Source organism: Ranitomeya variabilis, chromosome 6, assembly GCF_051348905.1.
Source record: "Ranitomeya variabilis isolate aRanVar5 chromosome 6, aRanVar5.hap1, whole genome shotgun sequence".
Classification (NCBI taxonomy): Eukaryota; Metazoa; Chordata; class Amphibia; order Anura; family Dendrobatidae; genus Ranitomeya; species Ranitomeya variabilis.
The window spans coordinates 504,765,298-504,909,476 of record NC_135237.1 but is presented as its reverse complement, the minus strand read 5'-3'; positions in this window follow the sequence as shown (position 1 = coordinate 504,909,476).

Here is a 144,179-nt window from a genome sequence, read left to right as displayed (position 1 = left end):
GCACTGGGCATCCTGTCTGGGTTCTTTTCTAAGAGTTGGAAGTGCCTTCCCTAAGTCCAGAGGCTTTGCATCAACCCTCTTTTAACTCCTCTCAACAGTATAACTCATCCTGTCCCTAAACTAAATATATACAAGTACATGCACATTTAGGATACAACATATGATATTGATAATGACATTACTAAATGACATAACCATATAAAACATTAGTGAACCATCAGGGTGCTGCATGTGACACATGTGCTCGGTGTAAAGGAGAGAGGAGACACGTGAGGGTCCCCACCACCTCCTTACACAGGTAAGATGCTGTCTTCTGGAGGCTCATTATCTAGCAGGATAACAGAACCAGTTACTGACCCAGAACAAGTGCCAGAGGAACCTTATGAGATTGGGGCCTTAACATCGTTTCTGAATACCTGTAGCCAGGGGTTTCAGACTGCATTACCCGTAGATGCCAGTCTTGAGGCATTGAGTGACCTCATGGAGGAGGTTCAAGAAGGAGAGGGTAAAGTGGGATCCAGGGAAGCTGTGCCTAGAGGAGGGTTGAAAGACTATCTGTAAATCAGTATCCCAATCGACCTCTAAAAGGGGGAGGAAAAATGGTAAAATCCATAGAAACAACTCCGAGGAGTCGACATATCATCCTTACATTGAACGTATGTGATTAATTATAACTGGGGAGGTAAGAAACTAATTAAAACTGGGGAAGTGAGAAAGAGCTAACACTTCAAACTCCATTGAGGTAAGGCCTATTGCTGTGAACAGGTGATTACAACAAAGAATCTGATGAGAACCAGCCAAAAAGGCTAGGATTCGGATACTCAGAGATGGAGAAGTACACTTCTGAGGCAAGGAATTCCTCTGTTCAAAGGATTTGTTGCAGATGCTCTGATGCTAATGGTCAGTGATGAAAAGTGGGGTCTGCATCGATCCAATATTAATATTATATTTTCAGCATAATAGCAAAGAGATGAACAAAATGCATTCACTCACATAACTGTAAATCCAACCGAACACATCCAACTTAATATCTGTCAGATGGATGGTGTTATCTATGCCATGTTTCATCGTCATAGAAAGGTAAAATTGTGATAGGAAACATAACAATATATTCTGCCTGGGACCTCCGTGGATAAAGATCTTCTGAAATTTAGGGATCTCAGAAAATTCTAAAAAGACCTAGCACAATCCATGACCAGCCCCCATTTGAAATCACCAAGGGGAGATAAGTGGGAGTATTCTTGATCTAATAAAAATGAGAGTTTGAGTTTTGTACTTTTGTCAGTCCTGGAAGATACAGCTTGCTGAAGCTCTCTCTGTTTCCTAAAGGGGTACCTCCCTCCGCTAAACTCTGAGCCATTTCCGTGGCACAGGTTTAGAACTTTTTCTTCTGTTATCCCTTTTATCCCATGTGATTGTATATACCTTATTGTTTTGTATATTTTTTATACACACTGCCTACTTTTCCAAATCAAATACTGTATGTAAAATTGAATAGCTCCGTTACTCATGCTCTGCAAACTGCACCCATGAAGCCATATGCTACCTGCAAAGGGTGTCCATTTGGCCTGTATAAATGATTGATGGTGGCAGCCAGTAGCTCCTTTTGTTATTGTGGAGTTGGCAGTGATTGTATTGGGGTGTATATAAATTCCATGCACTGGAGTAGGAGATGTATATACCATACACTCACTGTAAGTTCCCCAATAATTGGCCTAGTAGTGGATGCAGCCATGGCCTCATCATCACTCGTCAGCCAAGTGCGTAATTGTCCCAAAGATTGGAGATAGAGGAGTTGATTCCCTTGACAAATTGGTGGTATGGGAATGGGATCTCGGTGCTCTCTTAGTTGTTATCCCTGACATAAGGTATCTCAGCAGAATATTGCCCAAAGAATCATATTCTCTCTGATTGCATATCATCTTCCATTAGTGCATCTTTGGTGACATCTCTTTCACTAGTAAGCTGAGCAAATGCACCGTCCACATGATGTAAAAGAAATCATGATTTAGACCAGGCCGTCGTCTTCCAACTTTCCATTGTCCAATTCAGATGCTTCAGATGCAATTCAACTCGCCACTCTACTCTCAAGATCGCATCTCACCACCTGTGCACTTGACCCGCTCCCATCCCACCTCATCCCAAACCTCACCACAATCTTCATCCCAACCCTAACCCATCTCTTCAACCTATCAATAACAACTGGTGTTTTCCCCTCAAGCTTTAAACATGCCTCCATCACACCTATCCTCAAAAAGCCCTCTCTTGACCCATCCTCTGTATCTAGCTATCGCCCTTCTACCCTATGCCTCAAAACTACTGGAACAACACGTCTACCTTGAACTGTCCTCCCATCTCTCTTCTTGCTCCCTCTTTGACCGCTTACAATCTGGCTTCCGGTCACACCATTCCACTGAAACTGCGCTAACTAAGGTCACCAATGACCTCTTAACCGCCAAGAGAAAGCGACACTACTCTGTTCTCCTCCTCCTCGACCTGTCGGCTGCCTTTGACACAGTGGACCATTCCCTATTATTACAGACCCTCTCATCCCTTGGCATCACAGACTTGGCCCTATCCTGGATCTCATCATACCTAACAGACCGGACATTCAGCGTCTCCCACTCACACACCACCTCCTCACCTCGCCCCCTCTCTGTCGGAGTCCCACAAGGTTCAGTCCTTGGGCCCCTGCTCTTCTCCATTTACACCTTTGGCCTGGGACAGCTCATAGAATCTCATGGCTTTCAGTATCACCTCTATGCTGATGACACACAGATCTACATCTCTGGACCAGATATCACCTCCCTACTAACCAGAATCCCTCAATGTCTGTCCACTATTTCATCCTTCTTCTCCGCTAGATTTCTGAAACTTAACATGGACAAAACAGAATTCATCATCTTTCCCCCATCTCACGTGACCCCCCCAATGAACCTATCCATTACAGTAAATGGCTGCCCACTCTCCCCAGTCCCACAAGCTCGCTGCCTCGGGGTTATCCTTGATGCTGATCTCTCCTTCAAACCACATATCCAAGCCCTTTCCACTTCCTGCCGACTTCAACTCAAAAATATTGCACGAATCCGTTCATTCCTCAACCAAGAATCTGCAAAAACCCTAGTCCATGCCCTCATCATCTCTTGCCTTGACTACTGCAACCTCCTGCTCTGTGGCCTCCCCTCAAACACTCTTGCACCCCTCCAATCTATTCTAAACTCTGCTGCCCGACTAATCCACCTGTCCCCCCGCTATTCTCCGGCCTCTCCCCTCTGTCAATCCCTTCACTGGCTCCCCATTGCCCAGAGACTCCAGTACAAAACCCTAACCATGACGTACAAAGCCATCCACAACCTGTCTCCTCCTTACATCTGTGACCTCATCTCCCGGTACTTTCCTACACGCAACCTCCGATCCTCACAAGATCTCCTTCTCTACTCCCCTCTTATCTCCTCTTCCCACAATCGTATACAAGATTTCTCTCGCGTATCACCCCTACTCTGGAACCCTCTACCACAACACATCAGACTCTCGCCCACCATCGAAACCTTCAAAAAGAATCTGAAGACCCACCTCTTCCGACAAGCCTACAACCTGCAGTAACCACCGATCGACCAAACCGCTGCATGACCAGCTCTACCCTCACCTACTGTATCCTCACCCATCCCTTGTAGATTGTGAGCCTTCGCGGGCAGGGTCCTCTCTCCTACTGTACCAGTTATGACTTGTATTGTTCAAGATTATTGTACTTGTTTTTATTATGTATACCCCTCCTCACTTGTAAAGCGCCATGGAATAAATGGCGCTATAACAATAAATAATAATAAATAATAATAATAAATAAATGCTCACAGTTCCAACCGGTATTTGTCATGAATCAATATGGGCATTCATTTCTGTGTCTATGATGCATCAGGCTGTAATGCACTGAAATGTTTTGATATTTTTCTATCTTACATACAATTAACGTTTTGAGTCATTTTTGGTAAAATAAGTTCTGACTAAATCATCTAGGTATTGGTTCTTATTAATCTAAAATAGATTTTAGCTTTAGGGATGAGCGAGCACTAAAATACTCGTATGCTCGTTACTCAAACCAAACAATTCCAAACTCAGATGCTCGTTTCAAGTAACAAGTATAATGGGAGAGAAGGGGAAACCTGAGCATTTTTCCTACAGACCCTACAAGGAGGTCTGGGGGCAGTAAAAATTTTAAAATGGAAGAAAAGAGTGCTGAATGGAAGGAGAACAGAATGGGGAAGACCCCTGGAAGCCTCTCTGACTCTGAGATCACTGCCGAGAACAATGGTGTCACCTTTTTACTCCACTTTGACGACTGACAATAAACATAGCAGCAGCTACCGGTAAATGTCAAAAGTAAAAATAGATACCAATAAAAGTAAAATTAATCGAGACATCAGTAGGTTAAGTGTTTTTGAATATCCATATTGAATCAGGAGCCCCATATAATGCTCCATAAAGTTTATGATGGCCCCATAAGATGCTCCATATTAAAATATGCCCCATATAATCCTGCGTAAAGGTTAATAATGGCCCCATAAGATGCTCCATAAAGATATTTGCCCCCTATAGTGCTGCACAAACATTATGGCCCCGTAAGATACTCCATACAGACATTTGCCCCACATAATGCTGCACAAATGTTAATAATGGCCCCATAAGATGCTCCATAAAGATATTTGCCCCATATAGTGTCATGGTTCTCAATGGCAAGAGACCGTAGTAAAGCATACAAAAGGACTAGCTCTTGGAAGATGGGAACTCGAGCTGACTGTGAGCTAAACCTACCGCACAACTAACAGTGGCCGGGTAGCGTGCCTACGTTTTATCCCTAGACGCCCAGCGCCAGCCGGAGGACTGACTGACCCTAGCAGAGGAAAATACAGACCTGGCTTACCTCTAGAGAAATTTTCCCCAAAAGGCAGACAGTAGCCCCCACATATATTGTCGGTGATTTTAGAGGAAAATGACATACGAAGTATGAAGATAGGTTTAGCAAATTGAGGTCCGCTTACTAGATAGTAGGAAGACAGAAAAGGGAACTTCACAGTCAGCTGAAAACCCTTTCAAAACACCATCCAGAAATTACTTTAAGACTCTAATATCAACTCATGACACCAGAGTGGCAATTTCAGCTCACAAGAGCTTCCAGCCTCAGAAATATTCAAAAACAGAGAACTGGAACAAAAATGCAAAACAATCTTAGGACTACAAGTCCAACTTAGCTGATAGTAGTCTAGGAGCAGGAACATGCAACAGAAAGGCTTCTGGTAACATTGTTGGCCGGCATAGAAATGACTGAGGAGCAAGGCTAAATAGAAACTCCCACATCCTGATGGAAACAGGTGAACAGAGGAGATGAAGCACACAAGTTCAGTACCACCAGTAACCACCGGGGGAGCCCAGAAACCAAATTCACAACAGTACCCCCCCCTCAAGGAGGGGGCACCGAACCCTCACCAGAACCACCAGGGCGATCAGGATGAGCCCTATGAAAGGCACGGACCAAATCGGAGGCATGAACATCAGAGGCTGTCACCCAAGAATTATCCTCCTGACCGTAGCCGTTCCACTTGACCAAATACTGAAGTCTCCGTCTGGAAACACGGGAGTCCAAGATCTTCTCGACAACGTACTCCAACTCACCCTCAACCAACACCGGAGCAGGAGGCTCAACGGAAGGCACAACCGGTACCTCATACCTGCGCAACAATGACCGATGGAAGACATTATGAATAGAAAAAGATGCAGGGAGGTCCAAACGAAAGGACACAGGGTTAAGAATCTCCAATATCTTGTACGGGCCGATGAACCGAGGCTTAAACTTAGGAGAAGAAACCTTCATAGGGACAAAACGAGAAGACAACCACACCAAGTCCCCAACACAAAGACGAGGACCAGCACGACGACGGCGGTTGGCAAACTGCTGAGTCTTCTCCTGGGACAACTTCAAATTGTCCACCACATGCCCCCAAATCTGATGCAACCTCTCCACCACAGCATCCACTCCAGGACAATCCGAAGACTCCACCTGACCGGAAGAGAAACGAGGATGAAACCCCGAATTACAGAAGAAAGGAGAAACCAAGGTGGCAGAACTAGCCCGGTTATTGAGGGCAAACTCCGCCAAGGGCAAAAAGGCAACCCAATCATCCTGATCCGCAGACACAAAACACCTCAAATAAGTCTCCAAGGTCTGATTAGTTCGCTCGGTCTGGCCATTAGTCTGAGGATGGAAAGCAGACGAAAAAGACAAATCAATGCCCATCCTAGCACAGAACGCTCGCCAAAATCTAGACACGAATTGGGTTCCCCTGTCAGAAACGATTTTCTCCGGAATACCATGCAAGCGAACCACATTTTGAAAAAACAAAGGAACCAGCTCGGATGAGGAAGGCAATTTAGGCAAGGGGACCAAATGGACCATCTTAGAGAAACGGTCACACACCACCCAGATGACAGACATCTTCTGAGAAACAGGGAGATCAGAAATAAAATCCATGGAGATGTGAGTCCAAGGCCTCTTCGGAATAGGCAAAGATAACAACAATCCACTAGCCCGAGAACAACAAGGCTTGGCCCGAGCACAAACATCACAAGACTGCACAAAACCTCGCACATCTCGCGACAGGGAAGGCCACCTGTTGCGAATTTGCGTTTTGCTCCCTCTAGTGGTCATTAGTGATTTGACACTGGAGCTTCTGTCTTCTCCTATATGCTCACCTGGGCCGTTAGTTCAGGGGCGTTGCTATATAAGCTCTCTGGACCTTCAGTTCTATGCCTGGCATCGTTGAATTCAGAGCTAATCTGTTGTGCTCTTGTCCTTTGATCCTGGTTCCTGTATTTCAAAGCTAAGTCTGCTTCTTTGCTTTTTGCTTTGGTTTTGTTTTGTATTTTTGTCCAGCTTGTTCCAATCTGTATCCTGACCTTTGCTGGAAGCTCTAGGGGGCTGGTTTTCTCCCCCCGGACCGTTAGACGGTTCGGGGGTTCTTGAATCTCCAGCGTGGATTTTTATAGGGTTTTTGTTGACCAGATAAGTTATCTTGCTTTATTCTGCTATTAGTAAGCTGGCCTCTCTTTGCTGAACCTGGTTCATTTCTGTGTTTGTCATTTCCTCTTACCTCACCGTTATTATTTGTGGGGGGCTTGTATCTTGCTTTGGGGTCCCTTTCTCTGGAGGCAAGAGAGGTCTTTGTTTTCTTCTCCTAGGGGTAGTTAGATTCTCCGGCTGGCGCGAGTCATCTAGCGATCACCGTAGGCATGATCCCCGGCTACTTCTAGTGTTGGCGTTAGGAGTAGCTATTTGGTCAACCCAGTTACCACAGCCCTATGAGCTGGATTTTTGTATCTCGCAGACTTACACGTTCCTCTGAGACCCTGTCCACTGGGGTCATAACAGTATGCCAGGCCAGTATTGAATGTTTGATGCATTGCAGAAGTGGGATTATAAGAAAGAAAATTTTGAGTTTTTTTTTTTTTCTCTCTCATTTTTTTTTTTTTTTTTCTTTTCCCCTTTACCTCAGAGTGGCTTAAGCTTGCTGCAGACATGAATGTCCAGACCTTGATTACAAGTGTGGACCAGCTTGCTGCTCGTGTGCAGGGTATACAAGATTATGTTATCAGAAATCCTAGGTCTGAACCCAAGATACCGATTCCTGAACCGTTTTCAGGAGACCGATTTAAGTTTAGGAATTTCAGGGATAATTGTAAATTGTTTTTGTCCCTGAGACCCTGTTCGTCTGGAGACTCTGCTCAACAAGTAAAAATTGTTATTTCATTCTTACGGGGTGACCCTCAAGATTGGGCTTTTTCGTTGGCGCCAGGAGATCCGGCATTGGCTGATATTGATGCGTTTTTTCTGGCGCTCGGTTTACTTTATGAGGAACCCAATCTTGAGATTCAGGCTGAAAAAGCCTTGCTGGCTATGTCTCAGGGCCAGGACGAGGCTGAAGTGTATTGCCAAAAATTTCGGAAATGGTCCGTGCTGACACATTGGAACGAGTGTGCACTGGCTGCTAATTTTAGAAATGGCCTTTCTGAAGCCATTAAGAATGTTATGGTGGGTTTTCCTATTCCCACAGGTCTGAATGATACCATGGCCCTGGCTATTCAAATTGACCGGCGGTTGCGGGAGCGCAAAACCGCAAATTCCCTCATGGTGTTGTCTGAACGGACACCTGATTTGATGCAATGTGATAGAAAAACCGCAAATTCCCTCATGGTGTTGTCTGAACGGACACCTGATTTGATGCAATGTGATAGAATCCTGACTAGAAATGAGAGGAAAATTCATAGACGCCAGAATGGCTTGTGCTACTACTGTGGTGATTCTACACATGTTATCTCAGCATGCTCTAAACGTATATCTAAGGTTGTTAGTCCTGTCACCGTTGGTAATTTGCATCCTAAGTTTATTCTGTCTGTAACTTTGATTTGCTCACTGTCATCTTATCCTGTCATGGCATTTGTAGATTCAGGTGCTGCCCTGAGTCTTATGGATCTCTCATTTGCTAAGCGCTGTGGTTTTATTCTTGAACCATTAGAAAATCCTATACCTCTTAGGGGTATTGATGCTACGCCATTAGCAGAAAATAAACCGCAGTATTGGACACAGGTTACCATGTGCATGACTCCTGAACACCGCGAGGTGATACGTTTTCTTGTTTTGCATAAAATGCATGATGTGGTTGTTTTGGGGCTGCCATGGTTACAGACCCATAATCCAGTCCTGGACTGGAAGGCTATGTCAGTGTCAAGTTGGGGCTGTCGTGGTATTCATGAGGATTCCCTGCCTGTGTCTATTGCTTCTTCTACGCCTTCGGAAGTTCCGGAGTATTTGTCTGATTATCAGGATGTCTTTAGCGAGTCCAGGTCCAGTGCATTGCCTCCTCATAGGGAATGTGACTGTGCAATAGATTTGATTCCAGGCAGTAAGTTTCCTAAGGGAAGACTGTTTAATCTGTCGATACCTGAACATACCGCTATGCGTTCATATATCAAGGAGTCTCTGGAGAAAGGACACATCCGTCCGTCTTCTTCCCCTCTTGGTGCGGGATTCTTTTTTGTGGCTAAAAAGGACGGATCTTTGAGGCCTTGTATTGACTATCGGCTTTTAAATAAGATCACTGTCAAATTTCAGTATCCTTTGCCGCTGTTGTCTGACTTGTTTGCCCGGATTAAAGGTGCCAAGTGGTTCACCAAGATAGACCTTCGTGGTGCGTACAACCTTGTGCGCATTAAGCAAGGTGATGAATGGAAAACCGCATTCAATACGCCCGAAGGTCATTTTGAGTACTTGGTGATGCCTTTTGGGCTCTCTAATGCCCCTTCAGTTTTTCAGTCCTTTATGCATGACATTTTTCGGAACTATCTGGATAAATTTTTGATCATTTATCTGGATGATATTCTGTTTTTTTCTGATAATTGGGACTCGCATGTGGAGCAGGTCAGGATGGTCTTTAAAATTTTGCGTGAAAATTCTTTGTTTGTCAAGGGCTCAAAGTGTCTTTTTGGTGTACAGAAGGTTCCCTTTTTGGGGTTCATTTTTTCCCCTTCTGCTGTGGAGATGGACCCAGTCAAGGTCCGAGCTATTCTTGATTGGACTCAGCCCTCGTCAGTTAAGAGTCTTCAGAAGTTCTTAGGTTTCGCTAACTTCTACCGTCGTTTTATCGCTAATTTTTCTAGCATTGTGAAACCTTTGACGGATATGACCAAGAAGGGCTCCGATGTGGCTAATTGGGCTCCTGCTGCCGTGGAGGCTTTCCAGGAGTTGAAACGTCGGTTTACTTCGGCGCCTGTTTTGTGCCAGCCTGATGTCTCGCTTCCCTTTCAGGTTGAGGTGGATGCTTCAGAGATTGGAGCAGGGGCCGTTTTGTCGCAGAGAGGCCCTGGTTGCTCTGTTATGAGACCTTGCGCCTTTTTCTCTAGGAAGTTTTCGCCTGCTGAGCGAAATTATGATGTGGGCAATCGGGAGTTGTTGGCCATGAAATGGGCATTTGAGGAGTGGCGTCATTGGCTCGAGGGTGCTAAGCATCGTGTGGTGGTCTTGACTGATCACAAAAATCTGATGTATCTCGAGTCTGCTAAACGCCTGAATCCTAGACAGGCCCGCTGGTCATTGTTTTTCTCCCGTTTTGACTTCGTTGTCTCGTATTTACCAGGTTCAAAGAATGTGAAGGCCGATGCTCTTTCCAGGAGCTTTGTGCCTGATGCTCCTGGAGTCGCTGAACCTGTTGGTATTCTTAAGGATGGAGTTATCTTGTCAGCTATTTCTCCAGATCTGCGACGTGTGTTGCAGAGATTTCAGGCTGATAGGCCTGATTCTTGTCCACCTGACCGACTGTTTGTGCCTGATAAGTGGACCAGCAGAGTCATTTCCGAGGTTCATTCCTCGGTGTTGGCAGGTCACCCAGGAATTTTGGGCACCAGAGATCTGGTGGCCAGATCCTTTTGGTGGCCTTCCTTGTCAAGGGATGTGCGGTCATTTGTACAGTCCTGTGGGACTTGTGCTCGAGCTAAGCCTTGCTGTTCTCATGCCAGCGGGTTGCTCTTGCCCTTGCCTGTCCCTAAGAGACCTTGGACACATATCTCCATGGATTTCATTTCTGATCTTCCGGTGTCTCAAGGCATGTCTGTTATCTGGGTGATATGTGATCGCTTCTCCAAGATGGTCCATTTGGTTCCTTTGCCTAAGCTGCCTTCCTCTTCCGATCTGGTTCCTGTGTTTTTCCAGAACGTGGTTCGTTTGCACGGCATCCCTGAGAATATTGTGTCAGACAGAGGATCCCAGTTCGTTTCCAGATTCTGGCGATCCTTTTGTAGTAGGATGGGCATTGATTTGTCGTTTTCGTCTGCTTTCCATCCTCAGACTAATGGATAGACGGAGCGAACTAATCAGACTTTGGAGGCTTATTTGAGGTGTTTTGTCTCTGCTGATCAGGACGATTGGGTGACATTCTTGCCGTTGGCTGAGTTTGCCCTTAATAATCGGGCTAGTTCCGCCACTTTGGTTTCGCCGTTTTTCTGCAACTCTGGTTTCCACCCTCGTTTTTCTTCGGGTCATGTGGAACCTTCTGACTGTCCTGGGGTGGATTCTGTGGTGGATAGGTTGCAGCGGATCTGGAATCTTGTGGTGGACAACTTGAAGTTGTCACAGGAGAGGGCTCAGCGCTTTGCCAACCGCCGCCGCGGTGTGGGTCCCCGACTACGTGTTGGGGATTTGGTGTGGCTTTCTTCCCGCTTTGTTCCAATGAAGGTTTCCTCTCCCAAATTTAAACCTCGTTTTATTGGTCCTTACAAGATATTGGAAATCCTTAATCCTGTATCCTTTCGTCTGGATCTTCCTGTGTCGTTTGCTATCCACAACGTGTTTCATAGGTCCTTGTTGCGGCGGTACGTTGTGCCTGTAGTTCCTTCTGCTGAGCCTCCTGCTCCGGTGTTGGTTGAGGGCGAGTTGGAGTACGTGGTGGAGAAGATCTTGGATTCTTGTCTCTCCAGGCGGAGGCTTCAGTACCTGGTCAAGTGGAAGGGCTATGGTCAGGAAGATAATTCCTGGGTGGTCGCCTCTGATGTTCATGCGGCCGATTTAGTTCGTGCCTTTCACGCCGCTCATCCTGATCGCCCTGGTGGTCGTGGTGAGGGTTCGGTGACCCCTCACTAAGGGGGGGGTACTGTTGTGAATTTGCGTTTTGCTCCCTCTAGTGGTCATTAGTGATTTGACACTGGAGCTTCTGTCTTCTCCTATATGCTCACCTGGGCCGTTAGTTCAGGGGCGTTGCTATATAAGCTCTCTGGACCTTCAGTTCTATGCCTGGCATCGTTGAATTCAGAGCTAATCTGTTGTGCTCTTGTCCTTTGATCCTGGTTCCTGTATTTCAAAGCTAAGTCTGCTTCTTTGCTTTTTGCTTTGGTTTTGTTTTGTATTTTTGTCCAGCTTGTTCCAATCTGTATCCTGACCTTTGCTGGAAGCTCTAGGGGGCTGGTGTTCTCCCCCCGGACCGTTAGACGGTTCGGGGGTTCTTGAATCTCCAGCGTGGATTTTTATAGGGTTTTTGTTGACCAGATAAGTTATCTTGCTTTATTCTGCTATTAGTAAGCTGGCCTCTCTTTGCTGAACCTGGTTCATTTCTGTGTTTGTCATTTCCTCTTACCTCACCGTTATTATTTGTGGGGGGCTTGTATCTTGCTTTGGGGTCCCTTTCTCTGGAGGCAAGAGAGGTCTTTGTTTTCTTCTCCTAGGGGTAGTTAGATTCTCCGGCTGGCGCGAGTCATCTAGCGATCACCGTAGGCATGATCCCCGGCTACTTCTAGTGTTGGCGTTAGGAGTAGCTATTTGGTCAACCCAGTTACCACAGCCCTATGAGCTGGATTTTTGTATCTCGCAGACTTACACGTTCCTCTGAGACCTGTCCACTGGGGTCATAACAGCCACCAGAAGGACCTAGCCACCAAATCCCTGGTACCAAAGATTCCAGGATGACCAGCTAACGCAGAAGAATGGACCTCCGAGATGACTCTACTGGTCCAATCATCCGGAACAAACAGTCTACCAGGCGGGCAACGATCAGGTCTATCCGCCTGGAACTCCTGCAAGACCCGTCGCAAGTCTGGGGAAACAGCAGATAATATCACTCCATCCTTAAGGATACCTGTAGGTTCAGAATTACCAGGGGAATCAGGCTCAAAACTCCTAGAAAGGGCATCCGCCTTGACATTTTTAGAACCCGGTAGGTAAGAAACCACAAAATTAAACCGAGAGAAAAATAACGACCAGCGCGCCTGTCTAGGATTCAGGCGCCTGGCAGACTCAAGATAAATCAAATTCTTGTGGTCGGTCAATACCACCACCTGATGTCTAGCCCCCTCAAGCCAATGACGCCACTCCTCAAAAGCCCACTTCATAGCCAAGAGCTCCCGATTACCAATATCATAATTTCGCTCAGCGGGCGAAAATTTACGAGAAAAGAACGCGCAAGGTCTCATCACGGAGCAGTCGGAACTTTTCTGCGACAAAACCGCCCCAGCTCCGATTTCTGAAGCGTCGACCTCAACCTGAAAAGGAAGAGTAACATCAGGCTGACGCAATACAGGGGCGGAAGAAAAGCGGCACTTAAGCTCCCGAAAGGCCTCCACAGCAGCAGGGGACCAATCAGCAACATCAGCACCCTTCTTAGTCAAATCAGTCAACGGCTTAGCAACATCAGAAAAACCAGTTATAAATCGACGATAAAAATTAGCAAAGCCCAAAAACTTCTGAAGGCTCTTAAGAGAAGAGGGTTGCGTCCAATCACAAATAGCCTGAACCTTGACAGGGTCCATCTCAATGGAAGAGGGGGAAAAAATGTACCCCAAAAACGAAATCTTTTGAACCCCAAAAACACACTTAGAACCCTTTACACACAAGGAATTAGAGCGCAAAACCTGAAAAACCCTCCTGACCTGTTGGACATGAGAGTCCCAGTCATCCGAAAAAATCAAAATATCATCCAGATACACAATCATAAATTTATCCAAATATTCACGGAAAATGTCATGCATAAAAGACTGAAAGACTGAAGGGGCATTTGAAAGACCAAAAGGCATTACTAAATACTCAAAATGGCCCTCAGGCATATTAAATGCGGTTTTCCACTCATCCCCCTGCTTAATTCGCACTAAATTATACGCCCCACGAAGATCAATCTTAGAGAACCACTTGGCCCCCTTTATTCTAGCAAACAAATCAGTAAGCAGTGGCAAAGGATACTGATATTTAACCGTGATTTTATTCAAAAGCCGATAATCAATACACGGCCTCAAAGAGCCATCTTTTTTAGATACAAAGAAAAAACCGGCTCCTAAGGGAGATGACGAAGGACGAATATGTCCCTTTTCCAAGGACTCCTTAATATATTCCCGCATAGCAGCATGTTCAGGCACAGATAGATTAAATAAACGACCCTTTGGAAACTTACTGCCCGGAATCAGATCTATAGTACAATCGCAATCTCTGTGCGGAGGTAGTGAACCAAGTTTAGGCTCCTCAAAAACGTCACGATAATCAGATAAAAATTCCGGAATCTCAGAGGGAATAGATGACGAAATGGAAACCAAAGGTACGTCCCCATGAGTCCCCTGACATCCCCAGCTTAACACAGACATTGCTTTCCAGTCGAGGACTGGGTTATGAGATTGCAGCCATGGCAATCCAAGCACCAACACATCATGTAGATTATACAACACAAGGAAGCGAATAATCTCCTGGTGATCCGGATTAATACGCATAGTTACTTGTGTCCAGTATTGTGGTTTATTACTAGCCAATGGCGTGGAGTCAATACCCTTCAGAGGTATAGGAACTTCCAGAGGCTCTAAATTAAACCCACAGCGTTTGGCAAAGGACCAATCCATAAGACTCAAAGCGGCGCCAGAGTCGACATAGGCGTCCGCGGTAATAGACGATAAAGAGCAAATCAGGGTCACAGATAGAATAAACTTAGACTGTAAAGTGCCAATTGAAACAGACTTATCAACCTTCATAGTACGTTTAGAGCATGCTGATATAACATGAGTTGAATCACCACAATAGAAGCATAACCCATTTTTTTGCCTAAAATTCTGTCGTTCGCTTCTGGACAGAATTCTATCACATTGCATAATCTCTGGCGCCTTCTCAGTAGACACCGCCAAATGGTGCACAGGTTTGCGCTCCCGCAAACGCCGATCAATCTGAATAGCCATTGTCATGGACTCATTCAGACCTGTAGGCACAGGGAACCCCACCATAACATCTTTAATGGCATCAGAGAGACCCTCTCTGAAATTCGCCGCCAGGGCGCACTCATTCCACTGAGTAAGCACAGACCACTTACGAAATTTTTGGCAGTATATTTCAACCTCATCTTGCCCTTGAGACAGGGCCATCAAGGCTTTTTCAGCCTGAATCTCTAAATGAGGTTCCTCAGAAAGCAACCCCAAAGCCAGGAAAAACGCATCCACATTGAGCAACGCAGGATCCCCTGGTGCCAAAGCAAATGCCCAATCCTGAGGGTCGCCCCGGAGCAAGGAAATTACAATCCTGACTTGCTGTGCAGGATCTCCAGCGGAGCGAGATCTCAGAGACAAAAATAATTTACAATTATGTTTGAAATTCTGGAAGCGAGATCTATCCCCGGAGAAAAATTCAGGTAAAGGAATTCTAGGTTCAGATATAGGAGCATGAATTACAAAATCCTGTAAACTTTGAACCTTCATAGCGAGATTATCCAAACCAATAGCTAAACTCTGAGGATCCATTTTAATCAGGTGAAATCAGAACCATTCAAGGATTAGAAGGAGAGAGAGACGAAGGCTGCAGTAAGCAGAGATGCAAGTGAATCAACTAATGAGCAAACTCAGAAAAAAAAAAAAAAAATTCTCTGCAGACTTCTTTTCTCTCCTTTCTTCTGCCAATTATTTTAACTCTTGGCCGGCCAAACTGTCATGGTTCTCAATGGCAAGAGACCGTAGTAAAGCATACAAAAGGACTAGCTCTTGGAAGATGGGAACTCGAGCTGACTGTGAGCTAAACCTACCGCACAACTAACAGTGGCCGGGTAGCGTGCCTACGTTTTATCCCTAGACGCCCAGCGCCAGCCGGAGGACTGACTGACCCTAGCAGAGGAAAATACAGACCTGGCTTACCTCTAGAGAAATTTTCCCCAAAAGGCAGACAGTAGCCCCCACATATATTGTCGGTGATTTTAGAGGAAAATGACATACGAAGTATGAAGATAGGTTTAGCAAATTGAGGTCCGCTTACTAGATAGTAGGAAGACAGAAAAGGGAACTTCACAGTCAGCTGAAAACCCTTTCAAAACACCATCCAGAAATTACTTTAAGACTCTAATATCAACTCATGACACCAGAGTGGCAATTTCAGCTCACAAGAGCTTCCAGCCTCAGAAATATTCAAAAACAGAGAACTGGAACAAAAATGCAAAACAATCTTAGGACTAAAAGTCCAACTTAGCTGATAGTAGTCTAGGAGCAGGAACATGCAACAGAAAGGCTTCTGGTAACATTGTTGGCTGGCATAGAAATGACTGAGGAGCAAGGCTAAATAGAAACTCCCACATCCTGATGGAAACAGGTGAACAGAGGAGATGAAGCACACAAGTTCAGTACCACCAGTAACCACCGGGGGAGCCCAGAAACCAAATTCACAACAATATAGTGCTGCACAAACGTTATGGCCCCATAAGATACTCCATACAGACATTTGCCCCATGTAATGCTGCATAAACGTTAATAATGGCCCCATAAGATGCTCCATAAAGATATTTGCCCAATATAGGGCTGCATAAACGTTATGGCCTCATAAGATACTCCATACATACATCTGCCCTATATAGTGCTGCACAAACGTTGATTAGGGCCCCATAAGATGCTCCATAGACAATTGCCCCATATAGTGCTGCACAAACGTTATGGCCCCATAAGATGCTCCATACAGACACTTGCCCCATATAGTGCTGCACAAACGTTATGGCCCCATACAGACACTTGCCCCATATAGTGCTGCACAAACGTTATGGCCCCATACAGACACTTGCCCCATATAGTGCTGCACAAACGTTATGGCCCCATAAGATGCTCCATACAGACACTTGCCCCATTTGCTGTTGCTGCGATAAAAAAAAAACACATACTCACCTCTCTGTCGCTCAGGCCCCTGGCACTTGCTATATTCCCATAGAATTTAAGTCCGCAAGGACAGGGTCCTCTCCCCTCTGTACCAGTCTGTCACTGTAAACGATATGTATAACCCTGTATGTAACCCCTTTCTCATGTACAGCACCATGGAATTAATGGTGCTATATAAATAAATAATAATAATAATAATATTCACCTGCTCAATGTTCGGGCGCCGCTCCATCTTCAGTGTCTTCTGCACTGACATTCAGGCAGAGGGCATGCACTAACCACATCGCCGCGCCCTGTGACCTCAGCGTCACTGCAGAAGACGCTGAAGACGGAGCTGCACCGGAACGAGGAGCAGGTGAATATCTCGCAGCGCTGAGCTCTCCTCCCCATTATACTCACCTGCTCCTGGCACTGTGCAGTCCCTGCTTCCCGGTGCAGCTGCTTCTTGCTGTACTGACTGGTCACCGTTACCGCTCATTACAGTAATGAATATGCGTCTCCACCCCTATGGGATGTGGAGCCGCATATTCATTACTGTAATGAGCGGTACCATGTGACAGCTCAGTACAGGAAGAAGCTGCCAAGCACCGGGGAAGCCAGGGACCTGCAGGGACCGTGCCAGGAGCAGGTGAGTATAATTAGAATGCCCCCGCTCCCCCTCCCCTGCTGACCCCTGGGTATGACTCGAGTATAAGCCGAGAGGGGGACTTTCAGCCCACAAAAATGGGCTGAAAATCTCAGCTTATACTCGAGTATATACAGTAACTATCCCTGTTTAGCCCATAGAAAGTTTTCTAAAAAAACAGAACCCTCGTATCATCTGTTCACACACCCTACATGCACTTAATAGCCATTTGTGTCTGCTTGTTGACTGGTTCATGCTGCATTACGTGAAGACCCTATTTAATATATTGATGGCTGGACCGTGCAATACAAGCAATTGATAACATCCACCTTTTGTGTCTTCTCTATTTCTACATAGATTGTAAGCATTTGAGCAGGTCCCTCACTTCTTTTGGTATCTGTTGATCTATATGATTATTGTTATTCTTTAATGTCTTTTACTGTCTGTACAGGTCCCCTCTAAAATGTAAACTGCTGCTAAAATAATTAATATTAATATAAAGGAGTGCCTCATACACATTATGTTGAAATTGTCATGTACTGGTACTCCTAGACTCCTAGACTAATAAACGCTTTGCACTAAGTGCAATGACTGCCAACAATTACTAGCAGGGTCATCCATACACCCTTGAAGGCACCAACTATAGTGCCTCATTCAAATATTGTGAGCAAAGTGTAGTTGTGGAGCTTCTACACTCATAAAAGCTCTGCACACAGTGCAAAGTTTGCCAAAAATTATAAGCAGGGTCATCCATACTCCCTTCAAAGCACTAACTGGGGTGCCTCATAAAAATTAGTAAAGTGTAGTTGTGGCAATTCTACACTCATAAAGGCTTGCTTTACACGCAGTGCAAAGCTAGGAAAAAATTAAAAGGAGGGTCATCCAGTCATCCATAGACCCCTGAAGGCAACAAATGGCAGGCCTCATTCAAATATTGAAGATTAAAAACACTTTATGTACTGCTGTCATCTGGTGGCATGGAAAAGTTGGGGCTAATTCAAGCTTTGTTCATTTTTAACAGAGTAGGCATGTGAGCACTTTTTGTTTAGAGGCAAAAGAGTCTGACCGTTATGACGTCCTCGGCACACTAAAAACCTGCTCAGGCAAATCACTAGCAGCAGGGCAGCACAACACCTCCAAGGCATAGAGGGCCAGCTCATGCCAGATATCGAGCTTCGAGACCCAATAGTTGAAGGTCACAGAGGAATTAGGGAGTACACTGGTTTTGTTGGCCAGGTGTTGCTTGACCATCTTTAACCCCTTTCTGAAATCGGACGAGATAGTACGTCTAAGGTCAGAACCCCCACTTTGATGCGGTAACTGGCGGTGAGCCTGCATCAAATCCAGGACATGTCAGCTGTTTTGTACAGCTGACATGTGTCCGCTATAGCGGCGGGTGGAATTACGATCCACCCACCACTATTAACTAGTTAAATGCCGCTGTCAAACACTGACAGCGGCATTTAACTAGCGCTTCCGGCCATCGGGCTGGAAATGAGCGCATTGCTGACCCCATCACATGATCGGGGGTCAGCAATGTGTTGGCATGACAACCAGAGGTCTATTGAAGACCTCTATGGTTGTTGATGACGGATTGCTGTGAGTGGAGTGCCGCCCTGTGGGCAGCGCTCATAGCAATGCAGTATTTCAGCTACAAAGGAGCGATATGAGCATCGCTCCTATGTAGCAGAGCCGAGTGAGTTGTGCCAGCTTCTAGCCTTCCATGGAGGCTATTGAAGCATGGCAAGAGTAAAAAAAAAAAAAATGTTTTAAAAAATATGACAAAAATAAAAAAAAATAAAAGTTTAAATCACCTCCTTTCGCCCCATCTAATATATAAAGCTGAATGTGTGTGTGTGTGTATGTATGTATGTATGTATGTATGTCCGGGATTGGCATCTGAACCGTAGCAGCTACAGCCACAAAATTTTGCACAGTCACACGTCTGGACCCCGAGAGCGTCATAGGCTATGTTGTGAGGTGAAATTTTAACCCCGCGCTTTCCAATTCACCAAACAATTTTGCCCCTATCTACATAATGGGGAAAAAGTGAAAGGAAAAGTGTTGGAGGCGTCGCAGCTACAGGCACAAAATTTTGCACAGTCACACGTCTGGACCCTGAGAGCGTCAAAGCTATATTGTGAGGTGAAATTTTAACCCCGCGCTTTCCAAGTCACCAAACAATTTTGCCCCTATCTACATAATGGGGAAAAAATGAAAGGAAAAGTGTTGGAGGCAAATTAACAGCTGCCAGATGTGAACAAGGGGGACTTAAAGAATGACAGCGATGGCACCAAAGAGTATATACTGTACAGTTGCTAAGGTGGGGCCCCAACATGGGATAATCACACCACCACGGGGATATGAACACACACACAAAATGCGCCACACACTACCACGTGCTCGAACACATATACCACCCTCAGTGCACATTTCACCACACATACACCAACCTCGCCACATAAAAGTAGAAACACAAAAGTCGCCGCTCAAAACTCGCCACGCGCAAAACTCTCCACATGCAAAACTCGCCACACGTGCAAAACTCGCCACACGCAAAACTTGCACACGCAGAAAAATTGCCACACGCAGAAAAATTGCCACATGCACAAAAGTTGCAACACATGCAAAAGTTGCCTCACACAAAACTTGCACATACTCAAAAGGCACCACACATAAAACTCGCCACGCGCAAAACTCGCCATGCGCAAAACTTGCTGCACACAACTTGCTACACTAACCTGTCACATGCAACTCGACACACAAAAAGTTGCTACACGCATGTCGCCACACAAAACTCATCTCACAAAAGTCCCTACATGCATGTCGCCACACGCAACTCAACACACACAACTTGACACACGAAACTCGCCCTAAAACACACACAAGTCTGGTATCCTTCAAAAATAAAAATCTGATTAATAAGCAGACAAACTACAAGAGCAACAAATGTACCATATAGGAATCCGGCAGCTGTCAGTCACATGACCAGTCTATTATGTGTATGTGTGAGCTAATATATACTGCCAGGGGGTGGGCTTACTGTTGGCTGGGGATTTATCAGGCTGCCATTTTAGCTTACAAATACTGAGGTAAAAATACTGACCAAATAACGTGTGAACGAGGGCTAATACAGGAGGAGATGGCATACAGCTATATACTATATACAGGAGATGACACACAGGTATATACTATTTACAGGGGAGATGACACACAGGTATATACTATATACAGGAGGAGATGACACACAGATATATACTATATACAGGAGAGATGACACACAGGTACAGTGCCTAAAAGTAGTATTCAACCCCCTGCAGATTTAGCAGGTTTAATAAGATGCAAATAAGTTAGAGCCTTCAAACTTCAAACAAGAGCAGGATTTATTAACAGATGCATAAATCTTACAAACCAAAAAGTTTTGTTGCTCAGTTAAATTTTAATAAATTTTAAACATAAAAGTGTGGGTCAATTATTATTCAACCTCTAGGTTTAATATTTTGTGGAATAACCTTTGTTTGCAATTACAGCTAATAATCGTCTTTTATAAGACCTGATCAGGCCGGCACAGGTCTCTGGAGTTATCTTGGCCCACTCCTCCATGCAGATCTTCTCCAAGTTATCTAGGTTCTTTGGGTGTCTCATGTGGACTTTAATCTTGAGCTCCTTCCACAAGTTTTCAATTGTGTTAAGGTCAGGAGACTGACTAGGCCACTGCAACACCTTGATTTTTTGCCTCTTGAACCAGGCCTTGGTTTTCTTGGCTGTGTGCTTTGGGTCGTTGTCTTGTTGGAAGATGAAATGACGACCCATCTTAAGATCCTTGATGGAGGAGCGGAGGTTCTTGGCCAAAATCTCCAGGTAGGCCGTGCTATCCATCTTCCCATGGATGCGGACCAGATGGCCAGGCCCCTTGGCTGAGAAACAGCCCCACAGCATGATGCTGCCACCATCATGCTTGACTGTAGGGATGGTATTCTTGGAGTTGTATGCAGTGCCATCCAGTCTCCAAACGTCACTTGTGTGGTTGGCACCAAAGATCTCGATCTTGGTCTCATCAGACCAGAGAACCTTGAACCAGTCAGTCTCAGAGTCCTCCAAGTGATCATGAGCAAACTGTAGACGAGCCTTGACATGACGCTTTGAAAGTAAAGGTACCTTACGGGCTCGTGTGGAACGGAGACCATTGCGGTGGAGTACGTTACTTATGGTATTGACTGAAACCAATGTCCCCACTGCCATGAGATCTTCCCGGAGCTCCTTCCTTGTTGTCCTTGGGTTAGCCTTGACTCTTCAGACAAGCCTGGCCTCGGCACGGGAGGAAACTTTCAAAGGCTGTCCAGGCCGTGGAAGGCTAACAGTAGTTCCATAAGCCTTCCACTTCCGGATGATGCTCCCAACAGTGGAGACAGGTAGGCCCAACTCTTTGGAAAGGGTTTTGTACCCCTTGCCAGCCTTGTGACCCTCCACGATCTTGTCTCTGATGGCCTTGGAATGCTCCTTTATCTTTCCCATGTTGACCATGTATGAGTGCTGTTCACAAGTTTGGGGAGGGTCTTAAATAGTCAGAAAAGGCTGGAAAAAGAGATAATTAATCCAAACATGTGAAGCTCATTGTTCTTTGTGCCTGAACTACTTCTTAATACTTTAGGGGAACCAAACAGAATTCTGGTGGGTTGAGGGGTTGAATAATAAATGACCCTCTGAAAAAACTTTTCCCAATTTAAAAAAAAAATAAACAAAGAAGTAACATTCTTTTTTGCTGCAGTGCATTTCACACTTCCAGGCTGATCTACAGTCCAAATGTCACAATGCCAAGTTAATTCCAAATGTGTAAACCTGCTAAATCTGCAGGGGGTTGAATACTACTTGTAGGCACTGTATATACTATATAGAGGAGGAGATGACATACAGGTACATACTACATACAGGAGGAGATGACATACAGGTATATACTATATACAGGAGGAGATGACACACAGGTATATACTATATACAGGAGCAGATTACCTACAGGTATATAGTATATACAGGAGGAGATGACACAGGTATATGCTATGTATAGGAGGAGATGACATACAGGTATATACTATATACAGGAGATGACACACAGATATATACTATATATAGGTGAGATGACACACAGGTATATACTATATACAGGAGATTACATACAGGTATATCTAATATATAAAGCTGAATGTGTGTATGTATGTATGTGTGTATGTCCGGGATTGGCATCTGTACCGTCGCAGCTACAGCCACAAAATTTTGCACAGTCACACGTCTGGACCCCGAGAGCGTCATAGGCTATGTTGTGAGGTGAAATTTTAACCCCGCGCGTTCCAATTCACCAAACAATTTTGCTCCTATCTACATAATGGGGAAAAAGTGAAGGGAAAAGTGTTGGAGGAAAATTGACAGCTGCCAGATGTGAACAATGAGGACTTAAAGAATGAGAGCGATGGCGACAAAGAGTATATACCGTACAGTTGCTAAGGTGGGGCCCCGACATGGGATACTCACCACACACGGGGATATGAACACAAACACAAAATGCGCCACACACTACCACGTGCTTGAACACATATACCACCCTCAGCACACATTTCACCACACACACACACCAACCTCGCCACATAAAAGTCGAAACACAAAAGTCACCACTCAAAACTCGCTACATGCAAAACTCGCCATATGCAAAACTAGGCTCACGCAAAACTCGCCACACGTGCAAAACTCACCTCATGGAAAACTCACCTCATGCAAAACTTGCACACACAGAAAAATTGCCACATGTACAAAAGTTGCACCACATGCAAAAGTTGCCTCACACAAAACTTGCACATACTCAAAATGCACCACACATAAAACTCGCCACGCGCAAAACTCGCCATGCACAAATCTTGCTGCACACAACTTGCTACACTAACCTGTCACATGCAACTCAACACACAAAATGTTGCTACACGCATGTCGCCACACAAAACTCATCTCACAAAAGTCGCTACATGCATGTCGCCACACGCAACTCAACACACACAACTTGACACATAAAACTCGCCCTAAAACACACACAAGTCTGGTATTGTCCTTCAAAAATAAAAATCTGATTAATAAGCAAACTACAAGAGCAACAAATGTACCATATAGGAAATACGGCAGCTGTCAGTCACATGACCTGTCTATTATGTGTATGTGTGAGCTAATATATACTGCCAGGGGGGAGGGCTTCCTGTTGGCTGGGGATTTATCAGGCTGCCAATAGCAACCAATCACAGCTCAGCTTCTATTTTGCTACAGTTAATTAACCTGAGCTCTGATTGGTTAATATAGGCAACAAAGACATTCTCAGTATAACAAAGCTAATATATGTTGTGAAATGCTTCTATTTGCTTAGTTTTTGCCTTTTAATAATTACATTTCTATCTATTTGTTTTGTGGTTTTTGTGTGCAGAATAAATTTTTGTTAACACATTCTATTTTGCTAACAGCAGTCATTAACCCGGGCGAAGCCGGGTAGTACAGCTAGTTCAAAATAAAACCATAAAAAAATCAAATATACACATATTTGGTATCGCCGCATTCAGAATCGCCCGATCTATCAATAAAAAAAGATGAACCTGATCGCTAAACGGCATAGCGAGAAAAAAATTAGAAACACCCGAATTACTTTTTTTGGTTGCCGCGACATTGCATTAAAATGCAATAAACAGGTGATCAAAAGAACATATCTGCACCAAAATGGTATCATTAAAAACATCCGCTCAGCAGGCAAAAAATAAGCCCTCACCCAACCCCAGATTACGAAAAATGGAGACGCTACAGGTATCGGAAAATTGCACATTTTTTTTAGCAAAGTTTGGAATTTTTTTTACCACTTAGCTAAAAAATAACCTAGACATCTTTGGTGTCTATGAACTCTTAATGACCTGCAGAATCATTAGGGCAGGTCAGATTTAGCATTTAGTGAACCTAGCAAAAAAGCCAAACAAAAAAGTGTGGGATTGCTCTTTTTTTTGCAATTTCACCGCACTTGGAATTTTTTTCCCCTTTTCTAGTACATGACATGCAAAAACCAATGACGTTGTTCAAAAGTACAACTTGTCCTGCAAAAAATTAGCCCTCAAATTGGCATATTGACGGAAAAGTAAAAAAAGTTATGGCTCTGGGAAGGAGGGGAGTGAAAAGCTTAAACAAAAAAACAAAAAAAGCTGGGGTCATGAAGGGGGTTAAAAACTTTTCCCTTCTTGTCAAAAATACCCAGTCATCAGGCCCCTGATGCTGGGAGGGTGTCATGAAATAGGCCAGGCATTTGACAGTGTACCCCTGACTCTGCTGTACCTGGTGTGTGTCTCCCTCGCTTGTCCAGCTTGTTTAGGCAAGGAATCTTGCTCCCTGACGCTAGTGTTTTTCTGATGGGAATTTTTTAAACATATTTTCCACAATAGCCTTCTGGTATAAAACCATTTTAGTAGACCTTTACGCGTCCGGAAAATGAGATGCAAAGTTCTCCTTGTAGCGTGGGTCTAGCAAGGTGAACAACAGTACTCTTTTTTGGGCAAGATGAATGTAAAGCTAGGGTCCTGGGAAAGGCATCAGTACATAAAGTCTTCCATATATGCCAAGATCCATACAGCCAACACTTCCCTGTCTCCATCATGATGACTACCCTCCATCTCCTCCTCCTCCATCTCTTCCATTCACATAGGAGAGACGAGACAAAGCTTCTGTGGGTACTACCCTCTGTTGCATTATCAGTGAACTTCTATTCCTCCTCCTCTTCCTCAGCCTCCACCTCCACATTGTTACCAAATCCGCTCTGAGCAGATGAGATGAGGCTCAGTAGTATCTCCCGGTTTCATTTCTTCTTCCATTTCCACCTGGTCCACATGCAAAGCTTCATGTTTAATTGTCAGCAGTGACTGTTTAAGTAGGTACAGAAGCAGGATTATTACACTGATGATAGCGTCATCGCCACTCACCATCTTTGTGGAGTCCTCAAAGTCTAGGAGAAACGCACAAATATCAGACATCCATGCCCACTCTTCAGTTGTTATTTGTGGAGGTGGAACACCCGCCAGGGCCGTGGGGTATCCGGTACCAGGTCCAGTATTCACAGGGGGATGTCAAGGTGGTGACCCGATCCGTGGCCCTAGGCGTCCATGTAAAAGGGAAATTGAATAAAGTTTAAGTTCATGACGCCACTTGTGGTGTTCAGTCAGTGGGGACCGACGCTGCTTAAAGGGATCCTCTGGGGTGATGTTATGGCAGCTCAGATGGTATAACTTCCCACAGTTGAAGTATGTCCCCAGGGCTCCCGGTGTATAGATGAGGATGGTGAGTGGTGCAGTAAAGAACGGAGGACACAGGTTTGCAGTATCTTTACCTGGTTTACTAAAGACTTCAGGCAGCCACAGTCCAGGGAACCAGATCACAGGTACAGGCAGGGTCCGGCCGGCTTGGAAGCGAATTCAGAGTCCCCTTTAAAGGGGTATTCCCATCTCCAAGATCCTATGATCCTATCCCAATATGTAGCAGGTGTAATAATAAACAAAATATTCGCAAATACCTCCAATTATAAATGTAGTATAGCTTTTCTGATTTGCTATGTATCTTTCTTCATGTGCAGGCATTACAGGACCTTAGGTATCCATGGTTACAACCACTAGCAACTACCTAACTGTCACTATATTAGAGGTCGTAACCATGGATACCTAAGGTCCTGCAATGCCTGCACATGAGGAGAGAGACATAGCGAATCAGAAAAACTTATTGGAGTTATTTGCTAATATTATTATTATTACACTTACTACATATTAGGATAGGATCTTGGAGATGGAAATACCCCTTTAACTTATAGGGTAGCAATTAGAGCTGAGTCTGTTGTGAATTCCGTTCTCGGACTCCCTCCTGTGGTCGTGAATGGTACTTTGGTGAGTTCTGTCCTTGGACACCCTCTGGTGGCTTTAAGTGGAACTGCTGATCTTTGAGGGTGGCTTTCTCAGCTGCCTCGTTTATTGTTGCTGCTGGCTTCCCTATTTAACTCTGCCCAGGTCGTTAATTCATGCCAGCTGTCAATGTCTCGGTACTGGTTCAGATCTCTCTTGGATTTCTCTGATGACCTGTCTACTCCAGCAGAAGCTAAGTCCTTGCTAGTCCATTTGCTGTTCATTGGTTTTTTTAATATATTTCTTAGTACATGCTATGTTTTTGTCCAGCTTGCTATTATGATATTTCCTTGCTAGCTGGAAGCTCTGGGGGTGCAGAGCTGCACCTCCACACTGTGAGTCGGTGTGGAGGTCTTTTTGCACACTCTGCATGGTTTTTGTAGTTTTTAATACTGACCGCATAGTTCCCTTTCCTATCCTCTGTCTGTCTAGAGAGGATTCGGCCTCCTTTGCTAAAATCTGTTTCATTCCTGTGTTTGTTACTTCTTCTTAACTCACAGTCAATATTTGTGGGGGCTACCTTTACTTTGGGGAATTTCTCTGAGGCAAGGTATGCTACTATTTCTATCTTTAGGGGTAGTTAGCTCTTAGGCTGTGAAGAGGCATCTAGGGAGAGTTAGGTACGCTCCACGGCTATTTCTAGTGTGTGTGATAGGATTAGGGATTGCAGTCAGTAGAGTTACCACGTCCTCAGAGCTTGTCCCAGGTTTTCCATTTTAACCATCAGGTCATTTCGGGTGCTCCTAACCACCAGGTCCATAACATGAGTCTATCTGATGAGATCTAAATCGCCAAATCTCGCAGATTGTACCAGGGAATTTTATTCACAGAAGAAATAATCTCTGCAAATGAAATGTCCCTTATCTTGCTCTGGGGTCTCAAGAGAAGCCAGGGCATAATAGACAAAAGATGTAAAAAAAACCCAACTAATACTCATTTCACCGCACACCCCTGCTGCCCACTGTCCCCTGTATGGTCCTTGGCGCCTCTTCTTAACCCCTGGCATCTTCAGTGACATCTCCAGCCTAGTTGGGGCCAGATGTTTTGGCCTTGAGTTTGCATTGTAAGGTCATGACACATATCGTGACCTCCCAATATTGTCATGACTTTACTAGGTGCATGGTCATGCTTAGGGATGTCCCGGGTCTAGTTGTGGTAAAAAGAGCAGCTGACGACTGCACAAGTGGAGGCATTCGGGAGGTGTCCTTTTTTTTGCTTTTTAAATCTTTTGCTGGTCCTCTATGGTTTGAGCAAAAAGGGTGGCAAATTGGCTGCCATTTTGATTAATTTATATGGAGTGAATTACAAAAAAATATATAATCTGGAGAACACAGAAATTTGGAAAATTTTAGTAGAATTCAATTCCACTTGAATAAATTTGCCCAACTCTAGTAGGAACCTCTCCTAGGTGGTACTTGTGAGATATCTTCTTTCATTAGGCAAATAAGATAATAATTATTATTAGTATTTACCACAACAATCAGTTGCTAATTACAATTTTTATATACTGAGAAATTATACAAAAATACACTATGAAATTTTAAAAAAAAGATCTCACATTGCAATGTCAGAATAAAAAGGATCCCAAAACTCATTTTGGCTATAATAGAAAAATATGCTGAAATCTATGTTGGAAAACCTTTACTTGAACGAGGGCGGTTTTTCCACTTCTACCGTGTCTCATATGTTACATGCAGCCAGCTTTATAAATAAATTCACAGAGCAAGTTACTTTGGCAGAAAACAGATTGTATGGAGAATACAGTGACCGCAGCACAGATTGTGTCCTGAACATTGAATGGGACAAATAACAGCGAGTGAATGCAATGAATTTTCATCAAGGTTGCTGTTACAGCATTTGTTGCAACTCATGTAATGAAGCAATTGCTTTCTGTCTGTGTAATGACTTCTCATGCATGCTGAGTTCAGGAAGACACAGTAGCAAAGCCATTATAGCCTCAATAGGGTGACAAGATTATAATAGTCTCTGGAGCCTGCAGTCTTAAAAGAGCTGAGCTGGCATAAATGTACCAGCTGCTGTCTAGTGCCAGAGAATGATTCTCCAAGTGACAGCCTTAGAAAATAGAGGGTGTAGATGCTTTGTCAGGAGATTAGAGAATTGTTTATGGTGTTTGCTGCACACCTTCCCTAATAAGTTGCAAAGTACAATGTGTGTCAGAGGTAATTAATCTTGTAAATTGACATCTGTCAACATCTCAAACGTGCAGAACTGGATAAAAGTTGTTTATAGAGAATTTGCAATGGTCTCTCTATCTTTCTGTCTATCCCATATCTATCTAGCTATCTATCCATTTATTCATAATTATTAAATTATCATATTGATATAGCAATTGGAGCATGCCCTCTAACTGCTGTTGCATAGTCTGGTCGCAGAAGAACATTGTAAGAGTAGATTATATGGGGTAATTCAACTTTTATCTACACAGAACATGAGGTACATGCATCAGCTTCCTATTACAGCATAAAAGGAAGTGTAAAGGACCTTTAACCAGAGAGAAAGTTAAACCAAAGTACAACAAGTATATGCATTACATTCAACTAAGCATATAACAGTAACAACATCGCCATCTACTATCAGAAAAGTGTAAATCCTCCTGCACTCGATGTGGTTCGTGAACCTTTCTCTGAGTTGAATGTGGCTCTCAAAGTACGAAAGGCTGGGGACCACTAATATAAGTAATAATATAAATACAACAAATTAAATGCAGTGTGTATTAACACACTCATTGAAGAATAATGTAGAAACAAAATCATATTCCTGGCTCCAATAATAAATTAAACAAATTAAGATGCAATAAAAAATACTGTAGTGCTAGAAAGAATAATTAAAGGCTAAGTATCCTTAACAATACTCCAAATGATATTCACCAAAGTATATTACAAATAGGTAATTGGATATGGTTAATTCAGGGGCATATTCACAAATACACAAAGAGTCATATAAACTCTATGTACAACAAACAATAGGTTAATTTTGGCCAGAACTGCATGGTAAAAGTCTACCTAAGCAAGATGGGTCAGAGCAAAGACAAGAGAACTGAGGTGGGGAATGTGTTGCACCATGCATAATGTACAAACTCCATAACCTGTCAGTGTAACTAAGGGCCTATGTTATTAACCCAGACTAACATCTACAATAATCAATAACAGCAAGCTCTCCATAAAAACAAAATTATAATAATGTAGTTACAAGTTCAAAGGCAAATTGTGAACAAATTAGTCCAAAAACTACTTTACAAATGCGTGTCTCCAGCCATCTATAAAAACCTATGGATCTAATATAGTTCAAATAAAGGAAAATGTAAATAAATCTAGAAAAAAACCCCACAATAATTGCAAAGAAACTGCAATGCACTTGGTCCAGGATGCTACATGGGATATTCATGGTCCTCGTAGGTAAATCATCAGGTTCAGTACATATATGTGTTCGAATACACCTCTGAAAAAAAAGAAATAAAAAAATGAAATTAAAATCAATATTATAAATACACTGTTAAAACTCCAAAAATATACTATAAGGAAAGAGAGTGTAACACTTACCTTGGATTACCTAGGAGGGGCATAACTAAGCGACCTCTGGGTATTCGCTAGAGTTTCTGATGGGAAGGATAGGCTTTGCCGCCAGTAGTCACCATGTACTACTCCAAGGCAGTCCCTGGGTCTGCAGCAGCTGGCCGGACCAACAGAGGCATGGTATCAGGTAAAAAGCGGTCAGGCAGGGTGGGAAAACTAGCTGGGACAGTAATGGGAAGCAGAATACTGGGGAAAGCCTAAATACGGACCAACAGAGTAGGAACTAATGTTAGTGCAAGGAATGGAGGAATGGTAGGAGGCGCTGTCAATTATAGACCCTGCTGGCACGGGATAGGTCAGGAAACCTACTGCATTTTGTGGAATATAAGACATACCAGATCATAAGATGCACCCCAAATTTCCGTCTTATAGTCCATTTTTACAGTAGCTTAATGGGGGGGTGACTGGGGTGGAGCAGGTAACAGGAGACAGGGTTACTGCTGCAGGAGGCCGGCGGCAGTGGCAAGAGTGGGGCGATGTTGCGAGCACTGTGCTGGGAGGCGGGGGTGTCCTGGCGGAGAATGTAGGCCCTGGGCTTTCCTAAAATGTCGGCGGCGAGTCCCCTTCGCATTGATTTTCCTGTGGAGGGGTTTGGGAAAGTGACAGCCGGAGGTGGCGCATACACAGATTGAGACCTCTGGAGCCAAGATCTCATCTCCCGAGATCTCAGGCGACCCCAGCATTGCCCCACTCCTGCTGCCACCAACCTCCTGCAGCAGAGAGCCTGCCTCCTGTGATCCCTCTTAAGCTACATTCAGATTACAATACACATCCCCATTTTCCTTCCAAATCTTAAAAATATGGTAATCTCTGTAGGACACAGCATGGTTACATTCCTGCAGAAACTGGCCACACACCCCTAAGGCTAGATGGAAGCCACATGCAGGTGAAGTAGTGCTGAATAAAGCATTGTGAGCAGAGCGATCAGGGACAATGTCATTGTCCCTGACAGCCCTAATATACATCTTATTTAAATTTCAATAGACACTGGTAGTAAAAGAATGAAAAAAGTACACATGTATATAGCTCAGCAGAAGATTGCAAGCAACATGATAAAGCTGACTTTGTGTCATTCTCAGAGCAAACTCAGATACATTAATAACTCAAAATAGCTCTATCCTTTTTGGTCCAATTCTTAAGGGACATAAAACAATAACAATGTTTTGGGTGGCTATATTCAGTCTCCACAGCTGCCACCGTATCAATATTTGCAAGCTATATTGCTCCCAGATACCTCACTCCCTCTTGGTCCAATCCCCAAGAGACACAAAAAACATCAGTCTTCATCCAGTTTATATGCTAGTACTATTTTAGAAATACTTTGTATATCAGAATCAGAGCTGAAATCTGCCCCTTGCCGATTCTCTATCAATATGGCAAAATACAAAGAGAAAATCGACACTTATCATTAGTCATCCCATATCATAATCAAAGCTATAAAGCTGCCCCTAGCTGATTCTCCAGTGTTGTATAAATATAATATCAGCACTTATCATTAGACTTGTTTCCCCTGCGTTGTTCAGGGTTCATCGGGGGACCGGTGATAGACATCAATCTCTCCCCATGTGGTCAGATAAAGTGCTGTGTGCAAGGTTTGTGTGTGTCAGTACCGCCAAAATAGCCTCACACTTAAACATATAGTACACCATGCTTTTGTTTGAATGACCCATGACCACAATTGACTATAGTGGAATGCAAATTGGGCTCCACCCAGTCCCGCAAATGGAAGTGGCATCAGTGGAATGTACCATGTGTCAGTATCATCTCTGCACCATGCGTTCCACGCCAATACATGAGTGGAAGTGGCATCCGTGGAAAGTACACGGGTCATCAGTGTGCACTCGTGTCATTCGTGTGTCATCAGTGTGCACGTGTGCAAGATGTTTTGCGGCCTGTGCTGATGTTAAAAAAATGAACATGTCAGCGAACTCTAGAAAAATTCCCACAATAGAGTTCATATGAGTTTATGCCACCAGGGGGTGTATCACCACACAAGTCTATGAAGCTATGTTCCCTTACGTTCCATTCATTCCCCAGTTTTTACAGCCAGGGGCAGCTGCATTAGCAGGCTCCTGGTTGTAATCCCTTCAGATGGATTTACATCGTGGGGCATGACTGTATGGCGGACAGGTATGGGATATTGTTGCTTTTTTATTTTCCCTTTTTTTCAGATGACAAGGGTCATCAGTTACAGTAGATTGAGAGTACAATAAAGATGTTAAAACCCCATGAGTATTTATTTAATTAAAATACTGTATTTTCTGGTGTATAAGACGACTGGGCGTATAAGACGATCCCCAACTTTTCCATATAAAACATGGAGTTTGGGATATACTCGCCATATAAGACGGGGGTCATCTTATATGCCCAGTCATCTTATACAGCATGTGCGGTCCGGATTTTTCCCAGGGTCTGCAGGAGAGGAGACTCTCCTTCAGGCCCTGGGATACATATTCATGTAAAAAAAAAGAATAGAAATAAAAAATATGGGATATACTTACCCTTCGACAGCCCCCGGCTCTCAGCGGTTCAAGCGGCGGCCTCCGTTCCTAAGGATGCATTGAGCGAAGGACCTTAGATGACGTCGCGGTCGCGTGACCATGACGTCATCTAAGGTCCTTCGCTCAATGCATCCTTAGGAACGGAGGCCGCCGCTTGCACTGCTGAGAGCCGGGGGCTGTCAGAGGGTAAGTATATCCCATATTTTTTATTTTTATTCTTTTTTTTACATGAATGTGGATCCCAGGGCCTGAAGGAGAGTCTCCTCTCCTCCAGACTCTGGGATCCATCCAGGATGGCTCCTTGCACACGCCGCACCCGGCATATAAGACGACCCCTGACTTTTGAGATGATTTTCAGGGGTTAAAAAGTCGTCTTATAGGCCGGAAAATATGGTACTTTATTCATAATGTGTGTTTTTTTTTAACCCTTTATTACTATTGGATTAATAATGGATAGGTGTCTTATTGACATCTCTCCATTATTAACCTGGCTTAATGTCACCTTACATTAGCAAGGTGACATTAACCCCTTATTACCCCATATCCCACCGCTACACGGGAGTGGGAAGAGGGAGGCTAAGTGCCAGAATACCCCTTTTCTGGGGTGGCTGGGGGCATATGTTTTTAGCTGGGGGGCAATAACCATGGTCCCTCTCTAGGCTATTAATATCTGCCCTCAGTCACTGGCTTTCCCAAAGTGGCGGAGAAAATTGCGCGGGAGCCCACGCCAGTTTTTAGCGTGATTTAACCCTTTATTTTAACACGTAGAGCTCCCAAATTTTGCACACGGACACTTCTAACATTAGTAGTGAGGAATATGTAAAACAATAAGGGATATGAAATGGTTTACTGTATGTAAACCATGCCTCATATCCTGTCAAGTTTGATGAGGAGATAGCAAAAGCCGGCAATTGAATTACCGGCTTTTATGCTATCTAGCTATGTATAAATATAAATATACACTCACCGGCCACTTTATTAGGTACACCATGCTAGTAACGGGTTGGACCCCCTTTTGCCTTCAGAACTGCCTCAATTCTTCGTGGCATAGATTCAACAAGGTGCTGGAAGCATTCCTCAGAGATTTTGGTCCATATTGACATGATGGCATCACACAGTTGCCGCAGATTTGTCGGCTGCACATCCCAAAGATGCTCCATACAAGGCAGGATGGATCCATGCTTTCATGTTGTTTACGCCAAATTCTGACCCTACCATCCGAATGTCGCAGCAGAAATCGAGACTCATCAGACCAAGCAACGTTTTTCCAATCTTCTACTGTCCAATTTCGATGAGCTTGTACAAATTGTAGCCTCAGTTTCCTGTTCTTAGCTGAAAGGAGTGGTACCCGGTGTGGTCTTCTGCTGCTGTAGCCCATCTGCCTCAAAGTTCGATGCACTGTGCATTCAGAGATGCTCTTAGGCCTACCTTGGTTGTAACGGGTGGCGATTTGAGTCACTGTTGCCTTTCTATCAGCTCGAACCAGTCTGCCCATTCTCCTCTGACCTCTGGCATCAACAAGGCATTTCCGCCCACAGAACTGCCGCTCACTGGATTTTTTTTCTTTTTCGGACCATTCTCTGTAAACCCTAGAGATGGTTGTGCGTGAAAATCCCAGTAGATCAGCAGTTTCTGAAATACTCAGACCAGCCCTTCTGGCACCAACAACCATGCCACGTTCAAAGGCACTCAAATCACCTTTCTTCCCCATACTGATGCTCGGTTTGAACTGCAGGAGATTGTCTTGACCATGTCTACATGCCTAAATGCACTGAGTTGCCGCCATGTGATTGGCTGATTAGAAATTAAGTGTTAACAAGAAGTTGGACAGGTGTACCTAATAAAGTGGCCGGTGAGTGTATATGTGTGTGTGTCAATGACATATATATATATATATATATATATATATATATATATATATATATATATATATCTGTTCTATGTGTAGACATTTATTTGATCTATTCTATTCTAACCTGTCAGTGTGATTTTACTGTACACCGCACTGAATTACCGGCTTTTCTATAGAACACTGGTGCGTATTTCTCGCAAGTCACACGCATGGTCCGTGTGTAATCTGTATTTTTCTCACTCCATAGACTTTCATTGGTGGATTTTTTGCGCAATACGCTGACAAACTCAGCATGCTGAGATTTTCTCAACCCGTAAAATACGTCCGAGAAATATACGGCTGATAGGAGCTGCCCCATAGAGAAACATTGGTCCGTGTGCAATGCGTTGTTTTTGCGCCTCTCATACATCTGTATTCCTCTCTAGTGTGACCTCAGCCTAAGGGGTGAAGGCTAGGGTTGAGCGACTTTCATTTTTTAAAGATCGAGTCGGGTTTTGTGAAACCCGACTTTGTCCAGAGTCGACCATAATGAGGTCCTGGTTATGGGGAACTTTAACTACCCGGATATTAACTGGGAAACAGAAACCTGTGAAACCCATAAAGGCAACAGGTTTCTGCTAATAACCAAGAAAAATTATCTTTCACAATTGGTGCAGAATCCAACCAGAGGAGCAGCACTTTTAGACCTAATACTATCTAATAGACCTGACAGAATAACAAATCTGCAGGTGGTTGGGCATCTAGGAAATAGCGACCACAATATTGTACAGTTTCACCTGTCTTTCACTAGGGGGACTTGTCAGGGAGTCACAAAAACACTGAACTTTAGGAAGGCAAAGTTTGACCAGCTTAGAGATGCCCTTAATCTGGTAGACTGGGACAATATCCTCAGAAATAAGAATACAGATAATAAATGGAAAATGTTTAAGAACATCCTAAATAGGCACTGTAAGCGGTTTATACCTTGTGGGAATAAAAGGACTAGAAATAGGAAAAACCCAATGTGGCTAAACAAAGAAGTAAGACAGGCAATTAACAGTAAAAAGAAAGCATTTGCACTACTAAAGCAGGATGGCACCATTGAAGCTCTAAAAAACTATAGGGAGAAAAATACTTTATCTAAAAAACTAATTAAAGCTGCCAAAAAGCAAACAGAGAAGCACATTGCTAAGGAGAGTAAAACTAATGCCAAACTGTTCTTCAACTATATCAATAGTAAAAGAATAAAAACTGAAAATGTAGGCCCCTTAAAAAATAGTGAGGAAAGAATGGTTGTAGATGACGAGGAAAAGGCTAACATATTAAACACCTTCTTCTCCATGGTATTCACGGTGGAAAATGAAATGCTAGGTGAAATCCCAAGAAACAATGAAAACCCTATATTAAGGGTCACCAATCTAACCCAAGAAGAGGTGCGAAACCGGCTAAATAAGATTAAAATAGATAAATCTCCGGGTCCGGATGGCATACACCCACGAGTACTAAGAGAACTAAGTAATGTAATAGATAAACCATTATTTCTTATTTTTAGGGACTCTATAGCGACGGGGTCTGTTCCGCAGGACTGGCGCATAGCAAATGTGGTGCCAATATTCAAAAAGGGCTCTAAAAGTGAACCTGGAAATTATAGGCCAGTAAGTCTAACCTCTACTGTTGGTAAAATATTTGAAGGGTTTCTGAAGGATGTTATTCTGGATTATCTCAATGAGAATAACTGTTTAACTCCATATCAGCATGGGTTTATGAGAAATCGCTCCTGTCAAACCAATCTAATCAGTTTTTATGAAGAGGTAAGCTATAGGCTAGACCACGGTGAGTCATTGGACGTGGTATATCTCGATTTTTCCAAAGCGTTTGATACCGTGCCGCACAAGAGGTTGGTACACAAAATGAGAATGCTTGGTCTGGGGGAAAATGAGTGTAAATGGGTTAGTAACTGGCTTAGTGATAGAAAGCAGAGGGTGGTTATAAATGGGATAGTCTCTAACTGGGTCACTGTGACCAGTGGGGTACCGCAGGGGTCGGTATTGGGACCTGTTCTCTTCAACATATTCATTAATGATCTGGTAGAAGGTTTACACAGTAAAATATTGATATTTGCAGATGATACAAAACTATGTAAAGCAGTTAATACAAGAGAAGATAGTATTCTGCTACAGATGGATCTGGATAAGTTGGAAACTTGGGCTGAAAGGTGGCAGATGAGGTTTAACAATGATAAATGTAAGGTTATACACATGGGAAGAAGGAATCAATATCACCATTACACACTGAACGGGAAACCACTGGGTAAATCTGACAGGGAGAAGGACTTGGGGATCCTAGTTAATGATAAACTTACCTGGAGCAGCCAGTGCCAGGCAGCAGCTGCCAAGGCAAACAGGATCATGGGGTGCATTAAAAGAGGTCTGGATACACATGATGAGAGCATTATACTGCCTCTGTACAAATCCCTAGTTAGACCGCACATGGAGTACTGTGTCCAGTTTTGGGCACCGGTGCTCAGGAAGGATATAATGGAACTAGAGAGAGTACAAAGGAGGGCAACAAAGTTAATAAAGGGGATGGGAGAACTACAATACCCAGATAGATTAGCGAAATTAGGATTATTTAGTCTAGAAAAAAGACGACTGAGGGGCGATCTAATAACCATGTATAAGTATATAAGGGGACAATACAAATATCTCGCTGAGGATCTGTTTATACCAAGGAAGGTGACGGGCACAAGGGTCATTCTTTGCGTTTGGAGGAGAGAAGGTTTTTCCACCAACATAGAAGAGGATTCTTTACTGTTAGGGCAGTGAGAATCTGGAATTGCTTGCCTGAGGAGGTGGTGATGGCGAACTCAGTCGAGGGGTTCAAGAGAGGCCTGGATGTCTTCCTGGAGCAGAACAATATTGTTTCATACAATTATTAGGTTCTGTAGAAGGATGTAGATCTGGGGATTTATTATGATGGAATATAGGCTGAACTGGATGGACAAATGTCTTTTTTCGGCCTTACTAACTATATATGAGTTGAGTGCAGTCGGCTGATTATCGCTAAAAGTCGGGGATCGACCGAAACACGAAACCCAATGCAAGTCAATGGGGAAGCATAGTCGGCAGTGAGTGGAGGCCAGGAAAACACCTACAGTGCCCATTTTAATGCCAAAAACATCCATTCTTGTTTCTGAAGCTTGTCAATCTTAATTAACTTTATAATAATAGTTGTTCAATGGAACTTGGGGGTCATTTGGCAAAAGTTGTGGGGGGTAGGGCTGGTTCAAGGTTTTATTGGGCCCAGGAATCGTGGACTACGTCACGGCGGTGGAGCAGGGAGAGGTAAGTATTTCAACGTTGCAAGTGCTGTGATCCTGAGCAAGCAGGGGGGCACACTTGTTCGCATTGGTACTGGCACAGGGCCCCTCAAAGTACAGCGGTGTGTTTGCACAGCGGGGGCGCCTCCCACCAGCAGCGACACTTTTGCGTACTCTGAGGGGCCCTGTGCCAGTGACGTCGCCAACGAGTATGCCCCCCCACCTGATGAAGGAACCTGCACTTTCATCTGCACCTTCCTCTTTGTCCCTGTGTAAGGTGGTATAACATGCGGGAAGGGGAACCTTACTTTCAGCAGGGTCAGATTCTGGCTGTGTAGAGTGCAAGGGGAATGTAGTGGTCTAGGTCAATGTACCAGCAGACTCATCTAGCAGTGGCTGGGCAATGGGCAGGATGAGGAGGAAACAGATATAGGGCCAAAGAATAAAGTAGGCTAAATGCAGTTCAAAATTGGTAACAGGACTAAACAGGCGGCATTGCTTTATTCAGTGGAGTAGCAAACCCAGGAGCAGCAGACACTGTTTTAAGGGCCCAAACACACTAATAGGCCAAATGCAGTTTAATATCTGATACTATAGGCCTAAAGCCAGAAGGTGGAAGCTCAGCTTTATTCAGTTGAGGGCAAACACCAGGGAGGGGCAGACACCGTTAGTAGGCCCTAACCACCAATTTTTAAAAACACAGCACTTAATGAGAGCCAGAAGGTTGAAGCTCAGCTTTATTCAGTTGAGGACAAACACCAGGCAGGGGCAGACACCGTTAGTAGGCCGTAACCAAAGTTGAAGGCCAAATGCAGTTTAATATCTGATACTATAGGCCGAAAGCCAGAAGGTGGAAGCTCAGCTTTATTCAGTTGAGGTCAACACCAGGGAACAGCAAACAGAGGTATTATGCCCCAACCAACACTTAAAAAAAAAAAAAAATTAGAGCCAGAAGGTGGAAGCTCAGCATTATTCAGTTGAGGAAAAACACCAGGCAGGGGCAGACACCGTTAGTAGGCCGTAACCAAAGTTGAAAGCCAAATGCAGTTTAATATCTGATACTATAGGCCGAAAGCCAGAAGGTGGAAGCTCAGCTTTATTCAGTTGAGGGCAAACACCAGGGAGGGGCAGACACTGTTAGTAGGCCCTAACCACCAATTTTTAAAAACACAGCACTTAATGAGAGCCAGAAGGTTGAAGCTCAGCTTTATTCAGTTGAGGACAAACACCAGGCAGGGGCAGACACCGTTAGTAGGCCGTAACCAAAGTTGAAGGCCAAATGCAGTTTAATATCTGATACTATAGGCCAAAAGCCAGAAGGTGGAAGCTCCGATTTAGACAGTGGAGGACAATTTGAATTAGGGACTGCAGACAGACTTAGTAGGCTGTCCCCTGTGGACCATGCATCCACCACATTAACCCATTGCGCCGTAATGGACACGTAATCTTCCGTGGCCATGCCTACAGGTCCATGCGTCTGTTGTCAGGTGCACCTTTGTACTCACAGATTGCCAGAGTGCATGGACAATGCGGTCTTTTACATGCTGGTGGCGGGTTGGGATGGCTTTTCTCGCAAAAGAAGTGTCGACTGGTTAGCTTGTAGCGTGGTACAGCGTAGTCCATCATGGCCTTATTAATAGTAAATAAAATATATAACTAGGCTCTATGAACTTTTAAATAGGTTCCAGGGGTACACGGGCAGCATTGGTGTGGTCAGTGGAGGAGTATTGCAAGTAGGGGCCGCAGACAGGCTATCAAAGGCCTAAAATAACAAACAATAGGCAGGCATGGCAGTTTTAAATCGGTTACATGGATACACAGGCAGGCAGCATTGTGGTCAGTGGAGGAGTATTGCAAGTAGGGGCCGCAGACAGGCTATCAAAGGCCTAAAATAACAAACAATAGGCAGGCATGGCAGTTTTAAATCGGTTACATGGATACACAGGCAGGCAGCATTGTGGTCAGTGGAGGAGTATTGCATGTAGGGGCCGCAGACAGGCTATCAAAGGCCTAAAATAACAAACAATAGGCAGGCATGGCAGTTTTAAATCGGTTACATGGATACACAGGCAGGCAGCATTGTGGTCAGTGGAGGAGTATTGCAAGTAGGGGCCGCAGACAGGCTATCAAAGGCCTAAAATAACAAACAATAGGCAGGCATGGCAGTTTTAAATCGGTTACATGGATACACAGGCAGGCACTCCAGGCAGCATTGTGGTCAGTGGAGGAGTATTGCAAGTAGGGGCCGCAGACAGGCTATCAAAGGCCTAAAATAACAAACAATAGGCAGGCATGGCAGTTTTAAATCAGTTACATGGATACACAGGCAGGCAGCATTGTGGTCAGTGGAGGAGTATTGCAAGTAGGGGCCGCAGACAGGCTATCAAAGGCCTAAAATAACAAACAATGGGCAGGCATGGCAGTTTTAAATCGGTTACATGGATACACAGGCAGGCACTCCAGGCAGCATTGTGGTCAGTGGAGGAGTATTGCAAGTAGGGGCCGCAGACAGGCTATCAAAGGCCTAAAATAACAAACAATAGGCAGGCATGGCAGTTTTAAATCAGTTACATGGATAAACAGGCAGGCAGCATTGTGGTCAGTGGAGGAGTATTGCAAGTAGGGGCCGCAGACAGGCTATCAAAGGCCTAAAATAACAAACAATGGGCAGGCATGGCAGTTTTAAATCGGTTACATGGATACACAGGCAGGCACTCCAGGCAGCATTGTGGTCAGTGGAGGAGTATTGCAAGTAGGGGCCGCAGACAGGCTATCAAAGGCCTAAAATAACAAACAATAGGCAGGCATGGCAGTTTTAAATCGGTTACATGGATACACAGGCAGGCACTCCAGGCAGCATTGTGGTCAGTGGAGGAGTATTGCAAGTAGGGGCCGCAGACAGGCTATCAAAGGCCTTAAATAACAAACAATAGGCAGGCATGGCAGTTTTAAATCGGTTACATGGATACACAGGCAGGCAGCATTGTGGTCAGTGGAGGAGTATTGCAAGTAGGGGCCGCAGACAGGCTATCAAAGGCCTAAAATAACAAACAATAGGCAGGCATGGCAGTTTTAAATCGGTTACATGGATACACAGGCAGGCAGCACTGTGGTCAGTGGAGGAGTATTGCAAGTAGGGGCCGCAGACAGGCTATCAAAGGCCTAAAATAACAAACAATAGGCAGGCATGGCAGTTTTAAATCGGTTACATGGATACACAGGCAGGCAGCATTGTGGTCAGTGGAGGAGTATTGCATGTAGGGGCCGCAGACAGGCTATCAAAGGCCTAAAATAACAAACAATAGGCAGGCATGGCAGTTTTAAATCGGTTACATGGATACACAGGCAGGCAGCATTGTGGTCAGTGGAGGAGTATTGCAAGTAGGGGCCGCAGACAGGCTATCAAAGGCCTAAAATAACAAACAATAGGCAGGCATGGCAGTTTTAAATCGGTTACATGGATACACAGGCAGGCAGCATTGTGGTCAGTGGAGGAGTATTGCAAGAAGTGTCTGATACAGTTAGTACTCCCAAAAAATAAATAGATGTTAATGTCTCGCAAAACAACTATAAATAAAAAAAAGGGTGGCATGCTTAGGTACAGGGGTGGGCTCATCTGCAGAGTTTATGACAAAGTAATTTGGCAGTAAATTAGTATTTACTGGTGTCAATATAGGACACTGACCCAGACTACTTTAACTAGCATCATAGATGTCAACAAATTGGTATTGTTTGTCAGTGCCAGGCATTGAATGATGTCAGCGCATAGACTAAACATTGGTGGAGCTGTGCGAGATAATTTTGCACGCGGTTGAGCGGGGGGGGGGGGAACTCTCTTGTGGCCGGCGGTACCGCCCCAGGGCCCCTCATGTTACAACGGTGTGTCTGACGTTGGGTGCGCACCACCACCGCCAGAGACACTACATTGTACTATGAGGGACCCAGTGGCAGTGCCGTCGACCAAAAGCGGGCACACCCACCTCTTCAGACAAACAGCACTGTAATGGTTGCTTGCGCCAAGTGGCGAGATCACGGCCCCGTGGGGGGAGTTTTCCCATTGGGGGAGGTGTAAACATCTCGTATGCTGGACAAACAGCTGCTGCAAATTAACAGATTGGAACACTCAGTAAGACCAGTCCACAAGCAAGCAATTTTTATAGGAAAGCTAGGTGTCAGCCGGGAAAGGTGGGGCAAAATAATTTGAAATCCAGGAGTGGTTCATTTTAATGAAGGTGAGATCATCCACATTTTGGGTAGCCAGACGAGTCCTTTTTTTGGTTAATATTGAACCAGCAGCACTGAATACTCTTTCTGATAGCACACTAGCTGCTGGGCAAGCAAGCTCCTGCAATGCATATTCTGCCAATTCAGGCCAGGTGTCTAATTTGGATGCCCAGTAATCAAATGGGAATGACGGTTGAGGGAGAACATCGATAAGGGATGAAAAATAGTTAGTAACCATACTGGACAAATGTTGTCTCCTGTCACTTTGAATATATGCTGCAGTACCTGTCCTGTCTGGGATCATTGCGAAATCACTCCACAACCTGGTCAGAAAACCCCTCTGTCCAACGCCACTTCTGATCTGTGCACCTCTAACACCTCTGCCATGTAGCCCCCTGCAGCTTGTGTGAGAACCATCACCGGCGCTGTGTGCTGGGAATGCCTGAATCAAACGGTCTACAAGAGTAGCTTGTTTGGTTGCTAATATTTGTTCGAGGTTCTCATGTGGCATAATATTTTGCAATTTGCCTTTATAGCGAGGGTCAAGGATGCAGGCCAACCAGTAATCATCATCGCTCATCATTTTATAATGCGTGTGTCCCTTTTGAGGATACGTAAGGCATAATCCGCCATGTGAGCCAAAGTTCCAGTTGTCAAATCTGCAGTTGTGCTGGTTGGAGGGGCAGTTACAGCAAATCTACGTCACTTGTCTCCCTTAAAAAAACAGAACCCGGCCTTGCAATGCCACTAATTTCTGTTGGCCCAGGAGAAGCTTCCTCATTCAAAAAGTACTCATCCCCATCATCCTCCTCGTCCTCCTCCTCTTCGCCCGCTACCGCGTCCTCTACATGGCCCTGACCAGACAATGGCTGACTGTCATCAAGGCTTTCCTCTTCCTCGGCTGCAGACGCCTGCTCCTTTATGTGCGTCAAACTTTGCATCAGCAGACGCATTAGGGGGATGCTCATGCTTATTATGGCGTTGTCTGCACTAACCAGCCGTGTGCATTCCTCAAAACACTGAAGGACTTGACACAGGTCTTGTAGCTTCGACCACTGCACACCTGACAACTCCATGTCTGCCATCCAACTGCCTGCCCGTGTATCCTCCCACAAATACATAACAGCACGCCTCTGTTCGCACACTCTCTGAAGCATGTGCAGTGTGGAGTTCCACCTTGTAGCAACGTCGATGATTAGGCGATGCTGAGGAAGGTTCAAAGACCGCTGATAGGTCTGCATACGGCTGGAGTGTACGGGCGAACGGCGGATATGCGAGCAAAGTCTGCGCACTTTGAGGAGCAGGTCGGGTAACCCCGGATAACTTTTCAGGAAGCACTGCACCACCAGGTTTAAGGTGTGAGCCAGGCAAGGAATGTGTTTCAGTTGGGAAAGGGCTATGGCAGCCATGAAATTCCTTCCGTTATTACTCACTACCTTGCCTGCCTCAAGATGTACAGTGCACAGCCATGACTGAGTTTCTTTCTGCAAGAACTCGGACAGAACTTCCGCGGTGTGTCTGTTGTCACCCAAACACTTCATTGCCAATACAGCCTGCTGACGCTTGCCACTAGCTGTCCCATAATGGCACACCTGGTGTGCAACAGTGGCAGCTGCGGATGGAGTGGATGTGCGACTGCGGTCTGTGGACGAGCTCTCGCTTCTGCAGGAGGAGGAGGAAGAGGAGGAGGGGGGGCGAACGCCTACAGCCAACTCTTTCCTTGACCGTGGGCTAGGCAGAACTGTCCCAATATTGCTGTCCCCTGTGGACCCTGCATCTACCACATTCACCCAGTGTGCCGTGATGGACACGTAACGTCCCTGGCCATGCCTACTGGTCCATGCATCTGTTGTCAGGTGCACCTTTGTAGTCACAGACTGCCTGAGTGCATGGACGATGCGGTCTTTAACATGCTGTTGGAGGGCTGGGATAGCTTTTCTAGAAAAGAAGTGCCGACTGGGTAGCTCTTAGCGTGGTACAGCGTAGTCCATCAGCGCTTTGAAAGCTTCGCTTTCAACTAACCGGTAGGGCATCATCTCTAATGAGATTAGTCTAGCAATGTGGGCGTTCAAACCCTGTGTACGCGGATGCGAGGATGAGTACTTCCTTTTCCTAACAAGAGTCTCATGTAGGGTGAGCTGGACTGGAGAGCTGGAGATCGTGGAACTAGCGGTGGTGCCGGTGGACATGGGTGAGTGAGAGAGGGTTGGAGATGGTATTCTTGCCGGTGCCCTACATGCAGTGTTTCCTACTACTAACCTGGTGATTCCCTGACTGCTTTGGCCTGGCGACAAAAGCTGCACAGATACTGCAGGTGGCGCGAGAAATGGTGGGCTTACAGGGAGGGAAGGGATGTAGCGTTGCTGACTAGCTTCATTGGCCGAGGGTGCTGCAACCTTTAGGGACGTTTGGTAGTTAGTCCAGGCTTGCAAATGCATGGTGGATAAATGTCTATGCATCCAACTTGTATTTAGACTTTTAAGATTCTGACCTCTGCTTAAGGTAGTTGAACATTTTTGACAGATGAATTTGCGCTGATCATTTGGATGTTGTTTAAAAAAAATGCCAGACTGCACTCTTTCTACTATCGGATACCTTTTCAGGCATTGCAGACTGAGCTTCTTTAACTGGATGGCCACGCTGTCCTCCAACTGGTTTTGGTTTTGCCATGCGTTTTTGGCCAGATACGGGCCTGGCAGATGGAACCTGTTGTGATGTTGATGCCTGCTGCGGCTCCTCCTCCTCCGCTTCAGAACTACTGCCGCCTGCACCCTGTTCCCCCAATGGCTGCCAATCGGGGTCCACAACTGGGTCATCTATGACCTCCTCTTCTATGTTGTGTGCAACTTCGTCTGTGTCACCGTGTAAGCCGGTGGTATTGCATTCGTGACGGAGCACCATAGTCTCCGCTGGTTTTGATTCTGCCTCAGTACACTGCGAGGGCAATGTTCTGGTCTGAGTCAAAGGAACAGCATAGTAATCTGGCTGTGGCTGTGCATCTGTGTACTCCATGTCCGATTCAACTTCTAATGGGCATAGCCTGTTAACTGTTTCACTGTGTAACCCAGGAACGGTATGTGTAAAGAGCTCCATGGAGTAACCTGTTGTGTCGACTGACGCATCCTTAACTGTTGTTTTTAGTGAAGGACACAAGGAAGCGACTTGTTCCTGACCGGGAGCATCCACTGACGATGCACTGCTCTGACATTTGGCACTTTCCGAGGAGGAGGCGAAAGAGTTAGAGGCAGAGTCAGCAATGAAAGCCAATACTTGTTCCTCCTGCTCCGGCTTCAAAAGTGGTTTTCCTACTCCCAGAAAAGAGAGCGTTCGAGGCCTTGTGTAGCCAGACAACGAACCTGGCTCAACAACTCGAGACTTAGGTGCTGTACTGCTTTTACCACGACCACCTGATGCTCCACCACCACTACCATCATTACCAGCTGACAATGACCGCCCACGGCCACGACCTCTTCCACTAGACTTCCTCATTGTTTGCAAAATGTAACCAAAGTAACGCTATTTGTTACTGTAAAACAACTTATCAGGTGAACTTAAACTTCTGTAGGATTTATATATACCTTTATAGGTGCCTGACACTGAAAGGAAAATCAGGCCCAATGTTACACACTAGGTTTTCTGTGCCCCAATAATTTGAGACAGATGGCACACACAGGACCAGCACTCAAGCAGAAATGCCAATCTTAATCTCCCACTATTTATTTTTTTTTTTCTGGGAGAATTTACCCTAAAAAAAAAAATGGCCAAGTATTACGCAGTGTTTTCGTTGGCACACAATGAGAGACAGATACCACACACAGCAATGGCACGGAGGCAGACTTGCCAATATTTATCTCCCACTAATTTTTTTTTGTGGAAAAGGGAGAATGTACCCAAAAAAAAAAAAAAAGGCCAAGTATTACACAGTGTTTTCGGTGCCACACAATGAGAGACAGATACCACACACAGCAATGGCACGGAGGCAGACTTGCCAATATTTATCTCTCACTAAATTTTTTTTTGGAAAGGGAGAATTTAGCAAAAAAAAAAAATGGCCAATTATCACACAGTGTTTTTCGGTGGCACACAATGAGAGACAGATACCACACACAGCAATGGCACGGAGGCAGACTTGCCAATATTTATCTCCCACTAATTTTTTTTTTGGAAAGGGAGAATTTAGCAAAAAAAAAAAAAAATGGCCAAGTATCACACAGTGTTTTTCGGTGGCACACAATGAGAGACAGATACCACACACAGCAATGGCACGGAGGCAGACTTGCCAATATTTATCTCCCACTAATTTTTTTTTGGGAAAGGGAGAATTTAGCAAAAAAAAAAAAATGGCCAAGTATCACACAGTGTTTTTCGGTGGCACACAATGAGAGACAGATACCACACACAGCAATGGCACGGAGGCAGACTTGCCAATATTTATCTCCCACTAATTTTTTTTTTTGGAAAGGGAGAATTTAGCAAAAAAAAAAAAATGGCCAAGTATCACACAGTGTTTTTCGGTGGCACACAATGAGAGACAGATACCACACACAGCAATGGCACGGAGGCAGACTTGCCAATATTTATCTCCCACTCATTTTTTTTGGGGAAAAGGGAGAATTTAGCAAAAAAAAAAAAAATGGCCAAGTATTACACAGTGTTTTCGGTGGCACACAATGAGAGACAGATGCCACACACAGCAATGGCACGGAGGCAGACTTGCCAATATTTATCTCCCACTAATTTTATTTTGTGGAAAAGGGAGAATGTACCCAAAGAAAAAAAAAAAAGGCCAAGTATTACACAGTGTTTTCGGTGCCACACAATGAGAGACAGATACCACACACAGCAATGGCACGGAGGCAGACTTGCCAATATTTATCTCCCACTAATTTTTTTTTTGGAAAAGGGAGAATTTAGCAAAAAAAAAAAAATGGCCAGGCATTACACAGTGTTTTCGGTGCCACACAATGAGAGACAGATGCCACACACAGCAATGGCACGGAGGCAGACTTGCCAATATTTATCTCCCACTAATTTTTTTTTTTGGAAAAGGGAGAATTTAGCAAAAAAAAAAAAAAAATGGCCAAGTATTACACAGTGTTTTCGGTGGCACACAATGAGAGACAGATACCACACACAGCAATGGCACGGAGGCAGACTTGCCAATATTTATCTCCCACTAATTTTTTTTTTGGAAAGGGAGAATTTAGCAAAAAAAAAAAAAATGGCCAAGTATCACACAGTGTTTTTCGGTGGCACACAATGAGAGAGAGATGCCACCCACAGCAATGGCACAGAGGCAGACTTGCCAATATTTATCTCCCTGCAGTAATCTCAGAACAGTATGGCAGGCAGCTATAAGGACTGCTGCACACAAAAGTGTGGACAAACACACAAGATAGCTGTGCAGAAAGGAAGGAACAACAGGATTTGTGCTTTGAAAAAAGCAGTTGGTTTGCACAGCGGCGTACACACACAGCAACGCAGCTATCAGGGTCAGGGAGCCTTCTAGTGCAGCCCAATGAGCGACAGCGCTGAGGAAAAAAAAATGTAGCTTCCACTGTCCCTGCAAACAAAAGGTGGTGTTGGACAGTGGAAATCGCTACAGCACAAGCGGTTTGTAGCTTTATGTACCCTGCCTATCACTATCCCTGCTTCCGAAGAAGCTGCAGCAACCTCTCCCTACGCTCAGATCAGCAGCAGTAAGATGGCGGTCGGCGGGAACGCCCCTTTATAGCCCCTGTGACGCCGCAGAAAGCAAGCCAATCACTGCAATGCCCTTCTCTAAGATGGTGGGGACTGAGATCTATGTCATCACGCTGCCCACACTCTGCGTCCACCTTCATTGGCTGAGAAATGGCGCTTTTAGCGTCATTGAAACGCGACTTTGGCGCGAAAGTCGCGTACCGCATGGCAGACCCCACACAGGGATCGGCTCGGTTTCATGAGACGCCGACTTTGCCAAAAGTCGGCGACTTATGAAAATGAACGATCCATTTCGCTCAACCCTAGTGAAGGCGTTAAAACACGTTATCCTGAATATTTATTCATAAAACTATATATCAATCTGCTCAGATCCTCCTGCTCTATAACATGATGTTTACAGATTGGACTGCATATTCATGGTGACAGGTTCCCTTTAAGGGAAGAATTGCTGGGATTTATACTTTGTGTATATTCTACATTTAGTGTTCTTTTAAAAGGTATACAGATACCACTGCTATTTTGCTCCTGCAATAGGCAGCTATATTTTGCCGCTATCATCATTAGTACATAACTACAACATACTGGTTGCAAACAGCTATCCTATGGAGAACATTCTACTCAATATCGCAATATCTAGAATATAATTCTAATAAGCTCTTTCTTATTGAATTAGGGAGGACCATCTGGTGTAATTGATCACAGTCATCATTGCTATAATCACACCTTCAGGGGATTATTGGATTTGTTTCAACAAATTGCAGACAGACGTTCTAACCTCATAGATAACACATCAATAATAAAGTTGGCCGAGAGCAGCTCGTGTTTCATTGTCCAAGCCAAGTTTATCCTTGTACAAGAAAGTAATATTCTACTTATTATTAAAAATGTTATTAAGGATGGTGGGGGTCATCACAAAATTCTGCATGACCTTATATTGGATTTTAAAGGAGTTGTCAACTACTAAACAACTGTTGTCTAGACATTTCAGGACCCCATAGAAAACAAAATCTATACTCACCTCTCGCAGTGGCGCCATCAGAGCTGTTATTCCCATTGGTATGTCAGGAACACTGCAGCTCTAATGAAATAGTAATGGCTGTAGCTGGTCAGAGACCACTGATTGGCTGCAGCGGTCATGTGGCAGAACAATCTCACATGACCCTCTGGGAATAGCAGTGCAGGCAGTGCTTGAATGGCGCCATTTGGGAGGTGAGTATTGAATTTTTTTTGGGGGGGGGGGGGCACTGAGGTCATTAAACAGAAGTTGTCCAAAAGTGGACAACCACTTTAACAACTTTTAGTTTCAACAAGTTTTTATTTTCCACTTTAACAACTTTTGCAAAGATAGAAAAGGTTAAGGCTATGTTCACACGTTCAGGATTTCCATCCTTTTTTTTTCCTGACTGAAACTGCAGGTCTCTGCAGAAAACGCAGGTGCGTTATTTGGTGCGTTTTTGGTGCGTTTTTGGTGCGTTTTTTGGTGCGTTTTTTAGTGCGTTTTTTGATGCAGTTTTGTCTGCAGATTGTCTGTGTTTGACAGAAATAAAGTTTACTGCAGTGGGGGGAAAAAAAAAAATGATGTCATTTCCTTGTCCAACCCTTTTCTTCTTCCATCCTCCATTTTGGGACTAAACACCAAAATGAGTGGACGTGTTTTGAATGACAGCGCTCCGCGTTTTGCGCCGCATGCGTCACTGCAGCGCACGCATCCGGGCGCAGAGGACGCAGCAAGTTGCATTTTTGCTGCGTCCAAAATCAATCAAAAAAAGGACGCATGCGGCGCAAAACGCAGCGTTGTGCATGCGTTTTGCTGCGTTTTACTTTGCGTTGTGTTGCGGCGCCGACGCTGCGGCGCACAACGCAAATGTGAACATAGCCTAAGTGCCACGTATTACAGTGCCACGTGCCACGTATTTAAGTGCCACGTGCCACGTATTTCAGTGCCACGTATCACGTATTTAAGTGCCACGTGCCACGTATTTAAGTGCCACGTGCCACGTATTTCAGTGCCACGTATCACGTATTTAAGTGCCACGTGCCACGTATTTCAGTGCCACGTGCCACGTATTTAAGTGCCACGTATTTAAGTGCCACGTGCCACGTATTTCAGTGCCACGTGCCACGTATTTCAGTGCCACGTGCCACGTATTTAAGTGCCACGTATTTAAGTGCCACGTGCCATGTATTTAAGTGCCACGTGCCACGTATTTCAGTGCCACGTGCCACGTATTTAAGTGCCACGTATTTAAGTGCCACGTGCCACGTATTTAAGTGCCACGTGCCACGTATTTCAGTGCCACGTATCACGTATTTCAGTGCCACGTGCCACGTATTTAAGTGCCACGTATTTAAGTGCCACGTGCCACGTATTTAAGTGCCACGTGCCACGTATTTCAGTGCCACGTATCACGTATTTAAGTGCCACGTGCCACGTATTTAAGTGCCACGTGCCACGTATTTAAGTGCCACGTATCACGTATTTAAGTGACACGTGTCACGTATTTAAGTATCCACGTATCCCACGAAGATTTTCCATGGAGAACAGACACATCCAGAGATATGTCTGCTCTCCACGGATGCAGCAACACACTGACAGGAGCCATAGTTCCTGTCGGTGTGTCACTGCGCATGCGCGAGCGAGTTTACCGGCGGTCATTGACCCCGGCACTCTCGCTTAACGGCAGTGCTGCGTGGGAAAGTTCAACGCAGCTGTACTGCTGTTAACCGAGACGCCGGAGCCATTGAACTCCGGAACAGTACGCGATACACTGCTAGGAGCTTCGCTCCTGGCAGTGTATCGCCGGAGAGCAGGGGATCGGCGTGGGACACTCGTTTTATGGATTCTGCGGACAGGGAGTATGAATTTGGTTTATTATTTTTGGATTTTTTCCTGGAGGATCGAGGGCTTCGCCTACAAGTGTGCTGTTGGTGAGTATATACTGTGTTATATGTTGTATGTACTGTGTGTCATGTATGTGTATTGTGTGTAGGTGTTTGGTGTAAACTTTACTATTGTGCTAAGTCGCCGGACACAGGGACAACTCTCCCATCCTAATACCGGATGGGAGTAGTAGTCCCATACGGCGACTTAGCACAATGGTGGCACTAGCGTCGCATGGGGACACACACACGCACACACACACACACACACACACACACACACACACACATACCAAATCAATCAAACGGCCGACACGATCCCCATGCGACGCTATGCCTCCATGTCTCTCCGCCCACGCACTTCCGGCCCCGCACTTCCGCCGGCTTCCCCGCACTTCCTGCTGCAGCGGTTCTGCACATCAAACCGCAGTAAAACACGCAGATATATTTTTGATCTGCGTGTTTTACTGCGATTTTGACCTCACAATGGAGGTCTATGGGTGCAGAACCGCTGCGGTTCAGGAAGAAGAATTGACATGCTCCTTCTTTTTTCCGGGAGCTATTCAGCACGGCTTTTTTTTTAAATTTCCGGACCATGTGCACAGTGTGTCCTGTTTTCCATAGGGTACAGTGTACTGTACCCTGCATGGAAAACAGCTGCGGAACCGCAGCGGCAAAACCGCCGCGGTTCCGCGGTAAAAAACGCACTGTGTGAACATGGCCTAACTCAACACTGCAATATTGAGATCTCCTATATTTAGCACTAGTATTTTCTATCATTATAGCCTTATCATATACAAGATTAGACTAACTATACAGTAATTATATCAATGGCAAAAACTAGGGGCCACCACAGCCCAGTGGTTAGTTACAGCGCTTATTAAAATCTATTCTTGACCTGTCCTTGTTCTAGTGCCGGGCAATGTGTCACTCTCCTTCGGCTGGCTCTTTCTGCTCCTTCCTGCATTGGTTTGCCATGGAAACTCAACACTCATTTCTGATGTCACTCTCCCAGGCCATGTAGTTGGCCCATGCTGCGTGATGCTCCCTGAGTGTTCTGATTGTTAATGTCCATATTGCTATTTTGTACTGTTTCAGACTTTACCTTCACGGCATAGTCAGCTCTACTATACCGCTGGTCAACTCTGCCTCGGACTTTGTGACATCTCAGCTCTGCTAAATGTTGACACTGTTACAAAGCCAGCTTTTCTGTATCGCTGGGTAAAACTGTCTTTTTCGTTATGCCACCTCTATTTGGGACTCTGTTTCAAATTCAGCTCTGCTATATTGCAAAGTTAACTCTGGCATACTGCTGGACCAGTTTTGCCCCTCAGCTTCATGTCTCACTCAGCTGTGTTTCACCCGTTTTTCAATGCTGTGTTGACTTTATCTAATTCACTGGGCCTGTTGTGAATCTGAACCTCCTGTGCTACTCAGCTGTGCTATTCCAGTTCTTCATTGCTGAGTCTACAATGATCCCTTGTGGATTAAAACTCTACTATGCCATTTGCTTTCCTGACACAACATATCTGAAGGGATGTCACAGTGTAGAGGATCATAATTATTCTCATTTGCACGTGGAAACACGAGAAGCAATGGAATGAAACTGAAAGGGAGAAGATACAGATTAGATATTAGAAAAATCTTTTTGACTGTGAGGGTGATCAATGAGTGGAACAGGCTGCCACGAGAGATGGTGAGTTCTCCTTCAATTGAAGTCTTCAAAGAGGGGCTGGACAGACATCTGTTTGGGATGGTTTAGTGAATCCTGCATTGAGCAGGGGGTTGGACACGATGACCCTTGAGGTCCCTTTGCTCTCTAATATTCTATGATTCTATGGGGAATGACACTACTTCTGACCATCATTTTATGTGTATCTTGCATTTTTCACCAGTTCATCTTCTGTATGTTCTGTACCTAATTTTCAGTTGTCTCTGAGCTTGTGTGTGGAGGTGAGTTGCAACCGTGTCTCCAAAACATTTCAAATACAGATTCCTGCTTTTTTGTGTCTTTGTAACACATCGTCCAAAGCAGAGACAGCATGTAGGAAATTGTATGGTAGAAAAAAACAGTATGTCTATTAATCCAGCTCTAAAATTAGGTAAAATGCTTATTAGAAAACCTCAGCATGATCTGTCATTCAGATTATTTCTCTATTTGCTACTCCTTCTCCCTCTCCTCTTAAGAGACTTTAATAGGAAGCTGTAATCTGATCCTTAAGTGAAATGACAAATACATATCTAAAGGACATACTAAATTCAAAAAATGTTGCCTATTAGTAACACCCATATTATTAGATTAGGCGGGCTGCCCAATCTATAATATAACGGTAGGAGCATCACTCTGTCCGAAGCCTTTATAGACTGCGCAAGCACGACGCGCCTGCACATTCTGGACCCCACAGTGTTACGCAGCCCAGGAGATCGCGGTATGCCTTCCTGAGAGAGAGGTGCGCCCGGGAGATCGCGGTGAGAGGCGCGCACCCAGGAGATCGCGGTGAGAGGCGCACACGGGAGATCACGGTGAGAGGCGCACCTGGGAGAGAGAGAGAGAGAAAAAGAGAGAGAACCACATGACAGGATGAGGGCGCAGGAAGAGAGTAGCACATGACAAGATGAAGGCACACAAAACAGGATGAGGGTGCAGGATGGGGGCTGCACATGACATGAAGGGGGTGCAGGATGGGAGAAGCATATAACAGGATAGGGGCGCAAGATGGTAACAGCACATTAAAATATTAGGGCAACGAATGGAAGCAGCACATATCAGGATGGAGACCATATTCCAATATAAATGCTCGCCACTTGGGCGTAGAATGGGTTCAATAGCTAGTATTATATAAGTGCACTATTGTTTGCTTGGCCAACATTGATGAGCTTGGGATTAGCAACAAAATGAGGGCCTTTGACGTAGTTTGCGAGCCTGGGCAGTTTGACCAAAATATTTACCAATATTTCATGCATAGTATTTATATTTTACTGCATATTTTTCATTTTTGTGCAGATTGCAGCAAAGCACATCATTGTTGGTCTTGTAAACTAGGGAACCTGTACTCGTGGGGTGCACGAATAGGTTGTAAGCCAGACACTAAGCTCTACTTCTGTGCAACTGGCGCCCTATACAAGCCTTATCCGTGTGCAATTATAATACTAGGCCGCCACCCGCTCCATGAACTGGTAGGTGTGTAAGTGGTTGTTTCATCAGAATGTGGACCCTGTGTGGCCAGAGCCTTTATCAACGGGGGCTGTTGCATCCTGCGAGAGCATTAGTTTTATGACCTGTGTTGATAAATATGGCTGCCTAATTTTTTGCTGTATATAAGTGAAATGACAGTCCATCTTGTTTTGACCATGATTGATTTTAGCAGGTTTCTAGAGTGAATAATGAGTTCAGGAGATGGGATGGAAAAGTGTCTCATAGGTGGAGAAAGAAGCATACTTCTCCAAACAGAAATACTTCAAAGTTTCTTATACTTGCTTCTACTATTCATTTAGTTTGTTAAAACAACCATTACATTTTGCTCAGAATGACAAAAAATTGAACTCCTATAAAAATCTGTTACAGAATTTTGGTGAAAAATGAAATAATGTTCATATATGAATTGCTATGGATGTGTATTAATTTGCTAAAAAAGATTTAAAGAATGTTATAATTTCCGTGAAAGAGGAAAAGTAGAGAAACAGGAAAATCCCCAGAAGGGGATGTTTTTGCCTTTTATATGTGAACATCTGCAGCTTCTAAAGGAACTCCATTCCCACACCACCTGTTAGTCAATAGGGGAAGACTGGCTCCATGAAAATGTGTTCTCTTCGATTCGCTCTAGAATCACAAAGTATATTTTTGGAGCTTTATATTTCTTCTTTTAATAATGTAACAAGGAAAACAGTTTCTCCGTAGTTGCTACGTTTCCTTTTAAAGTAGAACAGGTTTGATGCCTACAAAATAGACTGCTTAACTTTGAAAGATGAACATTTCTCATCTCGATATAATTTAGTTTCAATCATTCCCGTAAAAAAAATCCTTTTCCATTGTCACATTGTTACGACTCTCTCTAAAGGCGTCGATTATCTTACTATTCAAGAGACACCTGCGAGAGATCACACAAATGGCAGTTAGGGCCCAGGAATAAAAAAAAGAGGCGCAGACATCCACAAAAACACTGTTACTAATCCTTGTTGACTAATCTTGTTAGTAAGCATTGCATTCCATAATACAGAACAGGTTCTAAGATTTCAGACATGGCAAGCTGCACATTTCTATACCGTTTGCAGTGAAAGCTGCATATAATGGTCTTTGATTGTCAGTATTATACACGGGGCCTGACACCAGCGTGAATAGACTCTTTATACAAGATAATAGACTTGAGCATGATAACCGGATTTGTCAATCTGATGTAGCAAGCATCGCAAATGGCAAAAGTTCTATTAATTGAGGTTGTCAGTAAAATATTTCCAATGTTTTTCCCCGGCTTTGTTAAAGAATACCAATTAAGATCATTTTGCTAATGTACAAATGTATAAATGTACAGCCGTAGAGGAAGAAGATGCGTATAAACAAAGTCTATAGTAAATGGGCTGAAATGCAGTCGTTTAAGCAGCAGCTATTAATTTTACTCATTAAATTCCCTTTTGTTGAAAGAGTAAATACTAAATACATAAATGCAAATGGAAAACTATTGGACTGAGCCTGGAGGAAAATGATTTGCAGTAGTCGGCAAAGAGCAAAATCAATGTTGCTGGGAAAATTAAATATCTTCTATTTATAGTTATTTTTTTGGGAAAAAAAATAAAAAAATAAACAGAATGTATCTAGTTATCTAGATCACATTTATCTATCGAGCTAGATCATTTTCATTATTTATCCATGTATTTATCTATCGCATTTATAGATCTATCTATCTATCTATCTATCTATCTATCTATCTATCTATCTATCTATCTATCTATCTATCTATCTATCTATCTATCTTTTATCTCAATATTATTACTCTACGTTATATCTATTTATTAATATGTCAATTGTTTTATTATATATAATATATATTTGTATATATATATTTATTTTAGATTTATCTATTAATCCATCAATCTCATCTGACTATTAAGAGGCCAAACTATAGGTAGTGCCTAGCCCCATTTGGGTCTGTGAACCTACCTTTCTATTTTTTATCTTTCTCAAATTTATCTTTTCAGGAGGCTTCTGCTTCTGGTATTTAGTCTCTATTTGTGATGAGTGAGTGTGCTCGTCACTCGGGATTTCCTAGCATGCTCGGGTGTTCTCCGAGTATCTTGGGCATGCTCGTAGATTATGTTTGTGTCCCCGCAGCTGCATGATTTGCAGTTGCTTGACAGCCTGAACACATGAAGGAGATTGCCTGTTTGTTAGGGAATCCCCACATGTATTCAGGCTGTCTAGCAGCCACAAATCATGCAGCTGCGGGGACGCAAAACATAATCTACAAGCATGCCCAAGATACTTGGAGAACACCCGAGCATGGTCGGAAATCCCGAGTAACAAGCACACTCGCTCATCACTAGTCTCTATAAATGTTGTGTTTCAAACAAACACGCAAGGTGAGTGGTTCTACTTACGAATACCAACCCTTTAATGTGGGTAAGACCCTATTGCACTCTTGCATTTTTTGTGCAGTAAATTGTTTAACTGCACTTTATAATTTACGTAATAATTAGTATATAAATATTGGTCTGACTTTGTCAATCTGATGCTGCTTGATGAAGTCTCTGCTGAGCCGAAATACATAGATAGATCCAATAAATTGGGGCAGCACTCCAAAGTCACATGGTGAGAAGACAAATTTTAATCAACCCATGCAATTTTTCAGCTCAAAATAGCAAAAACATTTTCAAGACAAGAAGCTGCATAAATCTCTGCCATTTTGAGTCAAAACGTCACCTGTGCTGATTAAAATTAAAATGTTTTCTCACCATCATTGGAGTGCTGCTCCATCCCATTTTTTGGATCTATATATCTCTCCAAATTAAGTGATCTAAAGAATAGGGTATTATTATTGACCCATATCCAGGCATTATTTCTGTTCACACATTATGAGTCTTTCTCAAGTTTAAGAAAGGCTGAAAATATGAGAGCCAAAGGATCTCTTAGATAGGTTAAAATAACTACCCTCTTTTTCAGCTCTCCAAATGTAAAGGGTACAACAAACGTTATTTTTATATTTATTATATTCTTTTTCATTTTTCGTTGGGTAACTGAATATTTTGCTAAAAGACGATAACATATCAGCCTCAAAGCAATTGTGAGATACCAACCTTCACATTCTTTTAAGAAAATTTCAGTCATTCCATAAAGTTACTTGATCTCACTTACGATTCCCACTCAATGATACAACTCATTTTAGAGTTGTTGGAAAGTTGTTTTTGCCATCTCTTTGTATTTTTTTCTTGTGATGAGCTTTATAATGACCTGTGTGGAGAGGAACTTGTAAGCATACATGCTGGTACATGGCACATTGCCCAAGACTTCTTCATAGTACCAGTAAAACAAACAAGAAGTTGAAAGCCTGGAAGCTCCTGGGCAAGTGAAAAAGAAGCTGAGCCAAATACAAGATGTGACTAAGAGCTTAATAATGGCATTCCCACTACCTTTTACTATTTGTATTTTCCACAGCAGACCATAGATTTTTCTTCCTACCCATAGAAAATACCGAGCAATGTGTTCCCGGTGTAGGACTTGTAACTCCTTAACTTCTACAGACTAGAATAGGAGTCCTCTGTTGCAAGCCAGTAACAATCTTCTGTTAGATCTATCAGTGAGACACTTGGCTCATCTTTTTAAGGAATTCTCTAGCTTAAATGAGTAATTTACTTTTGTGTTTGCCTGCTGGTACTATGGAGCAGGTTCAGTCTCAGAATCTAACCATCTGCACCTCCATGGTGGATGATGACTCTACAACAACTCCAGGACTCTTTCTCAATCGTGACATTTTCTCAGATGGAGCCTAAGGAACATCAATCCAATATACTTCAAATGTGTTTTTGCAGTTTCCATACTTCTAATTGTTTAAAATAACAAATGTCATTATGGCTGATTCTTCACATCCCCGTTGATTATCCTCTTTATTCATCTTCAATCAACCTCCCCCGACTAGTTGACTAACTCTTACAGATGAAAAATATCATTTTCATCATCTTCTGTTCTTTCTAATCTCACAATGTCATATATTCTTCCATTGGACTACTCTCTTCACTCTTTTAAAATGTTTCACTGATCTGATGACCTACCTTGCTGTAGAAGATGATTCAGATGTACTGTATATGTTCTTGTTTCTTCTATTATCTGTTTTATTGTTCTCGCTATCTATACAGATGTTCAAAATGTACTGCTGGTGGGTGTTGACACACTGTGCCACGGACGGATCAGGCTTATCCTGGAGGGGTGACAATAAGTGATTCCTGGGTATTTATTAGAACCTCTGATGGTGAGGATAGACTTGACCACCAGTAGTCACCAGATACCACTCCAGGGCAGTCCCCGGGTCTACAGCAGCTAACCGGAGGGTCAGCAACAGTGGTATGAATGGCTAGGCAAGCTAAGTCACAAAACATGAAGACACAAAAGAGCACAGTAAGACCAAAAACCCTCTGTTGTAAAAAAACAACAAAACATCAGATAGGGATTACATACATCAGTTAGGACTGCTCTATATGGGTATACCTTGACGTTTGGTGGAGCAGCTTAGTATACATTTTTTTGCAAAAAAAGTATCAACCAAATACCCTGTTTTTTAACATCTTTTTACTAGCACTTGCTTATTACTGTGATTTTTTTTTCTTTTTTACAACAGAGTGTTTTTGGTCTTACTGTGCTCTTTTGTGTCTTCAAGTTTCTTGGTGGTGTGTGAACATGTTCCTACAGACTTGTTCATTGTGCAAGTAGCCCATGTGTTTTGGTAAGTCACAAAACAGTAGAGACAATAACAGAAAGTACCTTACAGGAATCTAGGCAGCTACTGAACTAGAACCAGAGATCAGGTGAGGAGTGGTGGGAGGAGCTGTCTAATAAATTCCCTGTTACTTGGAAATAGGCCAGAGAATATCACCTCTGCAGGACACAATGAGGTGAAATGCCTACAGGAAGTGGCAGCGTGTCCCTATAGCCAGGTGGAGACTTACTAGCAGCAGGAGTGTGCAGCAGTGTTGGAACTGCTACAAGAGGCAGCTCAGTGAGACAGCCTATGACTGTGGAGAGTAGAGTGGTGACTGCAGTGAGTAAGGCGGCGCTTAGCACCCATGCTTATCACTGACATGACACAAAACATCATTAGAGAAAGTTTCACTCTCGTCAAGACTTTATTCACTTCAGGTTAACTTTTACATTATAGCTTTCACAATACCAACGAGATCTATAATTCCTTTGCCTTATGCCCGGTAAGACCATATGGACATCAAAAATGATAATGTTCTCCCTTATGCCATCAATTTTGTTATATTGCGTGTCCAATTTGGGTAAATAGGATGAGGGTAGTGCTACCAAAGCAACTAGTAGGGCGGTGATTTCAAGGATTTCACTATTTACTTTATTCATTTATTTTTTTTTTTAAGATGTCCCTTACAATTGATTATAGATTAAATCAGTCATACTGTATGCATGCTGAATTATTTTCCCCAATAACAGGATGGACACCTTGGCAAATTTGATGAACATTTTGATAAGTCAGTAGGGCCTGTTGGGAGTCGCTGGCATCCAGCATGTGATAGATCCATCATGGCATTGTGACTTTCTTTATCAATATAAGCTACAATATAAATGTGAACAGAGCACTATATCAGTTGCTACAATTCATCTCAGCAGTTTGTCATTCTACGTTCCCATTAGTGACATAACAAGGGATGGCAATAAGAGGTAGCTAGCGTATAGTGTAAATGTACTGAAAAATATGGCTAACCCTATAAAAGAACTGTCAGCAAAAATGTGGGCAGGATATTACAGAACTTATAAATAAGTTGGGGAAGTCCCATTATTGGAATCGGCAGTTTTATTAGTAGACGATAGTGAGGTTATAAAACTGACATGCACCATCTTCATGAGTCATCTAGACAACGGGGAACGACTAACAGAAATCTTGCTGTTAGCATTCCCACTTGATTCATGTACCCCTTGGCAAAGCTAGCTTCACACACCAAATGAAAAGTGAACAAAAACAGAATGAGCATGCTGAAATTGAGATGACTGCATTTGCAGCACTGCCCAGAGGGCAGGTGAGAACTGCAGACGATAATTTTATATCTTCAATATATTCACACTACCTTAAAAAGGTGCCTCTTCAGAGGTATTTATGAACCCTACAGCATCCTACCCTTGGTGTATTATCACATTTGACCAGAGAGGCGATGAACTGGAAGTTGTAAAGGACTTAAACCTACTTGGATCGATGTTAACTCAAGATGCAGTGATAGCACCGGAAGTCAATAGGAGAATATCTATGGATAAATCAACCATTAAGTCACTAGACAAGGTGTTCAAACGGAGAAACATTTCACTGGCAATGAAGACACAGCTTGTATATAGTTTGGGCTTTGGATGCGAAAATTGGACTTAAAAAAGAAACAAGACAAAAGAAGAATCAACGCTTTGAAATGTGGTGCTGTAGAAGGATATTATCAATACAATGGATGGCAAAAAGAAAAAATACATTTTGGAACAAATCAAGCCAGACATGTCACTCCAAGCAAGGATCACCAAGCTGCGACTTGGCTACTTTGGACATATCATACAAAGAGAGCTATCACCGGAGAAGCACATCATAGTTGGAAGAATAGAAGAAACAAAGTGAAGATGAAGACCAGCAACCTGATGAATGACCCTAGTCTTGCACAAGATCGATCTTCCTACAGAGTGTTCATCCATCAAGTCACCATGGCTTAAGATCGAGCCAAAGGCTGTTATATAATAATTCTGAGAGGTTTCCTCCTGGATAGAGTAGATCTAACCACAGTTCACCTACCAATAATTAACTTTTCATAAAATTATCAATGTCAAACATCATGGATTTCTGTATGATTAAAGGAGCAGGGAAGTTGGGTAACACTTGCAGCCAGATGTCACTTTGTAAAGTGATGAAGGCAATCAGTAAAACGCCACCGCTCAAAAGGAATCTGACTCCTTCCAAATAAAAGTCCCCCTTTCTGTCTGACAGGTTACATCAATAGATGAGAAAAACTGACAGCAGATGGTTTCTGAGCTGAGACATATGAGGTGAGTAATAATATGGAAGGAGATATTGCTTTGAACTTCTCCCATGGTTTAAATACATGAAATCAATGGGGTGAAAAATATCTTTAATAGAGTGATGAGGTCTTGCCCTATACGATCTTCACTGTGTCACGTTGATGTGTTTCCTTGAAATGGGGTCATTAAAAAGCAGGACTTCTTGAAAGTGAGTATTATACCAGTCAGATGAATTTAAAGTAAACCCCTCTTGGATGCTTAAGGCATACTCAATAAGATCTGTCCTTACAGTGGATGTTCAATGGGATCCTGCTGACCTCATGAATTACTCCAGGACACTTAATCTACAGACTGGCCTACTCCGATGCAGGCTGGTGATGTTTTTGTTTGTTGGTAAATGGCTGTCACTAGGCCTATTCATCAAACTTTAAGTGGGAAAAGACTTCTATAATCCTTCTTCAAATGCAAGAGCATCAAATAATCATTAAACGTCAGCACTTGCCTTCACACTCACGCTACATGATCTCAAAGGCTGCTTTGTCATACAATTCATCACAACAGCATTTGGATGGGATTTTGACAGTTTAAGAAATTGTTTTGTGCCACTATCAGTTTCACGGGAGTTTTCCCACCTCCTGCAAGAGAGTTTTTCTTTTTTTTTTTACCCTCAAAAGTAAAAAGAAAATGAAGGCAGATGGCCAACTCCTTTTAATATCCATTTGCTTTATTCGAGCAGTTTAATGTTCTGAAACGAAGTTAAATGTTGCTATTTGCTAGATGGTAAACAGCGACATTACCCAGAATCCACCAGCAGATTTCGACAAAAAACTGATTCCTAGTGATTAATTAAACTGTTTTGAGAATTGTAATGCGGGATACATAATGGATTGGGGGACTTGGATTGCAAACACTGCAAATTAGCAAATAATAACTTTCTAAGATGAAAAGGTTTGAAGCTTTGCTCATATAGACAGATCAAACAGAATTATTAATAACCGGGCTTTGAAAAAAATAATAAAAAAATTGACTTTGCCTTGCAAAAGGCATAAATTAAATATTTAGTAATAGGCTATTATTCAATTAGTGAAAATTTAAAATTACATATGTAATGGTAAAAATTAATTCCTATGTTATACATGCAAAAAATAATTCTACCCATGAAAAAAAAAAAGAAAAGAAGACTTTCGGTGGCTTAAAACCAGTCTTGGTCATGTGATAATAAGGACTAGTATAAGATAAAACTCTAATAAACTTAAAGGGAATCTGTCAGTAGGATCAACCCTCCTAAGTCATCTATATGAACCTGTAGGTCATAGGAAGCTGAATAGCATGATACCTTGACATCTATGACCCGATGTCGTGTTACAGAGAAACCAACATTTTTCTTATCTGAATATATTTTATCTGAATTATGTGAAATATTCTTATCTGAATCTGTCTCCAGAGCTTATATTAAATAAAATGGTATTATCATTGTGAGACATGTACTAACTGACAGTCTGCTCTCCAGATCTGCATGTCATTTAAAATTCTCTCTGGAGGCAAATACCCAGGGAGATATATGTACGGCCCACAGATCTTAACAGCTCATTTGCATATTAAGAAAATTGTCGATTTCTCTGGAATAAAATATTGGATTGCAGATATCAAGGTATCCTTTTATTCAACTTCCAATTAACTGAATTCCCATATAGACATCTAAGAAGGGTTGATTCTACTGACAGATTCCCTTTAAAAAGCCACATCACATGACCAGCACAAATGAGATTCACTAAAATAATGAAGACTCTAATTTAATCCTAAGAATCAGGTTTGTTACCAATAGGGAGCACTAGAAAATAGTTTTACTATTTCTAGTGTGGTAGTTCAACTCACTCAGTGGTACATGGAGGAAGAAAGCAGGAACGCTGTCTCTTTAAATCTTCAGTTTATTATATGGTGGCGTGAACCAACAAGAAGGGAGAAGCAAAACACAGCCCTTCAGGCAAAACAGGAAAACAAGAAAGAATAGAAAATGCTCTGGGAAAATGCCCGCTCTGGAGCAGCACAGGTTCAGTCTTTCCTCCTCCAGTCCTGCTGAACAAAGACTGCCTCTGGAGCCCAGCTATTTAAGCCCCAGACCACACCCTGGTAGTGGAGATAAGGTGGACATCCTCCCACCCACTCTATGGATGTCCACATCAAAGCCAGCCCTTTATGAAAATTAGCTTAACCCCTCACAGCACTTATCATGCTGGAGGAAAATACTCTGGGTTTCACATCACTGATGCCATTAAGCGCAGTGACACATATCTCCCCTCCAGTACTTTACCAGTACCTGCTTTCTGAAATTCTATTTATTTTGAATCAAACCCCTTGAACCAAGCACATTTTACATTATTAGAAAAAGTAGTGTAAAGCAGGGAACATGTGCAGCCCTATACCACATAATGAGATTAAATGATAAAGGAAATGAATTAACCAAAAAAATTATTTTAACCCCTTCCTTTCTAAGCCACATTTTTCAAATCTGACGTATCACTACATATCCCAGTGATTCTGAGACTGTTATTTTTTGTGACATATTGTGCTATAAGTTAGTGGTGAATGTAGGTTGATGTGATTTGTATTTATTATTGAAAACGTCAGAAATTTTGTTACAAGTTAAATAAATGTACTATTTATGAACTTTTCAAAATTTTTATGTCCTTAAAACAGATAAAATCACAGAAAAATAGTAGAATATACAAATTGTCTCTTCAGAGAGGAAGAGGACTAGAACTCTAGCACAACCTATTGGAAGTAGCAATCCTACAAGTCAATGTTGACCCTTTAATGAGCCTTGTCACATGACTTAGGATAAAAACCAAACCAGAATCTCAATTTGCAGACACTGTTTTTCGGGGTACTGCCCCTCGTCGGTGCCTGAAGAGACATTTTGTATCTTTCCCAGAGGAGCATTGCGGCTTTAAATCTCCTCATCTTGACATGCTTAACTTGTCACTCTCCACAAGGAGAAACGATACTTCTTAGAATATACAATCATTTTTTAAAATTTTTTTGTTAGGATGAGGTAAAGGTTAAAAGTTTAGCAGTATTATTTTATTTTTTCAATGAAATTTACAAATTGGATTTTTTTTTTATGGGGGAGCAATGTAACTTTTCCAGAGCCAGTAAGCCAAACTCCAATGCAGGGTATTGGACCTGTCAGGATCCAACACGCTGCTGTGCCTGGCAGTCCTGGAATTAATTGTTAGACCCACCTTCTTATTAGCACCAACTTCTATTTTCTTCCACACTAAGCCTCCAACACTACTCGTGAACTAAGACTACACAGTCTTGTTTTAACCTCTTTTTGACATGTCACATGGACATATATCACTTATTGAACTGCTTTTAACCACAATGAATTAATCTAGCTGCAATCACTCTTTTTCAACTACCGTATATACTCGAGTATAAGCCGACCCGAGTATAAGCCGACCCGAGTATAAGCCGACCCCCTAATTTTGCCACAAAAAACTGAGAAAACTTATTGACTCGAGTATAAGCCTAGGGTGGAAAATGCAGCAGCTACCGGTGAATTTCAAAAATAAAAATAGATGCTCCATACCGTTCATTATGGCCCCATAGCTGTGCCATATAGTGCTCTGCACCGATCATTATTGCCCCATAGCTGTACCATAGAAAGCTGTGCCATATAGTGCTCTGCACCGTTCATTATTGCCCCATAGCTGTGCCATATAGTGCTCTGCACCGTTCATTATTGCCCCATAGCTGTGCCATATAGTGCTCTGCACCGTTCATTATTGCCCCATAGCTGTGCCATATAGTGCTCTGCACCGTTCCTTATTGCCCCATAGCTGTACCATAGAAAGCTGTGCCATAGAAAGCTGTGCCATTGCTGCTGCTGCAATAAAAAAAAAATGCCATACTCACCTCTCTTGCTTGCAGCTCCTCAGCGTCCCGTCCCTGCATCTCTCTGCACTGACTGATCAGGCAGAGGGCGGCGCGCACACTATATGCGTCATCGCGCCCTCTGACCTGCACAGTCAGTGCGGAGAGATGCCGGGAAGACAGGCGGCGCCCGGCGTGTGGAACGCGGACAGGTGAATTCCTCTGTCAGCGGCACCGTTACCGCTGATTAGAGAAATGAATAGGCGGCTCTGCCCCTATGGGAGTGGAGTCCATATTCATTTCTCTAATGAGTGGTCCCACGTGACCGCTGAACAGGGGAAGAGCTGCGGCACCCGGAGACCATGGGACGGGCAGGGGGAGCGCCAGGAGCCCCGGAAGCAGGTAAGTATGCCTCAGCACCCTCACCCGCCGACCGTGACTCGAGTATAAGCCGAGAGGGGCACTTTCAGCCCAAAAATTTGAGCTGAAAATCTCGGCTTATACTCGAGTATATACGGTACTTGAAAGCATTTAAGCAGTTAAAAGAGTTACCATAGCTGTTCGGGTGAACTGATCGCGACAATCACTTTATACTCCTGTAAAGCAGGTTCAATTGTCTTCTGGGCACTAAAAAATGTAGTAAAATAATTACAATTATACCATGTTTTAGAAACACTAACAAAACATTAAAAGCTAAATTTTTTGACTGGACTGGAGTTACCATGGGTAATTAACCTTCTACTTAACTCATGCTTTATTTGCTATCTGATACAGCGCTTTAACATAGCTTATATGCGGCGCTAATTTTTGACTGGAAGTGCCTTATTTTACAAAAAAAAGCCCTTTTTCTCCCTCTATATGCGGATTAAAGGCTTACTTTTGTTTCATGTCACGACTATAGGGCTATACATATATGTCCACTTGGACTTTGTCTTTAGTGCTGCACCATATTGGTCCAGGGTAGCGATCAATCAGTTTTTTCACCATTCAGGATCACACTTTTTCCATACAAATGTAATAGTTACCAAATAATTGTATTGTGTTTCACATTATTAATTCTGTTTTTCTATTTACTAAATGGTATTTTAAATATACAAAGACTCAGGTTCTCCTAATTTCAAAATGTTACATTAGAGTCAGTATATTGATAAAAATTATACTAATTCGTGGCTGGTTTCTTTGTATGTTATGCTCAATTTTTTAAGTTGTAAAAAAAAAGAGAGATATAACTATAAACTTAATATCACCATAATAATATTGACATGCATACTCATATTTCAGTTCATTTTTACTAAACAATAAAACATTAATGACATTTTTTCAAGACACTTTTCAATACATTATATCGAAAAGTGAATTGCGTTATTCATAACCACATCTCATCACACAAAAAAAGAACTCATACAGCTATGTCGACGAAAGATACGAAACAAAAAAGGTAAAAAAAGCAAAAAAGAAAATGGGCTGCAAAGAGAAGGAAGCTACTTGCAACAAAAAAGTTTTGACAAGTTAGTTAGTCATAAGCATCGGTCAAGCAGAGAAGATGACAACTGCTGTCACAAAATCACTATTTTTTTTCTCCAGGATTGATTTGTTTAAAACAACATTCACATTATCAGTATGTAAAATGCAGCTTCTAATCATTGAAACCAATGGAAAAAAAATGCAACAAAAATGATAAAATGTTTCAATAAAAAATGCTGTAAATCTTACCAAACTTGAAGAATATGCGAAGGGACTGCTTTGGGTAGCAGATAACTTTAACTTAATTTTTGATTTAAAGCTGGATTTCTGCAAGATAGGGCTCTTCTTTCAACCTTTCATACCATCACTCTGTTCATTCCATGCACCTAATATTTGGAGGATTCAAAGATTAAACTTCAAGAAGTTTTAAAAAATTGCAAGTTATCCCTATCTACCGTGTTCCCCCCTAAATAAGACCTATCCCTAAAATAAGCATAATTTTATTGGATTTTTGGAGTATGCTTGAAATGAAAGTCCAACTCCAAAAATAAGTTCTAGTTATAGTCAGGGCCGGTGTTTGGGGGGAAGCAAAATTGGGCAATTTCCCAGGGTCTTCCCTCTTTCAGGGACCCACATTGTTTTTTTCTGAGGTTAATACTGCTTAAGGACCTTTGGTGACATTATGGTCATGTGACTATATGTCATCAAAGGTCCCTTAACTGCAGGAGCCTAGAGGAACTGAAGAGGAGACAGGCTAGTATGTACTGTATATGCAGTGTGTGTATATATACATGTGTATGCATGCGCTGTGTCTGTATATACATGTGTATGTATGTACACTCACAAAATTAGAACATCATCAAAAAGTTAATTTATTTCAGTTCTTCAATAAAAAAGTGAAACTCATATATTATACAGAGTCATTACAAACAGAGTGATCTATTTCAAGTGTTTATTTCTGTTAATGTTGATGACTATGACTTCCAGAAAATAAAACCCCAAAAGTCATTATCTCCAGTAAATTAGAATATTTTATAACACCAGCTTGAAAAGTTATTTTAAAATCCAAAATGTTGGCCTACTGAAATGTATGCTCAGTAAATGCACTCAATACTTGTTTGGAGTTCCTTTTGCATCAATTACTGCATCAATGTGGTGTGGCATGAAGACGATCAGCCTGTGGCACTGCTGAGGGGTTATGGAAGCCCAGGTTGCTTTTATAGCAACCTTCAGCGCATCTGCATTGTTGGGTCTGGTGTCTCTCATCTTCCTCTTGTCAATACCACATAGATTCTCTATGGAGTTAAGGTCAGGACAGTTTTCTGGCCAATCAAGCACAGTGATACTGTTGTTTTTAAACCAGGTATTGGTACTTTTGGCAGTGCAGACAGGTGCCAAGTAAAGCTGGAGAATTCAATTTCCATTGAAAGCTTGTCGGCAGACTGAAGCACGACGTGCTCTAAAATTTCTTGGTAGACGGCTGCGCTGACTTTGGTCTTGATAAAACACAGTTGACCTACACCAGCAGGTGACGTGGCTCCACAAACCATCACTGATTGTGGAAACTTCACACTAGAGCTCAAGTAGATTCGATTGTGGCCTCTCCACACTTCCTCCAGACTCTGGGACCTTGATTTCCAAATGAAATGCAAAATTTACTTTCATCTGAAAACAACACCTTGGACCACTGAGCAACAATCCAGTTTTTTTATCCTTGGTCCAAGTAAGACGCTTTTGGCATTGTCTATTGGTCATGAGTGGCTTGACACAAGGAATGCGACACTTGTAGGCCTTGTCCTGGATAAGTTTGTGTGTGGTGGCTTTGAAGCAATGACTCCAGCAGCAGTGTACTACTTGTGAATCTCCCCCAATTTTTTGAATGGCCTTTTCTTAACAATCCTTTCAAGGCTGCGGTTATCTCAGCTGCTTGTGTGCCTTTTTCTACCACACTTTATTCTTCCACTCAACTTTCCACTAATATGCTTGGATACAGTACTAGTGAACAGCCAGCTTCTTTAGCAATGAGCTTTTGTGGCTTACCCTCCTTGTGGAGTGTGTCAATGACTGCCTTCTGGACATCTGTCAAGTCAGCAGTCTTCCCCATGATTGTGGAGCCTACTGAAACAGACTAAGGGACCTTTTTAAACTCTTAGGAAGCCTATGCAGGCTTTTTTGTTAATTATTCTAATTTATTAACATAATGACTTTTGCGTTTTCATTGGCTGTAAGCCATAATTATCAACATTAACAGAAATAAACACTTGAAATAGATCACTATGTTGGTAATTACTCTAAATAATATATGAGTTTCAGTTTTTGTATTGAACTGAAATAAATTAACTTTTTGATGATATTCTAATTTTGTGAGAAGCACCTGTACATGTGTATGTGCAGTGTGTGTGTGTATAAATGTGCATGTGCAGTGTGTATGGGTATTTATCTATGCATGTGTAGTGTATATGGAGCGCCCCCACACCGCCGCAGGGCCGAGGGGTACCCGGAGCCGGGCCTCTGGGATCTCAGTCCTGGGGTTGTCACGGTGGCTAGACCCGGTCCGTGGCCCTGTCTGTCAGTGGGGGACGTCCGGTGCAATAAGTGGTGTTGTAACGGTGCAGTTGTGGGGTGCAGGTCGCGGTAAATAATGAGGACACCAGGTTGCAGTCTCTTTACCTCTTTACTGAAGATCTCTGAGTCCTCAATCCAGAATACGGCTCACCAGGCTGCGCAAGTCCGGCCGGTCCAATGACACTTCCAGAGTTCTCTTCACAGGAGGAAATCTGTGCCTTCCCTCTAGCGCTATGTGTTGTAGTCCTTCCCTGCTGTGCTTACGGAAAGTACCCCACAACTGTTGTGTCTGTTTCTGATGTTCCCTCACAACTCGACTAGATGATGTTCTGCTAATCCTCCGTCCCTCCCTGAGGTTCGGGTAGGAACGGCACCCGTTTGACGGGTAGGCCTGGAGTTCTTCCGGGACCCTAGAGACGCCCCTCTCCCACAATTGCCTCCCAAGACTTCATAGGTGATTTGAGTTAGACAGCCCGCCTGAGACTGACTGCCCTGCCGCTGTTTGGAGTATTGCTTGAAGCTGAATGTTATGATACTCCCTCGGCGTTCCGGCCACCGGTAGTGCGCCTCAGTAGGATGTTGCTTCGGTCTTACAGCACGACTCCTACTGGTATTTCTCCTTTGCGTGATCCCGTTTCTCACTCAGCACAATCTATCTCTCTTCTAATCCTTTCTTGGGCACCGCCGCTACCCAGAGCAGGCACGGTCCCGTTACGATCCCTCTGTCAGGATCCCACCCCTGACAGAGACCCTACTGTATCTTCCCCTACAACACCCTCTGCCACAAGGTGTTGCCTGGTTCCAACCCAGTCAGCTTTCTCATCTAACTTCCTGTCTAACCCCCAGTTTACCCACTATGGTGGGGAGTGGCCTAATGAATAGCACCCTTAGCTCCCCCCGGAGGCCCGGCTGTGAAATGTATTGGTGTCTGTGATACCTGATCAGATGAACTCCTTCAGTGCCATCGGACGCACCATAGCTCCCCATAGTGGCGGAGCCACAGTACTGCAACGACCAGGACTCTGGGGCGCTGCATATATGTGCAGTACAGACCAAAAGTTTGGACACACCTTCTTATTTAAAGATTTTTCTGTATTTTCATGACTATGAAAATTGTAAATTCACACTGAAGGCATCAAAACTATGAATTAACACATGTGGAATTATATACTTAACAAAAAAGTGTGAAACAACTGAAAAAATGTTTTATATTCTAGGTTCTTCAAAGTAGTCACATTTTGCTTGCTGATAAAAGGTCAAGACACATTATGATCTGTATTCAATGCTGAGACGATACATGCAAGTGTACACTTGATCCCGTTAACCAAAGGTTTCAATCGTATTACTTCCATCCACTAAGCTGAATCATCTCTATGATTGACATAGTAAGTCTCCTGCTAATCCCTTTATTTTCTGTAATTGTATATGATGTATTGCTTTGTACCCTTTGTAAAATCATTTGTACATTTTTTATAAACACTGCCTATCATTCACGATTAAATATAAAATGTAATGGTTTTGTTCCTTTTGTTCTGTAATCCGCACCCCTAAGCCATTTGCTACCAGAACCAGGCCTCCAGCCAGCCTGTTTAAATGACTGGTGATGACAGCGAGTAGGCTGGTGTTATCGTTGAGTTCACAGTGACTGTATCGGGAGTATATACATATATCCTTGTGATGGAATCAGATGTGTATATACCATACGCTCACTGTTAGTTTCTCGATAACCGACCTGTTAATGGAAGCAGCCTGCAACCTCCTCTGTTGATCGTCAGTCAATAGGGTAATTGTCCGGACAATAGGGGAAACAGTGAGATGTTGATACGACCCCTCTGGTTGCGATCTTTGCCACACAACAGTATAAATCAGGACAACAATGCAATTGACTGGCAGTGGGAGTTGGAGCTTCAGGGGTTTATATAGTTGTCTGTCCATGCAAGGGCACTCAGGAAGGAGTGATAAAACCTAAACTAAAATTAACCCCATAGCTTACTTAAAAAGCAGCACAAAATAACCCAGGGAAAAATAGAACTGGCGCTGTCACGAGTCCCAAGCAATAAAGGCAACTGCCCAGTGGTCAAAGTGGAGACAGAGGAGGTACAAATTGGCACAGATGTTGCACTGTTACCAGGTAAGTTGTACCCACCCACTTAACATCTATGATAGCTCCCTCTGTGAGAACTATCACAAACTGGGTTTTGGAGGGGAGTCATCTGATGCTGATGGAAGAGATGATTGCAAAAGATGTTGATCTACAGCTCTGGCAAAAATTAAGAAACCACTGGAAAATGTTCAGTTTGTCTGATTTTTCGCTTTATAGGTATATATTTTAATAAAACGTAAATTGTTCTTTTATTCTATAAACTTCTGACAACATGTCTCCAAAGATCCAAGCAATACATTTTGTATTTTTTTTTTGACAAAGAAAAATGGTCAAAATAAATAAAAAAAACAGTGCTTTCAGACCTCAAATAATGCAAAGAAAACAAGTTGATAATCATTTAGAAACAACAATACTAATGTTTTAACTCAGGAAGAGTTCAGAAATCAATATTTTGTGGAATAACCATGATTTTTTATCACAGCTTTCATGCGCATTGGCATGCTTTCCACCAGTCTTTCACACTGCTTCTGGCACAAAAATTTAAGCAGGTCTTCTTTGTTTGATGGCTTGTGACTATCCATCATCCTCCTGATTACATTCCAGAGGTTTTCAATGGGGTTCAGGTCTGGACATTGGGCTACCCATGACAGGTTATTGATGTGGTAGTTTCTTAATTTTATCCAGAGCTGTATATGAAAACATTTATGGCACCAGAACAACCAAGAGTTTTGGTGTTGTCCTGGCCTGGAGAGATGGCTTGGCTAAATTACAAGCTGTGAAAGTTTTAACTTTTATATATATGTACACTAATGTATGCCTCCCATATTTTTCCTTCCCTGGCTTTCCTTTAATGTCAGGTAGGTGTTTCTTGTTGAAGTGTCTGAGTGACCGTTTGTAGAATTTTTGTACTGAACATTTCTATCCTCCTTTGAAAGGGTTGTTAGGATTCTGATGTGGACCACTTTGGTACTCTGTTCACAATTTTCGAAGCTACTCTTTTTTTTCTCCTGTCTACTTATTGCAATTTTTTTCTTGTTATTCAATAAAAATAAATTATGAAAAAAAAATGCTGAGAAATAGTAGTAATGAGTTAATAAAGATCTAAACTGCCTTTTGTCTCACTTGACTAACATTCCTCAACTGCAAAAAGATGCAAAATTGGCCCCAAACTCTGTTGTGTGAATCCACCTTGTTGATTACACTTTCTATCACAACAGAATATAATAATTACATTGAACCATTCAATACAATTTCAGTCACTTGGGTGTACAATTCTCGAATCATTTTAAAATAATATGGTTACAAAATATACATCTCTGTTGCAAAATTGTTCAACACGCTTAGTGAACTGCTCTAAAATTGCAGCAGGACGATAGAAGCAATAAATAACCAGCAAGGAGACGGGTCCATGGATCTAGCTCTAGCACGAATTCTGACAGATTCCATCATGTAGCGATTTCAAAGCTTTTAGTAGATGGGAAGATGAATACAGGGTTGTTAAGTGATATGTGTTTTCTGCATCTGATTTTTTTTGTGACTTTTGTAAAATGGAAATGTAAAATTTTATGTCAGGCCGAAAAAAAAAATAGCAAACCATAAATCTACTGCAAACACATTATGTGAAGCTTGCAAACTAGCTTGTGTCAAGAAGATGATTATTTTACAGCTTTAGGAGCTGAATCTCTATTTCAGTCAAAGTAAATCAAAATAACATACAGCAACATTCATATATTGTTAACAACTAATGGGATGTTTTAGGGGCTTTGCTGAGGCATCACCCACCCATTACAAGTCTGGGCTTTCTATTCCTACAGTATACAGCTCTGGCAAAAACCAGAGACCACTGCAAAATGTTCAGTTTGTCTGATTTTTCACTTTATAGGTATATTTTTGAGTAAAATGTAAATTGTTCATTATTTCTATAAACTTCTGACAACATGTTTCTGAATTTCCAAGCAAAACATTTTGTATTTTTTTCTAAAAAAGAAAAATGGTCAAAACTAAAAAAACAGTGGTTTCAGACCACAAATAAAGCAAATAAGACAAGTTTATAATCATTTAGAAACAATAATACTAATGTTTTAACTCAGGAAGAGTTCAGAAATCAATATTTTGTGGAATAACCATAATTTTTAATCCCAGCTTTCAAGCGTCTTGGCATGCTTTCCTCCAGTCTTTCAAACTGCTTCTGCCGCAAAAATGTAAGCAGTTCTTCTTTGTTTGATGGCTTGTGACTATCCATCATCCTCTTGATTACATTCCAGAGGTTTTCAATGGGGTTCAGTCTGGAGATTGGGTTTTGATGTAGTGGTCTCTTAATTTTTGCCAGAGCTGTATATTCTGAGTTGTATGTTGGCCGACCTAGAATTTCATGAGATATGACCAATGATACTATGTCCTCCTCCGGCTTATATAAATATCAATAAGCTTGCCACTAACATTCTATAAATGTGGATCTGCATACTTAGTTGTGTTGTACTAAGTAATCAACTAATCTTTTTTTTCCTTTTTTTATAATGTTGTCCAGAATGGAAAATTATGAAACTTTGCAAATCACTTCATTAGGGGATTTGTGTTCATTCCCGTGAAAAAAAAAGTACTTCCAAACCCCCACATTCCCCAGCCTTTACCCGCTCTATGCACTGAGCGGTAACTGAAGCTGCACCAACCCACTCCTATAACTGAAAGCACAAGGCTGCTGGGAGGAATAAATTGAATTTACTCCCTGCAGCGGGGCTTTCAGTGCTGTACCAGGCAGCATCAGAACCCCATTAACCTTCAGATTGACTCCATAACTGCAGGTTAATAGCGTTTTTTTCTTACATGACAGGTTCTGCTTAAGAAACAGGCTTGTTGGTGCTAAGCTGGAGTAGGGTCCATCAATAAAAATCATCTTCCTTCAATGAATAATGGGCTGTCTCTTTTCTCTTTTTTCTGTCATTGCATTTCAAGATCATACCAATCACCTCATCAGGACAAAAAAACTAAAAGCTAGAAATATAGTAACATAGTAGAATAACCCCTACCTACTTTTTCAACTTTGGACCTTTTTATTCCCACTGATCTAGTGGTCTCCACCTTTTCTGCAGTGATGACATGATGACGACAATTTCATGGGACCACTGGTACATTTCCCTGGCCTCATGGAAAGATGTTTGCATGGACAGCACATGACCGCAGAGGCCATTAATTGATCATATGACAGGTCAACATTACATCATCATTGCTAGACCAGGTCATACTACTAGAAAACTTTTTCTGGAGAAGCATGGGGTTACATCTTATTTTGCAAAAACATCTCCAGCTCTTACTCATTTTTTTAAGTCTCTCCCATCCATCTTTCCCTGGAGAGAGAAAGAAAAAAAAGTGTTTTTTTTTCTTAGAAAATAGAACTAAACAAAGATAAACCAGAGTTTTAAACATAGAAATTAAGTTTGCTTATGTAAAACTATTGTACACAAGATACTGCAAAAGCATTCCGCAATGAAATTTCCAGTGAATAACTTAAAACATGCATGTCGTGAAAGAAAATAAAGAAAACATTAGAATAAAAAGTGATTTTTAACACAGTGTAACTTTTTAAAAATGTTAGAAAACAAAAATAACAAAAATTTTAAATTTCTAAAGTTACTAGTAGTGATGAGCGAATATTCTCATTACTCAAGATTTCTCGAGCATGCTCGGGGGTCCTCTGAGTATTTTTTAGTGCTCGGAGTTTTAGTTTTTATTGCCGCAGCTGAATGATTTACATCTGTTAGCCATCATAAGTGCATGTGGGGGTTGCCTGGTTGCTAGGGAATCCCCACATGTAATCAAGCTGGCTAACAGATGTAAATCATTCAGCTGCGGCAATAAAAACTAAATCTCCGAACACAAAAAACTACTCGGAGGACCCCTGAGCATGCTCGAGAAATCTCTAGTAATGAGTATATTCGCTCATCACTAGTTATTAGTCATGGAAATGCAAGTTGTTTCACATTGGAGAGATCTTTATAAAATAATAAAGCAAAAAACTTGTTTCACTTTTTACCATAAAAAAAAAGAATATAAAATAATGGACTTTGACTAGAGTACATAAAAAGACAAAATTATTTGTGCAAGCCTATATCCACAAAAGATCTGTGGTTAGTCATCCAACATGTTTGGAACAACCTCCCTTCTGAGTTCCTTCAAATACTGTGGGCAAGTGTATCTAGCAGAATTGATGTTGCTTTGAAGACAAAGGGTTATCACTAGAGTTGAGCAAATATGTTCGGAATCGGTCACCGAATCTGAATTTGCTATATTCGTGCCATATTGTTACCCTAGTCATGCCGAATTTATGTTTGATGATCGGTCCCGAACATATTAGTTCATTTCTACTCCCATTGACTCCAGTGACGTTTCTCTGTGTTCGGCAAATATTGCAAAAACAATATTTACCGCCAATCATAATTGGAACTGAAGTTTGAAAAATTCGCTCAACTCTAGTTATCACACCAAATATTGATCGGATTTAGATTTCGCTTTTGTTCATTCACTTTGCATTTTGCTAATTGACAAAAATGACTTATTAACACGTCTGTTTTTTAAAACATACTTAGGCTAGTTTCACATTAGCGTTTGAGTCTGCAGCGTATCATCCGCATGCGCAAGCGCATGCTTACGCAGCGTTTTTTATCCACATCATTTTATTCATGATGGCAAAAAAACCGCTGCGTGTGCATGCGTTTGCGTTGTTTATGCGCATGCGTTCGATATTTCCAATGTTTTCCAGTAGCTTTTCCTTGACATCAGAAACCCAATGGGAATGTCTCATGGGATTTCTATAGATATAGACCCACTGCACTAAGGAAATCCTAATCTTTGAATGCTGTATCCAGCTGCAAGATGGATCTTGACATGGAGAGCTTCTATGCTAATCTGGATTTATAATTGAAATTTGCTGTTGCCTCTGCTTTTGCTTGTCAAGAAGAAAGAAGAAGACAAAGACCGGAGAGACGCCAGCACCAGGAGAGATGGCAGCACCAGGAGAGATGGCAGCACCAGGAGACAACCAGTCTAAAAAGGAACAGAAAAAAAAGTGAGAGACAGACATTTTCAAAGGTTCTATACTTACATAGCCAGTGTTGTCCTCACCAGGACGGCAGCACCAGGACAGATGCCAGCACCAGCAGAGGCAGCAGCACCAGGACAGACAGCAGCACCACGAGAGATGCCAGCACCAGGAGAGATGGCAGCACCACGAGACAACCAGTCTAAAAACGAACAGAAAAAAAATTGAGAGACAGACATTTTCAAAGGTTCTATACTTACATAGCCAGTGTTGTCCTCACCAGGATGGCAGCACCAGGACAGATGCCAGTACCAGCAGAGGCAGCAGCACCAGGACAGACAGCAGCACCAGGAGAGACAGCAGCACCAGGAGAGACGGCAGCACCAGGACACAACCAGTCTAAAAGGAACAGAAAAAAAATTGAGAGACAGACATTTTCAAAGGTTCTATACTTACATAGCAAGTGTTGTCCTCACCAGGACGGCAGCACCAGGACAGATGCCAGCACCAGCAGAGACAGCAGCACCAGGACAGACTGCAGCACCAGGAGAGACGACAGCACCAGGAGACAACCAGTCTAAAAGGAACAGAAAAAAAATTAGTACAAAGTACAGACAGAAGTGAGAGAGACAGACATTTTCAAAGCTTCTATGCTTACATAGCCAGTGTTGTTGTCAGATCCAGAGTCTTGAAAGTAATGGCCTTGCAGTTTCCACAATTACTTTCATCAGCTTTGTTTTGGGGGTGGTAACATCATTTCCTGGACATGATTAGTGTGAAGTACGCATGTCCTTGCATACCAATGCATTCCCATAGACAGTAACGCGTTTTTTTGATGCAATCATGCCTACGATTGCGCAATATTTGAAGCCTCCAAAAATGCAACATGTTGCGTTCGCCGCCCGACGCACACTGCGAAACACACCATGTTAAATATATGTACGCATGATGCATGTGGATCTATGCGGATTAAACGCTGCGCACAAAGACGCAAATGTGAAACCAGCCTTACTTTGCAGCATTTTTTCCACCCCTGCCCAATACTTTTGCACAGTACTGTATATTGATCAATGCTAACAGGGTTATCATATGCCATAAATGCTTAGCAGAAGGTTGATCTACCTCTAGGGACCCATACTTATAGATGTAGCAATGGTTATCATGACTCACAATCATGACAACTTTTCACAGAAAATTATATCACTCAAGAGGATTAAGATAGCTTAACATTGCAGAGCCATTGACTGATATCAAGTTAAGTGTCTAATTACACTTTGCTGTGCTGGGTGACCTTAGTGCCATGTTATCGAAGTCAAGGAAACCTTTGCTAGATCTCTGTCTTTAGAGTAGTGGTCTTCTGATCTCTTTTTTCCAACTGATGCCCAACTTGCAATGACAGAAAGGTGGCTGTTTTTTTCACTGTCTCCATTAACTTTTATAGGAGTTCAGAATAAAGTGGAGCTCACTCAGGGGACTTGCACATAGAACAGCGCTCAAGTGGTGGGACCAACACCTATTAGACATTTATGGCACATTATATGGTCATAAATATCTGTTGTGAGTCAATCCATTTAAATGTTCTGATAGCAGTACTTAAAAAACTCACAATGACAATTTCTATTAAAGACCATAGAAATATTATATCTAATTATTACTCCTGGATGTTTTTCAAAAGAACAAGGTCTTCAGTAAAGTCTATAGTGAGCAGACAGCTGAGCCACTGTCTTAAAACAGTTAATGAGGGGCTAGAAAAATATAGCAAATTTCTTCACAAAACACTGCCACACCTGTGTACAGCTTATAAGTGGTATTGCAGTTTAGACCAATTCATTTTCAGTGGAGCAGAGCCGCAATTTCAAACTTTTAACAAGAGATCCACTATGGTTGTCTAATTATTTACAAACCCTTTACAAAATACTATATGCTTACATTTAGTTACACAAGTCCTTTTAGACAATTCCAGGAATCCCAGTACACAACTATGTTTTTTATTAAGACCAACTTGGGGATATATATATTCATTGTCATAGTAAATTTCTCGAGCCACGTTACCTCTGCCACTCTGCATTTTAAGAAAAACTGCACAACTGGTGAAAAAGGAAAGGAAAAAAAATAAATTGTGGTGTAAATATTACTAGCAACAAAATTTCTATTTTTTTTTTAACACAAGGAAACCGACGTGGTGCCATGATAAATTCTCCTCTCTGTATCTAATATCAGATAAAGGTACAGTATGTTCACACAGAATTTTTTTTGAAGGATCTAGAATATTACCCACTCCAAAATCCACATAAAAACTGCTATAAATGTGTTTTGAATACACTTCCTGTAAGTTCCAATGGAAAATCAACATTTTTGATGTATTTTAGTTTGTTTTTGTTTTGGGAACTCTACCACGGAGAAAAAAGATGTGAGATGCCAATTCCTTGCTACGGATTCCTCATGAAATTTACTCCAAATCTGGTATTTGTTCCAAACGTGACATAGTCAAGTGACAAGGCTGCAAAACTCTGTGAAAAAATGCTTAATAGAATCATAGAATGATAGAGTTGGAAGGGAGCTTCTGGGTCATCTTGTCCAACCCCCTGCTCAAAGCAGGATTTACTAAATCATCCCAGACAGACGTCTGTCCAACCATGGAAGGAGAGCTCACCACCTCTCGTGGCAGCCTGTTCCACTCATTGATCACCCTCACTGTCAAAAAGTTTTTTCTAATATCTAATCTGTGTCTCCTCCAATTCAGTTTCATCCCATTGCTTCTAGTCTTTCCTTGTGCAAATGAAAATAAAGATGATCCTTCTACAATGTGACAGCCCTTGAGATATTTGTAGACAGCTATTAAGTCTCCTCTCAGTCTTCTTTTTTGCAAGCTAAACATTCCCAAATCCTGTAAACGTTCCTCATAGGACATGGTTTGCAGACCGGTCACCATTCTGGTCGCTCTTCTTTGAACTTGCTCCAGTTTGTTGATGTCTTTTTTAAAATGTGGTGCCCAAAACTGGACACAGTACTCCAGATGAGGTCTGACCAAAGAGGAGTAGAGGGCAATAATGACTTCATGTGATTTAGAATATATGCTTCTGTTAATACATCCCAGAATTGCATTTGCCTTTTTTACTGCTGCATCACACTGTTGACTCATGTTCAGTTTATGATCTATTAGTATAGCCATGTCTTTTTCACATGTGCTGTTGCTTAGCCCTATTCCTTCCATTCTGTAAATGCTTTTTTCATTTTTATTGCCAGATGTAGTACATTGCATTTTTCCTTGTTAAAAACAATTCTGTTAGTTGCTGCCAACTGCTCCAGTTTATTTATATCTTTTTGAATCATCTCTCTCTCTTCTCTAGTATTAGCTATCCCTCCTAGTTTTGTGTCATCAGCAAGTTTAATTAGTGTACCCTCAATTTATTCATCTAAATCATTGATAAAGATGTTGAACAATACAGGGCCCAGGACAGAACCCTGTGGTACCCCACTTGAGACATTCTTCCAACTGGATGTGCAGCCGTTTACGACCACGCTTTGGGTCCGTTCACCAAGCCAGTTATGAATCCACCTAACAGTTGCCTTGTCCATTCTATACTTAGTCATTTTTTCAATAAGGATGGTGTAAGATACTTAGTCAAATGCTTTGCTGAAGTCAAGATATACTATATCTACAGCATTTCCCTGATCCACCCAGTCAGTGATTTTGTCATACAAGGAAATTAAGTTAGTCTGACATGACTTAATAGTTACAAACCCATACTGACTCTGTTTAATCACTACATTCTTATCCAGGTACTTACATACATGTTTAATAATTTGTTCAAAGATCTTTCCTGGTATGGAAGTCAGACTCACCGGCCTATAGTCCCTGGGTCCACCTTCTTCCCTTTTTTGAAGATAGGAGCAACATTTGCTCTTCTCAAGTCTTCTGGAACTTCTCCTGTTCTTCAAGAATTTTCAAAGATTATGGAGAGAGGTTCAAAAATTTCTTTTGCTATCTTCTTCAGTACTCTGGGGTATAATTCATCTGGACCTGGAGACTTGAATTCTTTTATGTTAGCTAAGTGTTTCCTCACTATCTTTCTGTTTATAGATATCCTGGATTCTTCTCCTCCTTTAATAGGACAGTGAAGATCAGTTGATGTTATATTTCCTTTCTGAGAGAAAACAGATGCAAAATAGGAATTTAAAAGTTCAGCCTTCTCAACATCCTTTCTTACCATTTCATCATTTTCATCCAGTAAAAATCCTATAGCATCTTTCACTTTTCTTTTACTTTTGACATATCCCCAAACTCCTTTTTTACTGCTTTTGACGTCTCTTGCAAGCCTTAATTCATTGTCAGCTTTAAATAATCTTATTCGTGTCCTACAGGTTCTGCAGACAGTATTATATTCTTCTTTAGATATGCCTCCCTCTTTCAATTTGATAAACATTTCTTTCTTCCTTTTTAGCATGTGTTTAAGCTATGTGTTCATTCATCCTGGTTTCCTTAAATGCTTCGTATTCTTCCCTCTTTTTGGAATTGTTAACGATTGTGCTTTGAGAATCTAATTTTTCAAGATTTCCCAACCTTCCTGGACATTTTTGTCCTTAAGAATATCCAGCCATTGGATCCCTCCAATTCTCTTTCTGAGTCCCTTAAAATCTGCCTTTCTGAAATCTAACTTTGAAGTCTGAGTCTTCACAGGTCTTCCTCCTCTAGTTATCCAAAATTCTAAAATAGCATGGTTGCTACCTTCTAGGGTTCCAGCCACTCTTACCTCCTCAACCATTTCCTCCCTGTTTATAAGGATTAGATCCAAGGTCGCAGATCCCCTTGTTTTCTCCCCTACCTTTTGGAAGATAAAGTTGTCAGCAAGAGTGGATAAGAATTTGCTTGACCTGTTGGTTTTACCTGAGAGAGATTCCCAACAAATGTCTGGATAGTTGAACTCTCCCATGACCACTATGTCATATTTTTTTGAGAACTTGGCCATTTGATGCATAAAGAGTTCATCCATATCTTCAGCTTGCACAGGTGGCCTGTAGTAAATGCCTACAATGGTGTCCTTTCCGTTGTCCTCTCCTTGTATTCTTACCCAAACAGTTTCCACAGAACTCCCAGTCTCTGAAGCTTCAATCTCTGTGCAGATATACACTTTTCTAACATACAATGCGACACCTCCTCCTCGTTTATCAAGTATGTTTCTTGCAAATAAGTTGTATCCTTCAAGCCTTGTATTCCAATCATGTGTATTATCCCACCAAGTTTCAGTGATTCCAATAACATCATATTTCTTCTCCTGTGCTAGTAATTCCAATTCTCCTTGTTTGTTGCCCATGCTTTGTGCATTTGTATAGAAACATTTTAGTATCTGATTGGCTTCTCTTCCTCCAATATTTTTATTATTTAATTTTTTTTGTCTTTGTTCTTCCTTTCCACTTCTAATAGCAGAGTTCTCAATAGTATTAGTCAGATGTATGGCTTTTTCTGGCCTTTTGCTTCTCTTCCCACATTGTTCTAGTTTAAAGCTATCCTGATGAGTATAGCAAGGCGGCTTCCAAATACATGTTTTCCTGTCTTCGTAAGGTGCACCACATCTCTAGCAAGCAGTTAGGTAATTCTTTCCGTGATCCAGAAATCCAAATCCTTGCTGATGGCACCATCGAGGTAGCCAGTTGCTCACCTGCAGAATCTTATTCCACCTCCTTGCTCCATGGCCATCCACTGGGAGGATGGAAGAGAAGACCACCTGAGCTCCCAGTTCTTTCACTTTCTTACCTAAGTTTTCAAAGTCACTGCAGATGGTTTCCAGGTCCTTTCTTGCGGTGTCATTTGTCCCCACATGTATTAGCAGGAATGGGTGGTCCTCTGTAGGTTTGAAGAGTCCTGATATCCTGTCAGACACATCTTTTATTTTTGCACCTGGGAGACAGCACATTTCTCTTGAGGTTATATCCGGTTTGCAGATAGCGGCCTCTGTTCCTCTCAACAGGGAATACCCCATGACTACAACTCTCCGTTTCTTCTTCACAGCATTTTTCTTTTTCCATCCAGGAGGACTCTGAGGACATCGAAGGTTGTTCTTTGTGGGTAAAGTCTTATCTTGATGTATTTCTTCATTTTTCTCCTGTGTGAGAGCCTGGCACTGGTTCCTGAGCAGTATGCGTGCTGACTGCCTCCTGATCCTCCTGCTTCTATGTGTCACATGCTTCCATTTCTCTGTTTCTTCAGGTGCACTTCCAATTTCTTCTCTTTCTGTAACATGAAGAGATAATTCTACTCTGTCTAAGAACTCTTCACCTTCCTTAATGGATTTCAATGTAGCTAATCTCTCTTCTAGATTTTGCAACTTTTCCTCCAACAGAGACACAAGCTTGCATTTCTGGTATGTGAAGTTTGGCTTTTCGACTGGTAAGTCTGTGAACATGTAGCAAGAAATGCAGCTCACTAAATGGCTCCTGGCCTCTTCCATGTTCTTACTGTTAAGGAGATATTAAAGCGGTGAAAAACGTGTCAAGATTCGTGTGCCGCCACTTAAAAAAACACACTTTATGTAAAACATAAAAGATTTAAAAGCAAAACAAAGAAAGCAAACCATGTCCTGAAGTGGATTCATCTTGAAAAACTCATCAGATGTTTCTGACTACAAAAAAATTCCATGTAAAGAAACATAAAAGGCCCCGCATACACGTTAGGCTACTCTCAGACAAACCTACCAGTATCGACAGGTTCAGCCGATGATCTAATCTGTATCATGTGCCAGCCAACGTATGGGCGGGAGAGATGTCAATTTCGGACAGCCAATAGCAATGTTTTCCTGGAGATAAGCCACCAGCCAATGTGTCAGTCAGCAGCTTTTTCATAGACCACACAGGCTCTCTGAGCCGATCGAGTGGGCTGACATGGCTGTTGGCCAAACAATCGGCCAAAGCATCGTTCAGCTGACACCCATCTATTGTACTAATGTGTATTGGGTGCCGGCCAACTGATGGTCAGGAGAGATGTTGATCGCCCATGTCTGATTTCGGACAGCCAGTAGCATTGTTTCCCTGGAGATAAGCCGTCAGCCAAAGTGTCAAATGGCAGCTTTTTCATAGAGAACAAAGGCTTGCTCCACCGATCGAGTGGGCTGACATGGCTGTCAGCCAAACAATCGGCCAAAGCATCGTTTAACTGACACCCATCTAATGTGCTAATGTGTATGACCAGCTTAAAACATTCCCTACTCCTACACAACCGTGCATACAATGAAGATGTGGTTCGTTCACCTTCAGTTTCAGCACTGAATAAACAACACACATAAAATGGAAAGATTAAATACAGATTAAATGTACTCTGGAGCTTTTTCTACTCCATATTCTTAACCTCTCTATTTGGTTTGCTGCAAGCCCTAAATGCAATTTCTTCGTACATGATAAATTGAGTGACTGATAATCAGGTTATTGATGGCTGAATTTGTCACTTCTCTGTATATTAATGAGCTTTCTCACTGGCATTGCTCGGGCTGCAGACATTAGGAAGTCAGGCTGAGAAGACCTAATATGCATTATAAATTGATTACGTGTCACATCACTAGCTTCAGATCTTATTAGGGCTGCAGTAGTGACATAGAAAATGGATAGCGACAACATTACTCCACACTAATGAGGCTGCAAACCACTAACGTGATAATAATGTAACACTAACCAACCATAATCTGTCTTTAATAGCACAGAGTCGTTTGGTAATCTATAAATGTAGCACAAGATATAAAGCTGTGCTGGAGAATAAAACAAATCATTTTACACAAACACAAAAAGTTTACTTCCGAAATAACTATTCAGTCCTGTACAACAGTATGAACTTCAACGTCTTCAGCACAATGCAAAGTCCGGCAAGTGCGAAGGCCTGCACTGAGCTTTTAAAGCTTTTTGACTGTCTTGAACACCTTAAGGTGGAAAAAACAAGAGACCTGCCACTTCTTTGAGAGGTGTTCTTTGTGGGTTTTGTTACAAACTTGACACTATCAAGTCAAAAGGCTGCAAAACATGATGGGGAAAAATGTTTTAAAAACTATGACTTAGGGCAGGGCCCTGCAGGTGCTTGAAACGCGTAGGACAAATGTTTCTTTCAGGGTTCGCTCACAAGAGTGTTTACATCAAACATCAAACAAGTGCTATCCAATGTTTTATCGGAGAGCACTTAGACCAATTCTATTCTATAGAGCAGTGCTGACCTGCATTTTTCTTCTCATGTTGATTTGGCATGAGCAAAATGTCGCAACTTTCAAGTCTATGGGTGTGTGGAAATCAGTCAGATTTCCATAGACTCACAGAATGGAGAATAAGGTGAAATCTTGCTCTCCATCTTCTGCTCACTGTGTGTGCCATACTCTCCTCATCTGAGAAAACGAGATCACACTATGTCAACACTTGGAGCAAATTCCGATCAGAGTTTGATCAGAGTGTTATTAGCCTAATTGATCCTATTCTTTTGGATGAGAGATTCTACGGTCATGTGAGCGAGCCCTTATTCTTTTTGTATTTGATCTTTTGTAGTGGCCAAATAAATATGAAAAAAAATTCAATTTAGGATGCTGGACTTTACCTTAGACTGGGATCACACTCGCACGAGTCTCGCATCTAAATACCCGATGCTGCCGCCGGCACTCGGGATCGGAGCATGCGGCTGCATGTATTTCTATGCAGCTGAGCGCTCTGGTCTGGGTGACGGTGGCAGTGCCGGGTATTGAGATGCGAGACTCATGCGAGTTTCTCGCAAGTGTGATCCTGGCCTTATTCACATCCTGAGAACCGGTCTACATCCTTGTCTGTGCACCACACCCAACAAACCATTTTTACCTTGAAGTGGAGAGCTAATCAATTTTGCTCTCCTATATTGTACTTTAAGAAATGCTTTAGGTAAACACATAAAGCCTCCTTTATAATATCGATGGAACGTGTGAAGGCAAAAATAAAAAATAAATTCTGGCCATATACCCAAATTTCCACTGATGATAGAGTTAAACCACAAACTTTGGACAACACGGTTGCCTGTCACTTATTTAAGGTATTTTCATGCTTTTTTCTTTGCTCCCTTTTAAGGCATATTCAAAAATATTGAACAAATAAAAAATAAGGAATGAAATAAAAGGTTAAAAGAGAGGGTTAAAATTGGGCCCCCAATTATCAGGGTTATGAAAGGGCCACAAAAGTGCAAAGCAGGGAGCACCAGTTAGCTATGGAGTTTGTCCCAGGTGAAGGGCTCCAGCCAACCTGCATGAGACTACCGCCATTGCAAATAGGGAGGACAAGGATTGCAACCTAAGAGGGTAGCAGAAAATATCAATCCCATAAGTGAAGAGTTAATCCGCCAGTAGGAATTAATTCAAGACTCATTCAGACATTCTATCTTTTTTTTACAGATCGAACACATACCCATTAAAGTCTATGTGGCTGAACACATGTTCATGTTTTTTGCGGACCCGAACCGATCAGCTGTTTCTGGTGCCAGCGATGGTCCAATGTGAGCATCTGTGCAACAAAACTGCACAGCTCCTTCAACTGCATAGTGGCCGCATTGCAGTACTGCAGATCCAACCAGCAGGTATCAGGAACAGCTGATAGGCGGGGGTCCTCTGTGTCACTCCACCACCGGTCAGGTATTGATGATCTTTCCTAAGGATTGGCCATCAGTATTAAAGTAATGGACAACCCTTTTAGCACTGTGTGTACTGTGTAACATGTTTGTCTATAATTTTCTTTCTAATCTCCTGAGACAACTCTTTCCTTCGCTTCCTCTGGTCCATGTTTAGTGTGATACACACCATGTCATCAAACAGCACAGTGAGTATCTGTCGCCCTATATACAGGCCCACTCACTGATTCCAAGATTGTAGACACTTGTGTTGCTAGTTAGTGGACACACCGCAATCTAACATGTCCCTTTTATCACATTATTTTCAGGGGTACCATCATTTCTGTCCAGGCCTATTTCATGAGTTTTATTTTTTTTAAATTCTGTGGAAGCATGGTTGAAAAGCAATGTCTGACTTTCATTTGTTCATTTTCATAGATCTTTTATTTATTATTACTTTGTCAGATTCAAGTTATTTCTGTGACCATTGTGGGTTTTTCTGTCATTAAACGAGGGGTACCAACAATTTTAACCACATGTGTATTTAATAAAGTTAGTTTAATTCACCAAAAAAGCAGTAAAAATGCAAATTTGCACTTTCTCATTTTTGCACTTTCTCATTGCTTTCTCCTGCTGCAAAAAACGCTTAAAAAATTGACATCGGGTAGTTTTTTTTTTAAAAAGTAGCAGTTTTCCAATTCAGTCAGGAAAAAAAAAAGGAATTTCTGAAGATTCATAACTTTTGCTGGTACTGTAATAAGCAACTTTTAATGTGCCTCAAAACATCATTAAAAAACTCTGTGAAAACGCAACGTGGGAACATACCCTAAGACATACCATAGCTGTTTGTAACTAAAGAACCGGTCCCTGTTTTATGCTGCCTGTGGTTTAGGTAGCAAACATTATATGCCAGGATCCCTTTAAGAAAAAAGCAGAAAGAGAATAAGGTCCTAGCCAACCCGGTGCAGATCCAGAGATGCCAAGAGATTTGTAATTTGAAGGATAACTTTTCTAATGTATATTTCATGCTTCGTATAGCTTGTACACTCTCCAAAATTTTAATGATGTGATAGACGACATCTCTGGAGTATTTCATTTCCTATTGTGCCAAAAACATTAACTAAATGCTCATAAATAATTGTCTTTCTTGACACACAATAGTGCTGAAGAACACTAATCTTTGCCAGCTATCATCTGCATATCAATAGAGCAACAAATGTGTCTGAGTCTGTCTCCAGCAAACATCTATAGCACTACAAGGGACGCATTATGGCGGTTATTTAGGCTCAATTGCTATATATTAAATGCAATAATAATAAAAAAAAATTATAATAGAGGAAAAAAGCAAAATAAAAAAAAATTAGGGCAAGGTGGTCGACCAGGGCGTATAGTAAAGCATGATCATTTTTATTGGGAAGGAGGCTGCTATAGTTAGTAATTTTTTATTATATTTTTTCTCTAGAAATATAAAAGAGAATTTGCATAGTTTTGGGTGCCTCTATCTGCTGGGGTGCAATGAACAGCATTCACCCATTATGCTGAGATTTGCCCCATAAGGCCGGGGTCACACTTGCATGTGTAATGCGAGAAACTCGCACATCAATACCCGGCACTGCCGCCGGCACTCGGGACCAGAGCAGCCGTATGCTCCACACCATAGGAGTATCAATATTTACAACCAGTCCCCATAGTCCAGTAGCCCAGGGGGCTTCCACATCAGGTCTATTGGGCATAGCAAACAGAGACTTCATGCATCAACATTCGGAATTGTGTGCATGGCCAGGAGTTAGGAGTGAGAAAGGTACTGTAATTAAATAGTAGAAAAAGAAATACCAGCTCACCCACACCCTAGGTGGCTGGATGCACGAGATCCATAGGATAAGCTGTAATCACATGTGGATGAAAAGAGGGATTGATAAATGTATTAGATAGGAGAAGGTGCAAAAAATATGTATAAAAAATAAAAATCAGTAAAAGGACAGCAGAGCAGCAGCGTGTTTCGAACGTGCATGGAGTTCTTTGTCAGTGCTTTAGTGAGGCCTGTGACATCAAATTGGATTCCCAAGTTGCCCATGAAATCTGGAGGTTGCAATCGCACCCGGGCCCTAGAGCCTAGGGGGTCCTAAAATTCCCTTTGGCTTATAGAAAAAGACTATTGCTATTAAAGATTTAAATTATTTGGGGGGGGGGGGGGCGCCATTGGAGCTTTCGCATCGGGGCCCGTGAGTTTCAAGTTACGTCACTGAATGGTACTATTTATTGTAAAAGGAGAGAAAAAAAAGGAAAAAGGAAAAATGTAGAAAAAAAAGAAAATGAAAAATCAGTAGATATAAGAAAAAAAAGTTTGTGACATTCACTACACTAAGGCCCTACCTACAAAGTTACGCAGTGCTAACTATTCTTTTTTTTTTTTAAAAGAAAAACGGACTTCACTAAGAATGCAAAACGTAAAAATTTGCTTGGCGCAAACAATTTCTTGCAAAAGGAAAATGCTTCCTCCCTACCTATAAAGCTGTACTAACTACTATTTTTTTTTCTAAAGCAAAATTGGACATCACTAACAGCAGCCAGCACACAGGCCACAGCACAGGAGGAGATCACAGCGCGGATTGCAGCACCAGGAGGCAACCGACGCAGGGGGATCGCCCTAGCCCCCAATGATTTTCTCTCTCACAGGAGAGTCTCACAAGCGCTCTGCACGCCAGCTCTGAGGTAAAGAGAGCGTGCAGAGTAGGCATCCCTATTTTAGATTAACCTTAAAATGTGATTTTTAAATATCACAGCCCAACATTATACATTTTTATGAAGCACCTAGGGATTCAAGGTGCTCACCATACATCTAGATAAGTTCATTGATGGGGTCTACTTTCCAAAATGGAAACCTCTGTTTAGGCACATCAGGGGCGCTCCAAACGTGACAGGGCTTTTGCACTCTAAATTCCAGCAAATTTTGAGTTGAAAAAGTCAAATGGTATTCCTACCCTTCCGAGCTCTGCCGTGCGCCGAAACAGTACTGTATGGAGCATTTATGAGTCTAGGAGTACCAAAACAAGACAATTTAAACAGATTGTGTATGAGGTCCTCCATTATGTCTAATACAGGGTTTCTTGTTTCCTTTATAAATTACACTGAAATTTCCAATTTTTTTTAATTAAAAAAATTAATTTTGGTTTACTTAAATTATAATTTTTTAAAATCCTTTTTGAATTTTGCCTTATATACAAGTCATTATAAAGGGAAAAAATGTTTCTTAACATTTTTCTTTCTGTAAAATAAAATTTCTCATCGGTTTGTACTGTATATAGGAGGCTATGTGGGGCTTTGCAGTGCATATAGCCAGTTACGTGGGGATCACAAACTACTGTGTTTTCTCTTTTTAAATCATAATGACAAGCCAAAACATCCAAATGACACTGATCTAAAGTTCACATGCGCTATTTCTTAATACCATGAATTGCCCCTATAACATCAATGACAGCTTGAAGTCTTTTGTGGCAGTTGTGGATGAGGTTCATTATTTTCTCAGATGGTAAAGCTGCACACTTTTTTGGGAAAAAGCCTCCAGTTCCTTTAAATTCCTGGGCTGACAAGCATGAACTGTGCACTTTAGATCTCCCCAGAGTGGCTCAATGATATTGAGGTCAGGAGACTGAGATGGCCACTTCAGAACCTTCACATTGTTCTGATGTTGCCAATGACAGGTCAACTTGGCCTTGTGTTTTGGATCGTTGTCATGTTGGAACGTTCAAGTACGTCCCATGCGCAGCTTCCTGGCTGGTGAGTGCAAATGTGCCTCCAGTATTTGCTGATAGCATGCTACATTTATCTTTCCTTCAACTTTGACCAAGTTTCCTGTGCCTTTGTAGCTTACATATCCCAAAACATCAGTGATCCTCATCCGTGCTTTACAGTGGGAATGGTGTTCCTTTCATCATAGACTTTGTTGACATCTCTCCAAATGTAACGCTTATGGTTGTGGCCAAAAAGTTAAATTTTGGTCTCATCACTCCAAATTACCTTGTTCCAGAAGTTTTGAGGCTGTCTCTGTGCTGTTTTGCGTATTGTAGGCAAGATAATTTGTGGAATTTGCTCAGTGATGGCTTTCTTCTGGCGACTCAACCATGCAGCCCATTTTTCTTCAAGTCCCTTTTTGTTGTCCATCTTGAAACAGCCACACCACTAGTTTTCAGAGAGTTCTGTATTTCAGCAAATGTTATTTGTGGGTTTTTCTTTGCATCCCAAACAATGTTCCTTGCAGTTGTGGACAACATTTTTGTTGGTCTACCTGACTGTGATTTTGTTTTTACAGAGCCCCTGATTTTTCATTTGTTAATCACAGTTTGAACGCTGCTGACTGGCATTATCAATTCCTTGGATAACTTTTTGTATCCCTTTCCTGTTTTGTACAGTTCGACTACCTTTTCCCATAGATCCGTTGACATTTTTTTGTTTTCCCCATGACTCACAATCCAGAAACTTCAGTGGCTGTGTAAGAAGCAGCACCAGACCGGGGGTATCTCTCTCTTGCGTCGAGTCCGGAACTGTCGGGAATGTCTCCACTGTTGTCCGGGAAAAGCTTAGAAACCCGCACCGACCTTTGCACTTGGCAGCAGGGGGCGTGGCTAAGCTAAAAAGGCCTGAGCATGTGGAAGCAGTCAGTTCTGGCAGGAACAGTTGGTGCTCCATCCTCTGAGCACCGTGACAGCGCAGGCCCACGTGATAGATTCCCTCGTACCAAGTACAGAGACTGTGACAAGGGAAGTGCCGTGTGCCCATTGGCATCACAAGCTGAAGGTTCCAAACGCTCTGGGCCAGTAAGTTCTGCGCGCGTGCCACTTAGGAAGGACCGGGTGACTCACTGTGAACTGTTCTCCATCTCATCTGTGCATCTGTCGAGCCACATTAAGCTCCAACGGAGTCGGAGATTCCCCTTCATACTGCACAACCAAGATTAAACTAAAACATAACCTTTAATATGTATTGTCTAAAAACCATGGATAACTCCAAACAAAACAACCAATAAGTGATAAAGTGCAAAAAGTGCTAAAAGTTATCAGTGCTCAGTAATAAATGGTTTGATCTCACCAAAGTTTAAGTCCTTTTTGTAGATCACACATCTATAGGAGCCCATATATCAGTTATATGGATCAGAAGGGGAGAGGGGAGAGTTTCTGATATCCCCTTTCCGTGCCCCTGCAATGCTTCTGTCCTTACAAGGACAGTCCCCAAGTAAGGCTACTAAATTGTACCCACCAAATCATATTGAAGCCCCCTAGGTGTTTCCTCCCCCATACGGGGGATTCATTAGGGAAAATAATACATTTTGTGGGAGTTTTTAAGAGCTCCTGCATTGGCAGGTAGCTAGCATGTTGCATCCTACCAGTTTTGGTTAGGACTCTCTTTTTTATGTGGCCTGGTAAGCTAAAATCCCCATTACAGAGTCCCCATTATATAGTTTCGTGCTTACCCTCATATTTCTCGATGTCTGACCTAATTTCCGGTTTTCCCCCATGTGTTATTCAGCATCCAACCTGATTTCCGGTCTTTGGACCGCATTGTGAAGTGCAGGTCCAAAGGATATGATGCACACATTGTGCGCCCAGCATACATCACTCAGCGTCCACCTCATTTCTTCAAGAAAATAAGGTTTATGGGCATCGAAAAAGTTAAACTATTAAAAAGAGGGGGCGACTTTGATAAAATACACTATCTTGGGGAGAGAGTCAAGGTGGATATTTCGTTTAAATACCTGCCACCCCCAGGGTCTAAACGAGCAGCTCAATTATAGCTGCTTCTTATGATAAAGTAGTGATAGTGTAAATCTTCCTGCCTCTAATACTGAGACTTTCAATTACAATCATACTAATTGAGGATAACTCCAACAGTCCCAATACAGTCTTCATTTCCATCCCATCAAGGCTTTTTGCGTATTCCTTCCTCCCATTTTTATACAAATACCAATCAACATTCTCACATCATAGAAATACCCAGTAGATTTGGGGATATGTACCACTTCATATATTCCCAGGTTAATGGGACACTGTTGATTGTGGTGCACTCTAGCATGCGCTTTTGCAATCTTAAGTGCATGTCATAAGTGTAGATGAGCGCACTTCCGGTGTACCTGCATTTCATTTTGCGGTCCATACATGGAAGTGAGCACTAAGCCCGGATGATAAATGTGTATTCCATTGTTGGTAAACCTGCGTTCCACAGTGCGGTCCAAGGACCGGAAATGAGGTGAACACTGAGTGATGTATGGTGGGCGCACCCTGTGTGCGTCATATCCCTTTGGAGCTGCGCTTCCAAAGACCGGAAATAAGGTTGGATGCTGAATAACACATGGGGAAAATGAGGTCAGACACCGAGAAATATGAGGGTAAGCATGAAACTCTAAAATGCGGACTCTGTAATGGGGATTTTAGCTTACCAGGCCACATAGAAAAGTGAGTCCTAACCAAAACTGGTAGGATCCAACACGCTAGCTACCTGCCAATGCAGGAGCTCTTAAAAACTCCCACAAAATTTATTCTTTCCCCTGATGAATCCCCCGTATGGGGAGGAAATGCGTAGGGACTGAGGTTCCATATGATTTGGTGGGTACAATTAGTAGCCTTACTTGGGGACTGTCCTTGTAAGGACAGGAGCATTGCAGGGGCACGACAGGGGATATCAGAAATTCTCCCCTCTCCCCTTCTGATCCATATAACTGATATATGGGATCCTACAGATGTGTGATCTGCAAAAAGGACTTCAATTTTGGTGAGATCAAACCATTTATTACTGAGCACTGGTAACTTTTAGGACTTTTTGCACTTTATCACTTTTTGGTTGTTTTATTTGGAGTTATCAATTGTTTTTAGACAATGCATATTGAAGGTTATGTTTTAGTTTTAATCTGTCTCTCCTGGCTAGTATGTACAATTTCTTAGAGTAAACATTATAGTGGGTCAAATAGACTGCGCTTACTGCTGATTGTTATACCGCACAACAAACCCTGGACCCAGGACCCTGTCCAAGACAACAAGGACCCACCGCTACTGCCAGAAACTGGATCATCAACGCCTTCAGGACGACACCGGACCCACCACGTGCTAACTGCGCTGGTGCCCCCATTTGAATCAAGGACTCTCCAGTCAGGAAGCCGCCGGACTGATAAGTTAATCCCTAAAGAACTGCTACTGTTGTGTATCTGCTTTTTGGGCTCCCCTGGTGGTTGCTGGTGGTACTGGTGACTTGTTTGCACTTTGCTGTTTCTGTTCACCTGCTTCCATCAGTGTTTGGGAGTTTCCTATTTAGCCTTGCTCTCCAGTCATTTCCTTGCCGGTCATCATTGTAACCAGAGCCTTTGGTTGCATGTTCCTGCTACTAGTCTGCTGATCAGCTAAGTGGACTTTGTCCTTTTGTTTTGTATCTTTTTGTCCAGTTTGCAGTTTTTGTTATTCTCTGTAGCTGGAAGCTCTTGCGGGCTGAAATTGCCACTCCTGTGTCATGAGTTGACACAGGAGTCTTAAAGTAATTTCAGGATGGTTTTTGAAAGGGTTTTCAGTTGACCGTGAAGTCCTCTTTTGTATCCTTCTGCTATCTAGTAAGTGGACCTCTCTTTGCTAAATCTACTTTCATACTGTGTATGTCTTTTCCTCTTAACTCACCGTTATTACATGTGGGGGGCTGCTATCATCTTTTGGGGTATTTCCCTAGAGGTAAGCCAGGTCTGTTCCTTCCTCTACCAGGTGTAGTTAGTCCTCCGGCTGGCGCGTGGCATCTAGGAAGTCGTAGGTATGCTCCCTGGCTATTATTAGTTGTGTGGTAGATTTAGCTCACGGTCAGCTCAAGATTCCATCTTCCAGAGCTCGTCCATTATTTTTGTGTTCTGATGTTTCCCTGCCATTGGGAACCATGACAGTATGACCGGCCAGTGTTAAACTTATTGGCAGAAGAAAGGAGAGAAAAAAGAAGTCTGTAAATTTTTTTTTTTTTTTCCCCTATGCTTGCTCCATAGTTGGATCAGTTGTATTTCAGCTCTAATTACAGCCTTTGCCTTTCTCTCCTTATAATCCTTGAATGGCTCTGAGCTCACCTGTTTAAAGATGGATCCTCAGAGTTTGGCTGCAGGTTTAAATAATCTTGCTACGAAGGTGCAAAATTTACAAGATTTTGTTATTCATGCTCCTATTTCTGAACCTAAAATCCCTACACCAGAGGTGTTTTCCGGAGATAGATCTCGGTTTCTGAATTTCAAATATAATTGTAAATTATTCCTTTCTCTCAGACCTCACTTCTCAGGAGATCCTGTCCAGAAGGTTAAGATTGTAATCTCTTTGCTGCGAGGTGACCCTCAAAATTGGGCATTTTCATTGGCACCAGGGGATCCTACGTTGCTCAATGTGGATGCGTTTTTTCTGGCTTTAGGGTTGCTTTATGAGGAACCTAATTTGGAGATTCAAGCTGAAAAAGCTTTGATAGCCCTTTCTCAAGGGCAAGATGAAGCTGAGATATACTGCCAAAAATTTCGTAAATGGTCTGTACTTACTCAGTGGAATGAGTGAGCCCTAGCGGCAAATTTCAGAGAGGGCCTTTCTGATGCCGTTAAAGATGTTATGGTTGGGTTCCCTGCGCCTACAGGTCTGAATGAGTCCATGACAATGGCTATTCAGATTGATCGGCGTTTGCGGGAGCGCAAACCCGTGCACCATTTGGCGGTATCTTCTGATGAGACGCCAGAGAAAATGCAATGTGACAGAATTATGTCCAGAAGCGAGCGGCAGAATTATAGGCGTAAAAATGGGTTATGCTTTTATTGTGGTGATTCTGCTCATGTTATATCAGCATGCTCCAAGCGTACTAGGAAGGTTGACAAGTCTATTTCAATTGGCACTTTGCAGTCCAAATTTATTTTGTCTGTAACCTTGATTTGTTCATTATCAGTTATTACCGTGGATGCCTATGTGGACTCTGGCGCCGCTCTGAGTCTTATGGACTGGTCCTTTGCCAGGCGCTGTGGGTTTGATTTAGAGCCTCTGGAAGTCCCTATACCTCTGAAGGGTATTGATTCTACACCTTTGGCTTGTAATAAACCACAATTCTGGACGCAAGTGACTATGCGTATGACTCCAGACCATCAGGAGGTGATTCGCTTCCTTGTGTTGTACAATTTACATGATGTTTTGGTGCTTGGATTACCATGGTTACAATCACATAACCCAGTCCTTGACTGGAAAGCTATGTCTGTGTTAAGCTGGGGATGTCGGGGGGTTCATGGGGACATACCTTTGGTGTCCATTTCGTCATCTATTCCCTCTGAGATTCCGGCATTTTTGTCCGATTATCGTGATATTTTTGAAGAGCCTAAAATTGGTTCACTCCCTCCCCACAGAGATTGTGATTGCGCCATAGATCTGATTCCTGGCAGTAAATTTCCAAAGGGTCGTTTGTTTAACCTATCTGTACCTGAACATGCTGCTATGCGCGAGTATATTAAGGAGTCCCTGGAAAAGGGACATATTCGTCCTTCGTCATCACCTTTAGGAGCCGGTTTTTTCTTTGTCTCTAAAAAGGATGGCTCTCTGAGGCCTTGTATTGATTATCGACTCCTGAATAAAATTACAGTCAAATATCAGTATCTGTTGCCTTTGCTGACTGATTTGTTTGCTCGCATAAGGGGGGCTAAGTGGTTCTCTAAGATTGATCTTCGTGGGGCGTATAATTTGGTGCGAATTAAGCAGGGGGATGAGTGGAAAACCGCATTTAATACGCCTGAGGGCCATTTTGAGTATTTAGTAATGCCTTTCGGCCTTTCTAATGCACCTTCGGTCTTTCAGTCCTTAATGCATGATATTTTCCGTGAATATTTGGATAAATTTATGATTGTGTATTTGGATGATATTTTGATTTTTTCTGATGACTGGGAGTCTCATGTTCAGCAGGTCAGGAGGGTTTTTCAGGTTTTGCGGGAGAATTCTTTGTGTGTAAAGGGTTCAAAGTGTGTTTTTGGGGTTCAAAAAATTTCCTTTTTGGGGTACATTTTTTCCCCTTCTTCTATTGAGATGGACCCTGTCAAGGTTCGGGCTATTTATGACTGGACGCAGCCTACTTCTCTGAAGAGTCTTCAGAAATTCTTGGGCTTTGCTAATTTTTATCGTCGATTTATAGCTGGTTTTTCTGGCGTTGCTAAACCTCTGACGGATTTGACTAAGAAGGGTGCTGATGTTGTCAATTGGTCCCCTGCTGCTGTGGAGGCCTTTAGGGAGCTTAAGCGCCGCTTTTTGTCTGCCCCTGTGTTGCGCCAGCCTGATGTTTCTCTTCCCTTTCAGGTTGAGGTCGATGCTTCCGAGATCGGAGCGGGGGCGGTCTTGTCGCAGAAAAGTTCCGACTGCTCGGTGCTGAGACCTTGCGCATTCTTTTCTCGAAAATTTTCGGCCGCCGAGCGAAACTATGATGTTGGTAATCGGGAGCTTTTGGCCATGAAGTGGGCATTTGAGGAGTGGCATCATTGGCTTGAGGGTGCCAGACATCAGGTGGTAGTTTTGACTGATCACAAGAATCTGATTTATTTAGAGTCTGCCAGGCGCCTGAATCCTAGACAGGCACGTTGGTCGTTGTTCTTTTCTCGGTTTAATTTTGTGGTCTCGTACTTACCGGGTTCTAGGAATGTGAAGGCAGATGCTCTTTCTAGGAGTTTTGAGCCTGACTCTCCTGGGAATTCTGAACCTGCTGGTGTCCTTAAGGATGGGGTAGTTTTGTCTGCTGTCTCCCCAGATCTGCGACGTGCTTTGCAAGAATTTCAGGCGGATAGACCTGATCGTTGTCCGTCTGGTAGACTGTTTGTTCCTGACGATTGGACCAGTAGAGTCATCTCGGAAGTCCATTCTTCTACTCTGGCAGGTCATCCGGGAATTTTTGGCACCAGAGATTTGGTGGCTAGATCCTTCTGGTGGCCTTCTCTGTCTCGAGATGTGCGTGTTTTTGTGCAGTCTTGCGATGTGTGTGCTCGGGCCAAGCCTTGTTGTTCTAGGGCTAGTGGGTTATTGTTGCCCTTGCCTATTCCGAAGAGGCCTTGGATGCACATCTCTATGGACTTTATCTCGGATCTCTCTGTTTCTCAGAAGATGTCTGTCATCTGGGTGGTGTGTGACCGTTTTTCTAAAATGGTTCATTTGGTGCCATTGCCTAAGTTGCCTTCCTCATCTGAGTTGGTCCCTCTGTTTTTTCAAAATGTGGTTCGCTTGCATGGTATTCCGGAAAACATCGTTTCTGACAGGGGTACCCAGTTCGTGTCTAGATTTTGGCGGGCAGTCTGTGCCAGGTTGGGCATTGATTTGTCTTTTTCGTCTGCATTCCATCCTCAGACCAATGGCCAGACGGAGCGAACTAATCAAACTTTGGAGACTTATTTGAGGTGTTTTGTGTCTGCGGATCAGGATGATTGGGTTGCCTTTCTGCCGTTGGCAGAGTTTGCGCTTAATAATCGGGCTAGTTCTGCCACTTTGGTTTCTCCTTTCTTTTGCAATTCAGGGTTTCATCCGCGTTTTTCATCTGGTCAGGTTGAATCTTCGGATTGTCCTGGAGTGGATGCGGTAGTGGACCGGTTGCATCGGATTTGGGGACAAGTGGTGGATAATTTGGAATTGTCCCAGGAGAGGACTCAGCAGTTTGCTAACCGCCGTCGTCGTGTTGGTCCTCACCTTCGTGTTGGGGACTTGGTGTGGTTGTCTTCCCGTTTTGTCCCTATGAGGGTTTCTTCTCCTAAATTTAAGCCTCGGTTCATCGGTCCTTATAGGATTTTGGAGATTCTTAACCCTGTTTCCTTTCGTTTGGACCTCCCGGCATCTTTCGCTATCCATAATGTGTTCCATCGGTCGTTGTTGCGGAGATATGAGGTACCGGTGGTTCCTTCTACTGAACCTCCTGCTCCTGTGCTGGTGGAGGGTGAATTGGAGTACGTGGTAGAGAAGATCTTGGACTCCCGTATTTCCAGACGGAGACTTCAATATCTGGTTAAATGGAAGGGCTATGGTCAGGAAGATAATTCTTGGGTAACTGCCTCTGATGTTCATGCCTCGGATTTGGTTCGTGCCTTTCATAGGGCTCATCCAGATCGCCCTGGCGGTTCTTGTGAGGGTTCGGTGCCCCCTCCTTAAGGGGAGGGTACTGTTGTGTATCTGCTTTTTGGGCTCCCCTGGTGGTTGCTGGTGGTACTGGTGACTTGTTTGCACTTTGCTGTTTCTGTTCACCTGCTTCCATCAGTGTTTGGGAGTTTCCTATTTAGCCTTGCTCTCCAGTCATTTCCTTGCCGGTCATCATTGTAACCAGAGCCTTTGGTTGCATGTTCCTGCTACTAGTCTGCTGATCAGCTAAGTGGACTTTGTCCTTTTGTTTTGTATCTTTTTGTCCAGTTTGCAGTTTTTGTTATTCTCTGTAGCTGGAAGCTCTTGCGGGCTGAAATTGCCACTCCTGTGTCATGAGTTGACACAGGAGTCTTAAAGTAATTTCAGGATGGTTTTTGAAAGGGTTTTCAGTTGACCGTGAAGTCCTCTTTTGTATCCTTCTGCTATCTAGTAAGTGGACCTCTCTTTGCTAAATCTACTTTCATACTGTGTATGTCTTTTCCTCTTAACTCACCGTTATTACATGTGGGGGGCTGCTATCATCTTTTGGGGTATTTCCCTAGAGGTAAGCCAGGTCTGTTCCTTCCTCTACCAGGTGTAGTTAGTCCTCCGGCTGGCGCGTGGCATCTAGGAAGTCGTAGGTATGCTCCCTGGCTATTATTAGTTGTGTGGTAGATTTAGCTCACGGTCAGCTCAAGATTCCATCTTCCAGAGCTCGTCCGTTATTTTTGTGTTCTGATGTTTCCCTGCCATTGGGAACCATGACATGCTACCTTACTTATTGTTGTTGTTTATCTCACTCTGCACACCATTTGTGTTTATATTACCCGCTATACTCCTGTTTACCCCTTCCTCTCCCTGCATGGAGTAACCCCCTGTTCAAGTAAAGTAACACTAACCCTTGCTCAGCCTCCTGTCTGCTACTGCATCCCGCAACCTACTCACAGCTGGATGAAAGATGCAAGAGTCTGGATCCCAGAAACTCACTCAGCTTTTATGCACACACACACTGATTACAAGCAAACAGGTCACAGGTGAGGATGTTACCTTCAGTAGCCATTCAAACCCATTTGTGTCAACTTTTGTACATGTTATTAGGCCAAGATCACCAAAGTTTGTGAACTTTTGATCAGGGTCATTTGGATGTTTTGGGTTGTCATTATGATTTAAAAAGAGAAAACACAGTTGTTTGACAATAAAGGACTTCACCCAACCACTAACCATGAGTCGAGAAAAAGTTTTGGTGTTATCAGGCATATTCTCTGAAAAAAGGCCAAGAAAGCAAAAATTCTGCTGGGGTATGTAAAATGTTGAGCTTTTACTGTATATTTGGAGCTATGTGGGGGCCTCACACTGTATACAGGTGGCTATGTGAGGGCTCATACTGTACCTAGGAGGCTATGTGATGGCTGATACAATATGTAGGAGGCTACGTGAGGTCTCATACTGTATATAGGGAGCTATGTGGTGCTCATTCTATATATAGGGCCCAATGTGGAGCTCATACTGTATATAGGAGGCTATGTGGGGGCTCATACTGTTGTGAATTCTGCTCTTGGGCTCCCTCCGGTGGTTGTTAGTGGTAGTGCAGTTGTCTTGGGGTTGTAATCCAGGGCAGGTGTTTCTGCTGATTGCAGCTCTATTAGGTATTTAGGTGTGCAGGATCCATTACTCCTGGCCTGTTGTCCATTGTTCTTGCAGGGATTGCATCTCTCTCTGGTTCCTCATGCTCTGCTGCCAATTCAGCTAAGATAAGTGTCTTGTTTTTTGTCTCTGTGCACACATGCAGTGTGCTTTGCAATTCAGTGCAATTCATTGTGTTTTTGTCCAGCTTAGACTTTGTTTGGATTTTTCAGTCATGCTGGATTCTCAGGAGTTGCAGATATACTTGCTATGTCTTTAGTTAGATGTAGTATATTTGTATTTTCTGCTGTGGATATTTTTAGGATTTTAATACTGACCGCTTAGAATTCTGTCCTATCCTTTTCTATTTAGCTAGAAGTGCCTCTTTTGCTAAATTCTGTTTTTCTGCCTGCGTGTGTCTTCCTCTTATACTCACAGTCAATATTTGTGGGGGGCTGCCTATCCTTTGGGGTTCTGCTCTGAGGCAAGTTAGAATTCCCATTTCCATCTATAGGGGTATTTAGTCCTCCGGCTGTGTCGAGGTGTCTAGGACGTGTTAGGTACACCCCACGGCTACTTCTAGTTGCGGTGTCAGTTTAGGGTTTGCGGTCAGTACAGATACCACCTACTCCTGAGAAAGTCTCTCATGCGGCTCCACGGTCACCGGATCATAACATCATACTGTTTATAGAAGGCTATGTGAGGCTCATAATATATATAGTAGGCTATGTGGGTGCTCATGCTGTACATAGGAGGCTATGTGGGGGCTCATACTGTGATAAGAGGCTATATAAGGGATCATGCTATATACAGGAGGCTAAGTGGGGTCTTACATTATATATAGGCAGCTATGTGGGGGCTCACACTGTACATAGGAAGCTATGTGCGGACTCACTCTGTATACAGGGAGTTATGTGGGGGCTCACAATGTATATACTTTTTGTAAACACAGTAACTACACAGATTTAAAATTCAGAAAAATCAGAGAGTACAACACATTGCAAACCTGTGCATGCTGTTAAGTTTAACAGACTTCTATGTCAATGAATCTTATCAGTTTATTTATATACTAAACTAGCTGAAGAGCCTGGTGTTGCCTAGGCATAGTAACTAACTGTGGTTATAACAAATTATACATAGCCTCATACTGCAGCAGCACTTCACTTCTCTCATTTTCCTATCACGCCTCTCATTTTCCCCCTCACATCTCTCATTTTCCCCCTCACACTTCTCATTTTGACCTCACACCTGTCATTTTCCGATCAGTCCACTATTTTCCCCTCACTCCTCTCATTTTCCACTCCCACGTCTTCACTTTCACCTCACACCTCTCATTTTCATCTCACACCTCTCATTTTCCCCTCACTCCACTATTTTCCCATCATTCCAGTATTTTCCCCTCACTCCTCATTTTCCCCTCACTCCTCTCATTTTCCCCTCCCCTCATTTTCCCCTCACGCTTCTCTTCCCTTCACACCTGCACAGCAACTTCCTGTTATGAGCTGTTATGATCTGGTGGCCTAGGAGCAGCATGGACGAGCTCTGGAGTAGGTGGCCTCTATACTGAGCGCAGACCCTGAACTTAACACCGCAACTAGAAGTAGCCGTGGGATGTTCCTGTCACTCCCTAGACACCTCATCACAGCCGGAGGACTAATTACCCCTAAAGAAAGAAACAGGAAAACTATCTTGCCTCAGAGAAAATCCCCAAAGGAAAGACAGCCCCCCACAAATATTGACTGTGAGAGGAGAGGGAAATTACAAACGCAGACTGAAAACAGAATTTAGCAAAGGAGGCCACGCTACCTAGAAAGAAAAGACAGGACAGAGTACTGTGCGGTCAGTATTAAAATACTACAAAAATCCACACAAAAACAATGGACAACTGGCACTCACTAAAGGGTGAAGCCAGACTAAATAGCCCCGTCCAAAGTGGAAGCACCTGATGACTGCTGTGAAGGACAAACAGCAGCACTACCACTTATAACCACCGGAGGGAGCCCAAGAGCAGAACCCACAACAGAATTCACAACAGTACCCCACCTTGAGGAGGGGTCACTGAACCCTCACCAGAGCCTCCAGGCCGGACGAGCCAAATGGAAGGCACGAACCAAATCGTCAGCATGAACATCGGAGGCAACAACCCAAGAAATATCCTCCTGGCCATAACCCTTCCACTTGACAAGATACTGAAGCCTCCGTCTTGAAAAACGAGAATCCAAGATCTTCTCCACAACCTACTCCAACTCCCCATCAATCAACACCGGGGCAGGAGGATCAACAGAGGGAACCACGGGCACCACATATTTCCGCAACAAAGATCTATGAAAAACATTATGGATGGAAAAAGAGGCTGGAAGGGCCAAACGAAAAGACACTGGATTGATAATCTCAGAAATCCTATAAAGGACCAATAAACCGAGGCTTGAACTTCGGGGAAGAAACCTTCATAGGAACATGACGAGAAGACAACCAGACCAAATCCCCAACCCGAAGCCGGGAACCCACATGCTGATGACGGTTGGCAAAACACTGAGCCTCCTCCTGAGACAACACCAAATTGTCCACAACATGAGCCCAAATCTGCTGCAACCTGTCAACCACAGAGTCCACCCCAGTACAATCAGAAGACTCAACCTGCCCTGAAGAAAAACGAGGATGAAACCCAGAATTACAAAAGAATGGTGAAACCAAGGTAGCAGAACTAGCCCGATTATTAAGGGCAAACTCGGCCAATGGCAAGAAAGCCACCCAATCATCCTGATCGGCAGACACAAAGCATCTCAAATAAGTTTCCAAAGTCTGGTTAGTTCGCTCGGTTTGGCCGTTTGTCTGAGGATGAAATGCGGAAGAAAAATACAAATCAATGCCCAGCTTAGCACAAAAGGACCGCCAAAACCTAGAAACAAACTGGGAACCTCTATCGGACAAAATATTCTCCAGAATGCCATGCAAACGAACCACATGCTGAAAAAACAACGGAACCAACTCAGAAGAGGAAGGCAATTTAGGCAAAGGTACCAAATGAACCATCTTAGAAAACCGGTCACAGACCACCCAGATAACAGACATCCTCTGGGAAACAGGAAGATCCGAAATAAAATCCATAGAAATATGCGTCCAACGCCTCTCAGGGACCGGCAAAGGCAAAAGCAACCCACTGGCGCGGGAGCAGCAAGGTTTGGCCCGCGCACAAGTCCCATAGGACTGCACAAAAGAACGCACATCCCGTGACAAAGAAGGCCACCAAAAGGACCTACTAACCAAATCTCTGGTACCAAAAATCCCAGGATGGCCAGCCAACACAGAACAGTGAACCTCAGAAATCACTTTACTAGTCCATCTGTCAGGAACAAACAGTTTCCCCGCTGGACAGCGATCAGGTTTATCAGCCTGAAACTCCTGAAGAACCCGTCGCAAATCAGGGGAGATGGCAGAAAGAATCACCCCCTCCTTCAGAATACCAACCGGCTCAAGAATCCCAGGGGAATCAGGCAAAAAACTCCTAGAGAGGGCATCAGCCTTAACATTCTTAGAACCCGGAAGATATGAGACAACAAAATCAAAGCGGGAGAAAAACAGGGACCATCGGGCCTGTCTAGTATTCAGCCGTTTGGCAGACTCGAGGTGAACCAGATTCTTATGATCGGTCAAGACCACAATACGGTGCTTGGCCCCCTCAAGCCAATGTCGCCACTCCTCAAATGCCCACTTCACAGCCAACAACTCATGATTGCCGACATCATAATTGCATTCCGCAGGCGAAAACTTTCGAGAAAAGAAGGCACACGGTTTCATCAAGGAACCATCAGAATTCCTCTGAGACAAAATGGCCTCTGCCCCAATCTCAGAAGCGTCAACCTCAACCTGAAAAGGAAGAGAAACATCCGGCTGACGCAACACAGGGGCAGAAGTAAATCAGCGCTTAAGCTCCTGAAAGGCAGAAACAGCCTCAGAGGACCAATTCGCTACATCAGCGCCCTTCCTCGTCAAATCGGTCAGGGGTTTAACCACACTGGAGAAGTTAGCAATGAAACGGCGATAAAAATTAGCAAAGCCCAAAAATTTCTGAAGGCTCTTCACGGATGTGGGCTGGATCCAATCTTGAATGGCCTGAACCTTAACCGGATCCATTTCTATAGATGATGGAGAATAAATGAAGCCCAAAAAAGAAACCTTCTGTACTCCAAAGAGGCACTTAGACCCCTTCACAAACAAGGCATTATCATGAAGGACCTGAAATACCATCCTGACTTGTTTCACATGAGACTCCCAATCATCTGAATAAATCAAAATATCATCCAAATATACAATCATGAATTTATCAAGATAATTCCGAAAAATATCATGCATGAAGGACTGAAACACAGATGGGGCATTAGAGAGTCCGAATGGCATCACAAGATATTCAAAATGGCCCTCGGGCGTATTAAACGCAGTTTTCCATTCGTCACCCTGCTTAATACGAACAAGATTATATGCCCCTCGAAGGTCAATCTTAGTAAACCAACTAGCCCCCTTAATCCTGGCAAACAAATCAGAAAGCAAATGTAAAGGGTATTGGAATTTGACCGTGATCTTATTCAAAAGGCGATAATCAATACAGGGTCTCAAGGAGCCATCCTTCTTGGCAACAAAAAAAAAACCTGCTCCCAATGGAGAAGAAGATGGCCGAATATGCCCCTTCTCCAAAGACTCCTTTACATAGCTCCACATGGCGGCATGTTCAGGCACAGACAGGTTGAAAAGTCGGCCCTTAGGAAACTTACAGCCTGGAATCAAGTCAATAGCACAATCACAGTCCCTATGCGGTGGAAGGGAACTGGACTTGGGCTCATCGAAAACATCCTGGAAATCTGACAGAAACTCAGGAATTTCAGAAGAGGGGGAGGAGGAAATTGACATCAGAGGAACGTCATCATGAACCCCCTGACAACCCCAACTAGTCACAGACATAGATTTCCAATCCAACACCGGATTATGTACCTGTAACCATGGAAACCCCAGCACAATAGCATCATGCAAATTTTGCAACACCAGGAAACGACAATCTTCCTGATGGGCTGGCGCCATGCACATGGTTAACTGTGTCCAAAACTGAGGTTTATTTTTAGCCAATGGTGTAGCATCAATACCCCTCAAAGGGATAGGACTCCGCAAAGGCTGTAAGGGAAAACCACAACGTCTGGCAAATTCTAAGTCCATCAAATTTAAAGCGGCGCCTGAATCCACAAATGCCATGACAGAGAATGACGATAATGAGCAGATCAGGGTCACAGATAACAGAAATTTAGGTTGTACAGTACTGATGGTAACGGAATTAGCGATTCTCTTGGCACGCTTAGGGCAATCAGAAATAACATGAGCAGAATCGCCGCAGTAAAAGCACAACCTATTCTGACGTCTGAATCCTTGGTGTTCAGCTCTAGACACAATCCTATCACACTGCATAGGCTCAGGACTCCGCTCGGAAGACAACGCCATAGTGTGCACAACTCTGCGCTCACGCAAGTGCCGATCAATTTGAATGGCCAGAGTCATAGAATCACTCAGACCTGCAGGTGTGGGGAACCCCACCATAACATCTTTAACAGATTCAGAAAGACCCTTTCTGAAAATTGCCGCCAAAGCATCCTCATTCCACTTAGTAAGGACAGACCATTTTCTAAATTTCTGGCAATATGATTCTGCCGCTTCTTGACCCTGACACAGGGCCAACAAGGTTTTCTCAGCATGATCCACAGAATTAGGTTCATCATTCAATAACCCAAGCGCCTGAAAAAAGGTGTCTACATTAAGCAAGGCCGGATTCCCAGATTCCAGGGAAAATGCCCAATCCTGCGGGTCGCCACGCAACAGAGAAATGACAAATTTTTACCTGCTGGATGGGATCACCAGAGGAACGGGGCTTCAGAGCAAAAAACAGTTTACAGTTATTTTTAAAGCTCAAAAATTTGGACCTGTCCCCAAAAAACAGATCGGGGGTAGGAATTCTAGGCTCTAAAACAGGAGTCTGCACGATATAATCAGAAATACCCAGTACTCTAGCAGCAAGTTGATCCACCCGAGAAGCAAGTCCCTGAACATCCATGTCAGCGCCTAACTCCTGAGCCACCCAGAGGTGAAGAGGGAAAAAAAAACACAACAGAGTACAGAAAAAAAATGGCTCAGCACTTTCTTTCCCTTCTTTTGAGATGCGGTTAACTCATTGTTGTCCAGTTGTACTGTTATGATCTGGTGGCCTAGGAGCAGCATGGATGAGCTCTGGAGTAGGTGGCCTCTATACTGAGCGCAGACCCTGAACTTAACACCGCAACTAGAAGTAGCCGTGGGATGTTCCTGTCACTCCCTAGACACCTCATCACAGCCGGAGGACTAATTACCCCTAAAGAAAGAAACAGGAAAACTATCTTGCCTCAGAGAAAATCCCCAAAGGAAAGACAGCCCCCCACAAATATTGACTGTGAGAGGAGAGGGAAATTACAAACGCAGACTGAAAACAGAATTTAGCAAAGGAGGCCACGCTACCTAGAAAGAAAAGACAGGACAGAGTACTGTGCGGTCAGTATTAAAATACTACAAAAATCCACCACAGAGAATACAAAAATCTCCACACCTAACTAAAGGCATGGAGGGTAACTCTGCGACTCCAGAGCTTCCAGCTTGGCTGAATAAATCCTTACACAGACAAATCTGGACAAGAAAAAACATAGCAATTCACTGAACTATAAAGTCCACTGCATGTGGACTGCAAAAACAAAGCCAGGACTTATCTTTGATGATTTGGACAATCCAGCAGGAGAAACCAAGCAGAGATGTGAACCCTCCAGAAAAACAATGGACAACTGGCACTCACTAAAGGGTGAAGCCAGACTAAATAGCCCCGTCCAAAGTGGAAGCACCTGATGACTGCTGTGAAGGGCAAACAGCAGTACTACCACTTATAATCACCGGAGGGAGCCCAAGAGCAGAACCCACAACAGAATTCACAACAATGAGCACAGCGGTGTAATCCATGAGGCTCCTCCCTTTCCCTTGACATCATGCCTCACAGGAGCAACTCCATTTTAGACACGACAGAGCTAGATGTGGCCTGTGTCTGCCGTGCACTGATACTCTGAAGGCGGTGGCCCTGATTGTAGCTTGCAGCAGCTGGAACATTGCAGCCGGTGAGTTTTGCAGGGTGGCTTTCAAGGTGAATGTGTCTCCACCCTTGTGCACTAACAACGTGGGCCGTGTGGACCGGGCTTTGCGTGTGGAGTGAGTGTGGCTATGCGGAGTGGGTGGGGCTATGTGAAGTGGAGGGGCTTGATACACACACATATACATACACTCAGCTTTATATATATACTGTACAAGCTTTGTTATACTGAGAATGTCCTTTGTTGCCTATATTAACCAATCAGAGCTCAGATTAATTATCTGCAGCAAAATAGAAGCTGAGCTGTGATTGGTTGCTATTGGCAGCCTGATAAATCCCCAGGCAACAGGAAGCCCTCCCCCCTGGCAGTATATATTAGTTCACACATACGCATAATAGACAGGTCATGTGACTGACAGTTGCCATATTTCCTATATGGTACATTTGTTGCTCTTGTAGTTTGTCTGCTTATTAATCAGATTTTTATTTTTGAAGGATAATACCAGACTTGTGTGTATTTTAGGGCGAGTTTCGTGTGTCAAGTTGTGTATGTTGAGTTGCGTGTGGCGACATGCATGTAGCAACTTTTGTGAGATGAGTTTTGTGTGGCGAGATGCATGTAGCAACTTTTTGTGTGTCGAGTTGCATGTGACAGGTTAGTGTAGCAAGTTGTGTGCAGCAAGTTTTGCGCATGGCGAGTTTTATGTGTGGTGCGTTTTGAGCATGTGCAAGTTTTGTGTGAGGCAACTTTTGCATGTGTTGCAACTTTTGTGCATGTGGCAATTTTTCCGCGTATGCAAGCTTTGCGAGTGGCGAGTTTCCCATGAGGGGAGTTTTGCATGTGGCGAGTTTTGCACGTGGTGAGTTTTGAGTGGTGACTTTTGTGTTTCAACTTTTATGTGGCAAGGTTGGTGTATGTGTGGTGAAATGTGTGCTGAGGGTGGTATATGTATTCAAGCACGTGGTAGTGTGTGGCGCATTTTGTGTGTGTGTTCATATCCCTGTGTGTGGTGAGTATCCCATATCGGGGCCCCACCTTTGTAACTGTACGGTATATACTCTTTGGTGCCATCGCTCTCATTCTTTAAGTCCCCCTTGTTCACATCTGTCAGCTGTCAATTTGCCTCCAACACTTTTCCTTTCACTTTTTCCCCATTATGTAGATAGGGCAAAATTGTTTCATGAATTGGAACGCGCGGGGTTAAAATTTCACCTCACAACATAGCCTATAACACTCTCGGGGTCCAGACGTGTGACTGTGCAAAATTTTGTGGCTGTAGCTGCGACGGTGCAGATGCCAATCCCGGACATACACACACACATACATACATACATACACACACACACATTCAGTTTTATATATTAGATAGTTATATTATAGCACAATCCCCGAGGAAGAAAGTGACGCGAAACGCGCGTCGGGGAAGTGGTGTGATGTGCTACTGGATATTAATATGGGTTTTCTCCTTATCTCATATATTTGCTTCGTCTAGCATAAATGTGATACTGCTCTTTATATCAGTCTATATTGAACTGGATACAACCAGGATCCACTATACCTGTGAATACATTTATATTCTGATGCGATAGATGATCAAGTAGAGTGCTGCTTCTGTGGACATGTTACAGCTGATGAGGTATATGTGGTACTAACCTATAGGGATTGATAAGGTTCTAACTTATATTTGCCTGTGATTATTGGAGATTATATATATATATATATATATATATATATATATATATATATATATATATATATATATATATCAGATATATATTGATCTACTCCTGGGAGTCTGAAATGGTTAATGCATTATGCATTTAATTGATGCAATTAGATGTTAATATATGCTAAATAATTTCCATTATGACAAATAGCCCGAGCATATGGCTATATATAATATTTTCATTGAGAGATACTACTGTATAGCACCCCGGTCACTACTGTTTTCACCAGTGATCAAATTTTTGAACCTCTTTATTTGTTTTTGATTCAGTGAAATAAAAGAATGTAATTTTATTGAGCTGTTCTGGACTTCTTTTTCTCCTGTTTTGCAGATGTATAAAGGAGGGGCCAAACTAATACATGTTTTCCAAACTACAAATCTGGCACTATTTAGATATTACATAGTTATATTGTGACATTGTTAGTTTGTTTTTTTTGTACCAGGCGGCAATTAATGGTTAAACTCCATTCACTGAAGCAAACTTTCCTCATCCGTGTTTTTAACCTCCTTACTTTTATGGAAACATCAATTTGTAATGCAGAGTTTGATTAGCAGCAATATTTAGTAAGCTAATGTTCACTGTCCACAGCAGGAGGCTCTCACAGCTTGGCTGATGAGAAATGAACTGCCTAAAGCAAGCTTTTAATGGCAACTAATTTCACATATTTGATACTCAGCTCAGTCAACTAATGTGTATCTCAACCGTGACAAGACAATCACAGTTAGTTTCGAAAATCCTTTAATCTATGATGCAAAACATCGTGCTGAAGGCAAAAGCGAAATACCCATTTTCCCCATTCCTTTGCCATAGCAAATTTTGATGCATATTTTAAGTTCAAACATACCTACAACCATGAAAATAATGTGGATTTATCATGTGGCTAAATATATTCATCAAATGAGATAAACGGAATTTGAAGGGAATATTTTTGTGTGATAAGAATAATACATTTCTTTGGTCTTTTGAAATATGTTAAGTGCATGGCAAGGGTTGATCAAAGTAAATGTTTCGCTTATAAACTCTTAGCATACCATGGTTTTCCACTGTGTACCAAAAAAACAGATGACTATGCAATGAAATGTAAAAGAAAATTCAAATACATAGTTTCAATATAGGGACATATAATAAAAAGCATTTTTTTACCCTATTATTAATTAGCATTTTTTATTTGCTAAAAAAAAATAAGCGACCACTTTTTGTGTATAATTTTTTGCAATAGATGTATTTTTCTACGTGTATTTTTTACTCACAGTGTCAGCGAACCAGAGGCAAACTAATCAAATATGTACTAGGGTAGGGGCCAGAAGGAGGCTAAAGACCTCTAATTAGGTACATGTTAGTGCAGGGCCTGTAATAAAATTAGTAAGAGCAGCAGCAGAACAGACAGCTATATTAGGCCGGTTTCACACGTCAGTGGCTCCGGTACGTGAGGTGACAGTTTCCTCACGTACCGGAGACACTGACACACGTAGACCCATAAAAATCAATGCATCTGTTCAGATGTCATTGATTTTTTGCGGACCGTGTCTCCGTGTGCCAAACACGGAGACATGTCAGTGTTCGTGGGAGCGCACGGATTACACGGACCCAATAGAGTCAATGGGTCCGGGTAAAACACGGACCTCACACGGACGTTCTCCGTCTGGGGTCCGTGTGCGTGCAGGAGACAGCGCTACAGTAAGCGCTGTCTCCCCCACATGGTGCTGAATCCGCGATTCATATGTTCCCTGTAGCAGCATTTGCTGCAGAGAAAATATGAATAATAGTGTTTAAAATAAAGATCTATGTGTCCAGTGCGCCCCCCCCCCCGCTGTTCAGAAAATACTCACCCGGTCCCTCGTTGGCTGTCACTCCTTCCTCTCTGCCCCGCGCCTCCTACTGTATGCGGTCACGTGGGGCCGCTCATTTACAATCATGAATAGTCGGCTCCGCCCCTATGGGAGGTGGAGCCACATATTCATGACTGTAAATGATCGGCCCCACGTGACCGCATACACTAGAAGCCGCGGCCAGACCAGGAAGCAGCGAGGGAGGCGGGTAAGTATTTTCTGAACAGCAGGGGGGGCGCACAGGGGGTGGGAGGGCGGCGGACACATAGATCTTTATTTTAAACACTATTATTCATATTTTCTCTGCAGCAAACGCTGCTGCAGGGAACATATGAATCGCGGCTTCAGCACGATGCAGGGTACCACACGCGTGGGTACCACACGCTCCGTGTGGTACCCACTCGCCATACGGGCGGCACACGTGTGCCGCACGTATGGCCTATGTGAGTTCCCAGGCACACGGACACGGATAACTCCGGGAACCGATTTATTCCGGTACCGGAATTATCTGGACATGTGGGACAGCCCTCAAGCAGTTACACAGGCACTATGACATCATAAATGGTAGAAAATTATTTTATTTCAGAAATAATATAAAATTACTTCACACATATTGTGAATATGATATCATTACTCTTTCATATCCATTTACCGCAAATTAACGGAGAACAAACTTGTACATAAGCCCAATTAAAGGGGAGTGGTTATCACAAAATTACCTATTGTTTAAATCAGGTTTTTGCTTTACATATATTTTTAAAAAATGTCTTTTTTCAAATTACGATCTTTATTTAAAAGAAAAAAAGATTAATATTGGAATTTTTACACTGGCCATTGGGGGATTTTTTTAGACAAACTTCCTATCCTATTAGAAATATTTTTCTTCAAGGCTCCTTATCATCAGATGTTACACAGCAAAAAAATAGCAAGGGTTCTATTTTTTAATTTTAGTATAGAGTGAAATATAAAGAAATGACAAAAATGTTAAAAAATAAATTAATGCATAAAAAATTGATTTAAAAAAATAAGCCATTTTAAATGAAATCTATGCTGGCAACAGAATACAAGATATGGGTGATTATAAATGTCACATTAAATAATTTGTACAATCAGTTTCACAGTTACAGCGTCACAAAAGCAAATGCAAACAATATGTGGTAATGGAAAGAGTTAAGAGGTAAGTTTATAGGGAACAGATTTACTTAGCATCAAATGAAAAAGCTTTTAAATTTCACCATGGTAATATTCACATTGTAATATTGTTTAGATGGCTTGGGACCTGTGCAGTGTAGGTATGATGATGATGTATATGTGCGCTAAAACAAAGAGTCAGTGACTAGGAAAATGGGTGAGTCAAATGATTTGGATCTCCTGCTGCGAAGCCTTTCAGAGAGTAATTGCAATGTTTTTAGATTTAATACAGTCCTAAATCGATGTCAGGATTAAAGTGGTCCTGATTACAGTGATCAACATGATCAGGCCTTGAATCCCAATGACTTGTCTATCACAAGCTTTAAGAATGTACTAAATTCCTCTTCACCAGTGAAAGTACAAACTTTCTGCTCTATGGGGAGCAAGGAGTCACAGATCTGGGTCTAAAAACTGCATTAGCTCGGAAACATGGAACACTGTAATTTTTAGCAACACTGCTGTAAAAATGACATAGATATAACTATGGATCGTAGCTATCTAGATGTTATTGATTATAGTTGCAAACCAGGATGTATTAGGGAGTGTAGATTAAAGCTAAGGAGGGCGCCAAATTTGCAATTCATTGGACATTTGGAAGTATATGTACAGTTGTGGCCAAAAGTATTGATACCCCTGCAATTCTGTCAGAGAATACTCAGTTTCTTCCTGAAAATGATTGCAAACACAAATTCTTTGGTATTTTTATCTTCATTTAATTTGCCTTAAATGAAAAAAACACAAAAGAGAATGAAGCAAAAAGCAAAACATTGATCATTTCACACAAAACTCCAAAAATGGGCCAGACAAAAGTATTGGCACCCTCAGCCTAATACTTGGTACTTGGTTGCACAACCTTTAGCCAAAATAACTGCGACCAACCACTTTCAGTAACCATCAATGAGTTTCTTACAATGCTCTGCTGGAATTTTAGACCATTCTTCTTTGGCAAACTGCTCCAGGTCCCTGATATTTGAAGGGTGGCTTCTCCAAACTGCCATTTTTAGATCTCTCCACAGGTGTTCTATGGGATTCAGGTCTGGAATCATTGCTGGCCACCTTAGAAGTCTCCAGTGCTTTCTCTCAAACCATTTTCTAGTGCTTTTTGAAGTGTGTTTTGGGTCACTGTCCTGCTGGAAGACCCATGACCTCTGAGGGAGACCCAGCTTTCTCACACTGGGCCCTACATTATGCTGCAAAATTTGTTGGTAGTCTTCAGACTTCATAATGCCATGTACACGGTCAAGCAGTCCAGTGCCAGAGGCAGCAAAGCAACCCCAAAACATCAGGGAACCTCCGCCATGTTTGACTGTAGGGACCGTGTTCTTTTCTTTGAATGCCTCTTTTTTCTCCTATAAACTCTATGTTGATGCCTTTGCACAAAAAGCTCTACTTTTGTCTCATCTGACCAGAGAACATTCTTCCAAAACATTTTAGGCTTTTTCAGGTAAGTTTTGGCAAACTCCAGCCTGGCTTTTATGTCTATGTTTATGTTTATGTCTCGGGGTAAGAAGTGGGGTCTTCCTGGGTCTCCTACCATACAGTCCCTTTTCATTCAGACGCCGACGGATAGTACGGGTTGACACTGTTGTACCCTCGGACTGCAGGGCAGCTTGAACTTGTTTGGATGTTAGTCGAGGTTCTTTATCCAACATCCGCACAATCTTGCCTTGAAATCTCTTGTCAATTTTTCTTTTCCGTCCACATCTAGGGAGGTTAGCCACAGTGCCATGGGCTTTAAACTTCTTGATGACACTGCGCACGGTAGACAGATGGACTTGCAGCCTTGAGATTGCTCATGCTTCCTCACAATTTGGGTTCTCAAGTCCTCAGACAGTTCTTTGGTCTTCTTTCTTTTCTCCATGCTCAATGTCGTACACACAAGGACACAGGACAGAGGTTGAGTCAACTTTAATCCATGTCAACTGGCTGCAAGTGTGATTTAGTTATTGCCAACACCTGTTAGGTGCCACAGGTAAGTTACAGGTGCTGTTAATTACACAAATTAGAGAAGCATCACATGATTTTTCGAACAGTGCCAATACTTTTGTCCACCCCCTTTTTTATGTTTGGTGTGGAATTATATCCAATTTGGCTTTAGGACAATTCTTTTTGTGTTTTTTCATTTAAGGCAAATTAAATGAAGATAATAATACCAAAGAATTTGTGTTTGCAATCATTTTATGGAAGAAACTGAGTATTATCTGACAGAATTGCAGGGGTGTCAATACTTTTGGCCACAACTTTATTTGGGTTTGCATCAATCTAATCAGTGAATTAATATATGTACTTGAAATGAGCGGATTGGTCCACTGAGGCTCAAATTCAAGTCAAATTTGCAGAAATTCATAGTTTCATGTGCATTTGAAGATTTTGAGATTTGATTCGCGGTTTTCAAAAAGAAAAAACTTTACCATCAACAATTCTGACACTATTTAAGCATCAGAGAGTGGGCTAACGTCACTTTGCGTTGCAGCGCGGACTTTCTCATGATGCCCTGTAGCTGTGACATCTAGCGGATTATCATACCCTGTAGTACAGTGGTGGTCAGTACCTGGGCCATCAAAGATCAGCGGTTCCCAGTGGCGGACAGTTTGTGCGGCAGAGTCGTTTTCCATCGCCAGAGTCACTGGGTAAGTTTTGTTCTCCTGTAGAGTGTAAGCTATTATGGTCAGAGGGGTCTTCTCTCTCTCTTCTCTTCCCCATGTGTATTTTTCAAGCAATTACAAGCTTTCCAGTATTGAAATTCACCCGGATTTGTCGCAAATCAAAATTGGGTTTCAAACTTCTGTGAAGTCGGCAAATTTGAATTTCAAAAGATCCCCTCAGCTCTAATATATACAGTGAGGAAAATAAGTATTTGATACACTGCTGATTTTGCAACTTTTCCCACCCACAAAGAATGGAGAGGTCTGCAATTTTTATCATAGGTTCACTTCACCTATGAGAGACAGAATCTTAAAAAAATCCAGAAAATTACATTGTATGATTTTTACATTTTTATTTGCATTTTATTGCATGAAATAACTATTTGATGCAAAAAATATATTTGGTACAGAAACCTTTGTTTGCAATTACAGAGGTCAAACATTTTCTGTAGTTCTTGACCAAGTTTGTACACACTGCAGCAGGGACTTTGGCCCACTCCTCCATACAGATCTTCTCCAGATCTTTCAGGTTTTGGGGCTGTTGCTGAGCAACATTCAGTTTCAGCTCCCTCCAAAGATTTTCTATTGGCTTCAGGTCTGGAGACTTGCTAGGCCACTCCAGGTCCTTGAAATGCTTGTTACGGAGCCACTCCTTAGGCTATTTTCATACATCAGGTTTTTTGTTTCAGGCAGAATCCGGCTAATGTTTCAAAAAAACAATCCGTTGTAAATAGTGTAAAAACTGATGCAACAGATGAGTTTTTCTGCTAGATCAGGTTTTTACTTTTAATATGGAGTTTACATTGACTGCCTGGAAAAGAGAGAGAGAGAGAGAGCTCAGAATGGAAAATCTGCATGACTTCAATGGAAAATGCTTGGAAAAATGGATTCAGAGGCTTTTCACATGTCTGTTACACACGTTTTTGGGCGGTTCCGTCACTGTGCGCGTTTTTCGCCGGACGAAAAAACGGTCATCTGGATGTTTTCTCCATCCGCTGGAAATGACTATTTGGACAGATCCAGAAAAAAACGGATGAAACGTCTGGCCATCAGGCGCAATCCGGCGCTAATACAACTCTATGAGAAAAAAACGGATCCGGCGCAAAAAAAGGGTCCGTTTTTTCAGAACTTGCCACATTGTGCCTGAAACAAAAAACCTGATGTTGGAAGTAGCCTTAGTTGCCCTGACAGTGTTCTTCGGGTCATTGTTATACTGGAAGACCCTGCCACAACCCAATGCTCTTACTGAGCATTGTTTTTTTACTTAGCTGCTTTTTTCTTGCCATAATACAAATTCTAACAGTCTATTCAGTAGGACTATCAGCTGTGTATCCACCAGACTTCTGCACAACACAACTGATAGTCTCAACACCATTTATAAGGCAAGAAATCCCACTTATTAAACCTGACAGGGCATACCTGTGAAGTGAAGACCATTCCCGGTGACTACCTCTTGAAGCACATCAAGAGAATGTCAAGAGTGTGCAAAGCAGTCATCAAAGCAAAAGGTGGCTACTTTGAAAAACAGAGAGTATAAGACATAATTTCAGTTGTTTCACACTTTTTTGTTAAGTATATAATTCCACATGTGTTAATTCATAGTTTTGATGCCTTCAGTGTGAATGTACAATTTTCATAGTCATGAAAATACAGAAAAATCTTTAACCCCTTTCTGACCTCGGACGGGATAGTACGTCCGAGATCAGAAGCCCCTCTTTGATGCGGGCTCCGGCGGTGAGCCTGCATCAAAGCCGGGACATGTCAGCTGTTTTGAACAGCTGACATGTGCCCGTAATAGGCGCGGGCAGAATCGCGATCTGCCCGCTCCTATTAACTAGTTAAATGCCGCTGTCAAACGCAGGCAGCGGCATTTAACTACCGCATCCGGCCGGGCATGACGGCATCGCCGACCCCCGTCACATGATCGGAGGTCGGCGATGCTTCAGTATTGTAACCATAGAGGTCCTTGAAACCTCTATGGTTACTGATCCCGGGCAGCTGTGAGCGCCACCCTGTGGTCGGCGCTCACAGCACACCTGATTTTCTGCTACATAGCAGCGAACAGCAGATCGCTGCTATGTAGCAGAGCCGATCGTGCTGTGCCTGCTGCTAGCCTCCCATGGAGGCTATTGAAGCATGACAAAAGTAAAAAAAAAAGTTAATAAAAATTTGAAAAAAATAAAAAAAATATAAAAGTTTAAATCACCCCCCTTTCGCCCCAATCAAAATAAATCAATAAAAAAAAATCAAATCTACACATATTTGGTATCTCCGCGTTCAGAATTGCCCGATCTATCAATAAAAAAAAGCATTAACCTGATCGCTAAACAGCGTAGCGAGAAAAAAATTCGAAACGCCAGAATTACGTTTTTTTGGTCGCTGCGACATTGCATTAAAATGCAATAATGGGCGATCAAAAGAACATATCTGCACCAAAATGCTATTATTAAAAATGTCATCTCGGCCCGCAAAAAATAAGCCCTCAACAGACCCCAGATCATGAAAAATGGAGACGCTACGAGTATCGGAAAATGGCGCAATTTGATTTTTTTTTAACAAAGTTTGGAATTTTTTTTCACCACTTAGGTAAAAAATAACCTAGTCATGTTAGGTGTTTATGAACTCGTACTGACCTGGAGAATCATAATGGCAGGTCAGTTTTAGCAATTAGTGAACCTAGCAAAAAAGCTAAACAAAAAACAAGTGTGGGACTGCACTTTTTTGCAATTTCACCTCACTTGGAATTTTTTTCCCGTTTTCTAGTACACAACATGCTAAAACCAATGATGTCGTTCAAAAGTACAACTCATCCCGCAAAAAATAAGCCCTCACATGGCCAAATTGATGGAAAAATAAAAAAGTTATGGCTCTGGGAAGGAGGGGAGTGAAAAACGAACACGGAAAAATGAAAAATCCCAAGGTCATGAAGGGGTTAAATGAGATGGTGTGTCCAAACTTTTGGTCTGTACTGTATAACCCCATCTATCCTCCCTTCAATATGGTGTAGTTGTCCTGTCCACTTTCAAAAAAAGTACCCGCAAAGTATCATGTTTCACCCACCATGCTTCAAGATTGGGACAGTGTTCTTGGGGTTGTACTGATCCTTCTTCTTCCTGCAAACATAGCGAGTGGAGTTGATACCAAAAATTCTATTTTAGTCTCATCTGACCACATGATCTTCTCCCATGCCTCCTCTGCATTATCCATACGGTCATTGGCGAACTTCAAATGGGTCTGGACATGTGCTGGCATGAGCAGGGGGACCTTGTGTTCCCTGCAGGATTTTAATCCATGGCGGCATAGTGTGTTACTAACTGTAATGTTTGAGACTGTGGTCCCAGTTTTATTCAGGTCATTGACCAGGACATCCAGTGTAGTTCTGGGCTGATTCCTGACCTTTCTCAAAATCATCCTTACCTCATGAGGTGAGATCTTGCATGTAGCCCCAGACCGAGGAAGATTGACAGTCATCTTGTGTTTCTTCCATTGTCTAATAATTGAGCCAACAGTTTTTGCCTTCTCACCGAGCTGCTTGCCTATTGTCCTGTAGCCCATCCCAGTCTTGTGCAGGTCTACAATTTTGTCCCTGGTGTTGTTAGACAGCATTTTGGTCTTGGCAATGGTGGAGAGGTTGGAGTGTGATTGACTGTGTAGACAGGTGTCTTTTATACAGGTAGCAAGCTTAAACAGGTGCAATTAATACAGGTAATGAGTGCAGAGTAGGAGGGCTTCTTAAAGAAACACTGACAGGTCTGTGATAGTCAGAATTCTTGCTGGTTGGTTAGGTCATCAAATACTATTTCATGCAATAAAATGCAATTAAATTATTTACCAATCATACAATGTGATTTTCTGGTTTTTATTTTTAGATTCTGTCTCTCACAGTTGAAGTGTACCTACGATAAAAGTTACAGACCTCTCCATTCTTTGTAGGCGGGAAAACTTGCAAAACTGACAGTGTATCAAATACTTATTTTCCCCACTGTATAATACATATATGATACATTATATTACTGTATAAGTTTATGATATATTAAGATATAATTTTAGGCTAAGGTATTCAGGGTGGTTTCCATAATTCATTTAATCATATAATATACTGAGAAACAACCTCAGTGTTCCAGTATATAGTGAAAATTTCGGTCTCCTGTGAAGCCCAAGAAACAATGATGGTGGAAAAAGAGGCAGCCCATCAGCTCTCGCGTTGCAATGGAAATTGGTGATGGGCGCCCAAATGGACATCCGACCAGGAATGCTTCTTAAATGCTGTTATAAGATATTGATACCAACATGTAAGTGGTTAAACTGCAGTGATTGGAGACACTCTACTTCTGGCTGTTAGAGGTAGGTGGTGGTTGTATAACACAGCCAGCACATGCTCTATATATAGCAGGCTCTGCTCTTAAGCCAGCTCCAATCATCTGCAACCACTCCATGATGTAATAGTACTTAATGGAGCAGGAAGTAGATGACCTGCAGAACAAACATAGTTTTTAAAGGCCACCAGTTAATATTAGATACCCATTTTACTGATGGATGTGTCAAATCTTTCTTGTGTGTTTTATGCAGACCATGTCCTCATTTACAGGTCACAAACCATCCAAGCCCTTTAATGCATTCTGAAACCCTTATTTTCCGCTCATTGGATTTCATTGAGACTGTGCGTGTTGATAAAACAGCATCATGCAAAAAAAACCTTCTGAAATCGCTGGTTCCCAAAAGGTTTTGGGTGGCATTCGTGGCCCCCAGACAAATTTTTATGCAAATTGGATTTAAGTTTCATAAAGAAGTATTTTTTCATTTTTCAAATAAACTCATAGATAGTTTGTGCTTTAGGGCTCTTTGGATCACTGAAATCAATCATAGACACCTGCGATAATTAGTTTGCCAGGTGAGCTCAATCAAAGGCAAACTACTTGAGGGCCTGTCCACATGTTGCAGATTAGTTGCGTTTGTGTCGCAGTTTTTTTCTGCCCTCATTTGTCACAAATCCTGAAGGGTTTCCTGATTTCAGCAAAGTTATTGAGAGTCCTGAAGTCTCATGTACACATTGCTTATCTTTGACTTGCAGGTTTAGTGCAGATTTAAAGCTGAAGCATGTCAATTCTTTCAGCAATTTTGGGTAAGTTCACACTTGGCATTCTTTCAGTTGATTTTTTTCTGCAGCAAAACCTGATCTCTTGGCAGGAAAGAAACTGCAGAAAAAAAGCAGGTTTTGCTTGTTTTTTCTTGCATTTTTTTGCTGTGTTTTTGACATGCTAGATTTGTCTATAGTGCATGCTGTTAGTGCGCACTATTTGTTCTTGGTTTCCTCTGTGATTTATAATTTATTTTCTCTAACCACACTTGTGTTATGCTTACAAGGAGTTAATCAGGAACAAATTGCAACAGTGTCTGGAGCTCTCTAACATTATTAATTTATTTTTTTGTGTCTTAAATCACTTTGCATAGCACAATTATTTTTGCACTTTGCACTTTATTTACTAATTGGTGCTATTTTGACAATAATCCCTGTATACTCGTTTTAAAGGCACATGTATATATTATTTTATAATGTGTTTTAGGTACCGTAATATCTATTCTCTCCAGACTTAAGTGCTTATTATTTGTCCAGTGTTTTGCTTTTTCCATTTCTGCATGGTGTGTCTCCGTCTCCAACAAAAAATTTTTTAATGAAGTGTTTTTTATTATAAATTTAAATAAAGATTATGTCATTTTATGATTCCTGCCCGGAGCACCTTTGTTCTTTCATATTTAACATGTAACTTGGCCTGTTAGGGTAAGTTCACACAGGGCGTTTTGCTGCGTTTTTTATGCAAATTTTCAGCTGCTTTTACAGTACCAGCAAAGCCTATGAGATTTCAGAAATCTCATGTACACACATTGGGTTTTTGTTTGGTTGGTATTCTGTGCTTTGCAGCGTTTTTTTTTTTTAACATAGGGCATGTCACTTCTTTCAGCGTTTCTTCAATGTTTTTTCAGCGTTTTGAATGGGTGGTGAAAAAACGCTGCAAATACAAGTTGACTTTTCTTGCAGCGTATTTGCTGCAGGAAAGTCAAAGAGAGCCGGATGTGACATCACACCCGGCTCTGCTACATCTAGATGACAAGCTGCATGATGTGTTCATGCAGCCTGTCATCCAGCAGCGGACCCCCCCGGCCCAACATTAGTGTTTACCACGCTGTCATATGCATGACAGCTAAGCAAACACCACATCTGATCTGCTTGGAAATCATCCCTGCCGGTCAGAGAGCCGCGGCTCCCCACTGTCAGAAGACAGCGGGGAGCGCTCAAATGTGATCGGAGGTGTAAACTCACCTCCGATCACTGGTGTCAGATGATGGGACTACTGCTCCCATCATCTGACACCGACAGCCCCTAATTACAGTGAGAGCAGGAGCGGTGGATGGGAGTTTTCATCTGCCGCTCCTGCGCTATAAATAAATAATTAAAAAAAAAACCGGCATGGGTTCCCCCCTAATTTTGATAACTAGCCAGACAAAGTTCACAGTTGGGGGCTGCAACCCCCAGCTGTCAGCTTTAGCAAGGCTAGTTATCAAGAATAGAGGGGTCCTCACGCTTTTTAAAAAAATTATTTAAATAAATAATTTAAAAAAACGGCGTGGGGTCCCCCCCATTTTTGACAACCAGCCTTGCTAAAGCTCACAGCTGGGGGCTGATATTTTCAGACAGGTGAGGGGCCATTGATATTGGTCCCCCCAGCCTAAAAATATCAGCCCACAGCTGCCCAGAAAAGGCACATCTATTAGATGCACCAATTCTGGCACTTTGCCCGGCTCTTCCCACTTGCCCTGTAGCTGTGGCATGTGGGGTAATAAGGGGTTAATGACACCTTACTATTGTAAGGTGACATTAAGCCGGCTTACTAATGGATAGGCGTCAATAAGACACCTATCCATTACTAATCCAATGTTAAAGGACTAAATAAACACACACATGCAGAAAAAAGTATTTTAATGAAAAAAAACACCACACAGTTTTGACCATATTTTTATTATTCTGTCATTCCAAAGAGAAGCCCTCGATCTTCTGTAATAAAAATAAAATAAAAAAGCAAAAGTATACTCCCTGATCCGTCGCAGTCCAATATACTGAGTGTCCCACGACGTATCTGGGGGGAGATAAAGCTTACAACCGGGAGAGATGCTAATGTGACCGCTCCCGGCTGTGAGTGACTGGGGAATGAATGAGACGGCGCAGGCGCAGGCTCAGTAACTAGCGATGACGTCACCGAGCCTGCGCTCCCTCACAGCCTGACCGGAAGTTACCTCTGCACCGTGGGAAAATGCCAGGGAAGAGGATACCGCAGGTAATGTATTTATTCTATCTATTCTATCTATCTATTCTTTCTATTCTATTTATCTATCAATCTATCTCGTCATTCTATCTATCTATCTATCTATCTATCTATCTATCTATCCTATCTATTCATTCTATTTACAGGAAGTTGGTTGTTTTTCTCTGTGTGCACTCAACTTTATTGGCATGCACAAAGAGAAAAAAAAACGCATAAAAAAATGGGCCAAAATGCGGCAAAAAACACACTAAAAACGCACCTAAACCTGCGTTTTTGGAGCAGCTTATTTCCTGCTAAGATGATCCGTTTTTGCTGCTTTTTTTTTCTGCAGCAAAAACGGATCATCTTAGCAGGAAATAAGCTGCTCCAAAAATGCAGGTTTAGGTGCGTTTTTAGTGTGTTTTTTGCCGCGTTTTGGTCCATTTTTTTCATTTTTTTTTGCCCTGTGTGAACTTCCCCTTCAGATGTTTTTGATTGAAAAAGATTTTGATTTCAGTAAATGTGACCGAATGCTGCAAATTCAACAAATGACCATTTTCAATTCTTTACAACCTATACAATGTTTGGAAACTCTGTTCTGCATAAATAACTTGGAACAGAGCATTTTTAGTTTTTTTTAGTTAAAAAAATACTGTTGTCATTGGGAGGTTTATCCAATAAAATATGATTTATCCTCTAATGGTTGATGATTTGAACATTACACTGACTCATTTGTATCAACAACTTAGGAAAATCAGAAAAAAGTAGCGTTTGCATCATAATTTGGAATGCGGTGCATAACATAGGACAAAAAATGAATCCAAAATGTACATGGGAGGGCCTCATTGATGATATGTAACCAGTGAGCAATGGTTGGTTACTTGAGAAGTTTCCAATTCAACAAAACTGCCTATCTGGCATAAACAATATCCAAGAAATGGATATCATATTTGGCCTGCATCAGTTAATTTATTACATTTTGGTGGTGGTTAATCTCCTGAAAAGCTGAGCTTAGAATAGATAATTTGGTGGTACATTAAAATACCAAAGATGAAACTAAGCCCCTCTTTATGGTGCTGGATTTTACCACCCATCGTATAAGAACTTGGGGTTTGTTTCTCCTCCACATCCTTTCCGTGACTCATTCTCCATCCCTGTGTTTGCTGTTCACATCGCTTTTCTGGATCTGCTCTCATCAAGGACATTGTTTGCATGGTCTCTTTTTAGTTTATCCTTGATTGTAAATGATGCAAAGAAAAGTGCCTTCAACCACAAAGCTCATGGCCAGGGAGAAATAAACACTCTGAAGCTATATTTTCTGGATCACCTTTTCTGCAATCTGCGAACTCGGCTTCTGGAAAATGGCCGCCGCGATCTCAATATGTGCACGCGCGGCCTCCCGTGGCTATTTTCCTGAAGCACCGGGAAGCAGAGAACTCAATCTGCGCAAGTGTGGCCTCAGGAAGATGGCCGCCACCACTGAGAAACCCATGATTCATCCGACTCTGCTGCTCGCCTTGGATACCGGGCCGCAGCGTCACTACATCTGAGGAAGGGACCCTGCTCAGGTGCACGCCATACTGCCCACCGCGCCTCAGCATTGACGCACCTCTGCCACCGCTACCCCACTGCCACAACCAACCGGTAAGCCTGCGTTCGAACTATAAGACGCACCCCACATTTTCCTCACAAGTTTTTTGGGGAAAAAGTGAGTCTTATAGTCCGAAAAATATGGTAAGCACTGTATGAACCAGGAACATCACTGTGTACTGGTTATTCTTGGTACTGCAACCCAGTTCCTAATGACTTCAGTACCTACCAATGGCTACTATCTTTGTACTAGGCAACCTCTTTAATGCAAATACAGCTTTATGGTATATTAAACCATAATGAGGCCAGAAATACTTGTCCTTCCCGGAATCAGTGGTATCTGAAGATTTATCCACTTTCTGATATTATCCACCCTATGCAGTAACTCCTGATTATAACACTGCAGTGCTGATGGCACAACTAGCCGTAGATATAACATACAGCAAATTTGGTGTCCATTTTACAGATTTATATGATACTTAGTAGATTCTTATCTAATAACGCTCATGTAAATCTGATATCTCTGATGAGATCCCCTTCTGAAAATATAATCATACAGTATATCTTGAATAGGCCTGCTAAGTACTGACAACCTGTCCCTGTGTCAGCAAACATAGTGACAACCTTACAAAAAGCCTTTCCCATAGCACCTATTACTTTAGCAATGAGTTATAGACAGAGAAGTGACGGAGTGTCATGTAGTGACAGGTGATGCAAACACATTGTCATTCATGGACAGTCTACTGTTCTGTGAGACTGAAAATCCCGAGCTGTCAGGATTGTGATTAGTTTTTGGTATTGCAATTGCTTCTGGATGAGTACTTTACTATCTGATTGTATGATCAAACAGTTGACAAAATATCATTGCCATTTTCCCTGCCAAAAACATGAAAGCAGCACATCGTGCTTCAGTACATGGATATGATACCTAAATAATGGTAAATGATGACACTCCTGTATTTAACCCTAAACTTGTTCTCAGATAATGGTTCCAGATTTCTTTTTCTAGTTTTACTGGTATTTACAATTACTTTATATACAGTATATGTAATGCACTAAATTGGAAAAAACAACGACTGAGTATGTAGCGGGCGCTGTTGTTTTCAGAAGATGGGAACTTTGCAGCATGTATTATGTGTTTTGAGTTTGCGCTAAACTTTTTAATTATTTATTTATTTAATTATGACATTTATATGTCAGATGTGCACATGTCTAAATTAGAACCCATTAAAATTAATTTCTTGAAATGTTCCAGTCTCCAGTTCTTTAAAAATGGAATCTATAATCGCAGGGCTAAAGTCACAAGACCCAAAACTGAAAACATCAGAAATGTCAGACAGAAGATTGCTAATGAAGGAAAATGGAACCTTTCAAGCGATTTGTGCTGCATGAACTGTCAGCAGCATGAATCATAGCCTGGCGGCTCAATTGTAGCTAGATATACTATCCCCACCATCAAACATGGTGGTAGCAGCATCATGATTTCAAGAGGCTTTTCTTTAGCAGACATAGATAAGTTGGTCAGAGTTAATGGGAAGAGGGATGAAACCAAGTACAGGACCGTTTTGGAGGAAAACCTGTTAGAGGCTGCAAAAGACTTGAGACTGGGGCATAGCTTCACCTTCCAGTAGGACAATGGCCCTAAACATCCTGCCGGAGCTACAATGGATGGCTTATATCAAAACATATTCATGTGTGTGAAAGGCCCAGTCACAGTCCAGATATAAACCCCATGGAAAATCTGTGGCAAGACATGAAAATTGCTGTTCAGAAATGCCTCCATCCAATCTCACTGAGTGAGAACTAATCTGCAAAAAATAGTGGGCAAAAAAAGTCAGCCTCTAGATTTGCAAGCTGGCAGAGACAGACCCCAAAAGACTTGCAGCAGTAATTGCAGTGAAAACTGGTCCTACAAAGTATTTACTCAGGGGGGCTGAATACAAATACTCGTGTCAATTTTCAGATGTATATTTTTAAAATTATTAAAAAACCATGTATTATTTCCTTTACATTTCACAAAGATTTGCTACTTTGTGTTGGTATATCACATAAAATTTCAATAAAATACATTCAAGCCTATGGGTGTAACATAAAAAAATGTGGAAAAATTCTTGTGGCATAAATATTTTTTCAAGGCACTGTGTATATATGTATATATATATATATATATATATATATATATATATAGAGATATAGATATATACAGTATATTATATATTTTCATTATTTTCTATATTTTATCATATATTTTTCTCTATTTGTGCTAAACATTACTTTCTCTTCATTTTTTACATTCTTTATGACCAATTACTTTGGCATCTATTAGGGCTTATGATTAACCCCTTTCCAACATTGGGCGTAATAGTACGCCATTGTCAGACTCCGTCCCTTTGATGTGGGCTCCGGCACTGAGCCCACAGCTTTTCCGGCACATGTCAGCTGCTTTGAACTGCTGACATGTGCTGCCTCTAACACCCACAGCTGTTAACTAGTTAAATGCTGCACTCAATCTTTGACAGCTACATTTAACTAGCGCTTCCGGCAAGCGTGCCAGAAATCCCACCCATCGGTAACCCTGTCACATGATCGCAGGTCACTGATGGATTGGCATGACAACCAGAGGTCTCCAGCAGACCTCTATGGTTGTCTCTGCCAGATTGCTATGAGCGCCACCTGGTGGTCGACGCTCATAGCAAGTGAGCCTGTATGTAGCATAGCACATCGGATTATGGCAGCTTCTAGTCTCCCATGGAGACGATTGAAGCATGCAAAAAGTAAAAAAAAAGTAAAAATATAAAAAAATATATAAAAGTTCAAATCACTCCCCTTTCACCCCATTCAAAATAAAACAATAAGCAAAAATCAAACATAAACATATTTGGTGTTGCCGAGTTCAGAATCGCCCGAACTATCACTGTAAAAAAGAATGAACCCGATCGCTAAATGGCGTAACAAGAAAAAAGTCAAAATGCCAGAATTATGTTTTTTTGGTCGCTGCAACATTGCATTAAAATGCAATAACCGGCGATTAAAAGATCGTATCTGCACCAAAATGGTATCATTAAAAACGTCAGCTCGGCATAAAATAAAATAAGGCTCAGCCTGAGATCACAAAAAATGGAGATGCTATGGGTATCGAAAAAAAGGCGCAATATATATTTTTTTAACAAACTTTGGAATTTTTTTCGCCACTTAAATAAAAAATAACCTGTACATGTTTGGTGTCTATGAACTTGTAATGACCTGTAGAATCATAATGGCAGGTCGGTTTTAGCATTTAGTGAACATGGTAAAAAAACAACTGTGGGATTACCCTTTTTTGCAATTTTACCGCATTCTGAATTTTTTTCCCGTTTTCCAGTACATGATATAAACTAATGGTATCGTTCAAAAGTACAACTCATCCCGCAAAAAAACAAGCCCTCACATTACTCTTTTGACCAAAACATAAAAAAGTTATAGCTCTGGGAAGAAGGGGAGCAAAAAATGAAAATATAAAACCAAAAATACCTCTGGTCATTAAGGGGTTAATATCTGGCCTGACCATTATGTCACCGGGACTGGCGATGACCATTAAATGGGGATTTCCTAGCTTGTATAGTTGTGTGATCATGTTTGATGCACATGATTTATATGTTTGGCACAGGGCAGAAAAGATTTTCTCTCTCTGGCTGATCTAAGCTCATGTTTAGTTGATACAGCTTCCACCGCATATGTCCCTTTATTTGCTGTAATTGATCAGTTTACTTAATTTTTATAGTTCACTGAAATATCAAGGCAGAGGTGTAGGTGCAATACATCCTGGGAAGCGAAGACATCTGTGTTGCTGGTGCTATTTGTGTGCTGCTTTCTATGCATCTTTGCTAACTCATAAATGGCTCATAATTTGTGTTTTTATGCCATACGTTTTAATAGTAGCATCCTATCTGGCAACTCCAGAAATGAATCCCAGCTGCAGTGATTCTTCTTGGAAATAAAGTTTTTGTTTTAACAGGTGCGGAGAACCTGAACACGATTTTTAAATGTACCTCTGACAGATGTCTCTGTGCTTTATTTTCTGTGCTTTATTTGGCACTAGTGATGAGTGAGTTTACTCGTTGCTCGGGTTTTCCCGAGCACGCTCGGGTGACCTCCGAGTATTTTTTAGTGCTCGGAGATTTAGTTTTCATCACGGCAGCTGAATGATTTACAGCTAGTAGCCAGGCTGAGTACATGTAGGGGTTGCCTGGTTGCTAGGGAATCCCCACATGTAATCAAGCTGGCTAGTAGCTGTAAATCATCCAGCTGCCGCGATGAAAACTAAATCTCCGAGCAGTCACAAATACTTGGAGGTCACCCTACTTTGCTTGGGAAAACCTGAGAAACGAGTATACTCGCTCATCACTATTTGGCACTTCTCTCTCTACCAAAGTAATTTGCATCAAGCGAACCTCAATGTGATGCCAGTGCAAACAACATAGGAAATTCCTACACAAGAAAACAGTTTATCGTAATTTGTGCAGCAGATAAGTAGTTGTAGTTAGCAGCGTGCTCACACAGCTTACATCGATAAATGCACACACACAGTACCAGTCAAATGTTTGTACACACCCTTTCCTGCAATGGTTTCCCTTGTTCCTATTGGAATGTGGACATTGTAGATTCAGATTAAAGGCAGCCACGAAAGAACGGATATGGAAACAAGGAGTAAAGAACCACGTGTGAAAGAAGCCAGAATATGTGTTAAACCTTAGATTCCTCAAATTACCCCCGTTTTACACTGATTCACTAGGCAACAAAATTTCAAAAGTTGTCTGGTTCAGAAATCAAATTAGCCATTTCTTAATGATTTTGATGTGCTGAATTCAAATATGACAAGGAAAACTGTTATTTGGCTCTAGTTTCCATGAAATCGACGAGTTTGCATTTACTGTTAAGTAAATGAATAAATAATTATAACATGTAGTTATAACTTCTACAAATATAAAACTGCACATTTATTGTCAAACAAATTTTATTAGCTGTATTCAAAGGAAACTCAAGTGTATTTAAATCTACTATATCATTAATTAATTCACATGTCTAAGCACTTTGAACAATTTTAATTTTAACTGTTAATATGCATTATTGCACAGTATAAAATATGTCCTTAGTCACTGGATACTCGGCTCCTTTTTACTTGTCTCTTGTATTCAAGCATTGGATTATCTTTGGTGATTGTCCAACAGTAGTCTGCAAGCTTCGAAGGGTTCCAATTACCCTGATATCTTTTTTCCATAGTCACAATTTCCTGGTGAAATCGCTCACCATGCTCGTCACTCACTGCTCCGCAGTTTGGTGCAAAGAAGTGTAGATGCGAATGCAAGAGATGAATCTTTAATGACATGTTGCAGCCAAGATTATGATTCGCCTGAAGAAGATTTTCCACCAGCTCTTTATAGTTGTCTGACTTGGTGTTTCCAAGGAAATTTGTTACCACTAACTGGAATGCTACCCATGCAGCCTTTTCCTTGCCATGCAGTAAACTGTGAAACTCCTCATCTTGCAGAAGCACATGAATCTGAGGACCAATGAAGACTCCTTTCTTTATCTTTGCTTCACTCAACCTTGGAAATTTACAAATGAGATACTTGAATGTTTCTGCATTTTTGTCCATTGCCTTTATGAAGTTCTTCATGAGAGCCTACTTGATATGCAATGGAGGTAACAGAGTTTTCTGTGGTTCGACAAGTGCTGGATGAAGAACATTTTTAGTCCCCGGCTGCAGTGCATTACTGAGGAGCCAGTCTATTTTTCACAAGGGCAGCCACCTTTAAGTCAAGACAGAGGCACCATAGTAGATGTTGGTGGTAGTTCATGCACCTCAAAAGCTGTTTCATGTTGACATAGACTTCTTTCATGTGGGCCGCATTACCGATTGGAACTGAAGGCACCGTGTTACCAATGTGCAGCAACACAGCTTTGAGACTCTGTTTTGAAGAATCAGTAAATAGCCTCCACTCATCTGGATTATAATCCAGATGAAGAGCTTCCATTAAATCATAGAGGTTGTTGCATGCAACAAGATTGCCTTCCCTGAAGAAGAATTGGAGAAGTTGTTTTTGACTGTCCCGGAGCAAAGAAATCCAAACATCACCTACTAGCAGATTCCACTGTTGAAGTCTTGAACCTAGGAGCTCTGCCTTGCTCTTGGGCAGATCTAGATCTCTAACAAGATCATTGAGTTCGCTTTGTGTTATAAGATGTGGTTCGGTAGAGATTGAAGAGCTAAAATCTGGGTTGTGCGAGGTTGATGATTTATCACTTGCCTCTTCTTCTTCCTTGGTGGATTCGGTTGAGAATTCTTCTGTTGCTTTTGGAACTGGTAATTGTTCTGAATGAGCTACTGGGCATATTGCAGATGGAATATTTGGGTACTGTAAAGTCCACTTCTGCTTTATTAATGCAAGTCCGAGGCATCACTGACTAGCTGAACGATGATATCAGTCGACCGCTAAAATTGATGTGTGACTGATAGAGGGAGAACATGCGCCTTTTATAGAGCTGTGTGATGCAAGTTTAATTAGGATTGCATAATCTTTCTTTCTTTGGCATCTATCATTGATCATTTAGAGATGATGAAATACTGATGACTCAATTCATTAGTCATTGGGAGATAATGTAATATTGATGAAGCAATCCATTAGTCAGTTGGATAGTGCAAAACTGAAGATGCAAGGCTGATGATGTATTCCTTGCCTAGCGTTGCATCAAAGGCTGTGAGAAATATCGACATATCCCTGCATCATAAAAACTAGAGCCAATTTCAAAATTTAAGCATCATTTTTGTTTTCAGCACCCCTAAATTAGTTAAGTTGAACTGTTTTCATGTCTGAACCAATTTTGCTACTGACTAAGTGTTTCAATTTTTCACAATCTTGGCATTCTCTTAGACTACTTTCACACATCAGTTTTTTGCCTTCAGGCATAATCCGTCTATTTTTGCAAAACATGGATCCAATGCAAATTGTGAAAAACTGATGCGCCGGATCCGTTTTTGTTTATCGGGCATACAATTTGGACTTCCTGTTCCGGGAATGAGAAAGAGAGAGAGACTCCAGAAAGGATAATGCAGCAACGGGGCATGTTCACTGCAAAAAAAAACAGACTCGGTAGCCGGATCCAGTCAATACACCTCACGCTTCATACGTTTATCGCTGGAACTGTCTCCGGACAGAAAAAACATTACTATGGATGTTTTCTCCGTCCGCCGGAATAGAATTTTTTGACGGACCCGGCAAAAAATGGATGAAACATTAGGCCATCAGGCGCAATCCGGTGCTAATACAACTCTGAGAAAAACGAATCTGGCGGAAAAAAACGGATCCGTTTTTTATCAAAACTCGCCAGATTGTACCTGATGGCAAAAACCTGATGTGTGAAAGTAGCCTTAGGTAGCTTCATCAGGTATCATGACTTCCAATGTCGGTTGTTGTTGCACGGGATGTTGTTTTCTACCTAGAATCAACAAGAAAAATCACTGAGAAATCACCGCAAAAAGTATTCAGAATGTACATAATGTAAAACTACATTGCTGTGCACATGCTCAGTCTGTTGTTAATTCTTTTGACCAAAAGCTGACACAGACAGAAGAGGGCCCATGTGCAAGAACAATGCCTTTACAGTCCAAAAGCTCATCATATTACATAATTCCATTTGCTTGGGACACCGGTGATGTTAGCCTCCTTACCTCTTCGGCACCAGTGAGGCTGCATAAGTTGCATCTATGGTATTTCCACTCGTTTTAACTGCTTCAGAGATCAGAACCATGAAGAGGTCAAAAGAATTAGCACGTCCATTCTTCTGGTAGTGTCTGTGTAAATTATAGGAAAAAATTATGACAAAACCGCCAGCTAAGCCAATTCCAGAAAAAGACACATTGTGCACACACCCTTTAAGAATTTTTTTCCTGCAGCAATTTTTCCAACCTTTTAATTCGGCAGTGCCAAGTTTGGAGCTGATTCCCTTATTATCCAACATGCACTTTTTTTTCCACCAGGTATTTTTCAGAATCTGCTAAGGAAAAAAAACCATTGAAAAAAAGCCTCATACAAACAACAAAGTGCACTTCCCATAGAGTTGAATAGGAAGCATTTTCCAAGCATTTTTGAAGCGTTTTTTAAGGAAGATTTCAGAATAAATCCACTACAAAAACTCATTGAAAAACACAAAAGGAAAATTGGAAAAAGAGTGACCAACAAGAATGTGATTAGAAATTATTATTATTATAAAAATAACTGATAAATCCAAAGATCCTTTAATAGTTACCAGAATTAACCACCAACCATGCAGGGTAGGATCTATGCAATACATAGTAGGTTATAATACAAATAATACGAATGGTAACCAAAGAACCCAGAACAACTTTCAAAGAGATTAAACAGGAAGTTCAAGGTAAAGGAATATTAGTGTCAGGTAGCACCAGCTGTTGCTTTCTTGGTCCATTCTGACCTATTGACCCCATAACTATGCAGTAAGTGTAGGACACTCTTGAGACACCTTTTCTAGGCTGTCTCTATGTACCATTACAACAGGAACAGAATAGCCAGTCTTAGGAGCGCAGAAGGAGAACACAGACACCAGTTAGGGTAAAACCACAACGCGTTTCAAAGGCGTGCACCGTCTTCTTCAGGTGGATATAATATATATCCACCTGACGAAGATGGTGCACTCCATTGAAACGCGTTGTGATTTTACCCTAACTGGTGTCTGTGTTCTCCTTCTGCACTCCTGAGACCGGCTATTCTGTTCCTGTTGCAAGCCTTTCTCCCCCCTTGTGGGGTATCCGACTGGAGCTGCGGGGACCTGCGCACTTATTTCCTCCTCATTGGGACGGCCGCTAGAGCTCCTTCTACAAACCGCCATTTGTTGTTCTATGTACCATTACTCACACAAAGAAATCTTAACAGAAAGCTTGACTCAAATATCGGAGACATGTATGAAGATTCCAAAAGAACATTCATTTTCAAACTGAATTCTTGCAGTTATGCAGAATTATAGTAGCAGTAGCTGTAACAGCTGCAGTAGGTAAAAAAGACTATTCTGAACCAGAGCTGAATACATGAGTTTCTTAATATGGGTGGCACAGAATGAGGAAAAGGAAGGTGAGTTGCTGATTAGAGCTAGGAGACAGACAGGGAGAGAGGAGGACAAACCAGAATGAGGAAAAGGAAGGTGAGTTGCTGATTAGAGCTAGGGGACAGACAGGGAGAGAGGAGGACAAACCTTATTGCATAGGAACACAATGCGACAATACAATACTGTATGATTCCCAAGTTGTGGGACATGACATGGCCAAAGTGGACTTCATATAAAACGACCAAGGAGGAAATCACTGTTGAAAGGAAAGCAAGTCACATGCAACAATGAAGCATTCAAAGAAAAGAAAGTAGTACCTACTGTGAAACATTGAGTAGGCTCCATTATGTTTTGAGGCTACTTTTCTGCATCTGGCACAGGGGGTCTTGAATCTGTGCAGGGTACAATAACATCTCAAGACATTCTGGAGCAAAATTTGCTGCCAAGTGTCAGAAAGCTTGGCCTGTGTCACAGTTCTTGGAGAGTTTGGAGTGAATACCCTCATGATCCGACATGCATTTTTTTTCCACCAGGCGCTTTTCAAATCCTCCTCAGGAAAAGAAAAAGCCTCATATGAACAACAAAATGCATTTCCCAAAGATAAATAAGAAAAGTTTTCCAAGCATTTTTAAGGAAGATTTCAAAATAAATCTCTTCCAAAAACTATAAAATAACCATGTGTAAAACCTACAAGAAACAAAATGAGGAAAAACCCCATTATAACTAAATAAGTAAAAAACAAAAGTGCATTTAAATAACACAGAGTTCTTAGTAATACTGTTTAATAGCATAAAAGCCATCCCACCTCGACAAGGTGACCCTGATCGGGACGGTCCTACACTGTCTAATATTAAAAACCTTACCATGTGGACACCAGTCTGGGGAAGCCTTTAAGTGTAATTTCCAGCTCAGGAAAGGGAGGCCACACCCCGGCTTGCACAGAATGCAAAAATACAAAGAAAAAACACAAAAATTGAGCTTGGTTTGAGTTGGTATACATGCAACACTTAAACGCATGTGTGTCTAGAATAAGAAAATGAAATTGTGAGCTCCATTGTGGACGCGATCTGATGTGAGAGATCATTGTACATTGCTGTGACATAGTTTGGAACCACATAACAAACAGATAAAATATTGCTAATTTAATGTGCTAAAGCGATAAGAATTACAATATTACAAGAAGAGATAAAGAAGAAAGTGCAAGGAAATGGACATTTTTAATGGTAGCAGAGCCTAATGCTTTTTCAAGGATAAAGTCCTGCCAGCTGTCATGGTTTACAGCGTTTGGTATTTTTGTTTTATTTCTGACAGAAAATGATGAAAAAACATTTATTACTTTGTTCCTCTTTTCTTTGCTCTGGGCACATCTTATTCTCCTTCACTGCTCTTACTTAAGAAATTATACATTCCCTCAGCACAAAATAATGCAGGAATACATTTTAAACCAGATACGCCAGCGTAGCTTCCATGTTTGCATTTATACATAAACGTAAAGAAAAAAGTCAATGGGATGGCTAAGATATGAATTATTTTACCTGACATCCAGGAAATAAATCAGTATCTATCTATCTATCTATCTATCTATCTATCTATCTATCTATCTATCTATCTATCTATCTATCTATTTTTCTATCTATCTATCTATCTAGACATTGACAAAATTGTTGGTTCCCTTGTGTTACAGTAAGAAAAAGACACACTCATCACAAAAACAAGCTGAAGCTAAAAAAAGTAATTTTCAATGTAATATATTGAATTTCAACTAATGCCTTTTAATTTTGGTTCAACAGGGAACAATTTAAAAAACAAACAAACAAACAAAAAAGGCCCAAAGAAAAATCATGGTACCCGTAGAAAAGATTGAAAATAATTTGAACATAGGGACAGTTTATAATAATGTATATCCTGTAATAAGCTGTGCTGTTTGGTATCATGGTGTGTACCATGTAAGGAGGTGGTGGAGAACCTCGTTTGCCCCTCCCCTACACAGAGCCCATATGGCCCTGTTTGCATGTTGTACACGTTATCCTATTGTGTTCTATAACTTTATTGAACTGCATATATCATGTGGTCCTATTGTGTTGATTTCCTATTGTAATATGCTGTGCTGTGTTTACCCTGTGATGTTGTGCTGTGTCAGTAATGTCCCTATATGTACTTGTTGTGCACTGTGTTATATATACCATTGTAGAGTTAGGAACAGTCAATAGTTAAATAGATGGGCTGGGCCAGCAGCAGAAAAGGTGGCATGAAGCTGCTGCTCCCGGTCAGAAGCTTGAGCACATGAGCCCTGAGGAGATGTGTGGCTGCAGCCGGGGCATTGCCAGACTCCCAGCAGGAAGAGGATCTGCTGCCCCAGGTCAAAAGACACAACGTAGCATTGCCAGACTCCCAGGAGGGAGGAAATCTGCTGCCCTGGACTAAGGACTAAAGGACCACAACACGGGCCCCAGGACTTTGGATGGGCCCCAGCTGAAGGGACTATAAGCATCCAGATTCAAGCAAGTGGACTGATTGCCTGAGGTCGGCTACCGTGACCGATTGTGAGCATGGCCATGGATAGTGTCAGGCAAAGAGCAGGAAGCCAGTGTTGTATCTTCTTTTCTACTACCTGATCCTACTTCCTTATTATTGCAAAGCATAAAATAAAGTTATCCCTGTGGGATCACAGCAGAGACCCTGGATTTTGCTGGACTACAATGGCTGTAGAATGAAAAGTTATCTCGTGGGAAGGAGCTGTGTTCATCCTGTCTATTTTATGTACAAGGGGCCGGGGGTACTCACTGACCATCTGTTCAGTGGACTGTGTGTCTTTAAGTAACTCGGCCATAACTACCCCGCCCCGTGCCACCATGTTACATACCACACTGAACATGGACCAAAGAAAGCTAAGGAAAGAGTTGTCTCAAGAGATCAGAAAGAAAATTATAGACAAACATGTTAAAGGTAAAGGCTATAAGATCATCTCCAAGCAGCTTGATGTTCCTGTTACTACAGTTAGACATAGTATTCAGAAGTTACAGTTTATGGGACTGTAGCGAACATCCCTGGACGTGGCCGCAGGAGGAATATTGATGACATTGAAGAGACTGATAATACGAATGGTATCCAAAGAGCCTAGGACAACTTCCACAGAGATTAGAGGTGAACTCCAAGGTCAAGGTACATCAAGTGTCAGATCGTACCATCCATTATTGTCTTGGCCAAAGTGGACTTCACTGAAGACAACCAAAAGGGAAACCACTGTTGAAAGCAAATCATAAAACTGGAATTTACTAAAATGCATATTGACAAGCCACAAAGCTTCGGGGGAAATATACTTTGGACAGATGGGAAAAAGATTGAGCTTTAAAGCAAGTCACATGCAAAAATGAAGAATACAAAGACAAGAAAATTGTACCTACTTTGAAATATGTAGGAGATTTGGTTATGTTTTGGGGCTGCATTGCTCTGTCTTAAATCTGTGCAGGGTATAATAAAATCTCAATACATTCCGGAGCAAAATGTGCTGCCCAGTGTCAGAAAGCTTGATATGAGTCACAGGTCATGGGTCCTCCAATAGAATAATGACTCAAAACACACCACTAAAAACATCCAAAAATGGCTTAGAATAAAGCATTGGACAAGACTATTCTGAAGTGGCATCTATGAGCCCTGGTCTAAATCCTATTGAACATCTGGAGAAAGATGAATCCTCCTGTCTGGAAAGGGCGCCTTCACACCTGAGACAGCTGGAGCCTTTGATTACGAGGAATGAACCAAAATACCTGTGAACAGGTGCAAAAAGCAGAAGTATACATTGGCATGTAAAAGGTTGGGCACCCCTGGTCAAAATTCCTGTTATTGGGAACAGTTAGAGATCATTTTGTCTTTAACTTGCTTAAAAGTCCTAAAGTTAAAGATGAGACATTTCCTTTGTATATTAGGCAAAAAAGAAATATATTGTCCTTTTTTTCATTTTAAATTTACAAAAAGCAAAATGGGTCAGTGCAATCATTTGCTCACCCTTGGAGATATGTGTGCTCATATATTGTAACTTTGATCAAGGCTTAATTAGCCTGTTAGGGCTATGGCTTGTTCACTATTGTAGCGGCGACTGAACGACACAGCCAGGCATCACTCAAATACGGTATGGTAGATGAGGAGGCAGAAACAAAACATTGGCTTTATTGAAAGTCAGAGGATTACATGCCAGAAAATAATACTAACAGCTCTTATAATGATAATAGCAGAAATAGATACAAGAAGACATAGCTGGAGTGTGTCACATGTCACAGCCTAGCTAAAGAACCCTATTCTATACACTAACACACACTTAGGAGAAAGACTGATAGCTTCTGCTTAGTCCCAATGTAGTGGAGCTGAATTTGTTGTGTTGAGCTCTTCCTTTAGGTTTATGAATCCGTCTTCCTCTAGGTCTGACCAAGTCTTGCTTCCACTTTCAATGCTGAGGGATTATTGGTACCACAGAGTTGTTTTCTCTCTCAGGTTACGGATGCTCGGGAGGAACTATCATGGCTGTGAGATGCGACTCTTTCCTTCTGACGTGGTCCTGGTGATTAGTGATGAGCGAATATACTCTTTAGATTTCCTGAGCACGCTCGGGTGTCCTCCGAGTATTTGTAAGTGGTCGGAGATTTAGTTTTCATCGCCGCAGCTGAATGATTTACATGTTAGCCAGCTTGATTACATGTGGGGATTCCCTAGCAACCAGGCAACCCCCACATGTACTCAGCCTGGCTAATAGCTGTAAATCATTCAGTTGCGGCGATGAAAACTAAATCTCCGAGCACTAAAAAATACTCAGAGATCACCCGAGCATGCTCTGGAAATCTCGAGTAACGAGTATATTCGCTCATCACTACTGGTGATCAATCCTGCGGTAGCAGGGCACTATTTTCTCCCTTGAAGCCATTAGTTGTTCATTTACCAGTTTCTCAGTTTCAGAAGGCGCTTATTGTCCTGTCTCTCACAACTAGGAAAAAAGTCTCCTATACACTTCCTGAACAGACGCCTCCTGCTTCTTGCTCAAACCAACAAACAGCAAGCTGTGTTGTGAAATTGGATTTTGGGCTCCCCCGGTGGCCACTGGTGGAATTGAACTGGTGTGCATCATCCCCTCTGTTCACCTGTTTCCATCAGGATGTGGGAGTCGCTATTTAACCTTGCTCCTCTGTCACTTCCATGCCGGTCAACATTGTAATCAGAAGCCTTTCTGTGCATGTTCCTGCTGCTAGACAACTCCCAGCTAAGTTGGACTTTAGTCCTCGTTTGTTTTTGCATTTTGTTCCAGTTCACAGCTGTAGTTTCGTTTCTGTGTCTGGAAAGCTCTTGTGATCTGAAATTGCCACTCTGATGTTATGAGTTAATACTAGAGTCTTAAAGTAATTTCAGGATGGTATTTTGATAGGGTTTTCAGCTGACCATGAAAGTGCCCTTTCTGTCTTCCTGCTATCTAGTAAGCGGACCTCAATTTTGCTAAACCTATTTTCATACTACGTTTGTCATTTCATCTAAAATCACCGCCAATATATGTGGGGGCCTCTGTCTGCCTATCGGGGAAATTTCTCTAGAGGTGAGCCAGGACTATATTTTCCTCTGCCAGGATTAGTTAGTCCTCCGGCCGGCGCTGGGCGTCTAGGGATAAAAAACGTAGGCAACGCTACCCGGCTACTGTTAGTTGTGCGGCAGGTTTAGTTCATGGTCAGTTTAGTTTCCATCCTTCCAAGAGCTAGTACTTATGTTTGCTGGGCTATGTTCTCTTGCCATTGAGAACCATAACAAAGCTGTAAGGTATTAAAGACGAGTCTAAGTGCACACAAATCAGAGGGGAGCATTGTCTCTCAAAGTCACAGTGTAACTGAGTTCTTGACAGGGGCTGACCCCTTACACTATCATTGTTAAAAAAAGGCTAGGTGATGCAAATATTCCAGCTTTATAAAAACCCAGCCTTTTCTGACCTTGTGCCATAAAACAGCAGCTGTGGATTCTTCAAAGCAGCTGCCTAGTACTCTGAAAATGAAAATGGTGGAGGCCCACAAAGCAGGAGAAGGTTATAAGAAGATTGCATAGCATTTTCAAGTTGCCCTTTCCTCAGTTCAAATTCTAATTAAGAAATGACAGTTAACAGGAACATTGGAGGTAAAAAAAAAAAAAAGGAAGACCATGGGCAGCACGGTGGTGCAGTGGATAGCACTGCAGCCTTGCAGCGCTGGAGTCCTGGGTTCTAATCCCACTTAGGGCAACATCTGCAAAGAGTTTGTATGTTCCTCTGTGTTAGCATGGGTTTCCTCCCATATTCCAAAGACATACTGATAGGGAATTTAGATTGTGAGCCCCATCAGGGACAGGGATAATGTGTGCAAAATTGTAAAGCGCTGTGGAATATGTTAGCGCTATATAAAAATAAACATTATTTATTTATGTTAAATTTCAGTGAGAGCTGCTCATAGGATTGCTATAGAGGCAAATCAGAACCCCCACTTGACTGCAAAAGACCCCCAGAAAGATTTAGCAGACTCTGGAGTTGCGGTACATTGTTCTACTGTTCAGAGACACCGGCATAAATACGGCCTACATGGAAGAGTCATCAGGAGAAAGCCTCTCCTGTGTCATCACCATAAAATTCAGAGTCAGAAGAATGCAAAAGAACATCTAAATAAGCCTGATGTATTTTGGAAACAAGTCCTGTGGAAAGATGAGGTTAAAATAGAACTTTTAAGCCGCAATGATCGATGGTATGTATGGGAAAAAAGAGAACAGAATTTAAGGAAAAGAACATATTGCCAACCATTAAGCATAAGGGGTGGATCGATCATGATTTGGGGTTGTGTTGCTGCCAATGGCACGGGGAACATTTTACTGGTAGAGGGAAGAATGGATTCACAGAAATTTCAACAAATTTTTGCTGCAAACAAAACATCATCTGTAAAAAGCTGAAGTTGAAAAGAAGATGGCTTCTACAAATGGTTAATGTCCTTAAACACACATCAAAATGCATAATAGACTACCTCAAAAGGCGCAAGCTGAAGGTTTTACAATGGCCCTCACTGTCCCTGACATGAACATAATTGAAAATCTGTGGCTGGACCTCAAAATAGCAGTGCATGGAAGATGATATAGGAATAACTGGAAGAATTTTCCAAGGAAGAATGGATGAAAATCCCTCAAACAAGAATTGAAAGTCTCTTGGCATGCTACAAAAAGCATTTACAAGCTGTGATACTTTTAAAAGGGTGTCCTACTAGGCACTAACCATGCAAGCTGCCCAAACTTTTACATAGGCCCATTTTTCGTTTTAATTTTTAAATTGTGAAAGATGTCAAAAAATATATATTTTGCCTAAAATACAAAGGAAATTTGTCATCTTTAGGGCTTTTAGAGATCATTTCATCTCCAACTGTTCACAAAAGCAGTAATTTTGACCAGGGGTTTACATGCCACTATATCTTGTTATCAGCTTGGCACTAAAAGACTCAAAGTGGATAACCATTTTAACTCATAGATTCTAAGCCTGCAAGCAGGGCCGTCGCTCTTCTTGGTATGTGATGATTATGATTATGTGTTTATTTCTAATGTTTAATTTTGTCTGCACATGTGCCCTCTTAATTGCAAAGTGCTACAGAATATGTTGGCGCTCTAGAAATATAAATTATTATTTTAACTCAAATCCTAAAATCTGTAAACTGCAGAGCTGTTGCTTTGTCAGAGGAAGACAATACCAATTAAAAAGGTCTTCTGATGAACAAGAAATGCAGAAAATATCTCGGGGACTGTCACCTATCCAAAAATCAAGAGTCAAGCATTACTATTCTTGGCCAATTCTATGGCTGTCACATTTCCTATTGAGCTCACGCAGGTTTATTCAAGTCTTCATTCAACTCTATGGGAGTCACATGAAAATCCAAGAGCTGAACGGCCGCCTTTCAGTAGAACTCTGTCCAGACTGTATTGACTCCAAATTGCAAATCTGGTCACATATGTTGTTTATATGTCATAAATGCTATCGATGGGAATACACCTTCAACCCTGATGTTCTCTCCTGTTCTGTTCTCTACTGTATGTGAACTCTACAAAAGACCCTTGTAAATTGTCGGATGATCCTATAAAAAATCATGCACAACCACTAATTTTTTTAAACATGTCCACCAATCTTTGTCGTTAAGTTATTAATATGATTTAATATTATAGAGTCATTTATTTCATGGTGCTTTAGATGTGAAAAAGGCTGTACATAACGAAAATCAAGTACAAAGTAGTTGCATCTTTATTGTAGCCAATAATAAAACTCTAGGAAAACTAATGATCGCACAAACGCCACTTGTGTGGTCTTAAATAGTGCATTCAATGGCCCAAAGGAAAATGAAGCTAAACGAATCCCATTAGACTTTCTGGTGCTAATTTGGGGTCTCAAAATCTACCACTGTAATTTTATTCCAAGTAGATCTTGGATTTTTTTGGGGTGGAGGATGTTTTTAAATTATGCTTAATGTTAAACACAGCTGAGATTTTAACCCCTCTGTGACCTTTGACGTACTATCCCGTCGAGGTGACCTGGGCCTATCTGACCCTTGACGGGATAGTACGTCATAGCCGATCGGCCGCGCTCACGGGGGGAGCGCGGCCGATCGCGGCCGGGTGTCAGCTGCATATCGCAGCTGACATCCGGCACTATGTGCCAGGAGCGGTCACGGACCGCCCCCGGCACATTAACCCCCGGCACACCGCGATCAAACATGATCGCGATGTGCCGGCGATGCAGGGAAGCATCGCGCAGGGAGAGGGCTCCCTGCGGGCTTCCCTGAGCCCCCCGCAGCAACGCGATGTGATCGCGTTGCTGCGAGGGTCTTACCTCCCTCCCTGCCTGCTCCAGACCCGGATCCAAGATGGCCGCGGATCCGGGTCCTGCAGGGAGGGAGGTGGCTTCACAGAAGCCTGCTCAGAGCAGGCACTGTGAAGCAGCCTGCACTTCTCGCAGATCGGTGATCTGTCAGAGTGCTATGCAAACTGGCAGATCACCGATCTGTATTGTCCCCCCCTGGGGCAAAGTAAAAAAGTTAAAAAAAAAATTTCCAAATGTGTAAAAAAAAATTAAAAAAAATATTCCAAAATAATGAAAAAAAAAAAAAATATTATTCCCATAAATACATTTCTTTACCTAAATATAAAAAAAACAAAACAATAAAAGTACACATATTTAGTATCGCCGCGTCCGTAACGACCCGACCTATAAAACTGGCCCACTCGTTAACCCCTTCAGTAAACACCGTAAGAAAAAAAAAAAAAAAACGAGGCAAAAAACAACGCTTTATTATCATACCGCCGAACAAACAGTGGAATAACACGCGATCAAAAAGACAGATATAAATAACCATGGTACCGCTGAAAGCGTCATCTTGTCCCGCAAATAACGAGCTGCCATAGAGCATCATCAGCAAAAAAATAAAAAAGTTATAGTCCTGAGAATAAAGCGATGCAAAAATAATTATTTTTTCCATAAAATAGTTTTTATCGTATAAAAGCGCCAAAACATAAAAAAAATAATATAAATGAGATATCGCTGTAATCGTACTGACCCGAAGAATAAAACTGCTTTATCAATTTTACCAAACGCGGAACGGTATAAACGCCTCCCCCAAAAGAAATTCATGAATAGCTGGTTTTTGGTCATTCTGCCTCACAAAAATCGGAATAAAAAGCGATCAAAAAATGTGACGTGCCCAAAAATGTTACCAATAAAAACGTCAACTCATCCCGCAAAAAACAAGACCTCACATGACTCTGTGGACCAAAATATGGAAAATTTATAGCTCTCAAAATGTGGTAACGCAAAAAAAATTTTTTGCAATAAAAAGCGTCTTTCAGTGTGTGACGGCTGCCAATCATAAAAATCCGCTAAAAAACCCGCTATAAAAGTAAATCAAACCCCCCTTCATCACCCCCTTAGTTAGGGAAAAATAAAAAAAAAGTATTTATTTCCATTTTCCCATTAGGGCTAGGGTTAGGGCTAGGGTTGGGGCTAGGGTTAAGGCTACAGTTAGGGTTGGGGCTAAAGTTAGGGTTAGGGTTGGGGCTAAAGTTACGGTTAGGGTTTAGATTACATTTACGGTTGGGAATAGGGTTGGGATTAGGGTTAGGGGTGTGTCAGGGTTAGAGGTGTGGTTAGGGTTACTGTTGGGATTAGGGTTAGGGGTGTGTTTGGATTAGGGTTTCAGTTATAATTGGGGGGTTTCCACTGTTTCGGCACATCAGGGGCTCTCCAAACGCGACATGGCGTCCGATCTCAATTCCAGCCAATTCTGCGTTGAAAAAGTAAAACAGTGCTCCTTCCCTTCCGAGCTCTCCCGTGTGCCCAAACAGGGGTTTACCCCAACATATGGGGTATCAGCGTACTCAGGACAAATAGAACAACAACCTTTGGGGTCCAATTTCTTCTGTTACCCCTAGGAAAATACAAAACTGGGGGCTAAAAAATAATTTTTGTGGGAAAAAAAAGGATTTTTTATTTTCACGGCTCTGCGTTATAAACTGTAGTGAAACACTTGGGGGTTCAAAGTTCTTACAACACATCTAGATAAGTTCCTTGGGGGGTCTAGTTTCCAAAATGGGGTCACTTGTGCGGGGCTTCTACTGTTTAGGTACATTAGGGGCTCTGCAAACGCAATGTGACGCCTGCAGACCATTCCATCTAAGTCTGCATTCCAAATGGCGCTCCTTCCCTTCCGAGCCCTTCCATGCGTCCAAACGGTGGTTTCCCCCCACATATGGGGTATCAGCGCACTCAGGACAAATTGGACAACAACTTTTGGGGTCCAATTTCTCTTGTTACCCTCGGAAAAATACAAAACTGGGGGCTGAAAAATAATTTTTGTGGGAAAAAATTTTTGTTTTATTTTTACGGCTCTGCATTATAAACTTCTGTGAAGCCCTTGGTGGGTCAAAGCGCTCACCACACATCTAGATAAGTTCCTTAGGGGGTCTACTTTCCAACATGGTGTCACTTGTGGGGGATTTCTACTGTTTAAGTACATTAGGGGCTCTGCAAACGCAATGTGACGCCTGCAGACCATTCCATCTAAGTCTGCATTCCAAATGGCGCTCCTTCACTTCCGAGCCCTTCCATGCGTCCAAACGGTGGTTTCCCCCCACATATGGGGTATCAGCGCACTCAGGACAAATTGGACAACAACTTTTGGGGTCCAATTTCTCTTGTTACCCTCGGAAAAATACAAAACTGGGGGCTGAAAAATAATTTTTGTGGGAAAAAATTTTTGTTTTATTTTTACGGCTCTGCATTATAAACTTCTGTGAAGCCCTTGGTGGGTCAAAGCGCTCATCACACATCTAGATAAGTTCCTTAGGGGGTCTACTTTCCAACATGGTGTCACTTGTGGGGGGTTTCTACTGTTTAGGTACATTAGGGGCTCTGCAAACGCAATGTGACGCCTGCAGACCATTCCATCTAAGTCTGCATTCCAAATGGCACTCCTTCCTTTCCGAGCCCTCCCATGCGCCCAAACAGTGGTTCTCCCCACATATGGTATATCATCGCATTCAGGACAACTTGGACAACAGATTTTGGGGTCCAATTTCTCCTGCTACCCTCGGGAAAATACAAAACTGGGGGCTAAAAAAATAATTTTTGTGGGAAAAAATTTTTGTTTTATTTTTACGGCTCTGCATTATTAACTTCTGTGAAGCCCTTGGTGGGTCAAAGCGCTCAAAACACATCTAGATAAGTTCCTTAGGGGGTCTACTTTCCAAAATGGTGTCACTTGTGGGGGGTTTCAATGTTTAGGCACATCAGTGGCTCTCCAAACGCAACATGGCGTCCCATCTCAATTCCTGTCAATTTTGCATTGAAAAGTCAAACGGTGCTACTTCCCTTCCGAGCTCTCCCATGCGCCCAAACAGTGGTTTATCGCCACATATGGGGTATCAGCGTACTCAGGACAAATTGTGCAACAACTGTTGGGGTCCAATTTCTTCTCTTACCCTTGGGAAAATAAAAAATTGGGGGCGAAAAATAATTTTTGTGAAAAAATATGATTTTTTATTTTTACAGTTCTGCATTATAAACTTCTGTGAAGTACTTGGTGGGTCAAAGTGCTCACCACACCTCTAGATAAGTTCCTTAGGGGGTCTACTTTCCAAAATGGTGTCACTTGTGGGGGGTTTCAATGTTTAGGCACATCAGGGGCTCCCCAAACGCAACATGGCGTCCCATCTCAATTCCAGTCAATTTTGCATTGAAAAGTCAAACGGTGCTACTTCCCTTCCGAGCTCTCCCATGCGCCCAAACAGTGGTTTATCGCCACATATGGGGTATCAGCGTACTCAGGACAAATTGTACAACAACTTTTGGGGTCCAATTTCTTCTCTTACCCTTGGGAAAATAAAAAATTGGGGGCGAAAAATAATTTTTGTGAAAAATATGATTTTTTATTTTTACGGTTCTGCATTATAAACTTCTGTGAAGTACTTGGTGGGTCAAAGTGCTCACCACACCTCTAGATAAGTTCCTTATGGGGTCTACTTTCCAAAATGGTATCACTTGTGGGGGGTTTCAATGTTTAGGCACATCAGGGGCTCCCCAAACGCAACATGGCGTCCCATCTCAATTCCAGTCAATTTTGCATTGAAAAGTCAAATGGCGCTCCTTCGCTTCCGAGCTCTGTCATGCGCCCAAACAGTGGTTTACCCCCACATATGGGGTATCGCCGTACTCAGGACAAATTGTACAACAAATTTTGGGGTCCATTTTCTCCTGTTACCCTTG